This window comes from Vanessa atalanta, chromosome 23, assembly GCF_905147765.1.
Source record: "Vanessa atalanta chromosome 23, ilVanAtal1.2, whole genome shotgun sequence".
NCBI classification, from domain to species: Eukaryota; Metazoa; Arthropoda; class Insecta; order Lepidoptera; family Nymphalidae; genus Vanessa; species Vanessa atalanta.
Window position 1 is genome coordinate 5,941,750 of NC_061893.1, and position 144,179 is coordinate 6,085,928.

General features: G+C 31.1%; 8 protein-coding genes and 3 non-coding genes across 12 annotated transcripts; 5 read left to right on the top strand and 6 right to left on the bottom strand.

The window, feature by feature from the left end:
- The first annotated feature begins 20,787 nt into the window (after window positions 1-20,787).
- LOC125073119 (soluble guanylate cyclase 88E) lies at window positions 20,788-41,261 on the top strand. The gene is made up of 15 exons (XM_047683822.1): window positions 20,788-20,955; window positions 26,357-26,638; window positions 27,381-27,586; window positions 28,272-28,395; window positions 29,475-29,616; window positions 34,800-34,926; window positions 36,362-36,566; window positions 37,295-37,441; window positions 37,547-37,679; window positions 37,814-38,041; window positions 38,154-38,549; window positions 38,639-38,735; window positions 39,001-39,073; window positions 39,695-39,800; window positions 40,948-41,261. Exons 1-15 carry the CDS (start codon window positions 20,788-20,790, stop codon window positions 41,259-41,261), a joined length of 2,748 nt encoding a protein of 915 aa, XP_047539778.1.
- Trnai-aau lies at window positions 25,707-25,780 on the top strand. The gene has a single exon. It is a non-coding gene; the product is annotated as a tRNA-Ile (tRNA).
- Window positions 26,128-26,199, bottom strand: Trnaa-cgc. Its single transcript has one exon. It is a non-coding gene; the product is annotated as a tRNA-Ala (tRNA).
- Trnaa-agc lies at window positions 27,114-27,186 on the bottom strand. Its single transcript has one exon. It is a non-coding gene; the product is annotated as a tRNA-Ala (tRNA).
- Window positions 41,262-44,765: 3,504 nt separating the features above from the next.
- LOC125073179 (luciferin sulfotransferase) lies at window positions 44,766-48,029 on the bottom strand. Its single transcript, XM_047683903.1, has 5 exons — window positions 47,822-48,029; window positions 47,082-47,158; window positions 46,320-46,514; window positions 45,277-45,430; window positions 44,766-45,127 (listed from the first exon to the last, which is right to left on the bottom strand). The coding sequence occupies exons 1-5, from the start codon at window positions 48,027-48,029 to the stop codon at window positions 44,766-44,768; spliced, it is 996 nt and encodes a 331-aa protein (XP_047539859.1).
- A 1,461-nt stretch (window positions 48,030-49,490) lies between these two features.
- On the top strand, window positions 49,491-50,320 carry LOC125073168 (transmembrane protein 216-like). Its single transcript, XM_047683887.1, has 2 exons — window positions 49,491-49,785; window positions 49,942-50,320. Exons 1-2 carry the CDS (start codon window positions 49,551-49,553, stop codon window positions 50,133-50,135), a joined length of 429 nt encoding a protein of 142 aa, XP_047539843.1. The 5' UTR covers window positions 49,491-49,550; the 3' UTR covers window positions 50,136-50,320.
- Window positions 50,321-50,560: 240 nt separating this feature from the next.
- Window positions 50,561-51,959, bottom strand: LOC125073112 (28S ribosomal protein S10, mitochondrial). Its single transcript, XM_047683814.1, has 3 exons — window positions 51,774-51,959; window positions 51,451-51,698; window positions 50,561-50,851 (listed from the first exon to the last, which is right to left on the bottom strand). The coding sequence occupies exons 1-3, from the start codon at window positions 51,786-51,788 to the stop codon at window positions 50,602-50,604; spliced, it is 513 nt and encodes a 170-aa protein (XP_047539770.1). The 5' UTR covers window positions 51,789-51,959; the 3' UTR covers window positions 50,561-50,601.
- A 448-nt stretch (window positions 51,960-52,407) lies between these two features.
- LOC125073031 (gastrula zinc finger protein XlCGF17.1-like) lies at window positions 52,408-53,750 on the top strand. Its single transcript, XM_047683709.1, has one exon. The coding sequence runs from the start codon at window positions 52,491-52,493 to the stop codon at window positions 53,604-53,606; it is 1,116 nt and encodes a 371-aa protein (XP_047539665.1). The 5' UTR covers window positions 52,408-52,490; the 3' UTR covers window positions 53,607-53,750.
- A 1,594-nt stretch (window positions 53,751-55,344) lies between these two features.
- On the top strand, window positions 55,345-55,926 carry LOC125073032 (dynein light chain roadblock-type 2-like). Its single transcript, XM_047683710.1, has one exon. The coding sequence runs from the start codon at window positions 55,487-55,489 to the stop codon at window positions 55,778-55,780; it is 294 nt and encodes a 97-aa protein (XP_047539666.1). The 5' UTR covers window positions 55,345-55,486; the 3' UTR covers window positions 55,781-55,926.
- A 1-nt stretch (window position 55,927) lies between these two features.
- Window positions 55,928-70,632, bottom strand: LOC125073030 (dosage compensation regulator). 2 transcript variants are annotated; one of them, XM_047683707.1, is made up of 23 exons: window positions 70,296-70,632; window positions 69,621-69,868; window positions 69,248-69,495; window positions 66,806-66,979; window positions 66,590-66,669; window positions 66,326-66,508; window positions 65,338-65,432; window positions 65,121-65,243; window positions 64,777-64,925; window positions 64,112-64,238; window positions 63,447-63,596; window positions 62,635-62,779; window positions 62,035-62,138; window positions 61,287-61,520; window positions 60,840-60,995; window positions 60,494-60,624; window positions 59,828-59,997; window positions 59,396-59,589; window positions 58,988-59,102; window positions 58,536-58,687; window positions 57,573-57,764; window positions 57,055-57,213; window positions 55,928-56,470 (listed from the first exon to the last, which is right to left on the bottom strand). In XM_047683707.1, exons 1-23 carry the CDS (start codon window positions 70,369-70,371, stop codon window positions 56,000-56,002), a joined length of 3,876 nt encoding a protein of 1,291 aa, XP_047539663.1. In that variant the 5' UTR covers window positions 70,372-70,632; the 3' UTR covers window positions 55,928-55,999. The 2 variants fall into 2 exon arrangements, with proteins under 2 accessions (XP_047539663.1, XP_047539664.1); XM_047683708.1 differs by lacking the exons at window positions 69,248-69,495; window positions 69,621-69,868; window positions 70,296-70,632 and adding an exon at window positions 67,326-67,400.
- A 594-nt stretch (window positions 70,633-71,226) lies between these two features.
- On the bottom strand, window positions 71,227-78,245 carry LOC125073171 (vesicular integral-membrane protein VIP36). Its single transcript, XM_047683891.1, has 6 exons — window positions 78,053-78,245; window positions 77,866-77,981; window positions 75,221-75,418; window positions 74,520-74,682; window positions 73,882-74,048; window positions 71,227-73,099 (listed from the first exon to the last, which is right to left on the bottom strand). Exons 1-6 carry the CDS (start codon window positions 78,171-78,173, stop codon window positions 72,887-72,889), a joined length of 978 nt encoding a protein of 325 aa, XP_047539847.1. The 5' UTR covers window positions 78,174-78,245; the 3' UTR covers window positions 71,227-72,886.
- Between the last annotated feature and the right edge of the window lie 65,934 nt (window positions 78,246-144,179).

Consider the following 144,179-nt stretch of genomic DNA (forward strand, 5'->3'; position numbering starts at 1 on the left):
TTGGCCTTTTTCGCGGTCAATTTCAAGTTCATTTCTAAAAACTCAAAATACTAACATAAAAAACCTATTTTTCTTAAAATAGTATATTTTTGGGGTGAAATAGATGCTAAGCTATAGTTTTAAACTAATTTCCAAATTTTGTCAACTAGCCTATTGTATTTCCACAGATTATCGTAAGTAGTCTTTATTTTATTTTATCTACAATTTTGATTTATCTATCTTTATTTAAAAGTGTCTGTTTTATTGCCAGAATAACAATTCAATAATTCTAGATGTCATAGTTTTTAAAGTAATACAATCTTAAATTTATATCAAGCCAGAACTGAGACGCTAAAATCCAACACAATCTTGTTAAAAGGCAAAGCTGAGTCCCTTTACGGCAACTAAAGCCTACTTCCGTGCAACCATTAAAGTATCGTTACGATAGCTAGACTCTACTACCGCGCAACTATGAAACTGTGTCGTCACAGTCTTGTGGAAAACGTCGTTTGAAAGCTTAAGAGTAAGTTATGTGAGTCGAGATTGCGCAGTGGATTGACCACGTGTATCTTAAACAAACTAGTTGGATTTGAATCCGAAATTTCACGCGTCCTCGCGTAGTCGGTGGTGAGGCAAAACATCGTGAGGAAACCTGCACGTGTGGTATAAAATACTGTTACATGTAATACTATCAGCTCATTATTGCGCAGTGTTGTGGACACAAGCACCAAACCTTCTCCCTAATAAAAGCCCAGTAGTACTTTAACGGGCTGTTAATGTACTGCCATTTAACTGTGTTTACTTAACAATTCGATTTATTTAGATGCTGACACCCTTCCCTTACAAGAACGATTTCTAGTTAAAAGTAAACTGGGATAAAAAAAGGTTTTTGTACCTATGATATACAAAAATAATATTGTACACAGGATATAAAAATAATATTATTATTATATATAGGTAACCTGAACGGCAAATGAGCGGTCTGATGTAAGTGGTCACCACGGACCATCGATATAGATGCCGTTAAAAAAATAAGTACATATTCTTTATATCGCCAATGGAAAACACCATAGAAACATTTTATATATAAATATATATATCGGTAGGCGGATGAGCAAATGGGCCACCTGGTGGTGAGTGGTCACCACTACCCAGTCGGTGACGCTGTACAAAATATTAACCATTCCTTACATCACCAATGCGCCAACCTTTGGAACTGGCATGTTATGTCCCTTATACCCGTAGTTTCGCGCACTCCTTCAAACCGGAACACACATTCCTGCTTGGCGTAGAATATATAATGAGTGGGTGTTCTACCCAGACGGGAGTTCACAAAGCCCTGCCACCAAGTGATATTTATTATTTTGACCTTACTCATTGTGACGTAAATCAATGAAACTTAAATCATTAAAGATTAAATTATAATCCTAGTAATGCGGAAACCTTATAATCAATTTTTACGACCGCCATTTCAATCGACTTAATTTTTGGCGCGCCCGATTCGGTACAATGTACCTATTGTGTGGCTAATTTTAGACGTCATTGTTTTTAATAATAATAGCGTTATATTCGTTGCTAAGGCTAACTGAATCTTGAAATTTCATCAGGTTGTCCTTTTTTATATATTTTATAAGAATAAATAAAGGTATAAGAATAAATAAAGAATAAATATCTTATAAAGCTGTTTTCACATTAAAAAAAATTATATACTCCTAGTAATACTTGCTCTTAACTTTTGACATTTAATTTTTTTTAATTCAACATACTCACTAAAATACATTTTATTTAAAAAATTACCTAAAAACATCAATTGTGCTACGTACACTATACCGTTTTCCACTAGTCACATACTAGCAAAATTTTTACTAAACCTAAGACGTGAAAGCTTAAAATCAAACAAACTCACTATATATACATATGTTAGTTAGGATAATCAAACAATAAAATATATTCTATATGTTTCACAGTACGCAATGTATTTGTATTCCGATGAGATAGTGAGCCAGTGTAATTACACACATTACGAATGTCTCTAGCATTGATAATGAATAGACAAAGGTTATAAATAATTTATTGATTTATACGCTTTATATAAAAAACGGAGAAAGTGTTGCCAATTTCAATAAAACCTTCCCTTTTATTACGTGAGGATGTTAAAGGGTTTGTGTTTAACATAGTAATGTGTGTTTTGTGTATAAAACAAAATACTTATTGAATATTGAAGCTAAACATTTATTTTCTTTGAGAAAAGAGGTTAAAATAATTTTTCGGTTTCTCAATAGACTCTTGTGTGTAAAAAAATAAGGTTTTTGTGGAGTCACTATCTCATCTAATTTAAGCATACCATTGGAAAAATAAATACCATTATTTATTCCTAAATTTGGGTATTTTCGTATATCACCGGCATTTAATATCGAGTATAGACTAGGCTAGAAGGGTAAGAATATTTTGCATACGAAAATCACTTGTAGGAACAAAAGTATTGGTCCAAAAGGATTGAGGTAAAATATTTTTATGTAGATTTGAATACTTAAAACGATGATCATAAATACTAAGATTCATTCATTCAATTGATAAAAAAAAATCTGCTACACATTATTTTCATATAATTATATCAATTTGTGTTGCAACGTATGTGGAAGTTCTCAGGAGGCTTTTTTCAGACTTTCATTAACAGCCTGTAAATTTCCCACTGCTGGACTAAGGCCTCCTCTCCCTTTGAGGAGAAGGTTTGGAGCATATCTCATCACGATGCTCCAATGCGGGTTGGTGGATACACATGTGGCAGAATTTCGTTGAAATTAGACACATGCATGTTTCCTCACGATGTTTTCCTTCACCGCCGAGCACGAGATGAATTATAAACACAAATTAAGCTCATGAAAATTCAGTAGTGCTTGCCTAGGTTTGAACCCGAAATCATCGAATAAGATGCACGCGTTCTAACAACTGGGCCATTTTCAGACTTCATCGACAAATATCACCTTGTTCACACAAGATTTTCATAAATAATACATCTAAATAATCCTCATGGAACATATAAGGTCTAAATTATGTGAATGAATATACAAAACCACAAATGAAGCGGGATCATTCAATTTAACCTGATTAATTTCACAGAAAACCTACGGTGGGTTCTCTGTGTTTACTCCTTATTTGTATTGTGTGTACGCGAATGATTTTAATTATGTTTATAAATATTAATGTGTATGTATTGTTATTTTTATTTACAATAAATATTTTGAAAATATTGTAATTATTTTTTTATAATATAGTCACTTATATTTTCAAGACACATACTCATATTTATATTGCATACGAATATATCTTGATGAAAAAAATTTAATACTCACGAATAAAAACTTGCTGGCTAAAAACACGAAAAAAAAATAATACTATAATAACATCCACCCGACCACAAATGTAAACAAACAGAAAAAGTCACTTTAAAAAAAACTCGTGCATTGTTATTAAATAAATACAATCGTGTTCTTGCGGTTTTTAAGCAAAATAAAGTTCACTGAATATAGCGAGTTACTTTTACCGTAGTTAACGTGAATCCCACGTTTTTCCAATAACTTTGCGACCCGCCCGAGATTTATGAGGTGCTAAAGAGATAAGACAACACGATCAAGCTTTTATTAAGTAAATCTTAATATATACGATACGCATATATATCTAAAAAATTCAAGCCTTAAGTTTGCAAATAGGTTAAGATTCGAAAATTAAATTGGTAACAATTCAGCACAACTATGTCCTTGTATTTATATTATCCTAGTCGGTATATACTGATAGCCAACCACGAATAAGGTTTTAATGACAAATTTATGTAGAACTAACGTTCGACATTGTTTAATTTTATTCAATTTATTTACATTAAATATTGGTATCAAATAGATTCGTACTTTGATCATTTTAATTGCAATAATCCTTTTATACCATGTTGAAATCGTAATTGAACTGTGTTCATAAAAGTAATATGATATATCTTATATATTAAAGTGGATGTTAATATAATGATAGACTTAAACACGTAATTTTTTTTCATGGAGAAGAGAGAGTTTGGGATTCTTCCTGACTGGTCTGTAGCAGCCAGTCCGGGTACAGTTCTCACCGGTTTTACCGCGTCAATCCCTTCAGAACCAAAGAGCCAAGTCAGGCCAAAGTCAGGCATGTGCCTGTGGCTGTCTGATTCATGGAGAAGATTTTTACATTATTATACAAACTACCAGATAGCGCGGCAGCATATCAACTTTATATCAACTCTATTAGTACAAAATGATTTAAAGCATCTTAGTTAGTTCGAAATCTATTGTGCTTTTAGAGCTAAGTAAAACTTAATAAGGAGATTAGCCTGGGAAGAGCTGGAGGAGCTTTGCTTTATTCCGTGCTAGCGACCCGCCCCGGTTTCGTGCAATAAAACAAAGTCGCTTCCCGCTATCTGTCCCTATGTATACTTATATCTTAAAAACTACGAAACGGAATTTGATGCGTTTTTTTTTATTGATTCGAGTGATTCGAGAGGAAGGTCTATATATATATAACACATACATTATATAGTTGAGAAATACTGATAATTTTGGAAGTTTCAAATGAAATGTCGTAAATAAACACATAATTTGCGCTTAAATTGCAAACGTGGGCTAAACCCTACGAGATACATTAAAATAATGTACTACAGTATTGTACACCTCAAAACGGCCTTCAAAAAAAGTCCACGATGGTATGTCTCTTAGGAATAACCCACATTTCACCCGTGCGAAGCCGGGGCGGGCGCTAGTTTATTCATAAAGACAATTAAATTATATAAATATTATTAAGATTCGGAAACAATTTTCCCAATTTGCCAGTATTTTTTTTTAAGTGAATCATTAGTTCTGAAGATTATCCCATACATACATAAAAAATAAAAATAACTCTTTATAATATCATTATTAATAATAATTAGCATATTAGTATAGATTGAATAATAAAAAAACAAAATTACGTATCCTGCTTAAAATAGAACTAAAATTCAAAGAAAAATTGTCAGTCTCCAAATTCAATGATAATTGGTATATTGTTAAACAAATATGATGCTTAAATATAATAATTTGTCTTATGTTCACATTCTTAAACCTTTACATACAATTTATCTGATTGTGATGAAACTATTATTAAAAAGTTGATTCTGCAACTTTCACACACACTCACACTTTTTAAATAATAAATTACATTGGCTCAATTCTGAACCCAGGACCTCATGATCTGGAGCCATATAAGCTAGCCACTAGACCTAGTTGGTAGGCAGGCCAGGAAATACTGATAAGAGCTCGAACTTAAGTTCGCTGCAGCGATAAATCTTCATTATGTCATCTAATCAAACTATTACAAAACACAGCGCTAGAACGCTTATGGAGAATAGTTTTCTCGCGGCCAAAACGTTGTAAGCGCCAGAAATTTCACGGTTCAGTTCAGTCGAACAGTGAGTGTTCGTATCGCCATATTTAGTGCGTAGTACATATTTATCGATGATTGAATCCTTTTTCCTTTTAACTGATAATCGGAATCGAACATTGGACAAAATCGAGTTCAAGAAGTTATTTCATTTAGTTTTGTAACGTTTCAACTGAGTACTCATTAATTTATCGAATTTAAATTAATGAGACTTTTAGTCGAATAAACAATGTTTCTTGTTATATTTAATTTTATTGATTTTTATCGCTATGTCAAGTTTAATAATAATAATATTATGTATATTATAGAAAACAGCTGAGTCCTTAACAAATATTGTGGATAAAAACAGAGGCAGGTACCACTTACGACATTTTATGTCTTGTTTGTCACTCATCTCTCACTCGACGATTAGTAAAAACATCAATCATTACGTTTATTCTACCAGATACACCAATGTGGATACACCAACCCGCATTGGACTAGTGAATCTGATACCGGAAACAATTCCAACGCAGGGCCAACTGCTTTATGTGTTTTCTGAAACTCGGAGTCCATTTATAAAATCCACTTATCACATATTCTAACGCCGTATAGCAATAATTAGTATAATTGTTTTTCGACTTGCAGGTTGAGTGAGCCAGTGTAATAATACATTACTATATGTCATAATTCATAAGCGATGTGAGAAGTTTTTTATATTTCCACGACCACTTACCATCTTGTAGCCCGTCCGTCCGTCCGTGCACATACCAGATTATATATATACAAATGTACAATGGGCCCCCGGTAATCCGACAAAAGTTTTGCAGGGCAATGTCGGACTATCGAAATTGTCGGATTATAGAGTACCCTACTGCCTAAGAGTAAGACCCCCAATATTACGGATTTTTTTACATTGTAATCCGACAAATTACATATCCAATGATAAGATTCTATATGTAATACTCTAAAGGATAAAGAAGTGATAACTATCACATTTAGTCAAATCAAAAAACGCGTTGAGCACAATAGTGATGGCGCACAGGTTATAACCTGCTCAATCATGTGTATCTACAAAAGCAAATATTATCAAAAAAATATTCAATAATAATGTCGGATTACAGGGGTTGCCGGATTAGCCAGGGGCCGGATTACCGGGAGTCGACTGTATATGTACACATATATATAATATGTCGGAATACTTTCAGAATTTTAAACACAAAGAATTTGAAACAATTCACCTACTTATAAAACTTTGTACGATCAAATATCCTGAGCAATGTTTTATTAATACGACTTTGATTTCCAATAACATTAAATCACTGAATGCTCGTTGTCATTCATTCATTGCTCACCATTCACCTGATGGATTGTTATTTTACGTCAATCGTTCCTTAAAAGTACGGTCCGTTACGTGAATCGAGTGCTTATTCGTTCATTTAAAATCTGCCACTACCTGTGTCACGTATTACCGTCACCAGATATATAATCTTGGAGCCTCCAAAATACTTAGTAGCTTTATAGCTTACTATAAATGCCTGTCTGAAGGATATATTATCTATCCTTATGTATCTGTGTTAACAAAATAAATATCATAAATACACTTTATTCAAGTAAGCTCACGCATCTTTGTTTCATAATTTTACAAAGTTATTTTTAATATAAAACTACTACTGGATCGGAACGAAGAGTATATCGAAAAAATCCAGCAGGAAGGTGGAAAGTTAGTCTATTTCATGTATTGATGATATAATATATGTAGTGCAAACTCCTTGTAACGTCAGTCTATTTAAAGAAAAACTCCCTAAAGCGTCAAAATTACTCGACTTTGGTTGGTTCAGCTCGACTTCCATACAGTGTAACGCTATATAGCGTGTATCTATATAGCGTTACATCCACTCTCAATGACGATACATTAAATAATAAAAAGTTCTTTTTTAGTTGCCAAAGTTAGTAAAAACGCAGATAGCCTAGTCCGTAATATACTTTCGGCTTCATACATACCGAACTTTCTAAGAAATCCTTTCTTTAGTTTACAAATTGTGATTGCTTGCACGCATAAAGAAGCTCTAAAAGCAGCAAAATCACATTAAATATCACACCGTTATGTATAAGTAAAATAATACAACAAAATTACTGTGCAGCTAAAGCCGTCAAAAGTGTTCAAATAAGATGTGTTTTATTCAATTAACAATTTCAATTAACAAAGGTTTTGTAACATGAGCCTTAAATTAATTGGTTGCTAAGAGCATATCTTAATAAAAATATACATAAATCGAAACGAATCTTTGTAAAGTGATAAAAACTTGTTGATAACATTACATTCTACCCTTTTTTACACCAAGTAGAATACCGTGCGGGGAAGACATGATCGCCTGCGGATCGTTTTACTGACTTACAAAGATACTTTTTAATTTGTACTCTTAATACTTTACACACAAGCTAAATATGAATAAAATATCAATTTCAAATTGGTTTGAATTATATGAAAAGCTAAAACAAAATGTAAACAAGTTTCTCATGGAATTGTTGCATACTATTGCTTTCAATGCTTCAATGGATTTACGATACCACAATAGGCTCGTAAAGTATGGAACGTAAAATTCAACTCTTAAACAAATTATACTAGTGCAATTTTAAACTCTATCGCTTTTATTTAGAGTGCATTATCGTAGATCAAAGACCTTAATTTATGTTTTTTTTTTCAAGTACTGTACGATCTTTATATCTATCTAGGAAACAAAATGGGATAAGTAAACCCTAAAGGCGAGGCGTCCGTCGGATCGCCCCGGATTCATGTGCAAGCGATCCCGTGACGCCCCCGAGGTGACAGAGTACCGCTGTTTTTACCTCTGTGTACCGCAAAGGTACTGGTATAGGTTCTTTGTGGGTGTTCCAGCGCACTCGTTCCGGTGAGTCCCACGTATCCCACATCGTGTACGAAAATCATGTAAATGCGTTTTCCAGCGAAAAAAAGGTAACGAAATTGAGTAGGTCATATTCTGCTTACGACTAGGTACCGACGAGCTTGTAGAGATGATTAAACCAAAGAGTATCTATTCAGTAATTTTTATTGTATTATAATAATAACCAAGCTGATGATGGAAAGTGTCTTTAATATAAAAACAATTTTAGAATATTATATGACAAATAATATAATTATAATCATATAATAATAATTATGATTAAATAATTTTATAACATACAAAATAAAAGCACAAAAAGTCCCAGTGCTTTGCAAAGGCGTTCTTTGAGGATTAAGGAAAATGTGTTTTTCGTCCACATTACAAGTGATACGTGAAGGTTTCCTCTAGATGTTTACCATTGAATCTGACCACAAGTTGATTAACAAAACTCATATATAAATTAATCTATTCAAATAAATGCTGAGATGGCCCAGTGGTTAAAACGCGTGCATCTGAACCGATGATTTCGGGTCCAAACCAAGGCAGGCACCACTGAATTTTCATGTGCTTTTTTATTAGGGTTTATAATTCATCTCGTGCTCGGTGGTGAAAGAAAAAATCGGGAGGAAACCTGCATGTGTCTAATTTCAACGAAATTCTGCCACACGTGTTTTCCACCAACCCGCATTGGAGCAGCGTGGTGGAATATGCTCCAAACCTTTGAGGAGTCAAAGGAAAAGGAGGCCTTAGTCCAGCAGTGGGAAATTTACAGGCTGCTAATGTAATGTAAAATGTAAAATAAATGCCATCTAAATAAGTTACTATAAGATAAAAAAAAACACTTTGTCTAGGTATATCTATATATAAATCAAAATGAATGTTTGTATGTTAGTTCTTTACGCGTTTCTAAATCATTTATCAGATCGTGATGAAAATCTGTGAGTTGTTTGTACACCCGAGATTTCTAGTGCAAAAAACAAGACTTTTTCTTTCTATTCTTCTTCAACGTTCATAACGTTCTATAAAGTTTTACCCTTATTCTACCCATACGAAACCAAGACGGGTAGGTAGTCTAACTATATAATATAACATATATTATGCAACACCGCCTCTTCTCCCCTCGTCTTAATTGTGTATTTCATTTGTTACAGATAGTTCTATAAACATATTTCATAGAATAATCTTTCCAGGTTTAATTTTAAGGCGTATTATCGGAGTGTGACCATAGCTGATAACAAAGGCTTAACGTTCTCGGAAATAAGGGGGCAAACCACAACACACTAGACCTGTCAGCATCGTGTATAATCGAAGTCACAACATGAGAATATAAAAGGAGATTTGCATATATTTCGCTACACCTTGCCATATCAGATATTACCTAACAATTAATATTTGTTTTATGAAATTGTTAACGTAGTTTGATTATGTTCGCGTGAGATTTTGCTCAAGAAAATATAGATTATCATTAAGTATCTAGATTTGGAAGATATAGGCTTTGAAAAGACACTTGCAACCATAATTTTCAAAGAATAAACGGTCCCATTACACCGCAACAGAACCTTTAAAACCAAATGTGGCTTTTCAAGTCATCTTCGCTCACAACGCACTAGCCAAATTCGCCATTGACGGACACGTCAAGGAGGACATCATCACGTTTTATATTTACTTTTCAAAATTGTTTATTTTTATTTCATAAAAAGCTAAGAAGGCCTTTATTAATTAAAAGTCCAGTGCTCACATTTTTATCGCTTGTCATTTATTGCCTCGGAAATCAACTATGAATATGAAAAAAACTATTTATAATCGATAATCCAAGCGGCACCAAATTTGCATCATTTCTACTTGTGAAATTCAGAACAAAATTCCACTAAATATTTACATATTAAATATTCATAATTTGTTTTTGACGATGAACTTGTGCATAAAACTGAATAAAACGACCCTTAAGATTAGTTGCTTTACTTATTACCTCTGTAATTTTATCATCTTTCGCTTATCCTTAATTCATTTATTTTGAGTCAGTACTGTGTAAATTGAACCGCAAAATAAACTCAAATGATGGCATTTTTACTTTAATGATTATCTTCTGGGTTTATTTAAAGTACCTATACAGGTAGTTGAAGCCAAATGTGCTGAATTATGTGCTAACAAAAAAATAAAATGAGTGCTAAGAAAAAACACTAGTATATATAAGGATTTATTTAAGCACTCTTAAAGCGCTTTATGATTATTTATTTACTTTCATCGACAGCTGACGTATCTGATTTCACAAAATCGAATTTCAGCTACGATACCTCCTAAGATTTATTATTCAATTCGAACCCGTACTATCAATTACGAGTAATGGTCATACAATCTGACCCCGGATGGTCATTAATCTGACACGGACTATTTCTGACTGCAATTAAAGCGCTTTTGATTTTCTATAAATACCCGTTCATATTTTATATCTGAATTTATTCATTCTTTCATTGATAATATGGTTTAAAATGATACACATAGTTGAATCTATGCTAATACTAGCTAAACTTACGGCTTTACCCGCGCGAAATTTATAAAACTTCTAACCCCTGTTCTATCCCCTTAGGGTGGAGTTTCGGATAGTGTAGGGCGGATGTCTACACCCTATAAGGAACCTACCTCCCAAATTTCAAGTTTGTAGGTGTTATTGTTTCTGAGATTTCATCATTAACATTTTAACATGCCTTCTTAACATTTATATACCACTCTCAGTGAGTGGTATATAAATGTTAAGAAGGCATAGTATTCAATACAAGACTATATCGATGATAAAAAAGCGTGGAGTTAATGCTTGTTGACTTCCAGGCAGGAGACATAACATACATATATAATTGTATTTAACTAACACGACTGTATTTTTAGATGTTGAAAAAGAGTAACTACTGAGTTTCTTGCCGGTTCTTCTCGGTAGAATCTACATTCAAAAACGGTAGTAGCTTTACTTAAAATAGTTTGTTAAATGACGATTCAAAAGTGCTTGTAAAAGCCTACTTGAATAAAGTATATATATTAGTTTATATATTGTAGATATAAGTTTTATATATTATAGATCATAAATGCGAAACTAACTCTGTCTGTTACACTTCACGACTAAGCCAATTAATCGATTTTGATGCAATTTGGTATGCGGTAAAAATTACAACTTAAATTTTTACCAAACAATCAACCGTTAATTTGAATGCAAAAATGGTTAAGGAGACTACATGAGCTAAATGCAAGTTTTATAATGCAAAAAAGTATATGATCTAATACAGTAAACCAAATGAAAAAAATATATGATAATCTTCAGGATACATGCTAGTTATTTGTTATTTTGAAAACATGATGTAATTAATTTGGTACGATAGAAAAAAATCACAAAGTTACCTCTAAACAAATCTTTTAACTAATAATAACTATACTTATATAGGTACATTAAATAATTCTGTTTTTTTGTCAGATTATTCTACAAGCAATATACTATTGAACCTGTGTGTCACTTTTTTAGTAAAATCAATAGATTTTTTTAAAACCAGATATTCTTATTTTCGAACAAAATGCGTACGCATGTGTGCGTAAACGCCGTGTACAGACATTGCCGGCCGAGGCCTGATGCTATATAGACGTGTCGATCTTTTCGCCGCATTACGTTACGAGATATTTTTTTGTAATTTTAATTGTAAATTCATTGTTTCATGTTTTCTTATAATAAATATTATTCTTTCTTGTAAATAAATATATTAAGTTAAAATAGTGTAGTAAATTAGTAATTAGGCATTTGTTTTTTTATTATATTATTTGTTATAAATTTTAATTGTGTAAATATGGGAAATAAAGTGAAACGCGTGAGGAAAACTAAAAAACGTTTATATAAATTAAGCGCCGAACATACATATGAACGATATTAAAAGGTAAGAGTATTTTATTAGTAAACAATTTTTTTTTTTATAAATTATGAATATTGAAAACATCTATTAGAAAAAATGTGCAATCAGTTCGCATACAATCAGATTTTTCGAAAAAAACTTCAAACAATACGATAGAGTATTTGGTCAAAGTAAGAATAACATCAAATGAGAGTATCTTCATTCGATCCCCATGAACTCGAAGCAATATGATATTTTTCATTAAAAGTACTATGGGGCATATTTAGATACATATTTTTTAAATACATACTTTTATAATTAATAAAAATATAATTACTAACATATATTTATTTTTTACAGAATAAAGAAAGTCGAGAACAATAACACGGAAGCTATTTATATTGCGTAAGAGTTTAATTTTATCGATTTTGTTTATAATAGGAATTATGTATGAACTAATATTAATAATAAAAAAAGTAAAGTAACAAAAAAAAATTTAATTGTTGTGAACCAGAGAACTAGAATATTCAGAAGTGTCATTTGTACGTAATTCAAAAATTTTAATTTTTTTGTAACGTCCGCCATATTGGATTGAATATGGCAGCAATTCATGAATCGTGCATTGTCTCATCAAGACTAAATATGTCTGCCAACTTTCAGCTCCATAGGTTCAGTGGAAATGGGTGTAATATTGATCGCAAGATTCCGGGACATATGTACATACATTCATACATACAAGTGAAATTAAATAAAATATTTTAATAAAAAAATTAACACTAAATGTTTTTTTTTGTAGTACCAAATATAAATAAAAATATTTTAAATCAGTTTTATTTTTTAATCATTTTCGAATAACAGTCAAAAGCAATACAAAACCTATCTATTTTTATGAGATTTATGATTAACCTAGTTAACCAATGATTCAATCAATACTTATACACTAGATACTTGACGACATTTTTTCTAGTAAATATTTAGAGGTTTTTTTTTTAAATTGAATATTTATTTTTTCTTTTGAACCGATATTAATAAAATGAACAAACACTACGCTATATGTTACCCCACGGTTACTACACTACAGATTTCGAACACTTACGATTTTATTATATAAATAGATTATCAAACATTTATAAAATGTTAAAAATTGGTATGTTTTAATATTTATTATAAGAACTAATTGTGGTATAATAATATTTAAAAAAAAAGGTTACAACTATCTCTATTTTATTGTATACAAAATATAAATAAAAATATTGTAAGTTTAATTGAATCAGTTTTATTTTATAATCATTTGTTAACTAACATCGAAAGAAATAAAAACAATTCTGTTGTCCTATCAATTTTTTATGAGATTTATAATTGATCTTACTTCGCACGGTTTGACGCCATCTATTAGAGTATTTGGGCGTAACCTCGCTTAACCATTAGTTAACGGGCTTGCCGTTTTTGGCGATTTTGTAAGTGTGTGCGTGCGATTCTCAAGGGCATTTAGCTCTTGTAGTCCTCTTAATACGCTCGCCATAAAACAACGTCTATACGTTACAAAAGCCGAGGAGCAAAAGGCAACTTTTTTTATAGTTGCTGTTGTTTGACGTCACGGCAACGTATTCAAATTATTGAGGTATGCTTATAATATTATATAGAGTATTACTAATATTAATAAAGAGTATTAGATTTGACTTAAAGTTGCATTTGATGCAAATTTAAATTAGATCAATTAATTATTTTCATTAAAGAGTACGAGAAACTTATAGAATATTATTTTAATTTATCTTTTCAACCAGATATGAAGTTAATTTTAATATGAACTTCAAAGGAAACACTCATTCGCCATATTGAGCAGTAATTATTACAAAACGAAAATTGACAATTAATAATTGCATCACGTGGAAACATTTTCATGGCTGAATTTATTTAATTAAGTCAATTCTTTGGCAACACTTTATTCAAAAAAGAAATAATGTACATATAAATTAAATATAAATTTCCTCTTTTGTAAATACATACATAAACATTATATACTAATATAGTAGAGCATCTCTTTGGGAGTGACTTTAACAATTTTTTTTTTAATTTTAATGTTACACAAATATCCATAAGATCTGTGAGAGGACCTATTCCTTTATGTAAAGGAAATTAAAACTACATCTTGTTTGTAGTTATTTTTGTCATTTTAAGCTTTACCTGTTATGTTTAATGTTTCAAACATTCAAAATTATTCAATTGCATTTGTCAAAATGTATATATAAATATTAAGGTGTGTTTTATGATAAAGAATATTACAAAACTAATTACTTCTTAGATGATAACACACCTTGGGAATGAAACAATTGCCTCAAGACCGTTTCAAATGAATATATGTAAATTGCATTTTAGAACTGTTTCCGAACATACATAATATCATTTTTCAAATAATTTTAATCAAACCTTCTATACTTACACAAAATATGGGTTACTGTTCGACAAAAGTCTAATAGACATTAAGAGCGTAGGAATGTTAGGTAGGTAGCTGTTTAATATTAGAACGTCTGTGCACTAGGTGGTAAAACAATTTCAAACATTTGATCCTTTTAAGAAAATAAATTGCTAAAATTCAACAAACACTACAAAGACCGTCTCGTAATGTAAAAATCCCAAGGTATTTTAAACATTTGCGTAACGAAAAACCATACTGGTAGTGGTATAAACAGTGAAGTTTTGTGTGTTTGTTTTTTAGCGAATGACGTAAAATCTACTAATCTGATTGATATGAAACATTTTTATGTTTAAAAATAAATAAATTTTAGTATAACTTATTAAATCATCTTTCTATTTTATAATATTCAATATAAGATATTCATAAATCATAAAACCCTATCCAAATAAATACCACATTAATTATAAACGTTATACATATATATAAATATATTTATTTAAATTTTGCAATTTAAACCAGTAGTTGCAGAGGCGTGAAAGACTGCATTTGCAGAATATGGGTGAATAAATCGTTTGGCGAATGTTTAAATATCCCATTGGTTTGAAAAAGCATGCGATATAATCTCGATTTTGATTCTAAGTTGAGTCGTACTTTCTGAAGTCTTTGTTCATAAAATTGTGTGTTATGTAAAAATAAATTAAGAATAATACGCTCGACTTACAGTTGTATTTTTTCAATTTTCCTGTTCATTGCCCTGTTATCAAAGATAATACATATAGACTGTAATACTGTCATATTAATACAGACATAATATCGTAGAACTAAAAACAAAGTCGGTCCTTTAATTAAATTGGTTAGCCATAAAGGTTACGTTCACATTGGACCGACGGTACGATTTATATGTTTATGTTTCAATTAACTCTTTAGAAACGTTTCATTATTCCAAACCATTTTGAAATCATGAAATATTAATAATTTAAATAATAATTTTATTAATAATACAACATAACATAAATACTTTTTGAGTTTAAGTTTACCGTAGGTATTGGCATATGAGGACAATTATTTTTATATACTACGTTACCTTACTCTTAACGAGGTTCTGCGAAATGTAACATTGTAAAGTATAATTAACTTGTTATATAAGTAATATAAAAAACTCCACTTTTGGCGTTTTGAATATTCAGATACGAAGAAAATATAATTGCCAATAACATATACAATTTATTCAAAATAAAATTATTATTTTGACCATATTCAGAGTATAAAGTTAAGCCGTTGCAGATTTTTAGGATTTTACATCTGTTGAATATTTCCTTTATTCGTTCTATTGTACCTGTCCACTCTTTAGTGAGTGAGTTCGTTCTTTATTTTATTCTGTATTTCTCGTTTTTGCGTTTGACGCTAACTCGATCAACGTGACGGTGAAGTCATTCGAATACATTCGTGGAGCTCGCACTAGCCACAGTCATGCTGTATCATCGATTTTATTCATATTAAGAGGACTACAAGAGCTAAATGCCCTTGAGAATCGCACGCACACACTTACAAAATCGCCAAAAACGGCAAGCCCGTGAACTAATGATTAAGCGAGGTTACGCCCAAATACTCTAATAGATGGCGTCAAACCGAGCGAAGTAAGATCAATCATAAATCTCATAAAAAATAGATAGGACAACAGAATTGTTTTTATTTCTTTCGATGTTAGTTAACAAATGATTATAAAATAAAACTGATTCAATTAAACTTACAATATTTTTATTTATATTTTGTATACAATATAATAGATAGTTTTAACCTTTTTTTTTAATATTATTATATATATAAGAAAAAATATATGTATATTCAATGAAAAAAAAAAGCATCTAAATATTTACTAGAAAAAAAGACATCAAGTCGATTTGGTTAAATCATTTGTTATCTAGGTTAATCATACTAGGTTTAATCATAATTATCATAAAAATAGATAGGATATTAGAATTATTTGTATTGCTTTTGACTGATATTCGAAAATGATTAAAAAATAAAACTGATTTAATTAAACTTAAAATATTTTTATTTATATTTGGTACTACAAAAAAAAAACATATAGTGTTAATTTTTTTATTTAATTTCACTTGTATGTATGATTGTATGTACATATGTCCTGGAATCTTGCAATCAATATTACAGCTGAAAGTTGGCACACATATTTAGTCTTGATGACACAATGCAAGATTCATGAATTGCTACCATATTCAATCCAATATGGCGGACGTTACAAAAAAATTAAAATTTTTGAATTACGTACAAATGACACTTCTAAATATTCTAGTTCTCTGGTTCACAACAATTACTTTTTTGTTACGACTTTATTTTTTTTTTATTATTAAAATTAGTTTATACATAACTTTAATTCCTATTATAAACAAAATCGATAAAATTAAACTCTTACGCAATATAAATAGCTTCCGTGTTATTGTTTTCGACTTTCTTTATTTTTTTAAAAATAAATATATGTTAGTAATTATATTTTTATTAATTATAAAAGTATGTATTTAAAAAATATGTATCTAAACATACACCATAGAACTTGTAATGAAAAATATCAAATTGCTTCGAGTTTATGGGGATCGAATGAAGACACCCTCAATAGATGTTATCCATACTTTGACCAAATACTCTATCGTAATATTTAAAGAACAGTTTGAAAAATCTGATTCTATGCGAACTGATTGCACATTTTTTCTGTTAGATGTTTTCAATATTCATAATTTATAAAAAAAAAAATATGTTTACTAATAAAATACTCTTACCTTTTAATATTGTTCATATGTATGTTCGGCGCTTAATTTATATAAACGGTTTTTTAGTTTTCCTCGCGCTTTTCACTTTATTTCCCATATTTACACAATTAAAATTTATAACAAATAATATAATAAAAAAACAAATGCCTAATTACTAATTTACTACACTATTTTAACTTAATATATTTATTTACAAAAAAGAATAATATTTATTATAAGAAAACGTGAAACAATGAATTTACAATTAAAATTACAAAAAAATATCTCATAACGTAATGCGGCGAAAAGATCGACACGTCTATATAGCATCAGGCCTCGGCCGGCAATGTCTGTACACGGCGTTTACGCACACATGCGTACGCATTTTGTTCGAAAATAAGAAAATCTGATTTTAAAAAAATCTATTGATTTTACTAAAAAAGTGACATACAGGCTAAGTAGTATATTGCTTGTAGAATAATCTGACAAAAAACTAGAATTATGAATGTATATAAGTATAGTTATTATTGATTAAAAGATTTTTTTAGAGGTAACTTTGTGATTTTTTTTCTATCGTACCAAATTAATTACATCATGTTTTCAAAATAACAAATAACTAGCATGTATCCTGAAGATTATCATATATTTTTTTCATTTGGTTTACTGCATTGGATCATATACTTTTTTGCATTATAAAACTTGCATTTAGCTCATGTAGTCCCCTTAAAATGGACTTTTGATCAAAGTAATTATTATAGGAAAGTCGACAATCAAATTAGCCCACTGATCGTAGCTAGTATCTACGTCAATAGACACTAAGTCTGCATGAAGTCTCTCCTTACGCTCCGATGAAATTTCAGAGGATTTGAGATATAATTGCTCAAACATACCATTAGTAAGTCAGTGTATTTGTATTTGTGCTCAATTAGCAGTTGAATAACTAATGAATGAGTTGTACCTACCCATTGTATTTATATATTTTATTAAGCTTATATATATATATATATATATATATATATAAGCTTAATAAATACATGTCCTCTGTAAGAATTCACTTCGCATCTCACTCGTGAAATGTTGACTGACTTAAAGTGAATTGCCATTTTGATACGTGTATCTTATAAATTTGATAATTATAATAGTCAATGTCACATATCTTGTTCTGCGGTGAGATTCGAGTTTGTCGTTACAGGTCTTGTTTTTAATAATATTTTGATATTTAAAAAAAGCAGGACCAATAAGTTTTACCTATAATGTTTAACGTTTCAATTTCAAACATTCAAAATTATTCCATTGAAAATTTCAATATATATCAATTTGTTAAAGAACGGTTTTGAATTCGAGTTTAAAATAGAAATATGAAAAATTCCATTGTTTATTGTCGAAAAAAAATTAAAAAACACAGTCCCGTTGAGTTTCTTGCGGTATTTCTCAGGTTAGGTGTTGCTTTAGGAACCCGCTGTATATTTTTCATTTATGATTCTATATTAAATAAAGATTTTTTTACTGAGACGTTAGGGATTGCGTTAAGCATTTATTTGTTTGAAATAGATGACTTTTTACTTAATAATTACAACACATTAAATATCACGCCTGTCGCACCATTAATATATTTAAACTAAAACGGGTAAAATTATAAAGCGCAGCAGTATGTAATATTATGTAGTAAACGAGCTGCATATACTAATATGAACATGGCATATATATACATATATAGATTGCATTGAGCAGTCTAAAGGTTTAGTATTTTTAGGGTTAGGCATTAAAAATGTCTCCTCTTCTATTACTATACTTTAAGCTATTTTCCATTTAGTTTTAAGAAGTATATAGCTTTAGTTCTAACTTCTCGAGAACTTGAATTTAAGATATATAAGGATTAAACTATGACTAAAGATTAACTTGCCAATTGGGTGCATTACTTTCCCAGTATGATAAAACGATCTTTAAACTTTTCCAATAATATGACTTCGTAGAAATACTTTTACGAAGTAGAAGTTCCCGTTTCAATTTCGTCGGTTTAAGCCGTTGTCAAGTTTTTATTTGAAGTTTTTATCAGGAAATTTCTATTTTTTTTTAAATGATGGCATATCGATTAGGCCGTGAGCATCTTAACGGATCATTCGCATCTGAGCAATCGCATTCAGAGGGTTGATGTAAATGGAAAGAGATCTCCCGGGTCTCCAGTTACTGTGGGGGTCCCTCAAGGATCAATTCTTGGACCATTTCTCTTCCTTGTTTATATAAATGACCTGCCACATCTCCTAGGTGATAAACTCGAGATAGTATTGTTTGCTGATGATACTTCTTTAATTTTTAAAATAAAAAGACGTCCTTCAATATATGACGATGTGAACAATGCTCTCTCTGAAATAGTAAATTGGTTTAGTGTTAATAATTTAATGTTAAATAGTAAAAAGACTAAATGTATTAAATTCACTACTCCCAATGTAAGATGTGTCACAACGAGTGTACGTTTAAACGGGGAAGCATTAGATGTTTTAGAATCAACAGAGTTCCTTGGTATGACAATAGACTCTAAGCTCCAATGGGGCCCCCATATAAATAAATTGGCGAATAGACTTAGCTCTGCAGCCTATGCGGTAAAAAAATTAGACTTTTGACTGATGTGGATACGGCACGCCTTGTGTACTTCAGTTATTTCCATAGTATAATGTCGTATGGCATCCTACTCTGGGGTAATGCAGCAACATTAATACTATTTTTGTACTGCAGAAGAGGGCTATTCGTGCAATTTATAACCTGGTCCCAAAAGATTCGTTAAGAGGTAAATTTAAAGAAATTAAAATAATGACTGTCGCTTCTCAATTTGTTTTTGATAATGTTATGTATGTACGCAAAAACATAAATGATTTTCCCAGAAATTGTGACGTACATTCTATTAACACTAGGAACAAGAATAAACTTGTTACTCCAAGTACCCGATTACACAGGGTTAGTAACTCTTTTTTGGGGCAATGTATACGTTTTTACAACAGGATCCCAGAAAACGTTCAAAATTATTCAATTATAAAATTCAAAAGAGTCGTTAAAGAGCGTTTGTGTGCTAAAGGATATTACAACACTAATGACTTTTTAGTTGACTGCACACCTTGGGAATGAAATGATCGCCTCCAGGCTGTTTCAAACAACTAAAATATACTTATCATTGTACCTACATGGAAAATGCTTAATAAATACATGAGTTCGTCGGCGAAGGAAAACATCGTGAGGAAACCTGCATATGTCAAATTCTGCCACATGTAAATCCACCAACCCGCATTGGAACAGCGTGGTGAAAATATGCTACTAAACTTCTCCTCAAAGGGAGAGGAAGCCTTAGCCAGAAATGGGAAATTTACAGGCTGTTGAAGTATTCTGTATATTTTTTTAAAAAATTATCCTATTTAAGTAAATATTTATTATCTTTTACAGCTGACACGATGTACGGGCTGTTATTGGAAAATATGGCGGAGTACATCCGCCAGACCTACGGCGAAGAGCGATGGGAGGACATACGACGCCAAGCGGGAGTGGAACAGCCATCATTTTCGGTTCACCAAGTATATCCAGAGAATTTGATCACAAGACTCGCGAAGAAGGCACAAGAGGCAAGTATATTTATTAAGTACTAGCTAAACCTGCGTCTTTAGCCGCGCGAAATTTATAAAACACAAACTTCCAACACCCGTTTTACCCCCTTAAGGGTGGAGTTTCGTAACATCGTAACATTCTTATCGGATGTCTACACCCTATAAGGAACCTACCTGCCAAATTTCAAGCTTGTAGGTTTTAAAGTTTCTGAGATATCCTGCTTAATCAGTGAGTGGTATTTCGTTTTTATCTATATAGATTATTGCACTAAGCAAAGGTATCGTTATGTTGAATGCAATTTCTAAACTAATAATAATCTTACGGTTATGAAGGACAGCAAATATTATTTTTCTGTCCTATGGCAGTATTCAACTTCCCTTTGACATAGTTTACACCAAAAATAACAACAATTATTCAATATATCTTTTTTTTTTTAATAAGTATCAATGACTATGACTTAAAAAGATAACGATAACGGAAACAGTGGTTATACATAAAAAGGGATCATACACGAATCTATATTGATTAAAAATATATATCAATTATATAGAGCTATCGGAATATTGAATAGGTAACATTAAAATAAATCAGACTACTCACTCACATTCAATGAAATTAGGTGTCTATTAATAAATTCATGGTTGGCGGTGTGGACGTTTTTATAATATTTATCTTCCACTGATTCGATACTTTGATGTGACGGTTTCCTAACGATATTCTTAATTTAAATTTAAGTAGGTGCCGCATATACGAAATATTTATATATGACAATATATTTTTACAATGTACTACTTCGTACAGGTTCACCTGGACAGATACCGTCCACTCATCAGATATTTCACAACTAAGTATCAGTAACTAATTTGTTCCACAGTATTTCGGTTTGATGCTAAGTGAGTCAGTGTAGTACAAGAGATTCAACATATTAGATCACAGCGTGATTCGTTGGCGTCAAATTGACATATGAAAGGGTTATATAAGTATTGCTAATACCGCCACAGAGCGGGGTAGCCAGCAACAATTCTCCAGCCATTGGGTAAAAGCTAACTTGTGGTTAGGTGGCCCATTGATCAAAATAACGCTTTAAATTAAAAATTGAAGTATATTTATAGTATATAAGAAATATTTATTGTATATATAACGACGCTATTTGTTAAAAAATAATTGCCAATGCCTTCAAATGCAATTTTTTTACGCATTACCCCATATTTTTATCTCTTTATTAATCAACATTAGGTATTCTTTTAAACCTTTTATGTGACCAGACAGGCTAGTAGGTAACTGTGAGTCAGCGACATAAAACTACGAAGACTTCAATATAAGAACTCTGATACTAGGAAAATAAAACTCATTGAAAGTATACTAATACTATCTGTTTGATAGAAGTTTTATTAAAAAATAAATAGCGATTCTGAGAAATAAAGCACGCAACAGAGTCTTATAACTATTATTTCACCGAACAACCTCTTGTTAAGCAATACAATGTACATATGTATAAAAGATATTCTACATATACCTACGTATGTAGTTTAGTTATGTATATACAACAACTAAAATAAGACAAATAATTTCTATGTCAGTAGGTATTATATATTAAAATGCGGCCGTAAATATAAAATCCGCCCAAGTGTGAGTCGGACTAGCGCACGAAAGGTTCCGTACCATTATCTTTAAAAACAGCAAAAAAAATCATGTGTGTTGTATGGGAGCCCAGTTAAATATTTATTATATTCTGTTTTACTATTTATTATTATAGCGGCGAAAAAAATACATCATCTGTAAAAAAATCAAGTGTCTAACTATTAGATACGGTTCATGAAATACAAACTGATGGCATACGATGACGGACAACGGAGTCTTAGTAATGTGGTCCCGTTTTACCCTTTGGGCACGGAACCCTAAATAATATGATTCTTTTTCTATCCTTAATTCCAAATTTTAAAATACTAAATTAATTTAAGCGTATCGTATTAAGCATATGAAATCATAATATTTGCTTTATTAACATAATTATTACGCTCCCACCCCACATCTAAAATAGTTTACATTAATTTGCCTTCCATATTAAATTACTACGTAGTACAAAATAATCCTCACTTGCATTTGCCTGTCTGTCTGTCTGTCTTTGAACGCGATAAACTCAAAATCTACGGAACGTACTTTCAAACAGTTTTTACCAGCGGTTACCACTTTTGGTTAAATCGGTTGATGATTTTTGAAGATATCGGAAAAAAACATGCCAACTGGGAACTTTAAACGCGTGCGTTGCGTAAACTAATAAATGCAAACCCCTCTGGGTAGGTACCACCCACTCATCAGATATTCTGCCGCCAAGCAGCAACACTTAGTATTATTGTGTTCTGGTTTGAAGAGTGAGTGAGTCAGTGTAACTACAGGCACAAGTGACATCATCTTAGTTCCCAAGGTTGGTGGCGCATTGGCAAAGTAAGGGATGGTTACTATTTCTAACAGCGCCAATGTCTATGCCAATGCCAATGTCAATGGAGATGACCACTTAAATTTAAATAAAATTATGTTTTACAATGATGCTCCAATCTCTATATTTCTTTACAATGCCTCACAATCATCCAATTGTTTTCCTTATGGTAGCTCTTTATTTCTGGCTTTTATTTGTGTCAAAAAGGCTATGACAGCTCTATCGTTTTAAAAAAAAAGTATGTATATTATTTGTGCCAGTCTTAAATAATGTGCCAAATAAAATAGTATTAATTAAAGTTTAACAAATTATTAAACAACTAATTATAACAATAATTTTATAAGTGCATAATAATGTAAAATAAATAGTTTAGATTATAAACATTATATATAATAATGTGATATAATTAATTATGACATCCTATGACGTAACACCAGGCTGAAGGCTAGAGCTAGTCGCTAACACGATGTAAAGAATTGTTAATATTTATTACAGCTAATTTCTATGGGCGATGGTGACCGCTTAGCATCAAGTGGCCCATTTGCGCGTTTACCTACAAATATCATAAAAAAAGTTAGAACCTTACGTTAGAATATAATGTTTATAAACAGGAAAATTTCAAAGAAAAGCAGCTTTTAAATTTGCTTTTAAACTGCGTCAATGTTCATAAACAAAATGTGTCTTGGACTTTGAAATATCGAAGCTGCACTGCGATTCCGTCAGAATTCACTTCATATCTCACTCGTAAAATATTGAAAAGCGGCTTACGATGGCTTACATTTCACGTTAATTCTGCAGCGAATTACTAAATTCGTCTTACAGAATAACCTGACAGAATTATATAATTAGATAATATATACTTTTTATATTCGTGTCGTTGTGATATAACATTAATTTCAAAATTTATGTTCTGGCAGCATCACATAAATAATATATATACTATAAATAAATATATAAGATTATTTACCGATGTTGATACGGTTCGCCTAGTTTATTTCAGTTACTTTCACAGTATAATGTCCTACGGTATTATGCTTTGGGGTAACGCAGCCGCTATCCATACTATATTTGTGCTGCAGAAGAGGGCTATTCGCGCAATCTATAACCTAGGAGCCAAGGAATCTTTGAGGTATAAATTTAAAGAAATTAAGATATTGACTGTTGCTTCTCAATATATATTCTGTAATGTTTTGTATGTACGGAAAAATATTAATGTTTTTATGAGAAAATGTGATTCTCATAACGTTGGTACAAGGAACAAACACAATCTTGTTACTCCTGTTACTCGACTGCATAGAGTCAGTAACTCTTTTGTGGGGCAATGTATACGCTTCTACAACAGGATCCTAGAAAGCGTTCAAAATGCTTCTGTTGCGAAATTTAAAAAAAATGTTAAGGAACGCTTGTGTGCGAAAGGTTTACTACACAATTACACTATTCAATTAGTGAGTTTATGTTTGATAGCACACCTTGGGAATGAAACGATCGCCTCCTGGCTGTTTCTACTCATATACAATTATGTATATAATTAATTTGACGTAAAAAAAAAAGTCCCGCTGAGTTTCTTTCGCCGGTTCTTGTCAGGTCAGGATGTTTTCTTTTTCCGAACCGGTGGTAGTGTTTAATTTGACCATCAATAAGAAAGTGTAATACTTATATATTGAATAAAGGAATTTGAGTTTGAGTTTGATATGATGGTATCCCGTCTCTTATATCTGAATATTTTGCTTACAACTGCCTTAGATGCACGCCAGAAATACAAAAAAAATATATAACTAAGTATAACAAAATTATATTATTGCATTATTTTATTTGCATAATAATATTATAAATAGTATGAGTAAATACAAATGAAAATGAATAATTGTTACTGTGTAAATCATGACCGCGTGGAATGGTAGCAAGAATGCAAACTACTCTACACCGTTAAATCGCAATTGCGATCCTGGTCTAAAAAATAACCAGCTCTCCTATATTTTATCACTAAAGAGGTATTACTTCTTTACATTTATTAAAAGTTTTTGAACTATTACTCCAAGGACCAAGTGTGTGACTGCAATCGGGACAGAGATTTGAATAGCGAGAAGGATATTCGTGTTGTTAGATCGTTTCTTTTTCTGTAGCGGCTCCGGTCTTTAACATATCCCTGATCAGAGACGGGGCCAATATCTCGCGTAACATACTATAACCTGATTAAATAGGATGACAATATATAATAAACGTAGGTTTATTCAACCAAAACTTTACATTTTATCTTACTCAAAAATATATTAAAAATAACAATATACTATGTGTATGAGAATGTTTTATAATTTCGCTCCTTTCCGTATCGGCCCATTAGCTCAGTTGGTTAGAGCGTCGTGCTAATAACGCGAAGGTCGCGGGTTCGATCCCCTCATGGGCCACTTTTTTTCAATTCTACTCACATCATATTTATAGAATTATTACTCACATACATCTATATCTACTTATTATAACAAAATATCAACGCGAGGTCATCATATCCCAAAAAAAAAAAAATGTTTTTCTAAATTATAATATTTTAAGCACCTATTAAATAATATGTACTTATTCAAAAAATTATATAAAATAAACAGTTATTTATTATCTCTTTATTGTAAATTTTAATATAAATATGTATAAAATTACAGTACCACAACTATACACCTATATAACTATACTATACACATACCAGATACACAATAGATATTATTATTATTTTTTTAGTTTGATAAGATAAAAAAATATCCTTTGGAGGTGCTGGGATTTGAACCCAGGACTTTCAGCATGCGAAGCAGACACTCTACCACTGAGTTACACCCCCCGTATGAATAATGTTGAAATTGTCCATATCATTTTAATAAAATGATAACGATTTTAATATTAATTTTCTTGATATATTATGAAATATTCAACGCAATAAAAACAGAACATGAAAATGCTATCGCTATTTTGAATTTTGATTTTTTTTTGTTTTTTAGGTACTGGGCATAACCGAACGCGAGTTTATGGATCAAATGGGAGTTTACTTCGTCGGCTTCGTTTCACAATACGGCTACGACAGAGTTTTATCAGTCCTGGGCCGTCACATGCGCGATTTTTTGAATGGACTGGACAATTTACACGAGTATCTAAAATTCAGTTACCCAAGAATGAGAGCGCCAAGTTTTATCTGTGAAAATGAGACTCGTCAAGGTTTGACATTACATTATAGGTCGAAGCGAAGAGGTTTTGTTTATTACGCAATGGGTCAAATAAGAGAGGTAAGGTCATAGATTATTAAATAATATTTGTTGCTTTAACTAATATAAGAAAGTATATTAGTCTCTTATCTAATGTTCAGAGATATTAGCAGATCTCTGAGATATTCTTGTCAATATAATACCTAAGACATGAATATTATTTCTATTCGTTCAAACACCTATTTTTTTAATATAGTAGTTTAGTAGGTAAATTATGTGAGTTTCATAAATCTCGTTTGATATTTGACGTTATAAAATCACATTATGGAAATACAACTACCATTTGAAACTAATGTTTTAAACAAAGTAATATGATGAATGTGTTACAAAGTGTCAGTGATAAATTGTATTTTCTTTCTAAAATTGTAACTTTAATCAGCGACCATTATCAAATAGAACATGTAACATTAAGATTACTGAGAAAAGTGTACTTCGTAGAACTTAATTTTATATATAGGTAAAATAAAATATCAAACAATGAAATAAAAAAAAGGATTGGAGGCGCCGGGTATCGATCCCGGTACCTCTCGCATGCTAAGCGAGCGCTCTACCATCTGAGCTACGCCCCCGATATGTTAAGTAGTCGAAAATTAAGTTTAAAAGCATACTCTCGGTTGATATAAAATTTAGTTATTTATTTTTACACTAGATGGCGTTCTTCCAACTATTATTTACTATTTAAATTCACTTCGTTATAGAACTTATCACTAGGTGGCAGTATTTAATAAATTTACTCCAAAATCATGAAGTCTACTGTTTTTAGGTCGCTCGTCATTTTTACCACAAGGAGATGCGAATAGAGTTACTTCGAGAGGAACTTTTGTTCGACACCGTGCATGTGACTTTTCAGCTAACATTTGATAACCGCGCTTTTACATTGGCATCATTGGCAATGACGAGAGAAGAAAAACATCTGCCGATCAGCGCATCTGTGCTGTTCGAGATATTTCCTTTTTGTATAGTTTTTGGGTAAGAATTTAAATTATACATTCAAGCACTATATAACGACACCATTTGTTAACTGTTTTAAAAAACTTAATATTTATATCGTACTTACTTTTATATTATACTTATATACGTACGTATATATAAGTCGTACGACTTACTGTGTAAAAAGTTTGTTGGGATAACTTATATTATTATTAAAAAAACCAATTACTTAAGTAGGCATTTCATTACATGACTTCCTTAATATCAAGTTTAATAAGACCGCCGTAACAATCTACTGGTGAATGAGCACAACTTTTCCCCCTCGTCGGAGTAAAAATTCGAGTTTCGTGGTTATTATCCGTAGACCGTACCGACCGTACTCCCTAAATTATGCTTTATTCAAGAATTAATATTTGATATTACTAGCGTATTCGTTTTACAGTTATTTATTATCCAATATGTATTTATACCTACGTAGGTATAAATAATATAACAATATCATCATGGTTTTTTTTAATTAAAATTAAATATGAAAAGACGTACTTATACTTGAATGAGATATTTTTAAAACTTTAGTCTGGATAATAGGTATAGTCTCTTTATTTTAAATACTAAGTTAAAAAAAAATTATACTCTAAGGTTGTATAGGTAAATTATTCCACCAAACCAAAAGCGATTTATCTTGTAAAATACTTTTTTTCTTACTTATTTCTTTTCGTTCTAGTTCGGACATGGTAGTGAGGAGTATTGGTAATTCCCTGATGGTCATCTTACCTGACTTAGTCGGTAAAAAAATAACCAACTGGTTCGATCTTGTACGACCGCTAATCGCTTTCAAGTTTCAAACAGTGAGTATACAACTTGGATTATCCGCTCTAAGACAATCTTAACTGATTTAAATATAACATTTATTCATTCCTAATAAGCAGGGAAGTAAAGCATTTTGAATGTTACATTCTGATGTTTTCGAATTAATCAATTTTGAATGCTAAATGTTATACCTACTTGGTGGTAGGACTTTGTGCAAGTCCGTCTGGGTAGATACTACCCACTCATCAGATATTCTACCGCCAAACAATAGTACTCAGTATTGTTATGTTCCGGTTTCAAGGGTGAGTGAGTCAGTGTAACTACAGGCACAAGGGACATAACATCTTAGTTCCCGAGGTTGGTGGCGCGTTGGTGATGTTAGGTTAAAAGTTAATATTTCTTACAGCGCCATTGTCTATGGGCGGTAATGACAACTTACCATCAGGTGACCTATTTGCTCGCCCGCCTACCGATATCATAAACGAAAGAATACCATACTGATCAATTAACGATTTACTACGTCATTGGTAGCAATGAATTTAATTCGTTACAAGTTTATGTGTGTTTTTTAAAAGATCTTGTTAACAATACTTAAGTAAAAACTAGTTATATCCTAATGAGTCTTCGAGAATACCTACAATATATTTTTTTTATTTACTCGTTCGATACCTCAACAACTATCAAAGGTAGGTAAAAATTAATACGACCTAAAGTGTAGGACATAAAAGTAAATTTTCTCATCGCAAAAAAAGAATTACCGCCTTTTCCAAGATGGCAGAGAAAGCTCATAGTTGTCATCATCTGGGTTGACAATTTCGAGTTTATTTATTTATTTATTTATTTATTTATTTATTTATTTATTATAGTTAAGCATTTTGAGCCACATAATATCTAAAAATCTCGGTTCACTTGGATTATTTACATATTTTATTACAAATCCTGATGGTTTTCTAATGCTAGCTATAAGTATTTTGTGTTGTAAACCTTTATGCGTAAATAAATAAATAATTTAGATATTCACCATTTACTCCGAAGTAATAATGGCTGGACAATTTCCACCACAAGATTATCCATCTTTCTATCATGCACACGATATAAATGTTAACTTTATTATTAGATCTTAAATCGCACTAACAACATCTTCGAGCTGGTGACAGTGGAAGCTGTGATGCACGAGAAGGCGCCCGACAAGCGGAACGAGCTCATCCGACTGTCCGATGAATCGGATTGCGCTACTGACAAAAACTTACGTTTGAAAGGTAAATTTATGCTTAAAATGACACTTTAAGAGAGAGACAAAGTCTTGGCCACACAAACAATGAAATTACTAATGACAATTTAAATTGCAAAAGAAGTCAGCTGAGTCGAAACACAGCTCTGGTTTTCAACTGTTCACTTAACGTCAAAAATTAGGTAAAATCAATAAACAATTTATTGACAACAAACTGTAACAGATAATAATAGGCATTTATGAATTAAATGATATTATCCAAATCATTAACAAAAATTTTGATTGAATATTAAAATGAATGCGACTTAACGTGATTGTCACAGGCGTTTTCATTAGAATATGGTTTATTTTATTAGGGTTCGTTTTAGATTTACAACATATAAGCTGCCTGTTCCGACATCATAATTTGGTTTAAAATTTCTTTTTTTTTTAAATAAAATCCTATTCTAGTATCCCACCTATCGGGTCGAGATCTAATTCATTCAGACGAGTCCCTCGCCCAAAATCACACAAAAAAGGCATCGAAATCAGTCCAACCGTTTAGAAGGAGTTCAGTAACATACACACGTACAAAAGATTTATATAAAGATCCGAAATTTGTGTTACTTAAAATTCTTATTTCAAGCGGACAAATTCGTGGTTAGATATTTATATTTACAAAGGTCAATAATTTTTAATATAGTCGAAACGTCTTTTATCGTTAAAAATAAAAACTAAAATTAATAACATTAGTTTTCCTCGTAATATTTTTTGTCAATTTATACAATTATGAAGTACAATATAAATATTTGTATCCAACCTAAAAAATAAAATACAACAACAAAATATCCTTTCAAATAACGGCAACGGAACAACCCTTTTTATTATGATGTCCTTTTTACGATAGAATTTGAAACGAGATATTTTTTTAAAAGGAAAACGGAGTATACTTTATATTTTTCACTATGAATTATTGTTAACGTGTATGAAGGATAATAAATGAATATATTTTAAAACAATAATTTATATGTCTATGCTTTCGAGCTTTGAGAGGTTTCTTTTCCTGGAGTCAATAGTGGATGTAAAATCAGTTCACTATTTTCACTGAAGTAAGATGAGAGGAAATAGTACTGATTCCACTTGACCTAAATATTTGACCTAAACAATCTATCAAAAAATTACATTTAAACCAAAGCTTGTAATAACACTGTTCTATGCTAAAATAACGCCTTAAGTACCTACAGAAACTCCAAGGATAATATTTAAATATTTTCCAAATTAGTAATTACCAAATCGTATGAAGTCAGTAAAAAGAAGTGAAGAAAATATCATCTAAGTCCCTTATCTTTTAACACCATTTCCTTTAAAACTCAAACCCTACTCAAAGTGACAGCGGCGAGCATTTTTTAGACGAGATATCAACAATGTAATCTTTGTAACGAATATCTGAGTTGTTAAATTCGTTCTTATGTGTTTTTACGTCAAGTCGTACGTGCGGTTTAAAAATTTAGCAAACATAATTATTGGAGAATTGTTGCATAACGGCCTTTAGACAGTTCTACCATCCGTAGGAAAAACGAACCGTTTCTATAATATGTGTAACCGGACAATGCAGATAATTAGTAGGTATGTATTGGGAATTAATGAAAAAAAATTATTTCTGTGTGATTATGAGTATGTTGTAAATGATTAATTATTAATATTGTAAGACCGCCATTATTCAGTAATAAACAATACTCAAAAGCCCTCGCCAGATAGCACAATATTTTTCATTCAATTTTACTGAATATAAAACAGACATTTTCTGTTGAATGTATTCAATAAGGACGGATTTTGTCAATTGAACAATGGATTATACGACGCTTTGAAAACCTGCTAATCATATAATCCCTGAGCTTACGGTTGTATTCCTGTAAATGGTTGTTAGCATAGTTGATTGTTGTTTTTACCATTTGTAAATATCGAGGTGGATTGTAAATTTAATTGAATATGATTAATTAACATCTTATATTTTACGACCTTGTGCGACTAGCGTAGGTACATCACTATGGTTGAGGTCATTTCAAAAGACAAAAAAAAAAAATATTCATATATTATTTAGCATTCGTAAATTGTAAAAAAGTCAACTATCAGTTCGGAAAGAAATAACTCGGATTTGAGAAGACGTTGCGTACTTACAAACTAAATGAAATTTACGTGCCTAATTATTATTGTGCTTTAAATAGTCTGTAAATAATTTGTAATATACATCTTTTTCAATTTGTACATCACAGTTACAGTAGCACAGATTAGATCCACAACTAGTATGACGGTTGCTTCGTTCGCTTATCTGTTTCATAAAAATGCAACGCAGTGTCTGATAAGTATAATTTTTTAACAATATTAAGCCCATAGTTGCTATTTTTAATGTACATTTTATACAATTGTTACAATAAAATAGTTACAACATGACATTGTATATAGTAAGTTAATATAGAAATAACCGCAGCACCAAATACTTTACTTAAATGCTTAACGTGCCGTGCTCACATATACTAGGAATGTCAGGTTGCCAATTTATAAACTCCCAGCTTTCAGAATGTACTGACAAAATAATCCTCTTAGGTATAATTTTTAATAGCTGTTGTTTCGCTTTTTCTATCTAAGTTAAACAATAAGGTTATTATTATTAATAGTAGATTCTTGGTTTGTAACCACTGGTGGTTAGAGCCCGAAAATTGTAACCGTAGTTCACGGGTTTTTAATTACATTTACTTTTTACTTTATTCAACCATGTATAAGTATTATTTGTATAACGGAATATGAGTAAGATCAAAAAAATATCTAAATACAAACGTCGCCGTACTAAGACTGGAACATCGTCAAAGATTATGATTATTCTAATATAAACTTTTCAGGAGTTACTCCAAAGAAGCGTTATGCGTATGACGGAAGACGTTTACCCGATGTTATAAATTTACATCTCAAAGGTACTCTACGTGATATTCCACATCTCACATTTGGTTCGTCTATAGTGAATATCTCACGGTAGAAATGCACTTAAATAGAAATTAAACATACTTTATTTTAAATCTCTTCTTACAGCTGGATTAATTTATATTATTTATTTCCTAAGACAAATTTCAAATTACTTCCGATGAAACTCTGTACTTCCACCCTAATTTATTTTAATATAATATAATTTAATTTATGTGCACTGTAAATATCACCTTCGTAGATCAATGTCTACTTTAATATTTTTTTTATTTAAAAGTATAATGTTATACCTAAATATTTAATTACTCTTGTCGATGTTTCTCTAATGTCTATGGAATGCAATCTAATTTCAAATTTGTAGGTACTCTTGAATTCGTAGTACTTATAAAATAAATTTCAAAAACTTTACGATAACATCAATTGATTTAATCTGTAAGAATTAAAAGGATTAAAACATTTTAAATGAAAATGCTTTTACTCGTTATTTTATTAGATAGGTTCCTATTAAGGTCCTTTAAATTCTTGAAATGTTTACAATATCTGCCGTATCATGGATTTTTTTTTTTTTTTAATAAGTATATGTCCTTTGTTTCAAAAAAAAAACCTTTTTTTAATGTTTGCTATACACATGTTATAAGGATTTCTTCATTATTGCATTATTTCTTACTAGCCAATTAATTTTATGAAATTCATTACTTATAACATTGGTATGGTTTTAATGTGTGAGTCGTGTTTCATAATGTCCACTGCGGTAAATAAAAACCTTCCAAGGAAGAAATAATTTCATGTGTCTGTCATTGTCACTGGAAGAAAAACAATAGATGTAGAGTAAAGTGCTATTTATACGGTTTTAGCCGGACATGTTTGGTCTGGTCCTCTTCAAATGTTTACGTGTTCGGTTTTCATCACACATTTTAAGTTATTACACTCTGTATAAAACAGTCATACGCAACGCCCGCGGGCTACATCGACGATTCAACAGTACTAATTTACGAACTAATTTAATGTCGAGTTCGGCTTTTCTGTTCTAATAAAAACTATTATAATAATATAATATTTTATATGCATATTTCATTGTAATATATAGCCATTCCTACTACTTTATCACTCTGTGCGGCGCAAAGCACTCACGATACTTTTAGTATCCGCTATTTAATGCTTCTTCGAAAGCTAGATTTAGCAATTGTACACACTACTGATTTTTCATACCCTTATTTTGCATTTATAATCTCGTGCTCGGTGGTAAGAAAAATATATTGAGGTAAATGGCATGTGTCAAATGAAAATCTGCCAAATGTACCAAACCAAAAACAAAACAAGCGGGCAGATAAGTTCCGAACCTTCCTTATATAAAGATGAAACCTTAGCCTAGCGGAGACATTTGCAGACTTTTCCTTTTAATATTGATTATTTGAGTCACTTTATCAAAGTCATTGCTGTTTTAGAAAAATCTTTATTTTATATGATATAACTTTTATTAAATTTGCATAAGTGTAATAAATTCTAGAAAAATTGCTACGTTGGATTTAGGCAATTAAATTTCTACAATTTTAAACGTATTGCTTTAAATTAATTACTAAATTACATGTAATTAGGACTCCGTTAATGGGTTTATCATAAATTATTTATTTATTAAATAAAATATTTTTATTTTATATGGTATTTGAGATGATATTATTATATAGTATTTTAGAAAACTGTCTACTTAAATTATAGTGTGTTTCAGACAATTTGAATAGACCGTGATATACGTACAATTTCGTTTATAAATATTGTTACCGTTTTTAATCAACGCCGTATTTTAACACACGTAATACATAACTCTTAGTTATATCAAATTAATCTTAAGTATGGTTGTCTGGAAGAGATCGTGACTGTGAGATAATTATCAAGATCTAATTATTAACTCTTACCAATTGTAACATTATTTATTTGTTATGAACCCGTTTTTATATTTTATTTTGTTGTTATTGTATATTTTTAATGTCATAAGTGTTGACAACGAAAACCTGTGTACGGATAAATCATAGTTTTTTAATCATTACATAGTTTTTAATACAGTAGAACATAAAATTAAAATGTATATTTAATTAAATAAATAAAATAAGAAAGATCTATGCATGATGTGTAACTTCAATAGTTTTATGTTGTAAAATGTATATTTCTGGTGTACGGATAGTAGATAGAATCGTTTTCCTTTACATGTCCGTTAATACTTGCTAGATTCTGTTGATTAATCATATTGCACATCTTTAGGTCAAATGATCTACATGGACAATTGGCGTATGATGATGTACCTCGGGACGCCAGTGATGCCAGACCTCGCGGCGTTGGTGTCGACCGGCCTGTATATCAACGATCTCTCCATGCACGATTTTAGCAGGTAATTATTATTCGTGTATATGTATATGATGATGATGACATCTATCTCACCAATCGGCCACAGCGGTCCACGTCGAAAGGACTTACCAATTAGACAGGACATAAGATTTTAAATTAACATGGCTATTTTTATTACTAACAGTATTTAAAACGGGATATTTACCATGTTTTATATTTTTATTTGGTGGAGCTCGATATTCCGACACTATCTACGAATGTCTTGTTCACTTTTTAAATACTTGTAATCATAATATCGTTTCTACAATGCGATAAATTCATCATTTTCACAATAAACATAAATTCAATCTTGTTTTTACTGCTAGATCAAATTATTATTACTGGTTACAAGTTCTCGCGCGAAGGACAAACAATTATACTTACAAAGTCTAAGTGAATATCAAATTGATGATTTACGAAACTCTCTGGACTCCGGTACTGTCCATATTTTACAGCATCCTAAAACTAAACAATATTTGACTTCGCTCTGAATTTTATGACAAGTTTCACTACTTTGTGCGAGCTTCTTTATAGCTGCTTACTTTAGAGGCAATAAAACGACGAACTTTGAATTAATTTTACTATTTAATTTAATATCAGTAATTTCTCAATTTAATGCATTGCGTGATATTAATCTTACCTTCGTCGTTGAGACGTCTGACAATTATAGAGAAGCTATACTTGCAATAATTCGCTAACGAAATATTTATCGGATTCATCGAATGGGTACGACGAAGTCATATCATTCGTAATAAAAAAAATTATAGACTTTATGATATGATTTTAGTCTAAAAATAAATAACTGCTTTTAAAAACATTGAATGAACGCAGGTGACTTCATTCGTTCAAAATAAAAGTCACGTCATTATATCGACGCTTGTAGAATTGCACAATCCTTTCAGCGTTGTTATGTGTCTTATAGCTTTTACGGTCGCTTAGATATTGCATTATTTAACTATTTAGTTAAATGAGGAAGCCTAGTAAGTACAACATTTGTTCCAATCTTGTACTTACTAGGCTTCGATCAACAATACCACGTTGATCGAAGGTACTAGGCGACAAAAAAAGTGATTTTAAGATATCTAGTAGGTAGTTATGGACTTCTAATTATTATATGTACATGAACTATGTCGTTTTTCCATGAATCACTTTTGAATTTGTTGGTATTTACGAATTTTTATTTGATTTTTCGTTCCTGGTCCAACGATTTTTTCTTCGACTAAAGTGAAAAAATTATATAAAGCTAAAAAATAAATGAACATTTTTTGCACCTTGTTCGAAATTATAAGCTCACTTAATTAAATTAAAAAAAAAAACAAATGAAAATGGTGTAATTAATTATATTCTATGATTTAAAACATCCATAACTCTGTCATTATATTGAAAATAGCGGGTAAGTAAAGTTCGTGACTTAGTCAAAATAAAAAATACTTTTTTAGAGATCTCATGTTAGCTGGTACTCAACAATCAGTCGAGCTTAAACTAGCCTTGGATCAAGAGCAGCAAAAGAGCAAGAAGTTAGAAGAATCCATGCGGAAGTTGGACGAGGAAATGAAAAGAACAGATGAACTGCTTTACCAGATGATACCGAAGCAGGTTGCTGATAGACTGCGTAATGGGGAAAATCCGATTGACACTTGCGAGGTTAAAATTTGTATAATAATTATGATAAAAATATACATACAGGCTAAATTTGGGCCAAATAATTGATTTAATGTCCAATAAATACTAGTTGTTTTCTCAGTTTAGGTTTCAGGCTTAAATAAACCGGTTTATAGTTTATTTGTTATAAATTTTAATTCCTAATTGACCCCTATGTACTAACTGGTTTTATTACTACGAATATAAGTTTATATATTAAAATATAAATAAAAAAGTGCAGAGTTTATTTCATTATAAAAATTGTATAACAACATAGCATTTCATAAAGCAATTATTAACCTTAATTATATAGTCCAGAAAGGCGTGTAAAAAACAAATCTAATTGAACGCGTAAAGTATAAAGTAAAAGTATACAATGTTGTCTTAGATTTTCGCGATTATTACACATTGAAATAAAACTAGTTTTTTAACGTTCGTGGTCACGGGCAGTCTGCCCGTGACCACGAACACTGCAAAGTGCTCGAAACGTCGGGATGTTAAAATAAAATAAATAATATACGCGATTAAATCCGTTAAAAAACTAGTTTTATTTCAAAAAGTATACAATGTGCATTGTGCATGGCACGATTATTTTTCGATTAAAATAACGTTTAAGATCGCAGAAAAAGGAGATTCACTTTTATTATTATATCTGTCTACCTGTTGTCTCAAAATTTACCGCCACATCTTGTAATAGTCGTCTACAATAATATTATTCCTGTACATTACAGATGTTCGACAGTGTGTCGATACTGTTCTCTGACGTGGTAACGTTCACCGAGATCTGTTCCCGCATCACTCCCATGGAAGTGGTATCAATGCTCAACGCTATGTACTCCATATTTGACACCCTCACTGAGAGGAACCGAGTATATAAGGTATTTACAAAATTACTTTAACGATCTCATATGAAGGCAATAAGAATGTAGTCTTACATTTTTTTTTATATTTCTTACATAAAGTTAATAATTGTATCATTTTAGGTAGAAACTATAGGTGACGCTTACATGGTGGTATCTGGAGCACCAGAAAAAGAAGACAATCACGCAGAGAAGGTCTGTGATATGGCCCTTGATATGGTGGAAGCGATTACTGATCTTAAGGATCCTAGTACAGGTAAATAAAATACACAATATATAAAATATAACAAATACATAATATATCGAGTTAACTATTTATGGTCCATTTTTTAAATCGATCTTTTAAACGGGGTTATTACATGCATTATAAATTGTTATCAATGGTTTTAGGATCTCATTTATCAATAAGGGTTGGTGTTCACTCTGGAGCGGTAGTTGCTGGTATCGTTGGCCTCAAAATGCCCCGCTACTGCCTGTTTGGAGACTCCGTCAATACGGCATCTCGCATGGAGTCTACGTCAGAGGCTATGAGGATTCACATATCACAAACCACTCAGGAATTGCTATCACCGTCTTACATAGTAACTGAACGAGGGGAAATTCAAGTCAAAGGAAAAGGTAATTTATATCGAAGGGGTAAAAATAGGACATAGTAGCTTTTGGGTATTAAGATTTTGTTAACAAATATAATATAAAATATGCATCAGTTAGACAAATGATGTATTTACAGGTGCAATGAAAACATATTGGCTAGAAGATCGAGAGTCAAGACCATCTCTTACAAAAATGATATCGTCACAGATCCAACCAGTCTCGGAACTAGAATGGGAAAGAGCAGCTGATGCTAGAGACAGCATCGCTGAACATTCAGCTCAACAACTGAATAACAAAGAAGTTATAAGTAACTTCCGCCTCCCAAATGCTATCAATTCTGGTCCTAATTCTTTAGCAAATAACACTAGTAATGCTGTGACATTCCAACCCTCAACACCAACTATGAAGAGCCCAAACGCACCGACGGTTACATCTCCTGTAGAAGAAAGACGGATGTATTCTCCAGTCACTTTCCAAGATGTCGCTAGGCGGAGTATTGCAAATTCTCCTAATAGAACCGACAAGGATAACGGTAATTCAATTTTTAAGAAATAATTCAAATTTATGTGCACATGAAAAGAATTCTTGATATCGTTTTTAAAGAATTTCGACCTTTCCCAGAGTCGAGATCAAACTCAGCGAGCATGGGAGGAGCATGGACGGATGCTGAATCTCTAGAGCCACAGAGGACTCTTGACAGCTTAAATTCATCATTCTGGTACTACTCACCTTGCCTTTCCTTTTTTATATTTCAAAAAATATCAACCTTCCGTTTAAAGAGGACGTTGCATTTGGATGTAAGACATGCGGATAATTAAATAGACTTATTACTGTTAATCTATTGTGTACCTGCAGTTTAGGTGTTACCACATTCAAGATTAAAACTGCCTAACTTGTTAGCCCCAGTGCCTCATGTGTAGTCCTGATTTCAGTATGATATGATAAAAGGTTTCATCAATACTGTCGTAAATCTTAAGTTACAGTTCCACGTCCCCTTGCAGAGTCGGCACTGCACCGGTTTCAAAAGACCGCGATAATAACTTCTTCACAGAATCGGTGGTGAGTTTCTTCTATTTTGAAATTTGTAACTTTTTATGTAAGCATAATTTATCGCTTTAAAATTTATTGTAAATATATTCATATTTAATTGTATGAATGCATTTAAATGGTAAAGGAACACTAACTAAGAAAAAAGGAATTTTATTTTATTAATTAATTAAAGGGCTACGATTTAAATTTACCTATAAAAGTAATTAAAATAATATTGATCTAAGCTAAGAATGGTGATATCGGTGGTTATGTGAAAATGTAGATTCTAACAGGATAACAGAAGAATCTAAGTTAATCTTGTTTTCTATCTCTTACCCGCTTTAATCTATTTCATATTTCTTATTAATACTAATCGCTACTGTGAAGATAAAAGGAAGTCTAAAGAAGCCCATCGAAATCAGAAAAGAAGTTATGTTAGAATTCTCTTTTAAATATCATTATACATACAACATATTTTCATAAATATTGGGATACAAGTACAAAAATCGCTGGAACACATCACCATAAATAATAGTAAAGTGTAGTTAATAGATCCCAAACCAGGTAAGACCGGATTCAAATGGGACCTGAAGCCATTGGCCATAAGCTTATCGCTCACGCACTTTTATGTATGATACTTGTCATCAGTGCGTAGCGCGCATGTCGCCTGCACACTCGGCGCCAGCCGCGTCGGCGCCGGCGCGTCCGCGCAGCGCCTCGCCCGCGCCGCCGCGCCACACCGCCGACGATATCGGTAACGTAGTAGCACGTCTACACCGTGGACCTTCCTAGTAGTGTCCGATGGCTTGGTTATTATGATGTCGATATTGAATTTTCGCCTGCACATCAAAGGTTAATTAGACAGTTAAGGCGGTATTCCCCATCCATCGCTGGGCCATCTGACCAGTTCAGTTGATGATACTCTAAGCCATTTTGTAGATAAGGTGTAAAAACTATGACAAACTAGAACAACTAATACATGCGTGGACAAAAAATAATAGATGCGTGTTGTGACGTATTAATTATTTTAAAATTACATTAGAAAATAATTTTACTTGCCATGGTGATGTGTAATTATATGCTTATTAATATATAGTATTTATTAATGGTAGCTTAAAATAACTTTGGAATGTACCTAAATACAGTAGAACCTCGATTATCCAAACTAATTGGAACCGAGACGTGTTCGGATAATTGAAATGTATAAAAAAGATCAAACAAAAACAACACATTTTCATATAACAGTACAGTCTATTAAAATTTAGCTTACATCTTAAAATATAAAACGCTGTAATATAAAACACCTAAGTAATCAAATGATATTTGAATATATTATTTTTTTAAATCGTCAATTCTTAATTGAAAACGAAACGTTAAACGAACTGCTGCAACGAGCCAGCGTTCGGATAATCGAGGTTTTACTGAACGGAACGTATGCTTTTTAGTTCTATAATACTTGGTTTGCGTTGGATGGAAGTGATTTAGCTCGGTACTGCTTAATAATAATAACAACTATGTAATATATGGATCGATAGATAGGTACCTTTATCATTTATTCAACTGCCTATGAGCATTTTACGGTGTTCCAGTTTGAAGGGTGAGTAAACTGGTGTGATTACAAGCACGAGGGACATAACATCGTTTTTCCCACGCTTGGCATCGCATGGCCTGTTGAAGGAATGTTTCATGTTTCTTACAGTGCTATTATTATTGAATTTAGTGAATATATACCAACAGGTACCTGTCTAGACCATCTGCCTTAATGTTCTGCATTTAAAAATGGAAAATCGCCTCGCAATTATATTTTCGCTAATTATATCGCTATTTTTCCATTATGATTTTCGCTTGACAGAAATTTGTTAAATATAAATTTAATCTTGATAATATTTATTGATTTTCAGAAACAGACACAGAGTATCAAGATGCGAACACAGATACACACATATGTACGATATCGGAAAACGTCGAACCACCCACAAAACAGGGGAAAGTTGGGCGATTCCGAGCAAGAATAGCACCAGGGCACCATAAAACGTGTACAGCTCACAAACAGGCCAACAAAGATTCTATAAAAGAGAAACACATACCGGCGGGAAACGTTCAACCACACGGTCATCACCATACTAAAAACGTCAACCATCACCAGTGTTGTGGAGCATTCGGTAACCCTCATGTAAGACACAAGTCGAGCAGCTCCAGCTGTCACTTAATATAAGTTTTATTATGTGTAGTTAGTAATTTATTATTCTCAGAAAGACACGTTTTATTAGAAGCATAGTAGAAAATTTACGTATGTTTTGTCACTATCACACATATTGTAAATCAATGAGTAAGAGAGGGACGGATTTATTGCAAACACCTGTTGTTGTTATGATTCAAAAATGTGAAAAGGCTTAATCAGGCTCGTCGTTACACAACTAAATGAGTGAGCAAAGGGGGTATAGTTTTCTTTACTCTTTAATTTTTAAGAATCAAATGAACCAAAATGTCACGCATACTATTACTGTTTTTATTAATGGAATTCTCATACATGTGTATATAACATGAGCTTTGACTTCCTTCATCCATATATAAGTTTATAAATAAAAATGCGTGCAAGGATCTAAAACTTTTTATCATAATTAAAGATTTTATTAAAAATATTTCAAATATAGACAAGGTCTATTTAAATTATTATTATACCTATGTAGAAGTATTTTTCGGCCTAAAAGTTTTCTCTCTATTAATCTCTATCAATTGAATGTTTATAAGTCATAGACAAAATATTTTTCTATTTGTACAAATCGTGGTGTGAATCCGAAGCTATACGGTTTCAAACTATTTTCTAAATTTAATTCAAGTATTATTTTAGATTAAGGAACATTTAAAGTTTGCCCAGAGTTGGCTTCATAAAGTCAATAACATAAATTGTTAGTACAGAGAAGCAAATTGGTGTGAAAAAGACGAGTCATATTTAAAGCTTTTTAAATTCTTTGTGAATTTTTGTGACCCAACTATCGCATAGCTTCACAATATTACTGTATATTAAAATAAAAACATAAAATTTTTAGATTTTAAGCCGTTCTACTTTAATAGGTGTATATGCACAATTTTGAACTTACTATGGATAAAGATGATTTATCATTGTACTTTTATGAAACGTCTAATGTGATTTTTTAATATAAACTAGTCCCTATATATTTTTTTTTCGTTAAAATTTTTGTGAACGACCACAATTTTTTTTTTTTTTTTGAATACTTAGTTTATTTAATTTATTTATTTTACTTGTGTCAAAATAATAGTTAATGTAAGAGAAATGATACGTTTTTCTTGTAACACAATTATGTTTGGAAAAGAGCTTTAGGAATTGACAATAGAAATTTCTATTAAAATATTTTTATCTCGACGCTGTCAAACAGTGCTATATAAAAAGAATATTAGATAATATCTTTAGCCATTTGGAAAAGAAACTAAAATTAATATTTGACTATATAAATTAAATGCATACATAATAAGCAAATATTATTTATTTTATAATTTGATTATTCAGTCATAGATATTAAAATCGCTTTTGTCATATAAAATGCAATAAACAAAAGAAAAAAAAATATTACTATTACTAAGGAGAAAGACAAAAATTTTAAATGGTTACACTATACTATTGTTGATTTGTTCTAAGAGGATACTTATTTAATTTCTTACAAAATATAATGGTTTCATTGAAATGATTTCCTAAGCCACATAAGGTTTGAGAAACCATTGAAAAATTATTTAGGAACTATTCAGGAACTAAATTCCATACTTACTGGCTTAGTATGATTTATAAAAATACTTTTTATTTAATTTTTCTTAAAGACGAGCTAATTTAAGTAAAAAATATATTATTGAAATATGAAGAATAATTAATTACATCATATTTTAGTAATTTATAAACCGTAACCAAATATTAAAATGGTATCTTAATTTACTGACTTCCCATCCTTACGCCGTCATAAAAATATTCCTTTTATTTATCTTAAAAATAATTTTAAAAAAAGTCTAGATATTTTTTTTTCATGATGCACAGACAAAGCGATTTAAGATTTTATTTAATTAGATATATTAAATGTAAAAATAGATATAATGTTGTATACTTTATAGATGTTAATTGTAATGTTAATTCACAAGTCACCGTTCACCGCATCAGTAAATGTTGTGAGTCAATTAAGAATCTAGTCGTTTTGAGATTACATGTTGTACTTAATATTATTTATTGTTAATAATACATTCACGTGTAGAACGGATTGCGCCGTAATTATAATATTTTACGTTTTGTGCATAATATTATGTTATTCCATAGACCTCCATTTTTACCACAGATTACTTCAACTTTTTTGAATTTAGCAGATTATAAAAACTTATAAAAAATATATATCATGTTTATGTGTTATATTAAATATGAAAAGATTGTTATTTCATCACTCTACAAAAAAAATATAATGCATAATTTAAACTCCTAATTCAATAAAGATTTTCGTTTGTGCTACCATCATTGGTTTTGCGAATAAAGAAGACAATACATCAATACATTTGCCACTTGGTGGTAGGGCTTTGTGTCCGTGTAGGTAAGTTATCATATGTTCTACTGTCGATATAATATATAGATATATTACGATTCTAACAATCTATTTAGAAATGTAATAACAACAAAATCACGAACTTGCACATATAGAATTATGTTTGTATGGTAGTATATATTTCGAATGTTGTTATATGTTATTTAAAATATATCTTTATAAATTATATAAAATTGTTATTGGTTTACGAATATATTGTACATCATTTAAATACTATGCGGTAATTTATAATTTTATCTATATTTGTTAAAAGAGTATGAAGGTCTGTAATTTATAGATATTTATAAATGGAGAGAGGAAAATATTATTATTATTATGTATTATATAAAAAGTCGCAATCCATTTTACACGTACGTAAATGTTTAAAGATATACGAATACATTCTGCATATAATATAGGGTAGAACTTATACTTGTAATTGTTTTTTGTTTGAAATGTATTAATTACATTACGGTTCATTACAAAAAAAATATGCCTAATCGAAGTTATTCAGCTTTAAGGCGAATTTCAATTTACATACTAGTATCACCTAAATGTTTTACTTTAACGAAATTCGGCCAACATGTTTTGTGTATATCTTTGACAATTCTATTTAAAAAAAAAAAAGAATACGACAGATTATGTTTCGTATTTTCTATGTTCGATTAAGAAGTCATGTAATAAGTATTTAATTATTGAAAATTTTACAAGTATAAGCTAAACCTAATTAAAGAATCGATAGAGTTATTGTAAAGCCAAAGTTTTAAATAAATCTTTACTTTAAGCTCACTCTTATACAACTTGGCTTATCGAGTGAAATTATTTCACACTCAGATGTTCTCACTATTGTGAAAATAAAAAAGTTAAAATATCAATTTTTATTTTTATTTATCCTAAAATACAAAAAAAATATTAAAATACATCATGTTACATGCTTATTTTACAATGAATAGAATTTCATTTTGACAGTTTTTTTTCTAATAAATATTTAAACACTACGCTACTGATTTTATTAATTGATAACAATTATTTAACAAGTGTATCTGTTCTCTTCCATGTCTAAAATGACCCTTTAATAATTATCTAGTGCTATTTAAAAAAAAACAATAAGCATACATTTAGCATAAATATGATATAAAAAAAGCTTATTCGAAACTCAATTCGCTGCCCTTGAGATTTTGCTCGGCCCAATCATCAAATTTTCTCGACAGATCGTCCGACATATAGTTTTTCCAATCGCCGATTTCACCCTTCCTTATAAATCTCAGCGAGGTTTGTTCTAGATAATTTTTGCCAAAGGATTTTTCTAGAATCGCTTCTAAGTTAACGGCACGGTTAGTTTTCATGTTCTGGAAGGACAGATGGTCACATAACTTGTAAACATCTTCATCAGACATTGTTTTGTTTAAGAATTTCGCGGTCCTTCTGACGACGTTTGCTAAATCGCGCTTCATTTCCTCAAACTTGATGAAGAGGATATTCGGATCGTTGCGTCTATTCCAAAACCCTATAAAAAAAAACGAATCAAAATATCTGAAAACCTTATTTTAAATAAATACTTTTTCTAGGGACACATTATTTCTTATTTCGAATATCAAAAAAATATATAGTAAAATTTTATATAACGATTATTAAAATAAGTTATAAAAACCATACCAAGTATATGATTCCACACAGGACCGAATGGCGCTCGGTCCCTCATAAAGAGGTCGCAAAATTCCTCGAAAGTGCCCTTTAATCCGTGAACCAGAGTGCAGTAGTGGTAGTACGAGACGACCATGTCTTTGGGATTACGGGACGTGTAAATAACCTGAAGGAAAATAATAAGTAAAAAAAAATATCCCGCTGAGTTTCTTTCGCCGGTTCTTCTCTAAGATTTTTGACTTTGACTTTGTACATACTTTAAAATAGTAGGTACATTTGCCATTGCATTCATTTATATTGTCTTTTTTTGTACGCATTAAATATGCATATTATAAATAACTAGTTGTCACACGCGGCTTCGCTCGCGTTTTCGATCTTGGTCGTCAGGTATTAGACATAAAAAATAGCCAATGTCTTTCCTTAGGGTTCAATCTTGCTTCATATATTTCGATTCAGCGGTTTGGTCGTGAAAGAGCAAAAGATAAACAGACGAACAGACACATAAAGTTATTTTCGCATTTACCATTTTAATACAGATAAATAAATGAAATAATAACGTTGGTTCATTTAATAAGAAATACGTTCATGTTGCCATTGTACATTCATTGTTTTTATCGTCACCCAATTCGTTTTATTTTCGTAATACACAGTAAAATAGTAGAAGGATAACTTGTAACTTTTTGAACGATATATTTTTTTAAATTAAGAGTGTAAGCGTACTGTGTTGTCCAGTGTCTACTAGTATTTTTAAAATATCCAATTCAAATCAACCATAGATTAAATAATATCATATAACGCTCTTTGTGCTTGTAATAATTGTAAGCTTGCTCTCTGTTGTTGCTATAGGCTAGAAGCTAATTTATACTTAATAATAAGCGCATGTCTTGCCTATATTAAGATAATCTTTTTTGATTGTCACTTTGTTTTGTAGACCTATGTAGATAAAAAAAAAACATATTACATAGTTTTAAAACCGTATCAGGCCACTTGGCACTAGTTGCCACTGCAACTAGTTCTAAGAACATAGTTATTTGTTAATTGAAAATATTTCTTACCTTCGGCTTAACGGAGCCGTCCTCATTCAATATGTCAATGGGCAACAGATCCCAGGGTAGATGACTCCGAATGTAGCGAGGATGTGGTAAACGATATTTCACAAGGTCCACCGACGTACCTCTCACTGACTCGTCGTGCCATTCAGCATGACCGTCCACCATAATACACGACAATTCCACTAGAGGGCATCGTATCTAGGAAATGAAAACTACATGAAATATGTGATAACAATATTAATAATATCTTGAAACAATACTATCTTGCTCTTTAATGCTGTTTATTTTGCGAGAATTTAATTTAATTTTATATATGTATATATTATATCTAATTCTATACATACATATTAATGTGTATGCTTGTGTACCTATATATCAAGTAGTGTACATTATTTTATTATAAATATATTATTATTACTCTGTAATGTATTGATATGTTATGGTTATCTCTGCTATGTACACCACTACCTCTTTTTATCTCTGTTTCTTTCCTCTACCTTAAGCTTCTCTACCTTCTTGAACGTGACTAATGTATGTGTTTATTGGTGTACAATAAATAATACTTTGATTTGATTTATTATATAGATAACTTAAGAAATGAGCATTCCATTAATACGTATATACAAAAAATAACAAAATACCATGTAGGTACCTATTTATTTTATGTGATATTATGACACACATAAGATTAAAAAATAGTGTATAGTATTTTAAATTACATATTTAACGAACATAATAATAAAAAAAGTAATTACTATAACGAACCTGCTGAAGAGATTTAGCGCCTTCGTAATCTAAATCGTGACCAATCAACCAAACCATTTCTTGAGCCCATGTCGACCCTTAAAATAATAATTACTTGGTAACATTTTCTTACAGAGTGTTGGAAACTTTTACCAACAACAATAAATACTCTCATATATACTACTCTATAAGTATATACTCTTGTGTATACTTAATATTTTAACCTTTTAACAATAAATATACGTAAGAAAGCAAGATGGCGCAGTGGTTAGAACGCGTATATCTTAACCGATGATTTCGGGTTCAAACCCAGGCAAGCACCACTGAATTTTGATGTGCTTAATTTGTGTTATATATTATAATTCATCTCGTGCTCGGCGGTGAAAGAAAACATAAAACATCGTTAGAAAACCTGCATGTGTCTAATTTCAACGAAATTCTGCCACATGAGTATTCCACCAACCCGCATTGGAGCAGCTTGGTGGAATATGCAACAAACCTTCTCCTCAAAGGGAGAGGAGGCCTTAGCCCAGCAGTGGGAAATTTACAGGCTGTTAATTTAAGAAAGCATAAAGACTATAGCACAGTAATTTTTATATAGATGAGATATTACTGCAATATATCACGTAATCATTTAAAATAAAAACGAAATTATAAAAAAATATTATTATTAAAACTTCGTTTATCTACCTATGTGCATTAATGGCCTAAGTACTATTGTATATTTTCCATTGAAGTTGAATTAGTAACAACAAACTCACCAGTTCTTGGATAAGAGAGCATCCAAACATCGCTTTCCAACACCTCCATATCCAGTATATCCTGACCGATAGTCATGTAATCCGCTGGCAGTATAACCCGTCCAGGGTTAATCTCGACCATACAGTCCTGTTTCTCGAACATCTGGTCCAGTTTATTCCCTGTCTCATCATCGAGCTTCGAAAACGTTAACTTGGGTATAGTTCTCATTTTCAACGATTGAATTACAAATTTTGTTTAGATTAAAAAAACATTTGTGTGATATTTCATGAAGAAGAAAAGACGTCCGATTCCTGCCAGTTAGGAAAGTGCAATGATCGCGTGCAGTGTATTGCATCGTGTATTTTCCTCAACTCTCACTAGACAGGAGTGTTCACTTTCGTATTTTCTAGGATTTATAAACATTGCACGCACTAAACAATAAACCGTTATCAATACTTACCGTTTTTTATTTTAATTTAATATTATACAAAATTATTATAATCCTGTAATGTAATAATAATAATATACTTTATTAATTCAAAGAAAGACATGTATACAAAAACACTATTAAGAAACAGAAATTAAGTTGTGTAATAAGTAAAATATTAGCTTCTTACAATAAAACAAGTTTGAAAAATAAAACGTTCATAAATCTATGTTTAAAATATAACGGTAAATTATAAGACCCTGTATATTTGCCTATCGCTTCCGCGGGCACTTCCTGTCCAGCAAGTATTTCAAGCTAAGCCTATGCGTTGAAAAGTCCAACGAAGCGGTTACACAACATATTTGTATATCCGTAAAGTATCCGATGATTTATTAAAATAACTTGCTGTAATTGAATATTTGCATTAAAAAAAAAACAGGAATAAATTACAAGTACAATGTGGCAGGTACCTACTACTAGATATATATATATTTTATTTACACTAGTAGTAATAAGTAACAGATTTTTACAGAAATATCCCACTGATGTGCTAAGGATGTGCTCCTCTCATTGTTATAAAATGTATTACTGAGTAATTAAAATACTTTAAATTAAAAAAATATATATATTTAAAGGTTGGAGCAGCGTGGTGGAATACGCTCCATACCTTCTCCCCAAAAGGGAGAGAAGGCCTTAGCCCAGCAGTGGGAAATTTACAGGCTGTTAATGTAATGTAAATGTAATGTTAAAGGTTTTAAACCCAGATAAAAGTAAAACTCGTAAGTATATAATATGACTTGTCCCTTCTACTTCTACTAAATACTTCATACAAAATGTAAATAATAATATATAAAATATATATATATATATATATAATATTGATCATAATGTTAAGTTAGTAACCTGTACATAAAATGCATAAACAATATTTACTATAGTGTGTTATAATAATGGAAAGTACAGTTAAATGTTGTTTCCGCGTACTAAGAAAGTCTGACAGACTACAACCGCAAATCTATATATTATATATTATTCTTGAACTTTCGAGATTGCATAAAATGTGGTTTTAAAATATGGTTTGAAGTTAATGTAATAAAATAAGTTATCAAAGAAGCAGAGTATTTAAATTAAATTTTGAATTTAAAAATCAATACATGCGCATTAACTTAGAAGGTCAGTTGACTTCAATAGCTGTTCGCGCCATCGATCCTCCCCTATATTTTTATATATTTACTTCCGCTATCCTACATCTAAAACGTCAAACAAAGTGTTGAAATTTTATTCAGTATTTCAATAGATTTAATTTGTTTTATCAGTAATAAATGTCTAAAATGACTAACGTAAACTCGAGTCTGGCGTATGAAATATTGCTTTATCTAAATTCCTTTTATTTGGGAATGTTTTTCGTATGTGAAATCGCTATGGGTATATTAAAGGCGATAAATGTGTCTTATCCAGAAAATGCCCTATGGACTGAGGCAGGAATATTTTGTGTGCTTTGTCTTGTTGAAGTAATACGTATTTTTCTAGGAAGACGTGGGAATTTAGCTAGTAAAAGTAAGTTGAAATTAAAATGAAAACCTTAAGGAAAAATCTGTTATTAAAAATACTTGCAAAAATATAGAAATATTTAAATGAATAAACTTTTGTAGATAGTTTGGATAATACTAAAGATGTTAAACAAATTGACTTATTCCCATTTTTCATTTTCAGAAGTTCCTGTATTTTTTTCTGTGTTGTTGACAATACCTTGTGCAGTTGGTGTGTGTTATTTCCTCATATACCAAACATATATACTAAGACTAGAATACATATGGTGTGCTGTGATGTTAATGTTCCATGCTTTGGAACTTACTTTTGCCATTTTGTTCATTTTTACGGTGTGTAAAAACCAACAGTACGAATAGAACAGGTTTAAAAGTACCTCCTTGCCAAAGAAATACTGATTGCCAAATTGTTTACCAGATTGTAATGCATTTATACACAATCTAAAACATTTACATTCTTATTCAGAGGAGAGTACTTTACAAAGACATTTAATAATCTATTTTTATAGATAGACATTTAAAATTCTATTATAACTGCTTTTATAGTGTGGGATTTATTCAATAATGTTATAAGAAACAAAATGTTTAATTAAAATGACTGTTAAATTATTGTACGCTTGTTAATTATATGCAATTGTAATTAATCCGCTTTTGTACTTAGAAGCTTTAATTACGTAATTTAAGTGAATGGCCATATATTTATCGTCCTGTTAAATAGTATAATATATACTCAATAAACTTATTTGTAATGTACAGTTATTAGGGGAAATAAAAAAGTGTTTATATTCTCATTCTATATTCTTAAACTACACAACTTATACATTAATTATTCTTGAGGTGGTGTTATATGATCAGGTATTTTTTGGCATTCTACTTTTGTGACTTTAAGAGCACATCCTTCTGGAAGATTCCGTTCAATGTATTCCAAAAAAGTATCACATGTAGATCCAGTGAGCCTTTGCAAATGAATGAATCTGAAGTATGTCCTAATTTCATATTGCACTCTATGCTTTTTGTAAATATGGACACATCGTAATAATGTGTGTCTTTCCTTTTCTGCTTTTCTTAAGGCCCAGCTGAAAAAAAAACATTAATAAAAGATGATATTATAAGATATTGACAAGTTATACTAAAGTGCCTTGAAATGCATGTAAAGCAACCTACATCTGATCTTTGCTGGGCATGTCAGCGGTCTTATCAGACTTTGAAAGAGATAGAATAGAGAATGCATCTGTGTATGAGGTTATATTTAAACTATATATCCTTGAAGTTGGTATATATCTTGCAAATGGCTACGGCCAGAATTAATCAGGATATAATCACTACTGTTCTTTGAACATTTCATTATATATATAAATCAGTTGATATTAGAATATTAACTTTCAAAATAAAAAGAAGTATCCTATATAATAAAAATAATCTATAAGTCAATCTATCATAATTATTATTGGGAGATGAAATTTAGACAACCATTGGTGTTAAGTTGCTGAAGCCATTAAACGCATGCCATTTACCTAGTTTGAATGTTAATCTATAGTTTCATGGTTACACAATGAAACATAAACCGTTATTATTCTATTATTAGAATAAAAGATAATAATTAAATTAAAAGACGAACACTTAAATAAAGTAAAATTAGATGACAAAAAAAGAAATGTTTATTAAACAATATTACCTTTTCGTAACTTCAATGCCTAAATGAGATGCAGCAGCAATACAAAACCAGGAATAACTCAAAAGTACAGCAGGATCAATACCCCGCATCTCCAACTCTACTCTCTTGTATAGTTTATCTAATTCGATCGCACTCGGTACATCTTCTATGGGTTTTATAGGAGTTATAGTCGCTGTGGCAAAAGGCCTGGTCAAGGTATTTTTATTAAGTATTACATTTCGTACTAGTGGCGTAGATCGCCATAAACCCTGAAAATATTAAAACAATTTGTAGAATAACCTTTTCAATTATTAAATCGTAAAATGAAGTTTTAAGGGACTTACTCTTATAGCATTCATTGTATATTTTTTGAATATACGATGAGCTTAATTGTTGTTTAAATGCTTTTCTGGTTATATTTTTGTTTAGTTTTCTAAAAAATAACCTATATTTCTTTGTAAATAGGTACCATTTTTATAATTCCAAATGTCATAATTGTCGTATGTCTGTCAGTGATTACTGACACTTGACTAACTTGATAACTTCTGGGTTCTGGCACTTCTGAATTTTAGCCTCTGGAATACGGAAGGTGTTCCAGAGGCTAAAATTCAGTGTATTTAATTTAGACATAAATTGAGATGGAAAAGAAAATGACTATATTATTACATGATTAATTAATTTTACTGAAACGTTTATTATCAAACAAACTACTTTTAATTGTTATTTATATGATTAGCTTTTAACGAGAATATGCTTTTGTTATCTATATAATAATTTAAATTGACCTATTACATACAATTAACCAATATGTAAATTTTAATCGTGATGATATCAAGTATCCGTGTGATTTTAGCTTCAATTTATGCGTTCCTGATCACGCATACCTTTTTGATTACAATCGGGCGGACTTCAACTGTCATGTTGACGTGATTTTGACTTTAAAAAATTTTGTCATGTAAATAATTGTAAATGTAAATAGTTGCGGAGAATTGATTATTGAATTGGAGATAACTTTATTTAATTATTATTATATTTATATAAGCATTTGTAATCAAACCAAAATGGTAGGACATCTAATGTTGTTAAAAATATTACATTACAAACTACATGGAAAAAGAAGAACAAGAAATAACGGAAACTTAGAAATCAGTCAGACTTCTTCAGAAACTAAAGCACCGTTTATTAAAAAAGAAATTAACGATGTTGATGATATGCAAACTATTTGTAGAGTTTGCTTAAAAGAAGGAGACATCCCTATTTACGGTAATGCGATAGCGGAAGATATTTCAAAAGACCTATGTACGATTGGAGAAATTGAAGTCGCTGCTGACGACAATTATCCTAAATTCATCTGCCAAGCATGCAATACGCTTCTACAAAATGCATTATTACTTAGAAAAACAGCACAACAATCGGATAAGATTCTACGTCAGCCACTGGGAAACGATAACGACGACAATTTGATGAGAAATGACGATTTTGGCTGCTTCGAGGATAGTGGGATTAAAAATCAATCAACCCAATACTATTGTAGAAAATGTGACTTAAATTTTGATACATTTGAAGAATACAGTGGACATAGATTATCTGAAGAACATGAAAACATGAGACAAACTTGTCCAATTTGTAAGAACTCCTATGCCACATTGTATTTCAGGAGACATATGGCTCTACACAAAGTGGATACCCCGTACATGTGTGATATATGTGGAAAGAAGTTTATTGTCCAAGGCCAGTTCACAAGACATAGAATGACTCATTTCTACAATCTCCCATTTGAATGTTCATTGTGTCCTTATAGGGGCAGGTTTAAAGAATCATTGAAAATGCACATGCGCTCACATACTGGGGAGAAGCCATATCAATGCAGTCAATGTCCGGCACGCTTTGTTAATAAAAGTAACCTTAACAAACACATATTAACACATAAAGGGGATCATGACTTCAAATGTGAATCATGTGGTAGAGGGTTTTATACTAAAAGAGATTTGGATTTGCACTTCAAAGTAGATCATACCGGTATAAAAGATCATGTCTGTAATATTTGTGGGAAGGCTTTTGGGTATAGAAAACAGATGATGAAACATCAGCTTAAAGTCCACAAAAGGGAGAAGTTTAGAAGTGGAAGAATGCCTCTATATTTGCAGTATGAATCTAAGAAAGATATGTCTGAATGATTTAATTTCAGCAGCTAACACATATATCTATAGTATATAGTATATATATAATGTACATATATAGTAGTTTATTAGCTGAGGATTTATTTTATTGATTAATGCAATTGAGATGACATATTTCTTTATCTATAATAAAAACTATCTCATATAAATTGATTTGATGTGGTATATAATATTATTTATTTTCCATGTTTGGCCATATTCTTCTCTTAGATTTTAACTAGGCTGTGAAGTGGTAAATCATCATCAACACAAGCCAATGATAGTCAATGTTCAGTCTCTTTTCTCCGCCTTCCTTTTTCAGGTCAGGTCATTTAGTCATCAAGTTATCAATCCCTCTGGGTGAAAAGAGCTCTATGCTGCATTCTCCAGCCGAAAGTAAAAGAAAAAATCTTAAATTCGGTGACTTAAAAATATCTGACATTAAAACTTATTATTAATTATTAATAAATATTATTTTATATATTATAAATTAAAGAAATGTCCAGCAATATAGCATGTCCACTATAGTTTATTAGTTTACACAAATATAGAAAAAAGGGCATTTCGGTAAAAATAAATAAACCGTAAATTAAAAATATATAAATATTCTCAACTCAAAAAAACTCCAAAATATTACTTATAATTATACATTTTATTTGAATCCGCGACTTTGCCCGATCCTAACTCTTCCATCGTGCCAAATTAATAATAGTAAATAAACTTTTAAGTTTAGCTATTACAATTTTGTAATAATAATGCATATTTAAATTATAGATACAATATATTTTTATTAATATAATACTCCTGAAATAATAACCTGTGTTACCCCTAGATAAATTGGCTTTCTGATGGTGAAAGAATTATTAAAATTGAGTAATTTCATCCTATCAAGCAAGCATTTTCTTCCTCTTTATGCAATTTTATGAGAATCGTTCATTTTTCGGGTATAAAAAGTAGCTTTTGCCATTCCCGGATTCCTAAATTACCCCCTATAAAGCTAAAAATCATCTCGACCCCACGGGATTCGTATTTTTTCCGAGATAAAAAGTAGCCTAATAGCCTATGTTCTTTCAGACTAATTTATTTTGGAGTCTAATTTTATGCGGATCCTTTCAGTTGTTCTGCTGAGATTGAGTAACAATAATATTCATCAATCCAAACATTCGTATTTATAATATTAATAAGTTGAGAGACCATTCCAATGAGATCAAGCACGATATCTTGGACCTATGTGGCGAAGAGTTGGATATCTCGCTGATTTCAGATTATATACGTTGCAGCATCAGGTCATAGTTATCATGTTATTGTAATATCATAAAGTCACAGTATATTAAATTTTTAATGAAGTTACTGAACTTTAAACAGATTTTCTATAATTATAGTTTCGAATGAACTCGATTATACAGACAATAAAAATCAAAATTGATTCATTCTATTTGGAGCTACCTTGCAACACCGATAAGTTTAATACGTGTAACGTTAAACTAAAACAAAAATATTTTTGCTTAAAACGGTGGACGGCGCACACTTTGCTTCTTTTAGTCTTAAAGAAAGCTTTTACATATTCTCATTTAGTTTTTTTTATATCCTTAAGTAATCTGTAAAATTGTGAGTAGAGTTAACAAGACTGCGACTGCATAAGGGTTTAATTTTGATTTTTTTTTTATTTTAAAATATAAGCATTTAAATTTTCGTCCTGAGACATATAAAAGTAAGCAATAAAGCAATTTGACTATGTATAAATTTTCAGTGATGTCTTAGTTAATTGTAATTCCAAAATTAAATTTATGTCATTTAAGTCAAAATATTTATTCCTTTAAGTTGTCACTAAAGACGCATTAGAATATTTTTCTAAATATTTGAGTGGTATTTGGTGATTGATTAAACCAAGTGATATCATGGCGAATGAAGCAGAGGAAACTGTTCGGAAACTGTCTATGCATAGAGGTGTCGTAGGAGTCATTGTTGTTAACGGAGAAGGAATACCAATCAAAACAACGTTAGATAATCATGTATCGGTCCAATATGCGGGTTTAATGAGTGCTCTAGTAGATAAAGCGAAGGCTGTAGTACGAGATCTAGATCCTTCAAACGATTTAACATTTCTCCGTATTAGAAGCATGAAAAGCGAAGTTATGGTGGCACCAGATAAAGATTTTATTTTAATAGTAGTTCAAAGCCCAGCTGATTGACGAAGATTTCGTATATTCTATTTGTAAATGAAAATGCTCAATAGAATATGCGATTTTTCAACTTATTTATTATTCATTATTGTGTGTGTTACTGTATTGTTTCTTAAATTATTGTCATAGGAGTGAATAAAATAAACTACATTTGAATACAATGAAACATTTTATTTCTTAGTCACAGTGACACTTCTCCTATATTAAAACTAGGGCTTTGGAATGATTTTACCAACCACGGTTTCCGCCTCTATTTCCAAAACCACCTCGACGTCCATAACCTCTTCTGTTCCCAAAGTCATTATCATAATCACTTCTACCTCCCCCAAAGCCCCCTCTACCTTCAAAACCTCCTCTACTTCCAAAGCCACCTCTACTTCCAAAACCACCTCGATTTCCAAAGCCGCCTCTACTGCCAAACCCGTTATTTCCACTGCCTCTTGCAAACCCACCGCTAGATCCGAAGCCTCTGTTACTAAAACCGCCGCTAGATCCGAAACCTCTGTTACTAAAACCGCCGCTATTCCCAAAGCCACCTTGATTGCCATATCCTCCCTGGTTTCTTGGAGCATTTGTTGCCCAGCCTCGTGCACCTCCTCTTTTAGCTAAGTCGGGTCTGAATGAAAATGTCGGCGCGTCTCGCGGTATATTATAATCACCAGCGTCCATAATGCAAAGTGCTTTTAAGCAATTTATGACCTGTAATAAAATTAAAGATAATGTGAAACTCTTTGTGTGATGAAAATGATGTAGAGAACCTATTTATCTACAGTCGATTTCAATGTTAGGAGTTAAGATAAACAAACAAAGCTGACCTTGAAAGGACGTGACATTGTCGGACGAGATCATAATAATCTATGGCTTTTTTAACTTTCAATTAAAGTGTATGTCAGTAGCTATGAGGAATAGTGTCGTCTTTTAAATATTGCTGCATTTATCAAGAACTGTTTATAGTGCATTATTTAATAGCTATTAGAAAACCGCATGAAAAAGGATTATCGCAAAATTTGAATGTAAGGTTTATTCATGGTTACTATTACTACCTTTGTTGGATTATACATTTCTCTTCGCCATATGACTTTAAATCAACACGTATGATTTGGTTACGACAGAATAGAGCTCAAAGATATATTACCTCTATTCTGTTGACAAATTTTAAAGTACAGGTGATTATGCATTTTATTCATTATGAGCTACTGTATTTTATATATAATTTTAGAATTAGTGCCAAAGCATAGAACAGAATGAATTCAGAAAGTATATTTATGTGATTTCCGACTTACTTTCTGTTCTGCTGGCGAGAAGTTCAAGGCAGCATCCGGCTCGGCCGCCGCTCGTTCTACCAGCTTCTCGATAGCGGGCCGTAGGGCTGTCACCAGTGCGGCTGTTCGCGGTGACATTTCGAAATTGAGCCAATTGTCCACTCGGACCATGTTATCGATCTAGAAAATACAAAGCTTAGTATTAAACCGGGGAATGTTATAATCAATTCAGCTATTGGTTATTGACTGACATTAATTGGAATGCACTTTTTGGTTGATTTTGATTTTTATAATTCAACGTTAACTACAAAAAAATTTATATGTGAGATACGCGAACACGAGTTCCTTTGTAACAGGAGGACACAACATTATGCTTAAAGAGAAAGATATATAATTCAAAGTTCACGAGTCTTAATAAATTAATAGAAACTGGTTCATAATGTGGATTCTGACCAGAACCGTCATCAGGCGTAGTAATTAATATTTTCCGATATCGATATCTATTCCTGGTAGCATTTAAACAAAAGGCTGTTACTCACCCATTCGACTTTCCTGCTACCGAATAGCAAGATGTGAAGTGGTGCTACCATTGTGGTCTGCTTGCAGCTAATCGCCCTGGTCCTTACTTTCTCACCAAACACAAACAGCGGTGATTGGAATTTCTGTTCTTGATTGCTACAGTTTACTGATGTTTTGTGAATCAAAGCCGGTTTGCCTTCAGTTGTAAGTACCTAGAAGTGATGAATAATTTAATATGGCATGTATTTTTAACTAAATAGGAGCCATTTGCTTTATTTGATTTTTATATATTACTAACTATGTACTCAGGAATAATGTAGCTTTCTACCAGTGAAAGTGACTTTTTTTTTGTATTTGGTTATTATTTGCTGGGATTACCCGTACATACAAACAAACAAAGTTTACCTCTTTAAATAATTAGCAGATTTAATAAAAAAAAAAGAAAATACGCCGCATGCAATTTTTGCTCATAGACTTGTGTAAGAAGGATACACTGACCATATATGTATATAAGTATATACTTTTAAATAATAATATTATTTACTTTACTTTATTTATTGGAAGCAACAACAACCATTTGAATATCATTTAGGTTATAATTCTCCTTTAAATAGAATCTCTCGTGATTCTATTTAAAGGAGAGTTACAATCCAAATTCGAAATGAAATGTTCATTCAAGTTTGTAACGAGGTAACTTCTTTATTTTGTAACTTAATAAAATATATATTTTATGTGTTTCCTTTCCTTGTTGTTGTTACATAGAAAACTAGAACATAACTTAATATTTAGTTTTGATTTGTTTGTTGCCCCTCTTGCTTGAATGTCAATATCAACTATTATAAAGATACCACCTAGTTTTTAACTGGATGCGTGTCAGTGTTACAATGCATTAGTGAGCATTTTTATTTATGACCTAATAAATTAATAAGAATTATATAATAATCTCAATTGGTAACCTTCACTTTTAAAAGTAATTCACCAACCTTTCTTTTCCCTTGATGCAAGCACACATTAGGGTACAGGCCCATACAAAGAAGGGCAATAACCGAGTCCAGTACGGGGTCTTGTATGTTTGGATTCCATCTCTGAGGTATACAACATTCCTCTGAAAATCCTACTGCTGTTGTCAGTATATCTGAAATTGTTTAAAATATTTTATAAATTTAAATAGTGTTTACAACTTGTTATTTTTATTAAATATATATAAGGCAAGATATAAAATGTATGTAAATATTACTCGAGATGCATCATCTATTATAAAACAATATTTGCATTGATTATATAAGTAAAAAGTGGAGAATTGTATAATAATGACCAGCCTATCGATATGTAACAACTCAGTTAATTTTCGTTCCGTTTATATTATTTGTTAAATAATAGCCTCTTGTTGTAAATCCAAATATGCAGGAATGAATTGATTTTCAATAATACTTACTTATTAGCTGATATTTAGCCTCACAGGTGACACGAAGCGTTGTCTGTTGAACACCTTTCCAATCACACCACTGTATTTCAGCGTCGTCGCCTTTCGCGCGTTCTCTCTCCCACATCTTTAACATACAATGCACAGACGTGAACATCACAGTTTTAAATTCAATATTGTCATCGTAATCAGTTTTATTTTAAATTAATTATCGCCCGGGTCTTCGCTTGTTGGGGGTCGTTAGGTGTTAGGTATAAAAAATAAGCCATATCTTTACTTGGGGGTCACGCTTGCTTCATACCAAATTTTATGAAATTTGGTTTAGTGATTTTGCCGGGAAAGCTATACAGACAGACAGAGTTACGTTAGCATTTATAATATTAGTATAGATTATAATTACATGCCAAAAGATTGAGTCACCTGGAAAGCGTTAAGCATAGCCACATGGTCTGAAGCCCTTTCACCGGCGAGTGCTCGCTGGTGTCCACTGAGCCTCCTCCTGCCTTCCACGACGAAGATCTCGGGAAACGTGGTAGAGTTGGCTGCCATGGTGGTAAGAGCGTCACCCACTCCCAGTATGAAACCCAGTACCATCATTTTACCCAAACGAGGTTCTGGAAAAAACACCATTTGTGATTTATAAATAATGTCATTATTCTCGGTTACTTTTACAGTCGGATGGGACGACAGAAATTTTTCTTATACAGGATGCTTACTTCGTCTGCTGCTACTGAGAATTTCTCAGCATAAAAACCAAATTACTTTCATCGTTCTGTATTAGTATATGCGGGCTCGGTCGATTGCCAAACAGACAGACAGACATTATACACATAATCAAAACAGCAATCTTACCTATAGGTAGTTTAGCGAGGATAGTTCCCAGGGGAGTAAGTGCGTCATTATTATCCAAACAGCCCAAGTCACGAAGTAATGCTTCGGCTTCAATGACAGCATCCAGTGGTGGAGGCTCAGGCGCCTTGGATAGGAAGTGACCGATGTTCCCGAGACGTAACAACTTAATGCTAGATAAAAAAATATAATTATTACAAAATTAAATTTTGTACATTTTTTTTTAAATATTTCTGGACGGACGGACAAATGGACCACCTGATGGTTACCACTGCACATAGACATTAACACTCTAGTAAATAAATAATATTTCACGTTTTGTCTTTAGATTCTATAAATAAGTTAAACTATGGTAATAGGTAATAGGTATGCAGATAGCCAAATGAGCTATCTATCGTTAAGTAGTCTCCACCACCCATTGTTAATGGTGGCGTAAGAAATATTAACCATTCCTTACATCCATAACTAAGATGTACCTGTAGTTACATTGGCACCCTCACCCTTCAAACTGGAACACAACAATTAACTATTGCTGTTTAATCACGGCCTATTTGCCATTCCACCTATTGATATCATAAACGAACAACGGAAGAAATGCAGATGCCCTTCTCTCTCGACACTTTTGAATATATGTATTATATAAGAAAATAAATAATATATTAATAATACCTCAGAGCGAGTTCGTGTAATGGTGTCCTGAACATTTCAGCAGTTTGGTGTTCGTCGAGGCGATCAAAACGCGCTTTCGAACATAACGTGAAACATACCCCAGGACTAACTCGACCGGCTCTACCTTTACGCTGAAACACATACACATTACATTTAGCAATAATATATTAGGAATAAACTCCAAGCCAACTCCTTTAATTGCAGAAAATGCACATACATACTATAGAGTGGTATATTGTTAAAAATTGAACACTGAGAGAGTATTTTTTAAATATTGCAATATCATGTTAATTACTATCAATTTTAAGTATTAATATAATCTTATGTTTTATAGATAAGCATATACCTGTTCAAGGTTAGTCCGGCTGGCCCAGACTGTAGCGTATGACGTCATATTGTTGTGTGATGTAAAAAGCTTCATCTTAGCCTTACAGGAGTCAATGACGTAGACCACATCATTGATTGTTATCGATGTTTCCGCTATATTTGTCGATAGAATCACCTGAAATATTATATATTTTTTATGTTTTTAATTGAATTTAACTCATAAAAAAATTATTAATAATTATACATGACTGATTCATAAATACGCAGTTATATTTTAACTACATCAAAATTGGTGACATACAAAGTTTTACCAAGGTTTTGACATAAAAAAAAAACTAGGCCTTACATTGTCAATACACCACCAACCGTGGAAGCTGGAGGATGAATGTCTGGTTGGTTAGCCAGACAGACTTGCACAAAGCCCTATCCACCAAGTAAACCGGCTAAATTAAAAATCAAAAATTACCTTGGTAAGTCCTTGTGGTGGAGTTATAAACACTTTCTTCTGATCATCTCTTGGTATTTGACTATGCAAGGGTAGTATCACATATCTATCGGTATTTCCAAATATTCTATTCTGAGACAAGTGTTTCATCAGTGCAAATATGAGGTTCCAGCCCGGCAGAAATACTAAAATTGCACCTTCCTCGCCCAAATTGTTTATGTAAAGTAGGATAGCTTCAATCAGTTCGAAGCTTAGCTGAAAAGAAATGTTTTTTGTACAGTTCATATTTTTGTTAAATTGCTAAATACATTTTTATTAAATTTAAAAAGGAAGGCAGTCAGGTCAAATGGGTTACCTGATGTTAAATGTTAAACCATGTTACCCGCCCTTCTAACCGGAGAAACACAATACTAAGCATTCATTGTGTAAAAAAATGCATTGTTAGTTAAGAATATGTTAACTTGACATATTCTGATTTACATGTTTATAATCAGACTAGGTGTCGTCCGCGTCAACACTAGTGTTTTAGGAATCGGTCGTCATGTATTAGCCTTAAAAAGCCTGAATGATGAATGAAAATGAAGGACGTTCATTGGTGTTCAAGATCTCTTCATATAGTAGGTTTTACCGTAAAAGAGTAACAGACAGAGAGACGGGCACTTAATTCCGCATTTATAATATTAGTATAGAAGTTAAAAATTTTCTTTATTTTTAACTCACAAAGCTAACAGGACTATTATTAAAATTTATGTTTATCAATAATACTTACATCTTTTTCAGATAATTTTGCCATGGCTTCGACGGTCTGAGTCGAATAGTTGCTATCAATTTTGCAGTTTTTATTCAAATCTTCTTCTTCCTCAATACCATCACCTGAATTTAATTAATTTCAACATGTTAAAGAATAGGTTAGTACATATCTTAAACTAAGAATACTGGTTTAAACTCGAACAAGCACCAAAGAATTTCCATCTACTAGATTGTGTTTGCAGTTCATCTCCGTTGCAGTTCTGCTTAGTGTTCAAAGAAAAACATGTATCGCGTGAATATCTAGAACTTTTGTATCCAATAATAACTCATATAAAATTTATATAGGACTAGTTGATGCCCGCGGCTACGCTCGGATTTAAGGAATGGTCATCTGGTGTTAGGCAAAAAAGTAGCCTTTGTATACCATACCAATTTTTTTTAATTCGTTACATTGTTTTGGCCGTGAAAGAACAAGACTGACAGATAAACGGATAGACAAGCAAACACACAGAGTTACTTTCGAATTTATAATATTAGTAGATATTTGAATTCGACACTACATAATATAATGATTGTTATTTCATTATCGTTTTAAGTTAAAGTTGTCAAATCATCACACCTTCATCGTCATCATCCTCGTCATCTTTAGACGCCTTCTTCCCTGATGATTTCCTCTTCCTTGTATCGGGCGATGGCATGAATTTGGTCAATTCCACACAGTCTTCGAGGAAATATTGTTTGACTGGATAAGTACGACCCGGGACCTGCAACAAAATTACAATCCTAATAATAAATATCAATAATCATCCATCATTCTTCATTATCAAGGTTTTTATATCTGTGGCCTTTTTTATATCTTTGTCTATGGTTATGTACATATTTTTTCTTTTTTTGACAAAAGCCATAGATACTTGTATTATGTATTGATCATTGTATTACTAGCACATTTCAATGAACACGTGTACTACAAAATAATTTTAGATCCGATGGTTAGGTTGTCAATGATATTGACCCTGTATTTATTTACTTTCGTAAAGTAACAATGATATTAATAGATGTATGCACACGCTTAGGACTTACATACAGCTAAAAAATGATATCAATCATAGGAAGAGTAAAGATAAATAAACAATTGAGACCATGAATTGATCTGACATTTGTGGTATTCGTTGTGGATTTGTAGAAAATGACTTTTGGGTTTCAGCCATGTTGTAGTCTAAACTTTCTAAAAAAAAAACTTTCAAAATAAAATTAATCGTGTTGTACTTTAAAAAATAAAATAGATGGGAACAGTTGTTAGCATATATTTCATTTTTAGCTCATTGCTTGGATTAGGTAATTCCAAGGTTTGTTTACCTTAATTCTTCCTGCCATTGAAATATAGTATAGTTTCAGCAGATATAAGTGTAATATTTGAATGATAATATTTACCTCAATAACAGGACAATTTCCGAAATATTTGACGAATAGTGTAGTATCGACGGTCGCTGACATGAGAATTATACGCAAGTCAGGGTAAGTGTGGGCCATGTCTCGTAGTAAAATCAGAGCGAAGTCCGTGTCCGCGTCACGTTCGTGAACCTGTAACACAAACAAAATTATATTAATATAGAATTTATATATTTTTATTTTTATATGTATATATATATATATCACACTATAGATCTCGGAGTGGTGCGCCTAAGTGAGTGAATAGATCTATATATGTTTGTATGTCATATCCTTGGTGGTGTTTACTTGGTGGTAGGGCTTTGTGCATGCCCGTCTGGGTAGGTACCACCCACATCAGATATTCTACCGCCAAACAGCAGTACTCAGTATTGTTACGTTCCGGTTTGATGGGTGAGTGATCCAGTGTAACTACAGGCACAAGGGACATAACATCTTAGTTCCCTAGGTTGGTGGCGCATTGGTGATGTAAGGAATGGTTAATATTTCTTACAGCGCCATTGTCTATGGGCGGTGGTAACCACTTACCATCAGGCTCATTTGCTCGTCCGCCTACCGACAACATTAAAAAAAAATCCTTCTTTAGATAAATGATCGTCGTTTGGCTTAATATAACATAACGTTAAAATTTCGCTATAGTAACAAACCTCGTCAACTAATACGTGGCTGACGCCTCTCAGTCCACCTTCCAGTTTTCGTAATAGCACGCCGACAGTGCAGAACATAATGGACCCGTATGGTCGCGGCTGCACCGACTCGAAGCGCACGGAATACCTGAAGGAACGAGTAGCAGAATTAGTAAATGATATACTATTTTAGACTTATAATTTGTTGTATAGATTAACCTGTAGTTGGTTACAATTTGGACGCTTACAAACTTTACACCTACACATGGATGAATAGACCTCAATACAGTTAGACCGATTCAAACATTCCGATATAATCATTGGAAAAATACGCATTCACGGACAAGTACATAGGCAAGCACACATACCAACACACAGATCATAATATGTATGCACGCATGCTCACGTATATTCTCACACACTCACACTGAGCTCGGCCGCGCCGCACGAGATGCATCACGCACACACACACACACACACACACACACAGACAGCAACGCTCACCCCACACTGTCGCCGAGTTCCTCGCAGCGCTCGGCGGCGACGCGCGAGATGCGTCACGCACACACACGCACACTCAGGCAGCAACGCTCAACCCACACTGTCGCCGAGCTCCTCGCAGCGCTCGGCGGCGACGCGCGAGATGCGTCACGCACACACACGCACACTCTGGCAGCAACGCTCACCCCACACTGTTGCCGAGTTCCTCGCAGCGCTCGGCGGCGACGCGCTCGGCGACGCTGACGGCGGAGATGCGTCGCGGCTGCGTCACGCACACGTTCGCCCACGCGCCCTGCCCGCTCGCGATGTAGTCGTCCAGGATAAACTGACACACCTGGATGGCGCAGCAGGCGTAATCAATTTAAGGTTCTGTACTCCAAACGTGATAGCATTCGAGCCTGAACTTAATGATTTAAGCCGATAGTGATTATCAACAGTTTAAGAAACAAATAATACCGGTTTTTAGTAATAAACTTTACAACTGAGTAAAAACTCTTGAAGTATAATATCAAAATGACACTTCACGAACCTGAGTAGTTTTACCGCATCCAGTGTTACCACGGATGATGATGACGGGATTCTCGTTTATCGCTTCCATGATTTGTGAACGCATCGCATAAACCGGTAACTGTTCTCTTTCGCGCACACTCTCCTGTAACGACAAATTAATTCATTTGTGTGTATGTGTGTGTGTGTATTGTAGCTTAGATACAGAAAGTCATGCTTATTTTGATTAAAACATTAACCTGATAAAGCTCACTGTTCTGACAGATATTACGATGATGTTTCTCCAAATCACTGCTGATGTCATCCAAATTAGTAGTAGCCAAAGGTCCCTCATCTAAAATTAAAATATATCCCACGGTAGATATATATTATATTATAAATATTTTAAATAGGTAAGTTTGTTTGTTTGTTTGATTTTTATAGATTATTATGGAATTTCAACAGCATGAGAGTGGCTATATAGAATGTTTCTATGACATACCTTTTTTAAAATATAGTTTATTAGGTAATGATAGATGGAGCGCTTAAAATACATTAGAATATGATAATTTACCCACTTATACGGTTGTATTCTAGGAACCCTATTCTGGATGACCTATCAATTTGGGTTATGGAATACAAATAATTTGGTTTTGGAACCGATGTTTGGAAATTTCTCAGCATCATCTCTAAATATTCCAGAGTGATTCCACCATTTCGATCCCGAAAGTAACGAATTTCTTTGCAACCTATAAAGTAATTTCGAGTTTCGAGGACTCCGTGTTTAGTATTAGTATTTAGTAAGTTATTTATGATAAAATGGCAAGACTGATACTTGATCTTAGTGTGCAAACGCGATAAAAGAAAAACGTCCTGGAATACTGTTATTGGGTATGTTTTTTCGTCACGATAACGCTCCCTTATCAATTGGAAGTTAGGCTTTACGCCTTCCGCAGTCAATCGACATTTTTGACCGCCCTATCCACCGGATATGGACCGAAATTAAAGAGATTCGTAAAACATAATTTGACAATGATTATGCAGCTGCTGGCTGCTGCAGATTAAATCTTAATTTCATCTGAACAAAATCCGAATGGGTTACAATTAATATATAGAAAATGATGACTACTTTCAACCCAAATCATTTAATTTAAAAAAAAATTGGTATTATTGTACAACTCTTGTTAAATAGAATAAGCGAAATTATAAATGGGCAGTTCTATTTCTGATCATAAAATACGCACTTACCGATATTGCAGCCGGTCCAAGCGTTCCAATTAGGCTGCGGCGGCGACCAGGACACCACCCCCGAGGGCGTGGGGCGCACCTCCCGCATTGCTTTCACTCTATCGACTTGTAGCAACGTAACTCCCTGACCCTCGGCTGGTTCTGGCTGCGGAGCAGTTACATCCACCGGTTCTATGTTTAATGCTGAAATTTTTTGTTTTCATTTATTTGTAAAAGTTTCCTCGTTATTTTAAAAATTATAAATATAACCAATTAACAAAATACCTTGTAATGCATCTTCTAATTGATTTTCGAGTTCAGGACTAATAGCCACTTTATATGGCTTCATAATACCTTCGGAAGATCTAAAATTTCACCATGAATTAATTTTTATTATAAAAAATTAAGATTATTATATATTATTTTTATTCATATTAATTAACATACAGTTCCGACAAAGTTTAGAAATAATCGAAAATTATAAGCTAGTTCCACACTTACCGGTCCTTCTTCAATGTTCCACTGAAGGCTTCAATCACACCGAGATGGTACAGTTGACGTACTAGTGACAGAGCACAAGACTTGCTGGCGGTTTGTTTATTCGAAGCGGTTTCACGACCGGTCACATTGCGGCCTAATTGACGAACGTATATAGACATCTCACAGCAAAAACTCCTGTTGATGGATTATGGAGTTATTAAAAATTAATAAAATTAAAATAAATCTTATTTAAATCAGAGCGATCCTTATTTTTTTTTATTAAAAATGCCTTATTGTTTACGAACCGGCCTCAAGTGTTTGGGAGAAACTGGTATAAAATTCTGTTACGGATTTCACATACACTAGTGAAGCTAAAAAATACTTATTTTTGTTTTATGCATAAAATTAATAACAAAAATCAAAACACAAATTACGCATATTTTCATTAGTAGTATTGTACATTATACTACTATTGGATACATTAAGAAAATACATTTAAAAGAACTATTAATAGTGTGTACATTTTTTGTATATTACTTACCGTTAATAAATGAAGATGAAGAAGATATATGTCTGGGAGTGCGGCCGAATGGGCGCCAGTACAGAGACCGAGTACCTGCACCCAAAACAATCTAAGACTAAATATGCTTATATAATTAAATCTCCAATCATAACTCATACTTGTAGTACTGGGTGAGTTTACCGAGTAAACATCACTCAATACTCACTTTGTGTTTCCATTATGTTAATCCGTCTTAGATGTGTTTTGAATGCCACTTACGGTAGAGATGATATCTTTGAGGCCAACTTTGCGTTTTATTTGCAATTTTGGCTTCTATACTACACATTTAAATTTATATTTAAGAAATTTGTTTGAATTAAACTACTTTTAAAGTTATAATATAAATTATTGTTATTGCTCTCAACGAATTTCACTGCAGAACTGCACTAAAATTCGCTGTTCAATTGATCCATAAAAGCACATATAACTCATAACTTCAACCTCACTCCCAGACTGATAACAAAAGTATTCCAGCCATTGTTTACTCAAATTGTGAATAAACAGTGGCAGTAAAAAAAAAACATACAAAGAATATGAATTGCGGGAACAACACAAATCGCAAATATGATATTTATAATTGTATGATAATTATTAGTCACTATAATTGTATAAACAAGATAAACATTTGAGCTAAAGCAACTTCTAATAGATTTTATTTTAAACTCGCATTTGCCATATGATCAATAATGGAAAAGTAATTATTATTGAGGCAAATTTGAGATAAACATATAAGAAATTGTATACTCTATTTTAAAAAATAGATAAAACATAGGTAATATATATTTCTGTTATATTACAGCCAATAGCAATTTAAACGTCAACAAGTAAACGAGAATTTGGTAATATTAGTTTGGGTACAGTTAAACATATCTTTATAAAACTCAAAAGACAATACATAAACATTAGAAATTGCAAATATTTAAGACAATTAACAAGTTGCCTTCAAATTTTATCTTTGTATATTATAAAACTGAAAATGAATCAATTATAAATGACATGATCACAAATACATCGCATATTAGCAGCTCAATAGAATTAAACATCATATTTAGACGTTACGAAACATTAATTAAATATCATAATTATTTCTCATAAATTAAACCATATTAGCAGAGTAAGGTATAGTTACAAAATAATAACTCCATAAGATAAAACTATTAAACATTGATTTGCCATATTCTACATCACAATATATATTTAGCAAGCATACAGCATGAAAGCATGAATAAACAGACATTAAAATGAGTCAACATTTCCACAAATGTCCACAAATGTGAGGATTACATATAGGATATATCTTTTCTTATTTTAAATAAAAAAACAAGGGTCATTTCTTGATTATTATAGCCATTTAATAGGAATGAATGATAATATGAATAAGGCTTTAAATTATAAATAGGAATTAGAATAAATTATACACTTTAAGTATTGAGTATAAATAAGCAAGATCTTATACCTTTACTGTGCACACGGCACAATCTCATGTTGCCCATTAGGTACCTATCTATCTACAAATGATCATTCTTCTAAACTTAATATTATTTAAAGATCTATTTTTAAGTATTTATTAAATGACTAATAATAGAAGGATTATTAATATTGCAGTGATCCCCAGCTCAAACCCTGTACATGTACTCTATGACTTGCTTATTTTTACTGCAAGCCTTCACTAATAGTAAGCAATGGTATTTTATCTACTCTGCCATTTTGAGCTTAAGTATATTTGACAATAATGGCATTAAATCATATATTTTTTTAATTCAATTAATTAAAAATTATTTATATAGACAAATATTACAGCTACAGTTAATTTACGTTAATTAAAAAAATATATTGACAAAAGCACATCATAATATAATTAAAAATTTATTTGATTGTAAATAACAATTTATGACACATACCTCGTATGATCGGGACCCACTGCTTTATACACATAATCTGCATTGATTTTGTTTATTTGCATAAATTGGTGTAGTTTAGATTTTGCATTTTCCATTGTCCAATTACCATGAAGACTGGCATTGACATCTAGATCTTCTGCTTCCTCAACATTCTTCTGCTGTTGCAGTCGATCTATGTAGGTGAAATTTTCTCTTTCACCACCATAAGCTTGATATGCTTGACCCATGCTTTCAGGACCCTTGCCATCCTAGATTGCAAAAAAAAGGTTGTTTACGTGTAATATTTCTTTTTTTAGTTGTTACATAATTAATTGTATCAAATAGATTTATCATTTTTAAAAATTAAACAGTTAAATAAAACAGTATATTTTACCTGAAAAACAGGTCTTTTCTGTTGTTCGTTAATTAAATTTCCTTGACTCGGATCCTCATTATCAACTTTTACTTGGACATCTGCGGGAACATCATTAGCAGCTACCTCTCCAGTTCTTACTAAGAAGTTGAGAAAATCCCGTGAGGCATTCTTTTGAGCTTCTTTTTTTGTCACGGAATTACCAGCTCCGACATAAGTATAGCCATCAACACGTACTTCACAAAGAAATCTTTGACGATGCTTGGGACCTTCAAACAAAGCATATTTAGTAAATTAATTATTGTTCTTTATTCATAATACAGTACAATTATATAAACTATTAACCATTAAGACATATAATTAGGTTCAGAAACTTCATGATTACTAACTCATTGTAATTACAAAAAAAAAGTTTTATTTTATCAACACATAACATTACACACTGAAAATAAAAACATATTTTAATGTCTAAATGTATCTATCTATCTATCTAGCGTCTGAAGTGATTTACGCTGTAGTTTTATTTATCATAATTTTTTTTAAGCGATATAACCTATGATTGAGGGGTTATATCAAATAAAAAATTATATTACTTGTACATTATATGTTGAATTCATTTATGACATGTAGTTGCGTAAAAGTTGTCGGTATCTATTAATTTAATTTTTTTCATGAATGAAATCATAACTGTCTTACCAGTAGCGCGAATATCAAAAGCCGGTGTTAAGCTTTTCTTTGATGCCCACGAAAACAAATAAGATTTCACATCCATCGTAAACTTTAAACGTAGATAATGAAAGATAACATAAATATTTATTATATTTTTAAATGAACTCAATGCACAGCAAATAAATAAAACCTAAATCTAAATAAAAGGGACACTGGTTCAGTTCGATAGTCGCCGGTCGGCTCTTTTCACGAGTCTCCACTCTTGACGAGCCTTACAAAGGATATAGTTTTAATATTGTTGTGTGACTACAGTAAGATTGGTAAGGTGGTAAATTTCCAAAATCTCGATACCTACGATCTTTACTTCAAAGTTCAGAATATATTGATCTGTCAAAATAGTCATAGATAGTAGAATCGAGAATGTTTTATGTAGTTATCTATGGAAATTCGAGCTTGGTCTATGAGAAGAGAGAATAGCGTGTTTTCAAAAACTTTTGTTACTCTTGGCTTGGCTTAAGTAACTTAGTAAAATAATTACTTTATTATTGTCAGAAATAATTGATAATAAACTCTACCGGTAAGATTTTGACTTAATACGGTGCTTTATTGCATATTAATTATATACTTCTTTCATGATAGTAGTATAAGTTAGTCTAACTTCAAAGACGTGTCGTGTAAATTGCAAATTAAATTATATTGTTTATTCCAATAGCAGATCTGTTTGTACGCACTGTAAGAGGAATGTATTTATTCCGCTTAAATGGATATATATTTTTTAATTTTTACAAATGTTGTCTTCTGTAAAATTAGTTTTAGTTTTTAATGTCATGTAACATCTATTAATAATATCGGCATATTATTAATAGATGTTGCATGAAATAACATTGCCATTTGTAATTAATGACGATAAAAGAAGTTCGAGGCACAAATTAGGAAATAAGAATATAAAAAATCAGTATACAAGATTATAAATTATTTTATTTCAAAACACGCAGAACATACAACACACATACGTCATTAATAATATAAAATTTACTTCATAGATTGGGCGACTTATGTTTATTAGGAGATTTGAAGAAAATAAATCGCACAAACAGTGCATGGTTAACAGTAAACATATATAGTAATTAGATCTAATAAAGATAAATTTAGAAAAAAAGGTATGCAGGAAGCTGTATTATAAATATATATATATACAATATTCGTTTTGAAATAAAAAAAAATGTTTATTGTCTTATAGATAATCGATGAAAATAACAATTTCGTTAATTTTCGTTTAATTCTTGCTAAGAAAAGATATTTTGGCAACAATATTACAAGTTATATTAATTTTTAATATAATTGCGGTACATACATATATTTATTAAATGAATGATTTGATATTTAATTTAATTGAACACAGCTTCATTATGGTTTCTAGATTAATTTTTCAGATTTTATGATATATTTTTCTATAATACATCGATTTACAAAAAAATACTTCTCATAACATTCATGCAACTTTACTACTAGTTGCCAAACCATATTGTCCAATTCAATAAATATAAACCTGACACCCTACTTATAATAAGATGCTTCTATAAGCCTAGCTATAACCGCCACTTAGTTATATAAAAAGGTTGAGGTTTTATGTGAAATAATTTTATTTTATATTCTTGAAAGACTATAATGAAAAAATATATTGTGATGGTTGAAAAGTATTACATACTATAATTATTTTTAATATTATACATCAATATAAAAAATATTGATGTTTGGAAAATAAAACAATATCAAGAAAATGATATTCAAGATTATATGCATGTTATTATATGTTGGCTTAATTCAAACAGTCTTTACTAGAATTGATTTTATTACACAAAATAATAGTAATATTCTATTCATTCCACAAGTCGATCTCCTAGGGAACTATCACCTCATTTGTCTATATGCTTGGCTAAGTGGTGGATAAGCTACTAAAAATCCGACATGTAAGACTAGAAACCTAAAAAAAGATTTGGCCAATGAAGCTGACGTGCATATATTTCCAAGGTGCATATTCTTTGGGAGTTTGTTTTGTGGAATGGAGATTTTATTTCATCTGTATGTTTGGTAAATTAACCATAGAGACGATTTTTATTACTATTCATTTTATGTATAATACTTACTATTAAATGACAAGTTTTGTAAGATTTATTTAATATATAAAAATGAAATTACCTAATCAAAATTTAAAATCACATTTTACATAATCCAAAATTAAGATTGGTTAATAAAACTTTAATTGTTTTATCAAATTCTTCTACATATACTTCCAATAACCTAAATTGAAGCAATGTTCGATTAGACTTCCAAACTTCTGCTATAGGAGAAGGCTTTTCCCAATATTGAGGTATTAATGGACTGTTACTGGTATTCTTGATATATCAATCAACTTATTATTACTATAAATCCATATTTACCTGTTAAATTTTACTTAAATATAAAACTATTCGTTTTAGAATTCAATTGGTCTCTAAAATATGATTCGCATTATCGCTGGAAAAAAATATTAATTAAAATATTGTACTTCAAAATTTATTTCTCAACCTAATTTGCAACGGCAACATTTGTAAACCCTTTAAAAAATTATCTATAATTTAATAGAGTCTCTTCCTAGAGGTTTCCTGCCGTTTCTGATACCACATAATTCCTACTACAACTAAAACAATTATAATGATAGCAATACACATCATCCAAAGGAAAGTTTTAATTCCCGACATTGCTGGCTTTGAGTCTTCGACTCTCTCTCGAGGAGCTTCGAAAGTCGCAGCGGATGGAATTATGTTGGATCTGTCTTCATCTTTGTTTTGCTGAAATGAAATATAAATTTTAAATTAAATACGTTATGGAAGTAAAGTATAATAACAATATTTTTTTAATACATGTAAAAATTTCGCTTATTTTACCAATATCTTCTAAAGTTTATAATATTTATTTTGTTTATAATATAATATTAACTGCAGGTCATTCCTCACACATGCGTAGGAAGTATACATTTTTATAAAGACAAATTATTTTGATAGCTTATATAATATATATATTGCTTGTCGTCAGTAAATACCAGGGTTGGAAAAAAACCGGGTATTAAAAAAAAAATCGAATACCAAACACGATTTGGGCGATAGCTTCTTCAGTTGCTGTGAAAAAAGTGTTTTCCACCTTCGGAATTGTTCACAGAAAATTAAGAAACCGATTGGGACATTTTTTATTCAAATAGTATAATAACGATATAGATTTCTCAGATTTAAACGACCCTAGTTAGTAACTCAATTATACTTTCCAAGTCTGTTTTTTATGTTGATTTCTGTGAAAGAAAGTGAAATTAAACATTTATGATTAAATCATTGAATTTTATTGAAAAAATCATTTGATTTAAATCATGATTTAAGTCAAAATGTTTTATTTATGCCAACCCTGGTAAATATATACAAATAAAAATTGTTAAGTTCTCTTTTTTGATATTGGTTTATAATATAGCATCTTTAATAATTCTAGTATATTACAATCAATTTTAAATAAAGGATTTCATATGGGTATTAAAAAATTGAAACTTACAATAATAATATAAAATTACTGTGAATAAAAAACTTACAGATTCAAGCAAATCCAATTCATACATTTTGATTGCTATTATGTCATGGTTGTCGCTCAAGTCACCCGTAGTGGCTGTGGCACCAAAGAAGTATCCAGTGGGGAGTAGAACATTCTCCACTCTTAGACATTCTTTCCATGCATTCTTGCCTTCTAAGTCTGTAGATACTGTTGAAAGATGAAAAAGAATAATGAAGAAATCATTCTTAATGTAATGCAAGAGATCTTTCAATATCAACATTTATATTTGTTGAAATAAGGTGAAAACAAATAATGCAACAGTACTATATTAATAAACAGACACACAAATTACAATATTAAAAAAATACCACACAATGTGAATATGTACATTAGTAATATACATATGATGAAATGTAATGATGTAAATATGAAATACATTAAAAAAATTCATGAATTGATGAATAAATTTAATTAAATATTGATGTCATTAATTTTTTTGTTTTATGACCTTTTTCATAATATAATTGTTGCACTTATTAAGATAAACTTTAATCCCATACATAATACTATAATCTACTTTGGGCCTTATCATCAAATTTACCTTGTCTGTAGTAATTTATTCATGTTTGTGAAACATATTGTTTACATTATAATGTTTATACAACACTTTCAACTCACCTACAAGCGTATCGTCCTTGTAAATGATGGAGAGATGCGTGTCATGGTTATAATTTCTGAACTTGGCTTCACAGCCAGCGAGCTGTGTATGTGTGCCGTCTCGGTCGTGGTCGTAGTGCAGTGTGCCATTGTTCACCATGGCTGATATGAAAGGATGCTGGTGCTGTGGGTACAATTGATGTTTGTCTAAAAACATTCTTTTTCTGAGATAGATTTATATTGGAAAAAGTATTTTTGATTTTATCTGTTTTTGATATAGATTTGCAGACGAGCAAATGGGTCACCTAATGTTAAATGGTCACCACCGCCCATAAACAATGGCGCTGTAAGAAATATTAATCATTCCTTACATCGCCAATGCGCCACCAACCTTGGGAACTAAGATGTTATGTCCATTGTGCTTGTAGTAAACTGGCTCACTCATCCTTCAAACAACAATACTGAGTACTGCTGTTTGGCGGTAAAATATCTGATGAGTGGGTGGTACCTACCCAGACGGGCCCTACATAGCCCTACCACCAAGTAAATTAAGTAATTTAATTATAATTTTTTCTCTCTACTATCAATGCATAAGTGTGTTTATTGTCATTATTATCGACACACCATTAATTTGATTGTATTTGATTATGAGCCGAAGATTTAAATACGCTACTTAAATAACGAAAAATGCCTGGTTAGTAATATTAAACCTATCAACTTACGTTATGAGCTCCATTATGATTGCTATATGTATCTAATATGATTGCAAGGCCTTGAAAGTAGTCCTTGCTCCCAAATACTGGTCCCGGTTGCATACGGTCACGGACGTACCAGATGACAAACCCATCTCCGAATAAATCCTTTCCTCGTCCGTGTACCTTGAATTGGACTTGAAGCTCCCAGTTTCTGGTGTGGCATGGCTGAAAAGAATAATTTTTTTTAATAGATTTTTAAAGTTTAAATTATATTAGGATTTTGTGAAAAAATAAGTTTTGCCTATAAAAAGTTGCAAATTTGAGAATGAAAAAAAGCTCTATTGACAATAAAAAAATATACCAATAAAATTTAAATATTCTGTATAAAAATCAACTTAATGTATTAGCATATTTTATTAATGTTTAGATAACTTAAGTTTTGTTTACAATGTCTCATAACACATTTAAAAATAAAGTATATTTGCACTTGTTAAATACAATGGTTTCATGGCCATAACACTCAGGGGAGACCAGTATCTGTACCTCTCTGAATGATAACAAGTATACTTAAAAAATAATGTTGAATTGAGTTTGAGTTGTAATTGCTTAGCATACTCAAAGTACTTTTTTTTTAATAAATTACTTAAAATTCATTATTTTATGTGTGATTAGTGTATATTATTAAATCATTTATTTTGTGTGTGTCTAATCATTATCATTATATGCATTGATAATACAATGACGAAAACGAAAACATCAACAATATTATTCCTAAGGCGAATTCTAGCCCTCCTAAGAAATACTTGACCATACTGGATGTCTGTCTGGCTGTAAAACTGTCAAATACCTTTTTTTATGCAGTTGTAACACTGCTTAAAATATATATATGAATGGATAAGGTTAGTAAATCATTACTATTCTACAACATATCTGCATCTATTCTATTTTATCTAAGAATGATGCTAATGTGTTACTAATTTAAAACAAATTATTCTAGTATTGTTTTTGTTGGTTGTGTTTGTGTTTGGAGTACAATTAGATCATTGTTATACTAGTTATTGTTGTATGAATAATAAGCAAACATGAACTATATGAATTAGAAGAACAAACAATACAATGACCAATAACAATTTAAACACTGTCAATTTATTGTAATATTACAATAACTTTTCTTGTACTCCAATATTACTTGTTATTAATTGGCAAAGACAAAACAGTTCTATACCATTACCATTCATGTTTTTCAACAGATTTCCTTTTTTTGGCTTACAATAGGGTTTAGAGTTATCAATAAAAATAATTAGGAAATAAGAATAAAAAAAATTAGAAGCCTACATAAAATTTTTCATCAAACTTTTCATAATTGTTATGATCAAATTACAGACCATCATCATACCAATGATTGAATAGTGGTTACAAGAGGTACCTAGACAATACAACACAAATATCATGTTATCTTTATTAATAAATAGATAATAATTGTTTTGTATAGATGTGTAATAATGGTGAGATTATTGCTAAACAAATTATCTTCTAATTAATGGTAGTCATAATCGTCTGTATGGAAAGAACACATTGACCTTAGCCCTAGACTACTTATTCATCAAGCACAACTAAGTAATCAAGTGCTATTGTCCATCTCATTCTCAGATGATCATTATTATATGGAGTACAATGGTGATTGAAGTTCCAAACCATTTCATTAAAAACTTTTATAATAATATTTATATAAAGTTTATATAAGGGAATCCTTTTCTTTTTTATGTGTTTGAAATTATCTCCAATAAGCTTATAAAAAGGATATAGAAATTAAAGGAATGGGGATGTCAGAAAGAAAGACAATATTCATTAATTAACAACATACTTGTGAAAATGGTGACTCATTCAGTCTGGCAAACAGTATCAGTGGAAAAATTTGATCAAGTTGAAGTGGATTTAAGTTACTGTAAAAACCCATAGAAATATCATTATTGTATAGTCTTGTATTATTAAAAATAAATTAAATAAAGAAATTTATAATAACAATATTACAAAGAGGTAATAATTGTTTCTATGTAATGATAGAGTGGTAAAAAGCTATAGAATATAAATGATATCTATATCATATAATATTCTTTATTAAAAATTTGCAGGTGTGCAAGGACACTTGTAATAATAATAAAATATTATCTTAGCAATAAAAAAATAAATATTAAAATAACACTGCAAGTGTATCGTATGAAAGAAAAATTAACCTTGATTATAATAATGGCCTTATTACGTGGCACACTTTCATTGTATGTTTATTGGCAAACTATTTAAGACAATTGCTAGGTGTTTATTTAGGATATTACGATATATTGGCACAAGCCGAAGCCATGACAATAATGGGTAAGATGTATAAACATAAAGTTATTTATTCGGTATATGTTATTAGTTCAATTTCTAGTCAATTTTTTTTACAACTTTATTAGCTCTATAAAACGGTCTATGTTAAAGAAGATTTATGAATTGCTTTACGTAAAATGATAGCAGTGAATATTTTATATCTCAGACGTGGAATCAATGTGTAATTTAAAACTATAAAAATGTTTTAGCGTTGCTGCAATTTTCTTCGCAAGCTCTTAATTAGATTACGCACATAGTAATGTATGATGTCTATTGCCTATGACACAAAGAGTACAATTGCATACCGCTGTGTTCCAAATTGCGCCGGCCTTTGACTGTTGATCGGGTGTTAGGCGAACATAATTCGAAGTAACTATTGTGCTACCTAAGAAGTCCCAGTATGGTACCGACATTCCACTCCCTGCAATAAGCCATAACATTTTATTATTCGCAAAAAACCTCTAGTTCAAAGTCAATGCACAGGTCACTCACCTTGGTATGGTTTTGTTAATGAATGTTCTCTTCGGATATAATCTCTCGTATTCCATTCTGCTACAATAGGGGTTAATAATAAGGGTAAAAGAAAAATATTACTTAGCACACTTTTACACATTTTTATATTTATATTAATTCTCTTCTATTACCCTAGTGACAAGACAATCGCCAAATCATGGCAGTCGCTGACTGTGTTACCACACTATATTTTTAAATCACCCATTTTATGCATTACTGTAGCTATTAAATAATTACGTATTTTTATTATAATATATATCTTATGGTTAGCTCGTTCAAGTTAAGGTAAGATGAGTCATCATATACGTTGGAAATGTTGAAAAAGTACCCAGCTCTAAGGAGTAAATAACAGTTCAATAAGCCTCTGAAATGAACTAGTTATATATTATGTTATAGTTAACGGATTAAAATGTGTCTATACAGGACTTTATGTTTTTGTATATAATATCTGATATTCCAAGATTGTTTTATTTACTTTTACAGTTTATTTATTTATTTGATATAATAAGTAGTAAGTATAGAAGAAAAATAAATAGGTAGAGCAAGTAAACAGACAATAAATAGTTTTTAATATGGATTTACTTATTTAATGGATTGAAGACAATATGAAATTTAACGAAATTAAATATTTATCCTAAATTAATGACTCTAAACATACTATTGAGCCAAAAAATTATTAACACACAGGTGGCCTTAGCTATATACAAATAAGAACAAAAAATAGTTACTAGATAAAAAATGACCGCGTGGAATGGTTGCAAGAATGCTAGCTGCATTTTCAGTTGAATCGCAATTTTGACCCTCTAGGCAAAATGAACCAGCCCTCCTATCACCAGCGGAGTCAATAAGGCCAAATGTTATACTTTTAATGAAGGTTTTTAGCACTACTACTCCAAGGTACAAGTGTTTCAAATGTGACAAAAACATAATTTGGAATAAAAACGAATATTTGGATCATTTTTTCGCTTCAGTTTTTTTCGCGATGGCTCCGTCTTTCAACTACTAATCTAAATTTCTTAACTATATAAACTAATAAATTTATTACCATACATGGGCATTTTCATTTAAGCTAGTAACATTATTATGCTGTCAACTCGATCTTGTAAAACGCATGTAGGTCGGCAAAGCAGTTGCTTTTTCTAGTTCAGTGTCGCCAGCTTTGTAGCTCAAACAAACGTGAGCAGTTCATAGTTTTACATTAAGAACAGAGATGTCACTATTTTGTAACGTGTAATATTTAACTGTATTGACATTTACGCCATCTTGGGTTGAAAAGCTTAAATCTTTTAACGTTGTTTTTTAAATATTATATACATATACGCTGTAACAATACTACAAAGTGTCTTTTATTAATAAGCACAGGCTTGAACACACAATTTCCATACTTTTAAATTTCATATATACTTTCATCCGAAATCACTACCCCTTTAGGTGAAAATTTTTCTCTAATTTAGTTACACCTAAATAACGATTTTCATATTTAAAACTTTAGAAAAGAGGATTTTCTAAAGAAACTTGTAGTAGTCGCCAATTTTCTATAAAGAGTTTCTGCGCAAAATTTCATCCCACCCATCGGTATAGCTGTGCGTTGTATGTCAGTCAGTCATTCTAAAATGTTATAAGTTATTTACTTATACAATGATTACATTACATACAATAATGTAAGCAAATAACAGATATTCATTAACTTCGACGTGATGATTTTTGGGCAAGGCAATGCGGGTAGGTACGACCCACTAACATATTCTAACACCAAACAGCAATACCAAATATTGATATGTTCCAGTTTAAAGGGTGAGTAGAGCCAGTTTAACTAAAGGCACGAGGAAGATAATATATCAGTTTCCAAGCGCATTTATTATGTAAGAAAGGGTTAAAAATTCATGCGGTGCCAATATCTATGCAGAGGTCATCTCTCAGATCAGGTGGTCCGTGCGCCCATCCGACTACATTGCCATTTAAAAAAATAAAAATTCTATATTCAAAATTAAGTATATTATATAGGTTTTGTCTTTTTAAAAATTAAGTATACCGTACTTTTATATATATCAAGTTTTACTCTTTATTGAAGTTTAAGTAAATTGATTGTGGTATTTAATTTTTATAACTTTGTTTAAGTTTTTGATCAGCTGTAAGTAATTATAATAATAAAGACCAACAGCTGCTCATGCTGATACGAGTACAGTGGCTAAAATAATAAGTTAAATTGTAACCGCCAGAAGATATGTACATTTAAGAAAATAATGTTATATACTTATTTAATTTCCGCTATGACACGAAAGTCGTCATCTATGCTTTGACATTACAATAGGCTTCCTATAGTAAATCCTATGTCTTAGTAAGTAATTATAGATGTTAATATATATAGTTTTTTTTATGATGTAAGTTAACAGAGGGGCAAATGAGCTAGGATGTTTTGTCCCTTGTGTCTATAGTTACACTGACTCACGCTTCAAACCGAAACACAATAATACTAAGTATTACTACTGCTTGTCGGTAGAATATATGATGAGTGGGTGTTACCTACCACCAAGTATATATGTATGTTTAAATAGAAGATCGAAACTCTGTGTCCTCATCAATTAAAAAGGTATGGATACTGGTATTGAAGTTTTGTAAAGGCCTTACAAGTCCAATCATCAAGATTCTATGAAATAGTTTAATGTTTTAATTTTTAAACGTTCAAGTTTTGTACGCAAACATAAATACACTTTATTATCTTTTATTTTAATAGTGCGACGATAAGGCAATCTAACACGACCAGAGAGAGTCTGTGAGATCAGACGCAAAACTTTACGTGGCATCGCAGTGTAACACTTTATACAACCAACTCTTGACTCTGATTGAGAATTTCTTAACTAAAAAGTTAAAAACTTTTTATTAACTTCATAGAATATGATAACCAAGGGCCTCGGGATTTGCAGCTATAAGCTTGCCATAAAACCAACGAAGCATGCAAATTATTTATTTATTACTAAGTTTTAATTATTACGTACTAAGACAAAGAGGTAAACTAGTTCTTAGTTGAAATTCTCATCAGTGCTCAAAGCGATTAGGAATCTAAGTATATTAATATGCAGGATACAGTTGTATGCTTCGTTGGTTTTAATGGTTAGCTACTATTTAGTAGGCATTAACAGCCAGTTTGGGCATAGTGAAGCAGTTGATTCAAATTGATTCGCTATGTCAGCAACACACAAAGCGCTTCATTCGAAGCTTCCTTGCTAGAGGCTTATGAAAAGGGGCGGGAAAATATGTGATCGGATTACCAGAATTTTGACAGAACGTAGCATCAAGATTATTTTCGACGGTACACGCCTTCTAAAAAATTCGAAATTCGACAATTCTGCTTCTTCAGAGACTGTGTACTAACCTACTCTGTTTCTTCTAAAAATCAATGAGTTGTGGCATATCAGAAATATTCACTGTTATGCAGACCACAACTCCATAGACGTTTTATACACAGGCCACACTAATATTTCTCGGAAAATGTCGACGAAAACTGGAACAAGCTAAGATCGACCTAACTTAGTCCAACTCAAAACCAAAAAAAGCACAAGCTAGCGCGATAAAGTCTAAAAATTCACCATTAATTATATCTTCATATTTTGAAGCATACCTTGGCTACCACACCTAGCATTGGAATCGATATTTCGAGTGTTGTTCAGTTCCATTCCATTTATCTTTTCCATTAAAGCCAGACTTAATAATGGCTGTTCTAAAATGAGTACAAAAAAATTAAATTGTGCATCTAAAAGAAAATGAAACAACTTTTATTCTATGTATTAGATCGTCGTTTATCGTCGCTGCTAACATATACTCGATTCTTGAGATAATAGTGATAATTATTATTTTAATAGAATAAAGAATATACAAAAATATTCCATAAAAGCTGATATACCTACTATTAATACATGAAACAAGAATAAACTTGTAACCCCTACTTTCCGTTTGCATACGGTACAGAGAATGTTTTTGGGCAATGGTATACGCATTTATAATAAGATACATACCGGGAAATGTAATCAATTTACCCTTTAAAAAATTTAAAAAATTTATTAATATATAAATATTATTATTCATTGAAAGAGTTTTTTTTAGAAAAAAAACGCCTGGATTTAGGCTCGGGTTCCACCGCAGGACACTATTATTGTAAAAAAAGTGCATTGTAAATCTATTTATTTGAAAGATGAACTATGCGAGTTTCTTGCCGTTTCTTCTCACTGGAAGCTGCTTTCCGAACAGGTGGTAGTTTTTCGATGATTCAAAAACGCTTCTTTTTGAAGTTTACTTGAATAAAATTGATTTGATTAATCGTAAGAGACCTATTTTTGTTTAAAGTCGCTTTATAAGAGTTTCTGAGAATTGAGATAATACAATTATTATTTGGTAGTTTTTTATCGTAACCCAGGATAATAAGAATATTCATATTAAGAGAATATTCATGTGCTTTATGTGTATTTATAACTCATCTACTGCTCGGTTGTATATGTCTAATTTCAATGAAATTCGGCCACGAGTGTATCCACCGACCTGTATTTTCGCAGTATGGAAGAAGCACCTAATTTTCTCCTAAAACGAAGACAAGATTTTAGCCCAGCAGTAGAACATTAACATGCGGTTAATCATAGTTTTTATGTGAAATTCTCTTTCGAAACAAAAATAATGGAGAAGTCCACGCGCTTAACATTTCCCGAAGATTGATGCTTTTATAAATAATGTCATTAAACACAGCTCCTTTAAAGATTTATTATTTGAAGGCGAGAAAGCATATATTTTAATGAATACAGTTTACAACATGTAGTATTTTTTAAATTAGACTTTTCAATGTTTTGTTTTTCAATCTTTCCGAAATCGTGCAACTATTAACATAAAATTAGGAATATCCGCAGTGAATGCTCATTCAAACTGCATAGTTGCAATCTACGAGACGTTTTCTACTTTCTAAGCACTTTCACTTTACAGACAAAACGACTAACACGCCGTGTGCTGAGTCAATGTTTACAGATTTCCGTTACACACATTTTTCCTTTTAGTAACACTTAAGTTTGTTTACTTCTTGCGTGAACTGTTTCATGGAATGTTTGAAAAGTTTCACGATGATGAATACCACTTATTTTTATTGTTCGACTACGCTACTCTATTACGTAAATATTTAATTCAATATATTTTATGTTAACATTTTGTAATATACTTTAGTTTCTTCTCGATAAGTGCTAAAACGTATTAAAATTTTTCTTAATGATAATAATAATAATCAACGGTCAATTGTTGATTTGTTTAATATGGAGTAGTATAATTATATTATCAAGCATGTTATATTTCAAAACATGAACAAATATTTTATATTTATGACGATCTCTATGTGCACCACATTTTTTTTGCAAACAAATGTTGTCATCGAACAATATAATCAAGACTTTGATAACGTCAGATATTAAAATTTAACTCTGCATAAAAATCAGCGAGGCTATATTTTTTAATATACTACCTAAGCATAATAAATAAATTGTTAAAGCCAGCTTAAGATCCTTTTTTCTTACTTTGTTGTACTAACAGTATTTTATTTGTTGTAATCATATGAAATATATTTTAATTCCAAAAGATTAAATCAAAATAAATCAAAGAAGAATTTATATTATAAGATGCAATTAAAACACTGCAAAACATCTTCAAGTAATTTCGGGGAAAGTCCACTTAAAACTTTAAACATTTCAATCATTGTTTCACAGCGTGACACAAATTTTGGTTTATTAAAAATATATTATCATCAACAGAATTGTTGCATTTACTTTGACCTACATTAGACGCTACTCTCACAGCACTTTGGTCTTTATAGAAAGGATGCTACAGTATACATTCCCTCGTGTAATAAATTAACAAAAATGTCTAAGAGAATGTCAAGAACAGATCTTGGCCCAATAGAAACTTTCGCTGCTTTCTCTGACCTGGTTTTTGTAACCTAGATGGTGTAGGTCGAGTCGTTGGCCTTCAGGATGACTCCACTTTTGGTTTTATCTGTCACTTTCATTAATCTACGTTGAGGTAGAAAGTTATGACGTTGTAGGGAGGCAGGAATTAGGTCATGGTTCGTATAGTAAGGCACAAGTGTTATATGACTTTTGTTTTTCTTAGCGGCAGATATTGTGAAGGGTAAACGTATAGTTGTAGTTTTTTTTAAAAACTAGTATTATCATATGATAGAAAAAATATGCTATACATGTATGTATAGCATATAATTTGTTCCTATGATTGGGATAAGTCTTGTCTTACTTTACTGCTATTTGTAATACAGATCATTTTTTTTTTTATAATGTTTTCAAATTGTTTTCCTATTACTTATAATAAACATTCCAAAAAGGAATAATAAAATATATACGTGTCATTATTATTTAATAAACAAATTACTCTGAAATATTGAGTTAACTATAAAAACTAAAACTTAAATATAGTTTGTTAATAATTATGTGAAAATAATTTTTCCAAAACATAATATGTACCATTCGATATAATATATCGTCTACGATAAACTAATATATATATAGACATACGTGTAACAAATACCCAATCACAAAAAATAACTCGATTCACACGAATCAATTTCTCGATAGTTCTCGAATCGATTTCCTCAAAATCATATCCACGTGCGTAAAAGGGAGTGCCTTGCTTTCTCTCGTACTTTCACTCGTTCCACGATATAGTCCGTAAGGTCAAAATCGCGGCGCACGGTCAATGACATTGCCAACTTTTACCATGTCAGCCCACGTTAAATTGTTCTAGCATGCTAGGAAATGATATTTGATTAGACAGGTACCTCGGACAGGTCTTTCACACGCGCTTGTAATGTTTAATCCTCGTACAAAGAGACCTTCCGAAGACATCTATACTAATATTATGAATGCGAAAGTAACTCTGTCTGTTACGCTTAAATGGATGAACCACTGAACAGAATTTGATGATATTTGGTATGCAACAAACTTAAATCCCAAGAAAGGACATATGCTTAAAATCTACGACTGCCTCCCCGCCCCCAAGCTATCGCCCCCTGCTACGCGCGCGAAGCCGAGAGCGAAAATTAGTAGAAAGTAATAGAAGATTCGAGAGTATGACGCTTTTAATTTGGTTATCATTTGTAAAATTTGCTTGATTATGCTATTGACGCTGAACGATTACGCTTTAAAGTTCTGTGTAGCGGTTGAAGAATGGCCTAGTCAGAGTTATTACAGGAACAAGTGCCAGAACATGGGGTTACGGTAGGAGCGCTTTGAATATACCGGCACTGTTACTAAATTTTATGTATTTTATTATTATTGTATATTTCTCCACAGACATGTGGGACTATGTGCATTGGATTACATTTTGTTTTCATTTAAATATTTGCTCCAAAATTTTATATAAATAAAAAATGGTATCGTGTACCTACATGGGCAATTTTTACAATTAAATACTTAATACTACAACTATGCTATGCTGAATTTCCTATTTTTAGTTTTGGCTAATACTGTGCGTCAAAAATAGAACAGTGCTTAAGAATATTCGCCAATAGGTGCACTCTCGATTCCCTCACTCATCATCCGATGGAACGGCAATCCTCAGGCTCAGGATCAAAGTATTTAAAAAAAAGTCATTATTATTTTACATTACATTTAATTGATAAAGAATATGCCATTCTTTTCTTTTTCTTTTACATGTAAAAATATGGCTATGCTTTTTGATATTATTGCGTTGATTTAGTCATGACGTCATAGCAAAAATTTACAAAACAAAAACAGTGTCATAACTTTTTAATGGGACGTTGTTATACACTATTTTTGCATTAACACAATCTCCGCTCAATTGTTCTTACTCGATCTAGTTATTTTCATGATTCGCGCCTTTGTTCTCTGTCTTTATCTAACCTAGTTATTTTAATTTCAGCCTTAAAAGCTATGTCGTATTTTCTCCCCAATCACTTAGTTTCAGATTTTCAGACAAATTCCAAGCATCGTTCTTTCCGCGGCAGGTTGAGCAACTTTCAAATTGTGGCTTAGCTGCATCGTAAGTGTCTACGTTTCGGCGCTGTGAGTCATAGCGAGTAAGATGCACTGTGTTATGACTTCTGTTTGTAGATATTGCGGTACATGCAGAGGAAAAAATCGGCAAGAATTATAAAATATTACCAATGTAAGTTATAACTTTTCTCGACAGTTTTCCCCATTTTTTGTACTTAATAATAATTCTTGGTAAGCGAATACTTCGTTTTTTTGTATGCGAATCGGTGCTAAATTTCTTAAGCTCTTAATAGTCTTGGAGCAAAAATATAAAATTATATAACTTTTTCTTCTTATAATATTGATGATGAGATCACCAACAAAACGCATTTGTAAATTGATGTTGTAGGAGAAACATGATGAAAAATATCGATTATGCCCAAATGTTTATTTTCTTTAAGCCCATGGAAGATCGCCGTCCCAATGTCCCCTAAAATTTTATAATCTTAAATGAATTCTTCATCAGAATTTTTGCGAGGTACTACTGATATGTTGATTTAAAGAGAGCGCGACTATGATGTGCTTCGCTTACCCATAAATTTTGCGCCATCAGGATGACAACAAAATCAAATAAGGATTGTTTATAGTCCTTATCAAACGCGAGCAAAATTTTAAGAACTTTATATTTCATCTGTGCCAACAGGTCACAGAATTTAAACAGACAACGGACGACAAGTCATTAAACTCGAATCGAAAAAATAGAACAGAAATTATCTGATTTAATGTTACAAAATGAAAACTTACAAAATGAAATAAATAAAAGGGACCAAAAAGATCGTATCAATAACTTGGAGATATGCGGTGTTACACAAACTCCTAATGAAAACCTAGCGGATACTGTATGTCTAATAGCGAAAACCACGGGAATGTCGATTCTACCCAGTGACTTAGAATGTGTATATAGGATGAAAACTAGAAAACATCAATCCCAAATGGCATCTGCATATGATGAAGAACAACCCACAACTGATTTGACGTTTGCTAATATAGCTTCAACACCAAAAGGAGAAGAGCCATCACGCATATTAGTTCGTTTTAAGAGCAAGGAAATAAAAGAAAAAGTAATCAGTTCAGTAAAAAAATGGCAAAAATCGAATAAAAGGGGGCTTCTTACAACATCGGATATAGGAATAAGCGGTGTTTCCCATAAAATTTTCTTAAGAGATAATTTGACATTCGCAAATCAGCGTCTCCTTCGTACTGTAAAGGATAAGGCTCGCGAACGAAACTTTTCTTTTGTTTGGGTTAAAGATTGCAAAATTTTAGTGCGTGAATCAACAAAGTCACCTGTTTTTCATATAAACTCCATACGCGACATTAGTCGTTTTATATTATGACTATTTTTTATAATCTATGTTTATTGCGAATATACTATAGTAGCAGAAATAAAAAAATATTGTATTCTTTTTGGTACTTTTAGAGGCAATTGCAAAATTGATATCGGTCAATTAAAATATAAATATATTGCAATTATTATGAGGAAAATATTTCATGCAAACATTTTAAGAAAAAAAAAAAAAGTTATGTTATTTTATATTATGTAATTTTATATATATTTATTTATACGCTTAATACTAAAAAATGGGTAAAAAAGTTACAAAGTTGAAATTATCTGTGCTGAATGCTCAATCACTAAATACTGGAAGAGATGAATTATCACACACTATAAAATATTTTGATCCAGACATAATTACTATCACGGAAACATGGCTATCTGATAATGTCACGCTAAAAAGTTACAATATCCCAGGCTATAATTTTTTTCATGAACCACGATCAGGCTCGCAATGTAGAGGAGGAGGAGTAGGCGCATATATACGTTCAAATTTGAGAGTAAAAATATTGCCAGTGGATTCTTCGGCACTCGAGCAACAGTGGTTTGAAATTAAGATTAAAAGATGCATAATTGCTGTAGGAGTCATCTACCGACCACCTAAATTTAGTTTTAGCACTTTTTTATCTGGGCTAGATGACAATCTATCATTTTTAACACCAAAATATGAATACGTATTTGTAACTGGTGACATAAACATTGATTTAAATTCGCATGGTATTTCTCAAAATGAATTTTTAACCTTAATAGCGGAATATAAATTGAATCAAATAGTTAACAAACCTACTCGAGTCACGAATACATCTAGCTCTCTAATAGATGTTATCTGCTGTAATGATAGCTTAAATATAAGTGAAATTAATGTTCAATATAATGATGATTTGAGTGATCATGCTTTTATTACGGCAATTATACCTCTGGAAGTAAATAAACCAATTCCAAGAGTTATTCAGTACAGACCATTTAATAATTTTGATCTTGATACATACCAATTCGCATCATCTATTACACCTTGGGACATGATATTACAGTTTGACCATGTCGATACTATGGTAGATTGTTTTAATTTTTTAATTCTGGGCCTTTTCAATCATTTTGTTCCTTTGAAAACTAAGCGTTTCAAATATCCCCCTTCCCCATGGATTACAGATACAATTAAAGCAATGATGATAGACAGAGATAAGGCTTGTAATATTGCTAAAAAAACGAACTCTGATCGTGATATAAATTCATACAAACAATTGAGAAACACTGTATTTGAGGTAACTCAAAAAGAAAAATCTTTTTATTTCACAAATAAAATTAATAAATTTATTAATAATCCGAAAAAAATGCACGGTGAACTTAAAAAGTTTTTAGGCACTCACACTAACACAATTCCAGCTCATCTATGTGATCCAAATATAATAAATAAAGCATTCCTTGACTCTGTACCTAGTGTTTCAAATAATAGTAGCATTATAAATAAGTATAACCAACCGATTTATTCTGGATGTGATTTTACAGAACTTTCCACCGAGAGCATTTTAAAAATAATTAATTCTATAGTCTCTAATGCCGTAGGTATTGATGACATATCTATTAAAATGGTAAAACTTACCCTCCCATACTCGTCAGTTGCTATTACACATATAATAAATACTTCTTTACGCACGGGATACTTTCCAACATCGTGGAAAACTACAATTATTAAACCTCTTCCGAAAAAGACAAATGTAGACTCAGTGAAAGACTTACGACCGATTGGAATTTTGCCTGTTTTATCAAAGGTTTTGGAAAAGGCAGTAAATGAACAAATTGTTTCCTATTTTGAAAAACATTGCATTATTCCGAAATGTCAATCCGGTTTTAGAAAGTCACACAGTTCCACTACAGCGTTATTACACATTGTTGATGAAATTCTTTCTGCATCTAATAATAATATGGCTTCAATTTTGATACTATTAGACTACAGTAGAGCATTTGACTGTCTTAATATAGATTTACTTCTGGCCAAATTGAAATTTTATGGTTGTTCTGATCTAGTATGCAAGTGGTTTTCTAGTTATTTTAAAGATAGATTTCAAATAGTAGAAGTCTCTGGCATTAATGGAAGGCCTACAAGGTCTAGCGCTATAAAAGTTAATAGAGGTGTTATCCAAGGTTCTATACTTGGACCAATTTTGTACTCAATTTATACGGCAGATCTTCACGAATGTGTCAAAACTAGTTTAGTCCACATGTACGCAGATGATACACAGTTATTATTGAACATCAATCCATATATAAATAATGATAAAACTATCCAAAATGTTAATGATGATCTTTCTCAAATTTTCAGTTGGTCGAAGAACCATGACCTGTCATTAAATCCACAAAAATGTACTTACATAATTTTTGGTACTAGGCAACAAATGGTATCGATTGGTCAAATATGTCATAGAATTTATATAGATGGTCATTCATTAGTTGAGTCTAAGCTAGTAAGGAATCTTGGGGTGAAGTTGGATGGGTCATTGCGCTTTGAAGAACACATATCATCTGTTACTTCGAAGTGTTACGCTTTACTCAAAATGATTTATAAGTTTAGACCATTTTTGAGTGAATCAGCGCGATCTAAACTTGTGGAGTCCTTGGTTCTGTCTCAGTTGGATTACTGTGATATTCTTTATGGCCCCCGCCTTTATAAAAAGACTGAAAGGAAAATACAGAGGATACAAAATTCTTGTTTAAGATTTTGTTACAATATACCTCGATATTCACATATTACACCTTATTTAAATTCCAAGAATATATTAAATATGAAAAATCGCCGTACACTTAAATTAAATAATATCACTTTCAACTTAAAATATCGTAAAATTCCCAATTATTTGGCGGATAAACTTAAATGGTCCGAAACAAATGAATCCAATTGTAGATTGAGTCGAGTTCCGCGACTAATACTGCCTAGACCACATTTGCAATCATTTAGAGGTAGCTTTCGCTTCGCAGCTTCAAAGTGTTGGAACGATATCCCACCTCCGATTAAGAACAGTACGTCTCAAAATAAATTTAAGGCACAATGCAAGCAATGGCTTCTATCAATGCAAAAGAGGCAATGTGTCTGGACAAATGTGTGTAAATAAACCTAATATATTTAATTATTATTTTGATTGTAACTTATTAAAATATATATCGCTATTTACTTATACATTTTAAATATTATTATTTTTATTCAATATGAAATATTTTCCTTTTACTAGAATAAAAAAAAAAACAAACCTCTCTGTTTTAATAATGCTTGCATGTTTTTTATTTTAGCCTATTGGGCGTGTAAATTGTATTCACTTTTATTATTTGGTAATTATGTTTTCGTTTACCTTTTACTGCAATTACTGTAACGTTTGTGTTGGCAGCATATGTACAAGGCGTAGACTGAAAAGCAGCCTAGCTGAGACTACGACCTTTTCACCAAATCATCAAATCTCATATTGTTAACTTTTTTTATGGTTTTGTACCTTAATTTTGTTTTTGTTTCTTCTTGGTGAATAAAGTTACTTATTATTATTATTATTATTATTATTATCTTGGCGCCTCTCAAATTGACGGATGAAAGCGATAATTTTGTGGTGTTTATCGTTATATATATATATATATATTTTATGCAAACTTAATATATAATCGATTATATTATAGTTGGATAACGTTTGGTGTTTAATATATTTATTACTTTTCTTATGTTTGTTAAACATAATCTTATTCATAGAATAATCGTAATAGACTATACAATTTTAAGGTTCTCTAATGACTAAGAAAATGATTAATAATGTTATAAGAAGACAATATAACATTACTTACTTGTAAAAGAATAATGTACTCATAAATTTCTTCGAATTCAATACTATTATTTATTTCAAAAGAGAATATTACATCGAAACATTTTAGTGAAACACTACGCTGAACTGCATAGACATCGAGTTTCACATGACAACAGAGGGTCATCAACCTCGAATCAATTAAAATCGCTAATTCCCGACCAATTAATTGCAAAGTTTAATCAACGTGTTTCCGTGGTGGGTAGCGACAATAAAACGCTTATTTCTGATTTATTGCTCGGATCAATCGAGTTCGATGCTGTTAAAAGTGTACAGTTTGACAGTTCCGAGTCAAAGTACTGTGAAAGCGAGTAATGGCGGCTACGACTTCCGTAAGTAATATCGAGTGAAAAATTGCTTTTATTGTATCTAAATTTAGATTAAAGTCCATCGGATGTATTTAATGTTATTTAAAAAACGAATTACAAATGTTCAAAACATTTACATGAGATATACATACATATATTTGTTTTATTCAAATAAAATATTATGTGACATTATTAAAAACTGATTATGCTTTAACTAGAATTAGTAATGTTTTACGACTGTTCATTAATATATTAAAAAGGAATCTTTGTATTTATTATCTGTCTCTTTGTTTGCGTAGGTTGTTCAATTGTAGCAACATCATTTATATTGTGTATAATAAGAATTTAAAAAATTAACGTATTCTTTAAGAAATTCAATTGTATAATTTAAATCAGCATTAGAAGAGTAGCCATTAAATACATATACACTTAAGATTCGCGGCAATGACAAACAATGGCTACAAAGGGCCGAATCATGAAATATATAATTTAATTAACTGTTTTAACTATTAGTAGGTACACAAAACTACATTAAATCTTAAATTATGTTGCCTAGAATATATCTTTTCTTAAATAAATATAAATTATATTTTTCTAATTTTCGCACTTGACCATTTTTTTTATGACAGTAACTTTCTCAGCTGAATTGAACTCCGCCAGCGGTCATCCACGGTCAGTGACCGTTTTGATTGAAACGTAATTTATAAATAAATAATAAATTCATAGTTTAATGAAAACGATCGTAAAATCAGCAGTTTATTTGCTTACAGACAGTTATGACGGATATTTATTAAAAAAAAAAAATCGTTAGTGATTTTGGGAAATTAGTGTATTCATAGTTGTAAAATTTTGATATTTTTGTTTATAAATATTGCTAGTGATTTTGGAAGTTATAAATTAAACAAAAACGAAAACTAAGATTTTTTTTCTATTAGTTATGTGTTATCCTTCAATGGCGTTATTTATATACATACGGGAAGATACCACCGTATGTATAATAATAGACTATTTTATGTAAATATAGATAATGTATTTATTGATTAATGAAGTCGAGTCTTAATAATAATACTTATTAAGAATTAAGAATAAATGTACCTAGTTAAAAAAACTTTGAATATATAAATAAATACTTTTGCACAAACATTTTTATTTTCTACTTATTTGATGAGACTTTTTTTATTTAAAAAATTGTTCCGCGAGACCATATTTCAATGTTGAATTAAATTTATGATCGGATAAAATAGATGCACTCACATGTGTTGTTTTAGTCAACTGCTAAATCAGAATCGATTTAAGAAGCCTATAAAATAAAAAATCGATTTAATATTATTTATTAAATAATATTAAATCGATTATATTATTATTATTATTTTTTATTTATTTATTTGATTTTTATTTTTTTTTATTCATATACATAATTAGAATTTGTCGAAATTGTTTTGATGCATCTGGCTTTGAGAATTATTTGTTTATTATAAGGCTTACTTTTTATAAAAAACAATAATAAAATAAATAGACTATTTATATAATTGAACAGAATCCTTGAATTCATCAATGAAGATGAAAAGTTAAATAAAATGAAATAAAATGATTATATTCTTTAACGTTAATATCTGAATAGAAAATGATATTCATAGCATCTATGTGAATTATATATTTACAAAGAGTTATAAATAATTTTCTTCTAGTTGTTCACCGATGCGCTAGGCTTAGTTTTTTTTATTTTTAATACATAAAATACGTAGTTATTACTTATACATCTTTGGTGAGAATTCGCCCAGTTGTTTGTTAATCAATTAAGATATGTTCAAATACCCAAATTTTGCTCTATAGTATTGGTAAGATTTGAGTAAGTGCTTAAAAAATAAAGTATCTGTTCATACAGTTTCAGTTGTCACACTGGCGGAGTGTGAACGCACTTCGAGCGAGGCAATCGGTCAACGCATCCGCTGTGTTCGTAGCGTGCTTTTCGCGCATGCGCAACGTATTCGCCGTATATGCGTAACGAACTTGTGTCGGGAGTTCCGCGCTTTGTATCGCAAATTACTGTATAGAATAGTCAGTATCGTTATTGATGCCGACGATGAAACATTGATATTTGACATTCTCATGGCAGGTCGGCTACTCCATATAGGATTATTTGGCGACAGTTTATGTGCTTGAATTTGGAAACAGTTACTTTCACGTCAAATTTTGTCATACACTTCTGTATTAAGCATTTTTTTAGATTTATTTACAAAGATTAAAATTGTTAATTTTTATTATTTGTCACTATTCTTCAATATTTTGAAGTGACGTAAAAGCATAACAAAATCAAAACATTTTGTATTTTCAGTTAAAAGGGTGCAATTTTCATGTGGCCTCGGTAAAGGCCGGCGTTGACCCTCTTATGTCAAAAACGTTTACATAGTTAACAGTTGCAGCGACATCTATATGCAGTCGTGGAGAGCTTATTGCTTCACGTTATTTATACCCTCGCTGAAAAGACGCTTACAAATCGCAAGTGTGACAGTGTGAAATGATATGCTTCTGATCCTAACGAATTATTTATATTTTATTTGTAGTTTATATTCACCTAGGTATGCAGATAAACAGATTTTGTAGTATGTGCGAGGTTAAATAATTTATTATTTTTGTGTAAAATAAATGTAATTGTTATTAGTAATTTGTTTGTTTTACTTATGACAAAACAGATTATTATTATAAAGTATTGCACTTTAATGCTATCGGAATAAATTGGAATCCCCTTCATAATCCATCGTCGGACTTTTTTAAATATATTTGTAAAAGAATGAAAAAGAAAAATTAAATTTAAGTAATAAATACGCAATGAGTGAACAGAAATATAAATAATAAAGTTACATATTGCATGGATTAAAAACTCAAACTGAGTAATATTTCATTATTATTTGAATTTTTTAGATTATAGTAAGAGATAATTCATAATATAGACTCTTAGTATTCTTTGTAAGACATTAAAATAAAAATATTATAATACCGCCATAATAACATACATATTTTATAAAGATTATTTAAAATGTATTTCGTAATATGAAATAAAAATATAGAGAGTTAATTTAACAAAGTTATTGTGAAACTTCTTTATAACGAGTTGAATGTCCGAAAGTTCAAACAAAGTTTAATAAAATATAATATCTATTATCCACTTAAATATTCGAAATATAATGGGATTAAATTCGTTTCGTATTTTAATAATTAGAATAAACTAAAATAAAATATACTTTATTGTAAACGAAAACAGTAAAAATAATAGTATTACATATACAGATGGTAGAATTTAATTCGGAGTGTGCAGGTTTCCTCACAATTTAGAAACAAATTAAGCGTATTAAAAAATTAGTAACGATTCCCAGATTCGCTTGAGATCCGCGTATTCTGTTCATCTAAATGATGTTTAATTGTTCTATATATCTGAAAATTGTGTTTGTTGGACGTTGAACCTTATCGCCTTAACGATTGTGATCTAATTTGACAAATGAATATTTGTAACTGTGACATTATCGTAGAAACAAAGTAATATTCATAAATGTTTAAAAGCCGAAGATGCATTACATATGCAAAAATAATTACTATTTTTATATTATGAAATATGAATAACAACACTTTGTAGGTTCGTAGATGTATATTTGTAACTTTAAATTTAACAATTATTTGAATTATTAAGAAGAGTATTTCCGGTATCATTACCATTCATACATTAGTTTTGCCTCTTTGATTTTATATAAATATCTAACAAAAATATCCAGCAGACTTAGTCAGAATATATCAGGAAATATTATCAACGTATGTAATTTTGTCTTATGTGACTGCGATAATATAATGTTCCCCTGTTTTATTTATTGACATGTGCTTGCTGTGAGTGCATACAATTTTTAAATCTTTAATTCGTGTCTGTATAAACTATAATATTATAAATGTGAAAGTGAGTTTGTTTGTTTGATACACCTTTAATCTTAAGTGCTCAACTAATCATCATCTGTTTTAAACACAATATTATCACGGGTGCAGAAAGTACTCAGGGGGAGGACAAGCTCCAGGCGGGAGCTAGTATTTAAAAAGAATTAATTTTTCTAATACGTAATAATATTTTAGCATGAAGGGCTTTCTTTACTAATACAACTTTGTCCATCAATGAGGGAGAAACGAACGAGTCTATTAAAACATTATATGTTTTGTAAATATAGCAGTACTACACATGTTTAAGCGAATATCATTTTAGTTCTATTGTGTACAGAGAATCATAAACCAGAGACAATATAACATTGTTATGTTATAGACATTTTAATATATTTATGACAACATTTTAAATTCAATAAATACCGTGGATAGGAAAATATACAATTGAAAAACAAAACATACATTTTTGATTATTAAATGACCGATATTATGATTCGGTGTTCGTTTATATTAATTAATTCACTATCAACGAATAATATTCGTAATTCATAATTATAATGTTTCTATTATTGCTACAATTATGCTATATACTACTCCAAAACATCCGTTTGTCATTAAACTAATTTGCTATTATATTAAGAGGAAGTATAAACGTCCTCTAAACGTCAATTAGGAATGCTAGATAGCTATTATCACATAGTTGCTAGACAACCTTATATGTATACACGTTACATAGGTTTGCGCATAGATATAAATAACCAGGCGTGCAACAGAGGCAGGTGGTTCAAGTTATGTGAACCCACTGGCGCGGTGTGACCGCGAAATTATTTTCAAGACTACACCAACCTCAAGCGAACACACATACAAACAAAACGTATCGGCACGAACGTCTCGCTACGCTACTGCCTATGTGGGAGTAGTCGTGAGAAACTTGACTGTGTATTCTGTAACGACGAAAAATCATATCCACCGTAGATGATTCTAGACCTTAATTACATCGCAAAATAATCTATAGTCGTAAGTCACCGATGAAGTGTTTATTACAACTCGCGTAACATCAGCGTATGGTAAAGTTGCTATCTTGTTCGTAATGTCCGCGAACGGAGGTACATTCAACTTTTAGCCCAGTAAACTCACAAAGTTCGTTCACCCACTGCTTGTCAACTGACGTAAGAAAATGAGAGGGAAGATAAAACAGATAGTTGCGTCCCCCTCTCGCATTATGTTCAAGTTTAGAAGTTTTTATTGAATGTTCGACAGTCAAAATAGTTTACTTTTGTCTGGCTTATGATCGCCTAGTACATTTGACGGTTTACGTTGACTATATCGATAGATAAACCGTGTCTATTGTTTGCGTGACGTTTCTCTGTATCCATGATATATCGACAAAAAACCTTGGTGTTCGAGAGAATGTATTTATAGTGCTTGATAAATTGTAATGTTTTTTTTATCGATAACAAGCAAATCTATGGATGTACTTCTTTATACTTCATTGTTATTTCACTACAAATTTTCTCACTGCATAAATATTTTATCCCGCGATTTTTTGTAAAAGTAATAAAAATTATTTATGGTGTAATAAATTCTTGTATTTAAATCATATTCCTTACTATTAAGAATCGATTATCGAATAAATAATGTAGCAATTTATGTTGTAATTTCAAGAGTAGTTAAATATTTTTAATATTTCTATAATAATAGTGATGTAACATATTTCGGTCACGGCGCTGATTCTAAATAGATACTAGCCTAAGCAAGATATATTAGTACACAATTGTGTGCGCAAACATAGTCTGCACTCTTTAATCCCTTACGCTGATTGAAGGGCAGTCCAACACGACCAGCGAGGAACGGGGCCAATAGATTTACCTTTTCCCAGGCAAAGAATAAGCACTGTCAGCATACAAGCTTCTTTCTGATCTGCAACTTTAACACTCGTTATTAGTGACCTGGGCCACTAGAAAAGCGAGGCAGTGACGTGACATTTGATTTCAATAACGCATAGACATCAACGCGTGTAAGGCTGTATTTTTTACTTTTAATAAATGCTTTTAAAGGTAATAAATACCGTCTGTAAATTTAATAGCTAGAATATACATAAAAAAAGATGTTGTTTTTTTTATTTAAGAGATATACATGTATATACAATCATTTAATAAATTGGAGATTCGAATTGTTTAAAAAAAACAACAGTTTTTTTTATATATTATTTCGTCTACCTTATTTAATTATGTACGCCCAATGGCTGATTTACATAAGCCTCTAATAAAGTTACTTGATATGTTAACTGCCTTATGTCAATGAACCATTTGTTTTGCGTTGATAAATAGTAAAATAAAAAATCGAAAGCACTATCGCCAATGCCCACGCGCACGTACGATTACGAAATTAGACACTTTGTACATTCTAATAAGATTTTAAGCATTCACTAGAAAAATGTTCACACGAGCATGGCGCCCACGTAAATGAGTTACCATCCTAAAACCACGAAACGTAGACCTTCTTCATGTAATGTTTGTTCTGGCAAAGGCTGTATGTTTCTTATGAATACTCACTTTTCTACAGCGAGACAATTTTTTCTTATATTTGTTACATGACTTCGTAATGTAAGTCAGGGTTTATTAGGTTTTGAACTATTAGCTCATTAGAAACATAAAACCTATGATAATCTCTATAGCTAAATGTCACCTTCCATCAAGTAGTGTATTTGGTCATACCAGCTTACCTTAGAAGTACGGAGTACTTATTAAAAATAGAAGAACAGGAACAAAGTATTTTCCCTAAAGTATATTTCGCATTAGTCTCCTTTCTTCCTTATAGTTCAAAACTATTTTTGCTATAAATAGTAATGACCGAAATTATCTCTAAAAATCATTGTTTATTTTTCGAATAGGGTGATAAAACATCATAATTTTTAAATTTATATAATTTCCCATTGATAAATGGGGAGCGAGAATTTATGTTGGTTCTTCGTAGGTTGGCTATGTGTGTTTCTTTCTCATTGTTTTATGTCTACATGTGGGAGCACCGGTTATGGTGTTATTCCTCTAGTTTGTCGACAACATTCTTAGTAAAATTTAAACGTGGTTACAAAATTTTGGAATTATAGAACTTGTTCGTATTAAAAATATAATTATAATATAATAATATATTTTTTTAATTTTATGTAAAATATCGTAGCTGGTAGCTTAAATATTAATAGGAATTAATTAAAAAAAAAAGAAGATTGATCTATAAAATTTAACTTTTGCCAAGTTAAAATTGTTGTAGAAAAATAATATTTTTTTTAGTAGAAGGGTTAGGTAATAATTAAATATTAAAGTACCGGGATATTAGGATTGACAAGAAATGAGTCGAATATAAAAATAAACTTGGTCTATCAAAAGCCACTACGTATTTTAGATTTGTATAGAACGAACTCTCTCCGACCTATGCATTCCTAGTACCTTGCTGTGTGGTGTTAGTTTCTTAGAGTAGCTTTCATGACCAATTTAGGAGAACACTGGCTTTCAGACTGTTCTTGTGCTGTTTCCATAGCTGGCCAGCAACTAATTTATACAAAAGCTTTTGATATGTAACATTTTCATTACGTATTTAATTTACCCTATATTTAGTTGTTGTATTAAAAAAAAAGTTTTTATTTTGAATTTCATAAATAGCAAAAAATAATCTATATTTTTTAAAATTAAATATTACAATAATATTTTATATTCATACCCTTCTATATCGATTATAAAGCAAAGACATTGCATCATTATTTTCTATGTTTATAAATAATAATTATTTTATTGCAATAAAATAGTAGGAAATGTTGTACGGAACCGATAAATAATGAGATAAGAAGCATGTCACCTTCATTGGCTGGTCGTTGAACTTTTAGCCCAGTGCGCTCAGACGAGCCCGGCCTGCGGGAAGTAACTTGTTCCCGAGCTATGCTATCCTGGTAGGGCTGATACCTACCGTAAAATATTATAGCATTCCTAGTAATTCATTTAATTTTTTACTTTTACAACTTATCTCACTGTGAAGGAAGTCATTAAAAATGGAATATAAAGCATGTTTTCTTTTTATTGTTATTATAAAACAGTATGTCGAAATTTATGGTTGTTATTTTTACACTATTAATGTAGGTAATTAATCAAATAAAAATATTAATATACTTACACGAATTACTTAATAATAAAAATATATCAAAATTGTAATGTGACTAATGCTTTTATGAGCCTACTTGAATGAAGAATATTTTGATTTGATATACCTTAAGCAAACGTATTAGAGAGATGTAGAATTAATAGCAAGAGTGAAGAGTGGCATAAAAGCAAATAATAAAATATTTTTAAAGTATTAAACTAATTTATCACTTAAACTAGAAAAAATATTCATTTTCTAAATTTTTACTTAAATGTAAGTTTTATTATAACTCTTCATTTTGATTATTTATTTGAATTTAGTATCTTATTATTTATTTATAGTATAGTAAAGCCATCCAAGCGAAACCACAAGCAAAAGCTGTAGGCTATGCACATTATTGCTTTCAAGCTATCACAATCTGTCTTCAGACCTTTACACCGACCAGTTGTGGTGTTCCCGATAGCTGAAAATGTCGATAAACCAAGATACAGCACAAACTGACAGCCGATACGAGGCGGACGGCAATAGCTTAAGATTTTCTCATGTGTTGCCAACTACAGGGTTTTTACCCTAAGCGTTTATAAGGTAAGCATGTTTTCGTAATTGAAAACGTATAATGTATAAACAAAAGTTTTGTTACATTCTGGCTTCAAATGAATATGTTCTTTATTTATTTTACTAATAAATATAGCATATTAAATTAACTTTATAGGTAAACACCGATTTATCGCTTTCTGTTAACTTGACTTGCGAAGGGAGACGTATTATATTTTTTTATTGCAAAATAGATCATTATGTTTTTGCTTATTGTTTTATGTTTACTTTAATCGAAACGTATATCTGGGTAGAAATAGATTTTATATCAGGCAACACTATTTTTCCCTTCAATTTTCCGGGCAAGAGTCGAATCGCATTAATTGGAGGACTGGTCCTATATATTTGCATGGCAGTCATTCACCTCCTTTCATCTTGTTACTAGGAAGTATCGGTAAATAATAAAATATATTTATAATACATTGCACGCGACTTTGGATTCTCATAAAGTAATGTCAGTGAGGATTTAGAGGAGCTGAGAATAAAAAGATATATATTTCAGAATATTACTATTTTATGAAGAAGCAAAAATCTGAGATTTTATTAAAATTAACATTGAAGGCACATTTTGTTTTTAGAACATCAATTTAGATATTTGATTTATTGGTTTTCATTTTTAAATTGTGATTGCTGTTTTTGTGTATTGTAAGTTGTATAAATATACTTTCCTATAACTATATATGCTTATGAAACTTATTATTCAACATATTTTTTTAGGAAAATACATATCAGCATATACAAATAAGCAAATACTTTAATTTTTTTTATAAAAATTTGAATCCAAGTTGTTTGAGTTAAAGATTTTCTAAGATAAACCATAAAACAGGATTGTCAAGTCATCGACATCGTAACATTGTAATCGTGTACACTTATTCAAAATACGAATACTCTTTTGTTTTAAACTGTCTATAGTTTAGGCGTAGCTGTTACAAATTAGCGTGTGAAATTAAATAACAGGATTCATATGAGAGCCGAGATGGCCCAGCGGTTAGAACGCGTGTGTTAGATTTTTTTATTCAATTTATAATTAATAATTACAATAAAACCAAACAATTACCTTAATTAAAATATACTTTATTCAAGTAGGCTTTTATCGTCATTTAACCAACTATTTTAAAGTAAAACTACCACCGGTTCGGAATGTAGATTCTACCGAGAAGAACCGGCAAGAAACTCAGTAGTTACTCTTTTTCAATGTCCAAAAATACAATCATGTTAGTTAAATACAATTATACTAACTTTGTATATATAATACTAACTTTGTATATTGATAATTGCAAAAGACACAATTCATATATTCATCAATAATTTAACAAGCAATAACAACTATAGGGAAATATTAGTATCATTTTTATACACAAATATTTTAAAATAATAATTTACTAACAATAGCAAAAATAAAAATACATTACGTATCTCGTAGATGTTGACACTTCAGATCGCCACCAAAAGAGACCGGTAAAATACTTACAAGGGGTATTTATACAAAAATTAAGTGTCAAAGTTGTCATATTACGTTTTTTAATTATGTTATTAAAAACTTTTTATCTTAAATAAATACTATACTGAAAAATAATATAATTTTAATAATATTAAGTCACAATAATTAATTATATTGATAATTTTATACAACTATCTGTCACGGCCATACTGACAGTACTTCGTCCACGAAGGACAACTCGATAAAAAATATAATATCGTAATAGTTGACAATCTTGAATAATTGAAATTAATAGTGGAACAAAAATGATAAAGAAGTATTAATAACCAAAAGGAATAACTGTAAAAAAGTTGTAACAATTTAAAGATTTTTTTACGTTTCATTTTATTGAAACATTAACTTGTTATTTGCACAATTTGTTTTTCTTTCTCATACAATTGCGAGAATTAGATTTTGAAATATTATATAAGATTTGTATTTGAGCCAGATACATAGACATGCCAATCACATTCACTCGCTGCTTGTGAGATATTTGGCACCAAGTATAAGGCCTAACAGCGAAACAGTTGAGCCAGTGACATAGACATACTGATTCCATTCACCTGCTGGGGGTGAGTAACTAACCAGTACCAAATCACGGCCTACCAGCGAGGTTTCAGCCAATAACATAGACATACTGATTCCATTCACCCGCTGGAGGATGAGTAACTAATCAGCACCAAATCATGGCCTACCAGCAACCTACCCAATTTAAATTTATAACTCGAAAAAAAAATAATATAGCAAAAAATGTGCAAATATCAAATTAAAGATTCAATGATAAAATTTTGTAAGAATTGTATTTTAAAAATATAACTTTAATTTTTATTTATAAAAATAATATACTAATATCAAATTAAATGATTTATTAACAGATGTTTTATGTATTATCGATAACAATTGTCTTAATACTATTCTAACATTAATGTTTTATATTTAATTATAAAAATTAAACAATCATTTTATAACATTTTCTTTTTATTCCAAGTAATAACTTCAGAAAGGGCTAATCGAAATTGTATTTATTTATATTATATATTTAACAATAATTTAAAATTTAATGTTTTATGCGACTTAGTTACATGGCATTTTCAACAGCAATGTTTTCGTCAACCCATTCGCCTGGCCAATAACGCAATTTTTCTTTTGCAATCACAGTATCTCTTAAATTACCGAGTCCTTTTAAAGCGTAACGATCATTAGAAAGAATTGAAGTAATTTCATAGGGGCCCTTAAATTTCGGTCTTAATTTATCATTGCGTCTGTGATCCTGACTAACGTAAACTAAATCACCTAAATTATAGATTATATTGTTTCGCCTGACAGAATCAAAACGATCTTTGAATTTTTTTTTTTGAAATCTGCTGTAAACGTTGTCTAGCAAGTTCACGATCAGCTTGTACGTCAATGTAAGGATTTAAGCTATTACTGTCGAGAATGTCGTTTAGACGAGCTTGAACAACGGGTATATTTGCTTCTACACCGATCAGTAAGCGCAAAGGAGAAAATCCGGTAGATTTTTGGACTGTGGTATTTATAGATTGTTGTACTTTCCATAACCCATTCGGCCAGTCTGACAAATCGTTACATATAGTGCTTAACATGTTAACTACTGTGGCTACATAACGTTCAACCTGTCCATTACTTCTAGGTGTACCAGTAGCTATCATGTGATGTTCTATAGATAATTCTCTAAAAAAGTTTTTAATTTGATTAGAACTAAAATTTGTTCCGCGATCAGTGATAATTAAGAATGGCGTACCAAATATTGTAATCGTTTCTCTTATGATAGGTATTAACTCTTGGGTATTTAAAGTTTTAAGTGGCCTTAACAAACAAAACTTAGTAAAACCGTCAACTATTAATAAAATATATTTGTTTCCCTCTCTCGTTGCCGTGAAGGGTCCTGTGCAATCTAAATGTATTGTATGGAATGGAATAGCAGTTTTTTCAAACCTACGTGGCAATTTTCGTCGTGAAATAATTTTAATATACTCAGTCTATAACCCTTCGGTACAAACAATTTCGGTTTTGCATCTGAACTAACTTTATAATGAAGTAGATCATTTTTAATTAAATATTAATTAGCATCTAAATCACCCGATTGTAGTTTTGAGATAAGAGTTTGAGTTTCAGAGTCATTTTGCTGAGCAATTTTTAGCCATGATTGTGAAATATCTCTTTCATTAGAAATTTCAATAAGACTAACCTCACGAGCTAGCTTTGGGTCTGGGAGCCCGATCGGGTTGCGGCTAAGGAAATCGACATGACTTATAAATTTTCCCTTTTTATATTTAATTTCAAATTTAAAATCTTGCATTAGGGTCCACAAACGGGCGACCCTCGGCGACAAATCTTTTTTTGTCATGGTGGATTTTATCGCATTACAGTCTGTAACAATTGTAAATTCAATACCTAACAAATAGACTCTAAAGTGCTTTAGGGCAAGGGTATTAAAGATTGCTAACGTCTCTAAATCATAGGAGCAATATTTAGATTCTGGAGGAGTTGTTCGTTTACTGTAATAAGCTACAACTTTATTTTGATTATTAATTTTCTGTAAGAGTATTGCTCCGTATCCTATGGAACTGGCATCGGTATGCAGTTCAGTAGGATACTTCGGATCAAAAATAACTAAGAGGGGTCTAGAAACAAGATGATCTATTATATAATTTCTAGCCGCATCCTGTTCGGGTCCCCATTCCCATTTTTGATTTGTTTTTGTTAATTTATTAATACAAGCCGTCCGTGAAGCAAAATCGGGGATAAATTTTCGAAAATAACTGGCCAAGCCCATAAATTGTCGTACTTGCTTGACATTATTGGGTATACAAGAATTTACTAAAGCACTAACTTTAGATTCACTTAGCCTAACACCTTCACGAGATATGTGCCTACCTAGGTATTCAATATTGTCAACAAAGAATTTACATTTTTTTAATATTTACTGTAAAACCATTAGAATCCAAAGCCAAAATTGTTTGTTCTAAATAATCAAGTCCCACTTCAATGTTGTTAAATGGTATTAAAATGTCATCTATATATACTAATACAAATTTTAAATGTCGTAAAGCTTTAGAAATAGCTCTCTGGAACACCGAAGGTCCACCACAAATGGCATTTTGAGAAATTCGCAATGGCCATCCGATGTTACGAAAGCCGTGTACTTAGTCGAATCGTCACTTATGGGTATTTGGTAAAACCCATTTTTCATATCCAAAGATATGAATAACTCGCACTGACCTAATCTATCAATTTGGTCTTCAATGAGAGGGAGGGGGTATCTATCTTTTTCTATTATTCTATTTAAAGCTCTGTAATCGATACACATTCTGTCAGTTCCGTCACTTTTTTTTAACCAAAATCATAGGACTAGCGAAAGCTGAATTACTTTCTTTAATTATCTGTTTATCTAATAAGTCATTAACTATTTCTTTAACCTTCTCTCTCTCAATTGGAGCTAATCTATACGGCCTATAATACACAACTTCATTTTTTTTTTTAATTTGTTTTCTAGTTTACCAGTCTTTAACATTTCCAATGGGTTTCAAAACAGATGGATATTTTTGAAAAATATCCTTAATCCTTATCTGTATACTATTATCTAGGTGTTACAATTTCTTATTAAAGTCGTCTGAAAATTCTAATTTTTCTAATGAATTAATTTTAGGTGGATACTTCCGTACTAAACGAGAACCTAATGAATCTGTTATAATCTCAATATCGGGATGCTGTATAACATTTTTACCTATTAAAAGATCATAACGACAACCGTTGACAATTTAACGGTTACCGTAATTTTCGAAAATATATTTATACTACCTTTACCTATACCAAAAAACGTTAAAACAACATGGCGTTAGATGGCAACCTAATCGCTTTGCTATAGATTCTCTTATTATACTGCAATTTGCCCCAGTATCAATTAATGAATTGATTTTAACATTATTAATAGATACTACTGTTAATTTTGACTGAGGCTGGGTTCTCCTAAAAAATTGACTTCCTTATTATCATCTTTTTTATTACCGTACCGACAAATATTATCTGTATGTCCGGGTTTTCGACAAATAGTACAAAATCTTTTTATTTTTATTTTTCTGTTTTGCCTATTGCCTAGACATGTCAAGTCCCTCCACCCGCTGCTAGTGGGATAGACTTGCATCAAGCAAAAGACCGACCAGCGGAAACAGATTTTTTTTTTTATATCGATTACCTCGACATGCTTGACCCAATCACTCGCTGCCAGTGCGTCGGACAAGCACCAAGTAAACGATCGCCCAGCGATTTTATATCTTTTTTTTTTTATTTTTATTTATTAACAATCACAACTTTTGTATACTTCAAAATTTCCTTCCTAATCATATATAGAAATATAAATAGGCAAATATATCATACCTAGTAACAATTAGTTATATGTAATTATTATCATCTAAGGCTATTTTCGACAACTATGTTTTCCAAAGTTCGACCTCCAGAAGGCGCCAGACTCGAAACATTTTAAACGGAACCCCTTAGGGTCTTACCAGCCTTAGGAACAGCCGTGCTGCTCCATCGAAATTCTTTTGACGGTTTCTTAATCTTCTGACTGTCTTCCTTCCGCACTGTTGTCACTGGTTACTCGATCGTAGACGGAGTGCTGCGTCGTCATCATTACGGTGACGGCCAGATACAGCTCCTCGAATCGCGTTGACGAGACCATTGAAACACAAAAAATAAAAATTAGTAGGTACTTATGTGAATTGCATATCCCACTTCTGATGTTAGATTTTTTTATTCAATTTATAATTAATAATTACAATAAAACCAAACAATTACCTTAATTAAAATATACTTTATTCAAGTAGGCTTTTATCGTCATTTAACCAACTATTTTAAAGTAAAACTACCACCGGTTCGGAATGTAGATTCTACCGAGAAGAACCGGCAAGAAACTCAGTAGTTACTCTTTTTCAATGTCCAAAAATACAATCATGTTAGTTAAATACAATTATACTAACTTTGTATATATAATACTAACTTTGTATATTGATAATTGCAAAAGACACAATTCATATATTCATCAATAATTTAACAAGCAATAACAACTATAGGGAAATATTAGTATCATTTTTATACACAAATATTTTAAAATAATAATTTACTAACAATAGCAAAAATAAAAATACATTACGTATCTCGTAGATGTTGACACTTCAGATCGCCACCAAAAGAGACCGGTAAAATACTTACAAGGGGTATTTATACAAAAATTAAGTGTCAAAGTTGTCATATTACGTTTTTTAATTATGTTATTAAAAACTTTTTATCTTAAATAAATACTATACTGAAAAATAATATAATTTTAATAATATTAAGTCACAATAATTAATTATATTGATAATTTTATACAACTATCTGTCACGTGCATCTTAACCGATGATTTCGGGTTCAAACCCAGGCAGGCACCACTGAAATTTCATGTGCTTAATTTGTGTTTATAATTCATCTCGTGCTCGGCGGTGAAGGAAAACATTGTGAGGAAACCTGCGTGTTTCTAATTTCAACGAAATTCTGCCACATGTGTATTCCGCTAACCCGCATTGGAGCAGCGTGGTGGAATATGCTCCAAACCTTCTCCTCAAAGGGAGAGGAGGCCTTTATCCCAGCAGTGGGACATTTACGGGCTGCTAATTCTAAAAAATTCATATGTTTATTTCTTTTTGCAACTCACAAATTTAAAATAATATTTTTTTATACTATACATTTATCATTAAAAAAATATATATTTGGAATAAAATCAAAATATTCTTTATGCAGTAGGGTCATTAAAGTATCTTTAAATTGTTACATTGTTGAATTAAATGGAAGAAACCAGCGTTACAAAATATAAATTACGCCGAGAAGAACCGGTAACAAACTTAATCGAATATCCGTAACTGAAATTATCCGAAGCAATCGGATAGACCGACATAATTTCGTATCTGAAATTAGTAAAATGTTATTCATATATCCGTATAACGAATCGAATACCGTTTTACATAGACTAATTTTATATTTTATATATTTAAACTTTTTCATAGGCCAACATAATTTAAATTCTTTCATTTTAAATATGTTATTGAATATATTTAAATAAAAATGTACGTCTGTGTATTATTTCGTTAAATACATTATACTCATATGTTATATGTAGTTATGTAACACGTCATTTATTTAGATATTATATACTATTTATTGTTTTTTTTTATTTATTATTATTGTTATTTTTATGTAGGTATATGGTATAGATAGGTAGGATAGGTATAGATAAGATGAGCAAATGAACCACGTGATGGTAACGGGTCGCTACTGACCATAGCTATTGGCGCTGTAAGAAATAATGCCCATTCCTTCTATCACACCAATGCGCCATCCATCCTGGTAGCTAAGATATTGTATCTGTCTTTTATATTGTCCTATATCAGATCGGACAATATAAAAGACATACAAATTTAATATATTTTACTTCCTCCGATATCGGATCCGCGCCCGACACCAATATCGGATCGGATAAGGTGAAAACGCTCTTATTTTGTCGGAAGACACTCGAAACTCACCGTTGACGCGAGTGTGAAATGTCAGAATGTTATATGCGACATTAACTATAATAATAATAACTATTATAGGATAAGTCAATTGTCAACGTTTCAAGAGTGAGATGAGATGAGAAGTACACTACATACTTACAAAATAACAATGCTGATATAATATTTATAAAAGACATAATTAATACTTGTGAAGTACGGTTCGTTATTCGGATTTGTAATTATATTCGTGTAGTAAATTAAACGATTAACTGCAAAGTCACTTAAAGCGCTGCTTGATATGAATTTTACAAATGAAATATATGCTAACGAGGGCATAGTCGTTTTGTAACAAGTCTATACGTCAAATATTATAAAGCCGAGTTGAAAGTAAAATTAAAAACGACAATTTTTTTTTTTAAGTATTGAGCAAAGGAATTACATAAGCATTTGCAAATTGCGTTTGGATGATGCTGCCACACCTGTTCGTCGTTCAGACTTAGGGTGAGAGATCAATCAATTTGCGAATGTGGTATAGACGAGGGCACGCTGGAATTCTTCTCTTGAGGTTAACGTCCAATATATTTGTACGATAAATTGCACAATGATATTCGTTAACGAATCAAATTGTCTTTCAGATTAACTAATTTGTTTTAAAATTGATATTTATTTATATATATCCTTATATATGTATATATATGTGTGCCTGGAGATGCAGATCATTTTTATTATAATTAAGCATAGCTTAATGTATTTGTAAAGTTATTATGTGTATGTTTTGTTTCATTATATCGTTTCTTAAAATAGTTTAAAGAAAGGCGTTTAGAATATTTATTGATTTAATGCTGTATTTTTTTATGGCATTGGTTGGCGGACGAGCATATGGGCCACCTTATGGTAAGTGGTCACCGGCGCCCATAGACAAAGGCGCTGTAAGAAATATTAATCATTCCATGCATCACCTATGCGCCACCAACCTTGGGAACTAAGATGTTATGTCCCTCGTGCCTGTGATTACACTGGCTCACTCAATATACATACTTTAATACAAAATCAAGTAAAAAGAATACGTTTCATCATTTACGTAAAAAATCGTAAATATCCCGGATTTGGATTGGACAGAGTAGCCTCTTTCCTCGTATGGGCCCTCAGAACTTATTTCCTTACGCTTCTTCAAAGATTTTTGGCATATGTGATAGCGTTACATACATACATCCGACACTTGCAGCTTACTTTGCAATGTTACTTTTTACTAACCGAGGACGAGATGATTTAAAAAAAGCAATAAAAAATGCGTATCGTAATCTTATAAAATATCTATACAAGTGTATAATAAAATTGGAGTGTATGTTTGTAATATTAAAATAACCGCTTTTTACTACATGCATATGTAATTGCTGTACATATACAAAATTAACTTTTTTTTTCAATTTATGGTTGTCAGTATGTCTGTTTGTTTGTTCCAGCTTATCTCTGGAACGGCTGGGCCGTTTTTGACGCGACTTTCACTGGTTGATAGCGAATGTAATACGGAGTAACTTAGGCTGCAAAAATAACTTTTTTTTTTTTAATTCAAAGATAGAGGGCACAGATAGTTTTAAATAAAATATTTATAAATAATCATTAAAGATTGTATAGCTTCTAGCTAGGGATACTTTTTCGGTTTGACATTTTTAAAAATAAAAGTAGAAAAAGAATATTTTTGAATTTGACATGCGTATTGTTAATCTGGGTCGAAAAACGGAAGATAAAGGATGATTGTAATAAAAATTGGAAAATATAAATAGTTTAAACGATATTAAATGTTGATGTTCCCGTTTACTTGAAGCTGGGTCTTCAATTTATACACGTTAACTGCCAAACCAAAATTCAATACTAACAGATATATTTTTTTAAATATCTTTGTAATGACGTGATATGCAAAAAATATATTTGTATTAGTTCCCGTGTTTTTCTATTTATCTTAAATGAAGCTTAAAAATAAATAATGTCCGACATTAGTGACTGACATTGCCTAAAGTAAAGAAAATATAGTAATGGCGTCGTGTCAGGAATTTTATTACTACTTAAAATAAGATTGAGATAACTCAGTAGCGCCTACTTGCTATGTTTACTAGTAAGGTTTAGTCTAGTCAATATAGATTCAATATAAATTGATATACATCGAATAATGTGAGTTATATTAGCATAATAAGAAGTTTAAAATCACTTCGTGATATCTGCCGCAGTTCTGTGTGTGTTTAATGCAATCGAATATTATTATTGATAAAATTTAAAAAATTGTCGTATATCTTATGTTACAAAATGTGCATGTTTATTTTAAAACACATGTTAATCCGGTTTGTATGATAATAAGTTATGTTTATGCATTCAATATTTATGTTAACTAGTTTCCGATCATTTCCACCTGTTTATATTTATACGCGGTTAACATATTTTAGATAAAATGATCGGTGAGTTGCAAGTTTTAAAACGATTTAATAATAATTATCGAGTACTTTTAATATAAGAGTATCTATGTATGTAAATGGAGTGATAAGATGCGATAATGAAAGGAAAGTGTACACTCTTCCTGAAACTTGTCGAGTATTCCTCGATGAAAAACGAAGAAAATCTTCATTATATAATATAATAATAAAACGTGAATTACCAAATGAAGTCGGGCGTGACCTGCCTTGCGGTTGCTATAATAAAAAAAGTTTATTTTTTATTGTTGTGCATTCTTTTATATTTTGATATATTATGTACGATTGCATAAAAATAAATTTGCATAATATTAAATGATGTGTGATTTCCATATATGTATTTTATTTAAAGGTGCGGTCTAGACTTGCTAGATGTAATAAATAATATTTTTTAATTGAAACACATCGAAGAATATATTACTTAAAACCACTTAAAAATAGTTATCGTGTACATAAATAGAAATAAACTATTATCATAGTTCACAGTGTGATTAATACTTTAAAATCTTTTTTTTTTCAACCTATTTACTTAAAACCTCATTTGTCAATTCCATGTTGTCAAACATCGTATGTATAATGAAGTTACTGCAACGATAATATTAGTTACTCAGTATAATTGTAAAATGTATTTTTTATGAAACAATAATTTATCATTAAACGCAATGTTCTAAGGAAAAGTCTGATTTTCGTAAGCGAAGAAATTATTTTACATTTCGACAATTAGACATTTCGAAAAGAAAATGAGTTATTATTACTATTAAATGTTAGTTAATATAGAGTTAGTTAGCCTAACTATTCCTAAAATAAAGAAGAAATTATTTGCCTAACATTCAGACCCAACGTTTTTTTTTGTTTTTATGTCATAGGTTGGCATACGAGCACATGGGCCACTTGATGGTAAGTGGTTATCACCGCCCATAGAAAATGGCGCTGCAAGAAATATTAATCATTCCTTACATCGACAATGCGCCACCAACCTTGGGAACTAATATTATACTATATATAACTAATATAAATATTATGTCCCTTGTGCCTGTAGTTACACTGGCTCACTCATCCTTCAAACCGAAACACAACAATACTGAGTACTGTTGCGGTAGAATATCTGATGAGAGGGTGTTACTTATCTAGAAAGGCTTGCACAAAGCCCTACCATCAACGTTTTATGAAAATCTCTGCCTCCTTGATGTTTTTATGTGAAAATTATAAATATTTCTGTAATTTAAATAAAATAGTATTTCTGATAGTTGTGACGACATGTTTGTATTAAATTTATCGAATTCCTCAAAGTTGCATTCATACTGAATATCAAAAAGTAATTGGAATTCGAACGTTCTAGAAATAATTATGTCCGTACATTATTCTTTTCCCTCATATTGAATTTAGATGCATGTATTTTTTAACTAAGGCTGCTGCTGGTCTAAACATGAATTGCCATTTGACGGCCCCATTTGAAAGATTGCACCTTGATGCGTAAGGTCCTGAAGCAGACAGATAGTCTCGATTTGAGGTTTTGTTCACCGTCGCCTAGAAACCTTACAAAACAATTATTTATCAATACGAACATGAGCGAACTCACTCCGTCCAGTCGCACAAGAAATAAACAGTTGCATATATTCGTCGGGTTAAACTATAATCGGGTAATAAAATAATAACTTACATTGGAAGATTATATATTTAACAGCTTATATCAATTTTGGAAAATTCGATTATTAATAATTGTTAATAGATTTTTAATTTTATATATATTAATAGATTGGTAGTGTTTTTCAATAATCGGAATATTCCAACTTCTGATTTATTCTTATAATGACTTTTCTATCACATTGGGCCATGCGTGATTTGGAACAATAAGAAATCAAAATTAAACTATGTTATGTTTACTTAATCATACAGTTATTAACAATTAAAAATAAAAGGGACAAGTCCATTAATAAGAGTGTCTGCTTTAGCTCAGCCATTCTGCTTTTCGAACCTCTGCAACGCTTTTACCGGTGGCCAAGTCCACGAATCAAGTTACAATAAAGAAGATTGCTTTTATTACATTCAATTTAAACTTTCGTAGTCATTGTAGTGATAAAATGTATTCTTATTGTTTTGTTAAATTAATAATATAATAAATTTCGCCGAGTAACTGACAAACTACTGTCCAATTGAATAAAAATAATTATGACACTGCGACACATATATCAAAAATAGAAAAGGACCTAGAATTGATCCCTGTAGTTTATTATCTTGGTTAATTCATATTCACAGTGCCCTTTGGCTAATAGAAATCGGCGGAGTCAGTGTAAGTGTTCACTTCCGTAAACAATCTTCAGGTCTCGCTCTTGTACACGAGTATACATACTCGTACATGCCTAGTATGTAGGAAATCTTAGAATTAATTTTCTTATCGTAGGTAATCTTAGTTCTGTAGCTACTAATTTGATATGAGACCATGAAAGCCGATCACGTAAGCTGAGCAAAATCAACGCTCCGCATACACAAGCGTTAAAGTTTACAATTTAATTCATTGTAAATGTATTCAGAACTTCAGAAGTCAAAACCAACCGGAGATTTGTATTCCAGTCAAGGTAGTTTTTAGGCGCGAATGACCTTTTTTACTTTTCTTGACGCGGAAATGCAAAAGATTTAAGAAATGGTCTCGTCAGTCCGGTTGTGTTTATTTTAAAACTGCTTGTAAAAAAAAACTTGTAGTAAAATGTATGCGCAAACGAGATTTGAAGTACCAGGAATACATGAGACGAAGAAGTCAGCCCAGTCATACAAGTTGCATCTGCTACACTCATTAAATACATACGTGCAAACGTCACTCACACTAAGAAATAATTTAATTGTTAACCTATCTCTTTCTAAATGCCTTTTTGACCTCACAAAATCACCTTGTATATTCGCTACCAAAAGACTTAAATAATATTTAAAATATTAATATATAATATTTATAATTTTATGTTTTATGAAATCGTTACGGACTCTATTACTTTGTATTAATGAAATATTTATGGTAATCTTAGCTGGTAAATGTTTCATTTCTAAGCAACTCGGAAGTGACGATTGAGCTCACTAACGCAAGTGAGTTATCAACATTTCTCACGCTCAGTTTCCATTAGTGTGCGTGTCTATGTGTGAGTGTTATCTCGTTGGCCCTGTGTGTGTGCGCTGAGACGAGCTTGAGGTTCGTTCAACTTATGGCCTAGTAAACTCAGATGTATATTATATATCTAGAATATTGTATGACACTGTCACTGACGTTTAATTAATAAATAGCTGCTGCTTTCATTACGTTTCTTTCTTTATGATGAGGTTGAAAATAATTTATATATGTATTCTATTCGAGTCTTAAATTATACTTTTATTTTAAATCAAGCAGTTAATTCTATATATCAAAGTTAAAATATTATCTATTATCATTTATTATTAAAACTGACTTACATTAGTTGAATTTAAAAACAAATATTTTGAATTTTCAGTATAAAAATTTCAGGAATAAAATGTTTATTAATTAAATTTATTAATATAAAATGTAAATATATTATTTACTGGAGTTTCTCCAACTATCTTTAAAAAATCATAAAACATAATTATCCCTTCGGAATCTATGTGTCTAGTTATCAATATGAAACACAAACTTTTTCATAAATTGAAACCAAAATAGCCACAAGAAAAAAAAATCAAGACAAAACCAAAATGTCGTGCAAAAAGGTACCAGGATCGCAAAGGATGTAAGGGATATTCTAATATTGTTCGATAAAAATAAAATCAGAATTAATTGTGTTTTTTTCCAGAGGCGTAGGCGCTTCCGAGAATCGAATGTGACAGCCGTCACGTAAGCTTTTGGTCACATTTTTTTATTATGTATGAAATCTTCTTTATGTTATTATCATTATCAAATATATATTATTAATAAAAAATGAGTCTGTTTCTCTCCTTGTTTCCTCATCATGACTAAATTACTGAACCGATTATGATGAAATTGAATATGTAGACAGCTTGGGACCTAGACATGTTAGAGATAAATTACGGAGCCTACTGGATAAAATAGATTTGATGCGACTGGAGTCGCGGGGATTAGTCGTATTTGTCTAGAACTATTATTATTTAATGTAATTATTAATATATATTTATATGTAGTACAATGTACAATGCTACCTTACTGTCGCCTAAAGAAAGGGGAATTAAATATGAACGCAAGTCCACGCGATAGAACTAGTTGCAATAATCGTTATATTATTATTATTATAAAATGTTTTAATCTGTTGTAATATAGAATTGGATTTACATTAGTATTATATTATTCAGATTTATCGAGTAAAATTAATTAAAATAGGTTATATATATTTATAACTTTTTTTGGTTAAATTACGAATTAGTTTTAATTAATTTCATTGTTTCATTGTTTTTAGTGATCATAACAAACTATTATTAATATTCTTAATTCAAAAAAAATATTTGAACGCAACAAAAACAACGCCATCTATCTTCGAGTAGTGAGTTTAAAAAAAAGTACTTTAGTTCAAATAATATTCAGTGTTTCGTCATAATAAAGCAATTAAATTGCTCGAGTTAAGAGGAGAGCATTATCTTGTTTACTTTATTGACTGGTCGGGATTCGCATTACAAATTTGACAACCTTATTCTGAAAAATACGTAATAACTAAAACGTAATATTTATACGGAACGTTCTATAAAAGGAAATTTGAAAAAGAAACATGAAGTAATTTTCTACATTTGTTTGTGTATCATATTTCATATTACTTCGAAATGAAATCGTAACACCAATTTTTTTCAAAAATATAGCGATATTGGTTATTATTATACTATGTTATTTAATCATAATTGTAAATAATTAAAATAAGTGTCAATATTTAAATAAATAAACCGTCCATTACATGCTCGAGTCGATGTAAAGGCGATTCCTACGATAAGCGAATGCGAATGAAATTCAGAATAGGGGTGTCAGGTTGAACGACCTTTTAGTTTTTGGTCGGTACGACGATAGAATTGATAATTGATGTCTAGAAAAATAAATCAGCGTTCATTCGAAATACGCACCTCGCTTTGACTTTCTACAAAATAATTTTCTAATACTGGAATTGTTTATACGTAATCTAAGTTTCTTTTTATTGTTATATTAGATTATTCAAATGTTTACTTAAACCTTAAAAGTTATTGTTATCCTAAGGACATAATGCTATTTAAATAATTGCAACTAAATATTGTTTTGCTATGCGTTTTTTAAATGTATTATATACATGCGTAAGGTACTTATATATTACAAGCGGCTTAATGTGCGTGAATAAATTGTCAATCGTTCGGATCGAAGATCATTCCCACAAAAAGTTAAAAACTAATTACCAAGGTGTTTCGGGAATAAAAAATACCCAAGTATAATTAGGCAACTAGCCTTTGATTGTTTCCTCAAGTGATGCACTTAATAATTACTGTTTTTTATCACTAATTACCAAAAGCAGTCGTTGCCGGTTGGCAGGTGCCATAAGGAGGGGGCTAGGACGGCCGTCGAACTTTGCAAGACCATAAAATATACACATAAAATGACATATATACACTTGTCCCTGCCAAACGGAAACATATCTTATACGAATGTAATAAAATCGCAAATCGAAACAATACGGAAGTGGGATCATTGAGCTTGGAGCAATTTAATATAATAATGTAAAACGTTCTAAGTTGATTATTATTTGATAGTGGAATTTGAGTTTTACTCCGTTGGAAGTGAGTACATTATCGAGGGCGCGGTCGGCAGACATGGTTAGGCGGGAGATACTTCCTGGTCGGTCTCATATCAATTAGACGATTGGTCTGCTAATTTGTTAGGAAATGGGGGCAGTTCACTCACGCGCATCGTAACCTTAATGATTCACGATAAAATCCGTATCTAGAGCAAGGTTCAAAGTTTGTGACCTTTAATTTTATAATTTTTTTGCAATCGATTGTCTCTTTTAAATATTCAAAAAACTTTTATTATATTTTACTCTAAAAATTAAGATCACTCATTCATATTATTTTTCTGCGAACATAGATATAAACCCTCTCATTAATAAACTTTGTATAGTGGTTGTGTACAAACAGGGCTTTGTCTTTTTCTTTCCAATATCAAATTACTTACGAGAGAAAGAGGTGAATCGTTGTAAAGCTATTTACCCGGTATACAAATTTTATATGTAAGGAAGGCCTTTTGAAATCATTTTTTCTCTTACGTGTATGTAGTGTGTATATTCATATGAGCCAAGATGAACCAATGGTTAGAGCACGTGAACTTGGGATTGCAAGTTCAAACCCGGGCGAGCACAATTAAACTTGAAAGTGAGAAAGCAATTATGATTGCTTACCTCATCATCTAATAAATTTAATAATTGTGTGATTTTTTTAAACATCTGTATTTCTATATATACAAAAAACACGAAAAGATTTTGAAATTATTAGGCCATGTGATTTTATACAGATTACCTACCTACTTACTTTTCCTTATACTTTATCCGGGAACAAACAAAAATCCTACGTATTGTAAGCCTATAAATTAATTTATAAATAATCATTTAAGGTTGTATAGCTTGTAGCTTTTGAGTTATATTCAAGCACAGAACTATATAAATGTAATGAATACTTTTTGGTTTGATATTTTTATAATAAAGGTAGAAGAAGAATATTTTTGATTTTGGACATGGGAATTGGGAATCTGGGTTGAAAATCGCAAGATAATGGATGATTGTAACAAAAACTGGAAAAATAAATATTTTAAACTATATTAAATATTGTTAATTTATTTGACGTTCCTATTTACTTGAAGCTGGGTCTTCAGTATGTCATCAAATAGGTACAAGCGAAACAATTCGCGTGAAAATGTACTTATATTCAGTTAAAACACTTTTATTACCATAATGAGCCATACAAACATATACATGTTATATATATATACAAATATACCTATATGTTTATCTATCTATCTATATATCTATCTATCTATACAAAGTAGGAATATGTCTGTCCTCTATGCGTTCCTAAACCATTTATCCGCTATTGATAACATTGACAGATTTTTCTGCAAGCATCCAAGAAAATTAAACCAGGTTTAATTTTCTTAATCTTTAAAAGATTCTTTATTCAAGTAGAGTACTCTTGTATACTATTATTATTAATTGTAATGCTACTTACTGTTCGAAAACTACTTCTACCGAGAAGAACCGGCAAGAAAACTCAGTAGTTACTCTTTTCCATTATTTTAATTACCGAGTATGTCAACATAAGATATATATTTATTTTACTTTAGTACAATAAAATTTATATACATATATGTCTTATGTTGAGTAATATGCCTTATTTATCAAATTTATTTATAGCTTTAAATTTTTTAATAGACCTATTTTGAAATAACTGTGGACGCATTAACATTTTAATGTTGACTCTTTGTCTATCTGGTATAAATAAAAAAAATATATTAATTATATATATAAAATCACGTGTTACAATATATCTACAATCTAAGAAATCTATATAAAGTTTTCTCAAAGAGGGTTCTAAGGTGTCGAAACTTCTGTAGCACATTTTCGTCCACGTGATCGGGATGTTCACAAACACCGTTAGCGATTCAGGTAACGACCGTTTGACTTAATTCGGTTGCATTTCATGATTTCACTTATTTGAATTTATAAATGATGTACAATAATAATGCATTATTGAACAATGAATAGATTCTTTTCAGTGCCGCTCTAAGGTACACGCTGAGAGGGCTTGGGTAATGCTGAAATTCAAATTTAAATTTGAAAATTAATTAATTTTGAATGTTTTTCCAACGAGAATATTTTTCATTTCAACAGTAGCCTATTTATAAACAAACATATATATGTTTACACACAAATGGACCACAGATTATCTACCAACCCACATTGGAACAGCGCGGTCAAATATGCTCCAAACCTTCTCTTCAAGGAGGCCTTAGCTCAGCGGTGGGAAATATACAGGCTGTTAATGTGGACCACCTGATGGTAAGTCACTCCCAACCACAGACAATAGCACTGTAAGAAAAGAAAAGATTTCATTCCATTTACTTCGAAATTTGAGTTCAAACTCAAATGCCATACCCAGCTTGATCAGATCTGAAAAGCTTGTACAAACTCGGAGAGAGAACCACATACTCATGTTCTCCTATAATGTGTACCTCTTATATTTTGCCGTATAATGCATTATAGCTTCAGTATATTATGTATTTATTGAATGTATTCGTCCCTATTCTAACGTCATTTAATGGTAGGAAATCAGAAAGACCCAGACCACTTCTGGTTGATGATTTATACGAGTACCTTTGTCACTTGGCCGGATATCGCGTCATTTTCGGCGTGTGAGTGACCTGTCACGTGTCGTACCACGATATATAAACCCATACTAATGTACATTTTAAATTCAATATGTTTTCGCATTTCAAATTGATCGGATTTGTGTGTGGTCAACATTTAGAGTTGATTTTCTATGGTATGGTATGGTATGATTTTTACCCCTATATAATCTTTTAAGACGGAACACTTTTAATTAGTGTGTATTACGTGTAATTATTACTTAGGTGTAACAGAAACATCTATTTATTTATTCATATGACATTATACTATAAAAAAAAGTACAATGAACTCTATTTAATCCTGATTTTCTAATATATATTCAATTTAAACTTTATTAAGAAAATTTATGCGTAGGTTGTTTTTTGGAAAGAGTTTGAGTAAAACGAAAAGTTTATTTTATATATTGGACTGGAATAGTTTGTTATTAATCATAAGCCGCCAAAGTTATTTAATCAATAGATATTTATTTGTGTACAACTTATATTGACTAATAAGAAAACAATAGCCTTTTTTCTAGTTAGTAAATATAGTCATTCCTACTTGGTTTCGTTATAAGTACAATTGACTTATAAAGAAGCCGAAATGGCCCCTTAGTTAGAAGATCTGTTTCTGATACAAAAATTTCAGGTTGAAACCCGCGTAAACTTCTCCGAATTTTCCATGACGTTTACTTTTAAGTTTGATTTTATGATAGAGTTTTTATAGGATAATTTTTTAATTCATATTTGTATACATTTTAAGGACTTAATGTTAATAATTCTTATGTAAATAAATTGATGTTTTTTGCATTAAAAATATAATCTCTTAAAAAATCGATAGCACAATTTAAAGACGATAATATTGCTTAGTGTAGACGACATCTACTTTTAATGTAGGTAGTCACAAAATCCGTTTCGTCGAACACTACTTGAGTTGTCATTAACCAATCACGCTGCTGATTACAATCTTCATACTAGGAAACTTATTCTAACGAGTTGTATAAAACTCGATCTATATAAAATAACGTTAATAACGATCTAATGAGACCATCAATCGGATTTTGATATCAAGCAGAGAAAACACTTGTTAGAAATTAATTTACATGGAATGATTTCTAATTGGATTTAAATTGAATGATTTCTAATTGAACGATTTTAACCGGATAGCAATCTATCTATAACAAAGACATAATATAGCCGAAGTGAATCTGTGATCCAGTATTTCGTAAGAATTTGCCTCGTATCACACTCGAGAAAAATATTCACAGCTTTCTTTATAATCGAACGTTAAAATTATTTAATTATAGATACTTTTGCATGTTATAAGTTTTTATTATTTCACTATCGGATTCTGGTGAGTTATAAGTTCGTTCTAACTGCTTAAATGGCGAATTTCAAGTGTTTTTTTATTTTAAAAAGGAATCATTATTTATTTGAACGTTATTGAACAAAATCCACAATATAAATTGATATAAGTAAATAATGACGTTATTTAAATCGTGGATCCTTCGCAAAAATTAAGATTAAATAAAAAAAAACCTAAAAAGTTAATTAAATTAAATTTAACATATTAATGTGGGTGTGTGCGTTTAAGTGTGTGTTGTATATGCTAAACACATACGTGATTCGTGTATATGTGCATGCGTGTGCGTGCGTATTAGTATGATTATGCTTTACTTACATTCGAATAGTAATTTTCAATATCAGATTCAATATTTCTATTTCCGTAAATATTATTTAAAAATAAACGGTCTTTTATAAATATAAATCTTGTTTTGTTATTAAAATGTGGGTGCTAGAATGTATGATTAATGATTCATAAAAGTATTGTACACGAAACATTTTATTTTATTGTAGTTTAGCTTTTATATAAATTATATTTGTTAAATTATCAATTTTAATAAAAATAATATATCATTTAAAAACAATAAATACTCTTTTGTATATATATATTTAAAAAGAAAGCCATGAATGTAGATGTGTTGCTTTTTTATTCGTATTGTATAATTTTATTTGGATGTGCAAGAATCACTTACATTATACTTACTTTCTTATAGGATAATATACTCCCGATTAAAGGAGAACAAAGCATTGTTTGCGTAACGATAAAAATGTATAACAATGTCACAAATTAGAACCAGTGGTTAGAACGCGTGCATCTTAACCGATGATTTCGAGTTCAAACCTAGGCAAGCACCACTGAATTTTCAAGTGCTTAATTTGTGTTTATAAATCAGCTCGTGCTCGGCACTAAAGGAAAACATCGTGAGGAAACCTGCATGTGTCTAATTTTAACGAAATTTTGCCACATGTGTATTCCACCAACCGCATAGAATATAGCTATATAAAAGTATAAAGTGGAAATGCATAGAAAAAATTTGGATACCAGCTGATTGTGAACGCGTCGACTGTCATTGCATCGGGGTCTGGTTTCCAAGAAATATATTGGCGACATTTTGCATACGGGATGCAAATAGATCAACAGGCATGAAATTTCAACACTGCTGATCTTAGATATATTGTAACTAGATTATCAGACACCGTCGAGCTGATTCAAGTGGCAACTTCATATTTTAAGCATATTCGTTTTTATTTCAGAACTGTGTCTTTAACTCTATTGATTATTATTATTATCATTGATTATTTTTTTATATAAGGTTATTTTTTTAAATGTGTTTAGTTTTAGATACAGAATAGATACCTAGATATTAATTTTATTCTATGAACACGATATTTTTAGATACTTATATAAAAATGTGTTACATAGTTTTAAGATCAAAAGATAATTTTAGAATGTCAATTTGTAAGTCTTTTGACGTTATGTTATATAAATGATAATTTATGCTGAGGTATGTATTACTGATATAAATGTTATTTATATTTATTTCTTCTAAATTATTAATATGCTTTGGCGAGGGTCACAAAGTTTTTTTTTATTAGGACAATACGGAGACCAGCAGCAGATACAATATTACATAAAAATAAAAAAAAAATTACATTTCAAAATTATTTAGGCAAAAGTTCTACTACTTACAGGTAGTCATATCGCACAATATGTATAAAATATAAAATAAATATAAGCAATAATTGCAGATAATAATTATTAGATTAAGTACAACGATCCAAATTTTCGTTTAAAAATATAAGTTTACGATTTTTATCAACCGTTTTATATTTAATTTAATTCATTAATCATTGCATAGATAATTTTCAATCGAACGATATATATTATACTGATTTATATACATGAGGTTAAACAAAATTTTTCGTTTTTTTTTTTAATGGTTAACATGCAAAGGCAATTAGTCTAACGTCACCTGGCGATGTGTAGGAGCCGCCTTAATATAATGCAATGCATCCTGTTATTGCACAATTGATACATTATGTATTGTCTAACGCCAAGACAAACGTCGGTTCCAATACGCAAACGAATAGCTTAAAAGGTTATTGGCAGCTATATTTTATGAAAACAGCTCCCTGTGATTGTATTTTCAGCAGGCTATTTACTATTCGATGATGGTTTTATATTCCTATTTTCGTTTTTAGTTTAGCATTATTGGTAATTCCATGTTACCAGATGATTTATAGTGATATTATAAATATAGATATACTATATATTTCACGTTCCACGTTCGTCTATTAGGCAGCTTAGAAGGCTGGAGATCCCAAGATATAGGGTTCCAATTATAAGTCAGATCTGATTAAAGAGCTATTGGACCTCTATGCGAAAACTTTCTCATTAACTGTAGGATTTTTCGAAAAGCATGTAAAGCGCGTGCTGCGCCTGAACTCTTTCAGGTGTCGGATTGTCTTGTGATAAGGTTATGAGAATCGAATAGACAGTATATTATCTGTTTACTTGTTTGTAACCTAAAACATGTCTGGAATAGTTGAAGTGGACATCACCATCATATTCATAATAACTGACGGTATTTCTGTATGACTTATGATTGCAATATTATTTTTTTGTTTGATGATGTTTTTATTTTGTGTATTGCTTTTATTAAAATGAATTCTATACTAAATTTGTTACCAAGTAATTAGATCTAATACATATCAGATACAGGTACGGCCTAGTTTAGATTTGAGTGATCATCGAATAAAATACATTTGTGATAATACCAGATAAGTTTTCATCAATATTGTGTTGCTATATTTGCAAATATACTTTTATTATAAGAAAAACGTCTCTCATTTATTAATATAGATATAAATAAATGAGGAGACATTTTATGATTTTTTCTCAGTTGAACAGACATAGTGGTTAGAACGCGTGCATCTTAACCGATGATTTCGGGTTCAAACCCAGGCAAGTACCACTGAATTTTCATGTGCTTAATTTCTGTTTCTAATTCATCTCGTGCTCGGCGGTGAAGGAAAACATCGTGAGGAAACCTGCATGTGTCTAATTTCAATGAAATTCTGCCACATCTGTATTCCACCAACCCGCATTGGAGCAGCGTGGTGGAATATGCTACAAACCTTCTCCTCAAAGGGAGAGCAGGCCTTAGCCCAACAGTGCGAAATTTACAAGATGTTAATGTATGTAAAAAAATGTAAAAAAATGTAATAAAACTTATACTAGAAAATGTAGCGCTTCTCGGAGACTTTTAGTAGATAATATTATCACATAAATAGCTGCGCTTCATAGTTTCAGCCACTTTAGAATTTGACTACTGACGTCACAATCGTATATTTGATGCTCTAGGTGACTCTATGAGAGTAAAATTCACATCATAAAGGAAACCACCAATTATAAATTTTTATAATAAATAGTCTGTCTTAATGTAAGGTGATTAGCAAAATGGTTTAAATATACTTGTGTATAGTATAATAATATACTTTCCTTCTTTTTAATTTTTTTTTCAGACGTTATTTCAGGATCCTGAAAATATCCGTTTGTTGGTTAAAATGATTATTTTATTATTGTTTACGTTTATGTCTCCATCAATATAAGACGTAATGGTCTTGACATACTGTATTTTATGTTCCATAGTTCATATCCGGATTGAAGTACTTAAAATCAGCTCAATAATAAATGTATATTTACAATTCTTCTTTTGCTCTAAATCCACTGAAAGAAAATCTTTATCATTCTTATTCCATTATATTAGTTTATTCGCAGATCAGTTTGAAGTATTATCGTTAGTAAGAATGTCAGCAGGATACAAGATGCATTTGTACAAAAATAGGATATTCATTGCCTCTTACCAAGCTATTCATCTATAATAGATATTTTTTTTAAATATTTTTGTAGCTCTTCTGCCAAAGGAAAATTCTTTATGCCCAACAATTATTATTAACAACAAACCTTATTATGTAAGTGACTAAATACATTAATATATACACAAAATCCCACCTTTTGCTAACAATTGAATAAAAATAAAACTAGTTAATTCACGTGATACAGATTCAATAAAAAGAGAGAACTCCTTGACGTTGGTCGGGCGATATTTATTCAGGACCTGGTAGAAGGTCGAAATTTGTATTTCACCGAGGATTTGCAGTCACGTGGCTGGTAAACAGACCTTGAGGTTTTTATAAGATGAATACTTTTCATTTCGTTCGATATTGAAACAGCGTTCGTTGTATCGCGTAATGGTATTCCAGCTTTCAATGAAAATTTTATCATGTACTGAGTATTATAATGATATTCGTATTTACTTTTGCAACTGACTTTGACTTTGATAAGTATTCATTAATGGAATAAATACATTATAAAATAATTAATCGTTATTTATTTTTTACATTAACTTATACATTTCTAGCATTAGCATTAGCATTAGCAGCCCGTAAATGTCCCACTGCTGGGATAAAGGCCTCCTCTCCCTTGGAGGAGAAGGTTTGGAGCGTATTCCACCACGCTGCTCCAATGCGGGTTGGCGGAATACACATGTGGCTGAATTTCGTTGAAATTAGACACATGCAGGTTTCCTCACGATGTTTTCCTTCACCGCCGAGCACGAGATGAATTATAAACACAAATTAAGCACATGAAATTTCAGTGGTGCCTGCCTGGGTTTGAACCCGAAATCATCGGTTAAGATGCACGCGTTCTAACCACTGGGCCATCTCGGCTCATTTCACATTTCACATTACATTTCTAGACGATATTATAATTATGTCAGAAGGCATATATACTCGATTTGACTAATAAATGTTATTGTTACAATAAATTTGTCGTAGAATAAGAATGAAGATTAAATTTTCATGACAATCCTGTTAACTTGTTGAGTTTTTAAAATTTTGCGAGACTCATTTTTCCGAATTAAAAGTTCAATCAATCCTGTATACACAGACAGATATATTTTTGCAAATTATCGTTTTGTTTTTTAATTCTGCTGTTTCGTCTGTGCATTTTTAGCTGATTTCTATTGTTTTGTTTTACTAGTTTGATGTGCCTGCGTTTTTTCACTTTCAGCCAGCATCACAAAAATATGAATTCGGCCTCTTTTGATGATCCAAAAAGATTTTCAGAACACAATACATTTGTGCGATGATTATGTTATTATGACGGTGGTATTGTACCTAATATAGTATTAATAATGATATTCAGTGTGATCATAATATCTGCTGTATAAGCTCATATGGAATGCAGTGGAAATTGCTAATAAACAGATCTCCATTGAATAGGTTGACCGGTCAGAGTGCTCTGTAGCTATATGTATCATTTGAATCTAAAAATTGTCATCGAAATTTGAAGGTAAAATTGACGTCATAATAAGATCATTTTACACTATACCGTTTAAAATATATTTTTTAAATATTGATTGGTTTTTTTATTCGTTTTATTAATAATTGTATAGATAATTATTAATTGAACGATGCTACTCGCCGACCGCTTGAGTTTTATCTTTAGAAAGAAAAAAATTCCTCAGTAAGTGCGTAGATAATGCATGCGCAATAGATTTTTTTTTTTTAAATAAACCAATAATTATATTAAATAAATAATTTTGTATTACAATACATTATTTATTTATATATATAACAAAATGAATTATGTTTCTATACAAACTAAACTATTTAAAACTTTCAAACTCGAATTTCGATAATCTGGTATACGAATGAAACAACTTATTTAGAAGTAATTAATCAAATGTAGTGTACCAAAACTATATTCGAAATTTCAACTGAATCGGCATTAATAAATTGATACAAAATATAGTTACAAGATTGAACTCATAACACCGAATGATCAAAAAAAAGCTACTAAATTCGAACAAAAATATTACAATTTATAATTTCCTTAACACAATTTTCGTAACACTTACCTACCACATCAGTGGGATAAAGTACCTTTAATAAATTAAATCGAGTATGTTTTCCACTCAAATATTACGTATAAGCCACATACCTATCTCGACCGCAAAAGGAAAAACAAAGTTGTTATCGTCCGACCAGTAGTCACGTGTGGTGAAAAAGCAAATGTTAAATACAATCGCCCACATCACATTATTACAAGCAATTGACCAGGGCATCCTGTGGAATGGGTAATTCAAACCAATAGTTTCGATATTGTACATTTTCTTTATGTAAAACGTCCGTTTGTTTTCGTTTAGTGTTTGGTGAACAACCTCGGCCTGGGGTGTTTTCGCTTAGGATATGTGTGTAGGTAATTCAATTTTGCTTATTTTTTTGGTGGAATGTATTTTGTTCAACCAGGTTATGATAAAGATTAATATTTTTTTCAAATAATGTGTTCGATGGTGTGTAATGGAACACAAAAATGTTTTCTTTAACTAATTATGTTTATATACTGATGCGTATAAAACGATATTATGTGCTGCACTTGTGTAAAGCCGGTCTTTTCACATTCAGAAAGCACTTTTTATTTAAAAAAAAAAAAAAAAACAAATGAACGAAAAGTGCGTGCGAAATATTTGTACATATGCAAAATGTTTACAGAAAAGTCTAACGCAGTTTACATTTACTCTTATGAAGTCCTTCTAACTGCATAATGCCTCACAAATGGTGGCAAACACTGGTGTAACATATATTCCTACACTTTCATATTCCGAAGGGACTGCAAACCGACTTGAACTAAGAGAGATCAGCGAAATAGTACGCATTTCGTGTATTTAGAGGCAAGTCTGCTGCTGTTAATTATTTCTAGACAAAATAACTGATTACTTTTTATTGACTTGATCCGGCACCCATAACGTAGGGATAACCGAAAACTAGACCAATACTGTAATTTGTCAACGAAATAATCATATGATCTGACCTGACGTCATCTGACCAAATGTATCCATACTAAAATAACGATTGATTTAGTCAGTATTGTGACTGAGCAAAGATAATATCCATGCATAGTTTTGTCTCAGTGGATTATGTATGAAACATTTTTTATCCGGAACACTAAAAGTTCCGAAAAAAAACTTTTATCGCAATAAAGTTATTATTAACCTGTCAAATAAAAAAGGTTTCCTATTGTAACGGGTTAGGCTCAAATCGCCGTTAGTTCGCAGTGGTCGTACTTTGTTGTGAGTTTTAAAATAACTTTGACGAATGCAATCTGTGTACAAACAAAACATTATTAATATATGTATGATATGTTTGTTTCGACGCATACGCAATGTCCAAAGGGGTCACGTAGAGATAAATTTTAATAAATCACCACAATTCCCTATATTGTCTGTTGTGAAACGAACCTTCAGATTATACTATTTATTTAAATTCAACTTAGTGTCGATGGACCCTAGCAATATTTAGGGCGTTAATTTTTTTATTACATTATAATTGCGGTCTATAATAACAAACTATTTTAATCTACGAATCATCATCGAATCTCCGTTCGGTTCATGACAGCTGTAGAAAAAATGAACATTCATTAATTAAATCGTCGATTATAATCACGGTAGAATTTAATATTGTAGAAGGTAACAATTAAGTATTTATTCTAAAAGTTAAAGTCGATTTCCAATTTCAGAACGAAGGGAATGGTGTGTAAATGTTGTTTAACGCAATTGTTAAAAAGGGCTGTTACTATCATTTCCTTGCTCTTAAACCTACTCTCCTCGATTCATCTCTATCTCTAGTGATATCTATTTTAACTGGTCACCACCGCCTATAGACAATGGCGCTGTAAAATATTAACCATTTCTTACATCGCCAACGCGCCGCCGCCGCCAACTTTGGGAAATACGATGACTGACTCACCCTTCAAACTGGAACACAACAACACTGAGTATTGCTGTTTGGCGGTAGAATATCTGATGTGTGGGTATACAGTAAGTATATATATACTCAGTGACACCATTAATATGTTAACTCTTACACTATTTAGCCATCTCACTTTCGATCTTCCTCTCGGTTTTCATCCACATTCAAATCTAGAACTCTTAATATGTATTTCCACTCTCCGTTTTATTACCCACTCCCCATCTTTTCAACTATCCTGTCCCAAGAGCTGTAAAATTTTCTTTTACTAACTCAATTTTCATTCTATTTCTTCTCGTCGTTATACATATAAATCTCTTTCTCATCCGGTTAAATGCCTTTGCTCGATTTAAATATGACAACAAGGTCCACTGACTGCTATGTTTATAATATAAAAATGGTTGAAGTATGATTTACGTAAAAGTAATATTATGTAGCCTATAAGTACGCCTAACAAACTAACGCGTAATGAATAAAAAATACAAAAATGCAACATTGATATAATAATTTTTATTTTTTTTAATATTTTATTGATTTGTCTTATACATATTTCAATTTTCTACTTTAATTTAACGCTAACACACAGCATACAATATACATATATATATATATATATATATATTTAATTATTACTGCTGGAAATTAAAAACGAGGAATGAAAAGTAATATGATAAAAATACCGACTACATTTTATACAATGTTTATTGAGGTACTGCAGTACCAGTGGAAATAATTATGCGCCTGTGAGTGTATCCGTGTGTGTACAGGACTGTGTTTGATAATTCATCCAATGCCTTTATAACACCAATTCAGTCAAAACTCAATTTCCAACTAACAACTGTTACATTAATATATATTCATACACATATAATTACAAGCAGAAGCGTACCTACATAATTTATACTAAAAAAAACATTAAACCAAATCGATTTCATAGGTCACTGTACTCTTTCAAATTAAGCCGGAAAAAGGAGATGTAAATATTTTAATTTAATGTTAAAATATCCATGAATCTTGGATTGCTCATGTTTATACTCTTTCATAATTCACATCAACTGTTTTGCCTTTGAAATGCCCTTATCTCTTATTGCATAACGCGATCCTATTTTTAATTTATAATCTATCACATTATACTTTTACATCAAAGGTGACATTCGTCTAGGTTAAGTTTATACATTTCTTTCTGACACATGATAATGAAATTTTAAATTCTATGGCAAATATTAAAAGTGGTTTGGTAGAATTAATGTATTCCTGTCAAAAAACCTCTATCATTCAATCATTGGTCGATTATAATTAAATTCAATACATACGATAACAATTACAATCAAATGAAGACCATAAGGTCAGTGAAATTTCAAAGTTTAAAGTGTCAAAATCAAAATAGTCTTTATTCAAGTAGGAGTAGAACTTTTGCATATTCAATTTACAGTGTTGAATTAAATGAAAAAGCTACAATGTTTGAGTGTTGTCATGTCAACGTGTAACCAATGTCATGTAATTTATGAACAACTTCTACTTAATAATCGTTCGATTGAATTATCACATAAATATCGATTATCGATTATCGATTATACAAATATGTATTATTCAGACACTACAATGATATAATGGTTAATCCACAACACAATTTTAATAATGTACTTTTACACTACAAATATTATGTTATATTGTTATTATTAACTAGTTCTGGTTCAATTTCCACCTCTATCAATTCTTCCCGACGTAAAATAACTGAAGTGAAGTTGAACCAGTTAACCTATATATAAAATTAAGAATCAAATAAAGATATTTAATGCGATAATGATTAACTGTACTTCCTTATTTATCTCCTTAGGCTTATTTAGATATTTAATTTTTATTTTAGAGAAACTAACGAAAAGCTTTCACAATTATGAATAAAGTTAAGTTTCTTGGTGGTAGGGCTTTGTGCAAGCCCGTCTGGGTAGGTACCACCCACTCATCAGATATTCTACCGCCAAATAACAGTACTCTGTATTGTTGTGTTCCGGTTAGAAGGGTGAGTGAGCCAGTGTAATCACAGGCACAAGGGACATAACATCTTGGTTCCTAAGGTTGGTGGCGCATAGGTGATGTAAGGAATGGTTAATATTTCTTACAGCGCCTTTGTCTATGGGCGGTGGGGGCCACTTACGATCAGGTGGCCAATGTGCTCGTCCACCAACCAATGCCATAAAAAAAAAAGTTAAAAACATAAATAAAATAAACGAAATTAAAAATTTTATTAATAATTAATTACAGGCTAAATATTTATAAAGGTCATTAAATATTTAATAAATTGATACATAAACCTTATTTACTTTTATATATGTCGTAATAAATTTGTTATACTACTTCAATGTATCTTACCTGAAATCTGAATACAGTTTACGTTTCTACATAAACATCGTTTTAATACATATAGCTGCCATGCATTAGAATACACATCACATCTATGATACGTATGTATTCTAATATGTGTAAATAATCACGAGTTACGTGCCCAGAACTGTGTTCACGTGGACGATTGAGATGGAAATCTGTTTAGATTTCCCCTTCAGCTGCTAGTATTTTATTTCCTCGATATGGAGTTTGTTACATGATGTAAACGATCAATAATATTTATAATTAATCGGAATTTTTATTCATTATTGAAACATTTGATTTGCTTATTGGTCTTTTAAGTGTGACGTCAGCAAACTGCTTTGGAAAATAAAATATTAAACCTAAGAAATACCAAAAAAATATAAACATTTTTTTTTTACTTATAAAATATTTTGCCTCTCTGATAAATGTTTGCATTCATTAAAATCATCAGATCAGTTTATTCTAAGCTTTTCAGTGTCGTCTAATAAGTGCTGAATTGGAAAATAAGCAATACTATTTTCTACTGTTAATTTTAAGAGTTTTGAAAGATTTTCTTGATCCTGAAGGTGCTTTGATGATGTTACTAATTCCATACAAACATTCATTCCCTGTTTGACCCCTTGAGGGATGAAATTTGTAAAATCTCATACGCTCTATATAATATACATTATATATGAAAGTCCTGTTCAATATATTTATAAACCAACCGGTGTGAACTAACTTATATGATAGGCAACGATTTTTAAACTTTATTAAGTAGTTAGCATACGTCGTCCTGATAAAGAGTTACTAGTGACCCTAGTGGGGTTACAGACACAACAACAGTAAAATTACTGGTATACGTTTATATTAATAGAATCTGCCTTTTAAAAAAAATGTATGCTTTCACGAAAATACACGAAAATTTATGGGTTAAAAGACTGGATAAAGTACATAATTGTTAAATGTTACGATCATTACCTAATAATTTTTACTTTTTGATTTTATAGATCCGTCTCGGTAGTTACCATCAACTCATGAGATATTCTACCGCAAAACAGCAAAACAGCAGTTGTGCTACGGTTTGAAGTATGAGTCAGCCAGTATAACATAACATCTTAGCTCTGTTTGGTGGCGATGATGACCACTAACCATCAGATGGTCAATTTACCCGCTTACGTTATGACGTAAGATACGACGATCAGATAGGATCTATGACATAAAAAAATATAATAATTCAAATATTATTACTATTCTCATTAATAATATTTTTTGTTATACAAGAAGCAAATACAATTATAAAAAAAAAAAACAAAAAACAAATTACATTAATCTATGAATATATAATGATGTTTAAGCTTTTTTTGCGAATCGTTTTACAGCTCCCCAGAGCTTCAACTCAATTTATAAGTGAAATCATTTATCACTTCGATGTTTTCCAATTATATTTCTCTTTTGACATTTTCAATGAACCGCTGCTACTAAATATGGTAATGTCGGATTTATTACTTATACCGTCATTAATAATTCTCAAACGATGTTAACATTTCATAGAGTACATTCGTCATGTAATTCTATTGTGATTGGTCAATAGGGTGTGGATTTTGAAGCGGGATGCGCATGCGCCGAAAGGCAAGGTGGAAAAAAGTATGACATGAATGACCAATGTACAGTGTGTTTATTTTAATACTCGAGACGAAATTAAATTTAATAAAAATATTAATTATTTTTACAGATATTGAAAATTTGAAATTGATAATAATGGTTGAGTTCGTTATTCTATGCAATGGCGAATTTCAGTTTTAAATTAAAAAAATAATTAAAATATTAATTACTAGCATAACTTAAATTTTAATTTCTTGATAACTATACTTTTATAATTTAATATTTCAATCAGTAAGTATCCTTATATTTCAAAATATCCTTATATTTTCTTGTATACATGTATTGTATCCCCCTGTATATTGCGGTGGTTGTGTGGCAAGGCGGTGGACAATCGTGTAGACAATAAGGACAAGAGCTTATAATTCGCAAATCTACACGACCGCCTCGCACAGACGGTGAAGCACAGCGAAAGTTTTACATTAGCTATAGCTTTTTAATTTAGAAATATATAAATCATTATTATTGAGCAGTTTTTTAGTTAGATACCTCTTAATTTTAATTTATGTTTGTAACATTGGACATTAAGTATAGTATGGCGTAAATAAAAACAAATTAAAATACGTTAATAATGCGTTTTTTTGTTTTAGATTTTTTGCGTTTACACAGAACTTGGTATAGCTATTTTCATGCGTTAAGATTTTTGATATAGTGCCCTCACTATACGAAGGGATCGTATTAGATTATTTAAAAAATAAAAGGCTTTCTAATGTGTGAGTATTCACTTGTTAATAAATAAAATACTATTTATCGTATATCAAAGATACTGGATGAAATTATATGCTATAATTTTTTTTTATTAAATACATGTTGTAAAACTTTCGTCCAGCCGCACGATAGCGTTGTCCACCCGCCATGCCCACAATGTGGTCAATTCATTGTCCGTCAAGAAAAAATACAGGATTAAGGCTCACAACCCATTCTTCCTCCTCCAGTTGTCGTGGACACGATTTTTTTGACGAAAATTAGTTATGAATAAGTAGGCTCGAGTGTAGACGTCTAAGGGTAGTAATGAGCTACAAATATTTGTCGATAGTTTTGTAACGATATGGTAAATTATTAATATAATTTAGAATAATATTTAAATAGTTTATGTAACCTTGTTAATGTCCATTAAATATTTTACAGCTTATGTAGTCTTCTCAATCTTCGTTGTGTTAGAAAAATTCTATAGTTCAATAAAAGTAATATCTGGCCTATTATAATTATATAACATACATTAACAGCCTGTAAATTTCTCACTGCTGGGCTAAGGGCCTCCTCTCCCTTTGAGTATAAGGTCTTCGAGCACCAACACCGGTTTTCATGGGTACGCCACTCCGAGGTCCCGGGTTCGATTCCCGGCCGAGTCGATAAAGCTCAATAGTTTTCTATATTGTCTTGTGTCTGGGTGTTTGTGGTACCGTCGTTACTTCTGATTTTTCATAACACAAGTGCTTTAGCTACTTACATTGGGATCAGAGTAATGTATGTGATGTTGTCCAATGCGGGTTGGTAGAATACACATTGTAAAATCTAGTCTTGTAAAAGTTATCTTATACCCTTTAGGTTGTGATGCAAGGGAAATCTTAAGAAGACCCCTTGGGTGTACTGATATGAGATTTGTTTTCAGTTAGTTGCTGAAAAATTAAATTAATTACCCTCCAACATGAAGGTGTCTGGGACTCGAGGCAGGCGGACTCAGCGTCTTGTGACGTGTGATGTACCTCTTCCAACATTTTTCATTTAAAAAGGTGTCTAGACAAGCGGACTCAGCGTCTTTGAGACGTTGGATGTAACTCTTCCAACAACCACTGGGCCACCTCGGTTCTTATAATAATAATAACAACCTTGTCTTAATAAATAACAACCAAATTTTTATATCTTATCTAACCTACCGCTAAATATCAGTACTTTACACAGAAACCACGCTTTGAAGGGCGGTTGAGTAACATAACAACGTAACTTGTAACCTAAAGGCTTGGCTCTCATCCTACCAACGATGTATTGGGGTGGTTAATATTTTTTACATTGCCAATTTTTATGGCCATTGACATATTTATTCAAATAGGCTTTTACAAGCACTTTTCAATCGTTTACTGAGAACAGGCAAGAAATTCAGTAGTTACTCTTTATGAACATTAAAAAATTCAAAGTCATGTTAGTTGATACCAGTCTAATATTTATATTTTTTAATAAATTAACCGTTTATAATACTGATAGGAATTTATATTTATAAATTCCAGTCCGCCGGCCAAATTAAATTAAATTAAAAAATAAATGAACAGATTTTTATCGACACTAAACTAAAGCACATCACTACCAACGTCACAAAATCTACGGAACTAGCAAGGTGCTTAAATGACCACCGGGTATTTTACAAAAAAGAAATATGAACAGAAAAATGAACAACATAACAATTGCATAGCATGATGGATGGCCAGCGTTCGCCAATATGCTCTTTAAGCTTAAGTGTCTGACATTCATATAAAGGATAAGTTTGTATGGAAAGTTATTATTAAATATAAAATAAAAATTATTGTTTGTTAACATAACAACCAACAATTCATATCATTAGTTTTTTATTGTTGTTTCGCAAATCGAATTTTAATTGATTATAAAATATATATATTAAGAAGTTAACTATATTATGCTACGACCTGACACGCGTTACAGGCTATTTTACAATAATAGTTTTCATAATGACTACTAATAAATAATATGTAAACTCAACTTGCCATTAATAAAAATACAAAGATAATTAAATATAACGAACAAAATTGAACAATATGTATTTTTTTTTTTTATTTTAGAACAAATTGTTTATTTTCTAAGAAGGCTTTACGCATTTACACGTTTTCAAAGTTAAAATATAGAACGTATACAATCTATATGCAATAAATAGTTATTTTATTATGATCATGTTTTAATGATTTCCGTCGTATCAGGATTATGTGATAGATGCGGGAGCCGTCTCCATATTGTCTCAAGCTAGGTGTCACATTCTGACCATGACTGACACGCATGCTGACATCCGTGCTAGATATTTACGATTATGTATTTGCAATGTTATTTAATCATTTGTTTCAAACTCTATGATTTTAAAAATAAGGTTGATATTTGTTTGAAAGTTGTTTTAAAGATTTAATAGGTATTTTATAATGCCTGCACGTGCCTATTACGATATAGATAGCTTATACGAACACGGATATTATTCGTTTCATTATTTTCAGGTAAACTATCTAATTAAAAAAAATATTACTACTTAAGCCATTCATTTAATAGACAATTTATTAAATGAATGGCTTAAGTAGTTGCTATGTCTTATTTAAAAATAAAAATAACAACTCGACGTAGCACTTTTGAAGTGTAATTTAACAAGATTAATTTTAAATTTTAAGTGACTTCGAAGTTCGAAATATAGATTCTACCATGAGGTTCCGGGATAAAACACACAACACTACTACTAGTGTGTTCCTTTTCCGACAGTAAATGTAAAAAAGAAATTAAATTATTATTTATGCTGCAAAATAACCAACAAAATATAATTTTAAACTTTTTTATCATCAAAATTAAAATCAATATTTTTAATGTATAATATTTAAATTTATTTGTTGGCAAAGGTAAAAATATTTCTCCTACTAACGTACTCTTCTTTACCATATATTGAACGAAAATTGAAATCCCTGGACAAGATGGCCACCCAAAAGGTAAATTACTTTACGCGTCTTAAACTAGAAAATTGTTATTTTTATTTTTGAAATGATTGTCAGTAGCGCAAAAGTAAGTGAGCACATTAGATGGATTGTATTAAAATTCTTTCTTGGGTGGTAAATTCGACGGAAGAAAGGACTCAAGTGGTCTTTAGCGTATTTATTTAAAGGATTACGCGGATTACCGCAGGCTGTTTGGTTCGCTACTTCGTTCTTCGTCGAGTGTTTTCCAACGATGTCGTTGTAGACATTATTAATGTAATTCTATGGCTATTTGTGTTATCTTGTCTATGTTCAATTGTCAAAGTATATTCTTCATAATATCATATTCATTATAATGTTATTTTATTATATATATATATATATATGTATATATTTATTATTCTTTTATGGAGGCCGATTATAATTTATATTATTTAACGTTTATAAATCGAACATAATAAAAAATAAGATCTAGTAAATATTTGATTAAAAAAAAAACAAATGCTTTTCAGTCCACAATTTCTACAAATGTTGTGCGGAGATTTTTGTCATTTTAATATATTCAAGTCAAGTCAAATTTTACCTAAAAAAAATCTAAAGGAAGCGGCGCTAAGTTCTAGCAACGATAATCCCTATGGAGCAACCCTTTGCCAAAATGTCTCACAGATTTTATGTTTCTTTGTCCAAATAATTCCTGAATGGAGACCATTGTGAGTGTGTAATGTACAGGAAGCTATTGAGTTCAATTGTCTACGCTTCAGCGGTCATTCTCTATTTATATTAACATAAGAAAGTGGGTACTGACCATGTTTACAATCTGACAAACGCTTCATTCGATTATAAGTCTTAAACACTACGTCATAAGTATTAATTTAATATACAATGCTGAATAGAGTAATTTATGTAATATATAACCATCAAAATTATTTAGTATTGGAATATCCCGAGGGATCATTTATTGTTTATGAAATGTATTTATTTAGTAAAACTTATCTTTATTATCTTTTCAAAATTCGGCATAGTTTTTGCAATCTGAACAAATCTAAATATACTATAAAATGGATTTTAGATGACAAATTGCTATTTATAGTAACGGCCTGTTAATGTCCCACAAAGACAAAGAACTTCCTTTTGAGGAGAAGGTTTGGAACGCTTCCCTACTTCAAAATGGTGAACACACGTGGCAGAATCTCATCCACTACATGCACGTTTCCCCAATATGTATTCCTTCATCACCGAGCACGAGATGAACTATAAATACGAATTAAAAACATAATTTAGTGTACCTTGCCCTGGGTTTAGAATCAGAACCATTGGTTGCGATTCACGCTACATCAATGAGAATCAACTACTGGGCCATCATGGTACTTTCTGCAAAAACAATTGCTATTTAACTTGTAATATTAAACTAATCTACGTTTTCCGAAGACTTCTCTTAGTATTATTTGAGGCGAAATAAGATAATTGCAAGCATTGTGACAATTTACAATGAGTATCATATCAGCTACTAGATGGTAAATGTACACCACCATAAACTATTAATTTATTGAAAACAAAATCACGTATACATTACATTGGGGTATTTCTTGTCATGTAAAATTCTGATTGAGTCGATATCATTTTTTTTTTAAATATACTTACGTATGAAACGTACACAAACAAACAACCTACATCCTTTGAAAATTGTAGAATGTATAATTGATCACTGTGACATTAAAGTGGTATATTTTCTCAAAATTCAGACTACTAAATATTATATATATTAAAATATCTTACAAATAGGAAGACAAAATGCAGATATGATTATGTACATGAAATTATATTGTATATTGTCTTGTTAACAGGTCCAAAAAGCCGATACATTAATACGCAGGACTCATATGTATCCAGGACAAGGAATGGGTTAGAGCAGTGCTTATGGGAGTCTAGTTCAGGGCTTCTTAAGCAGTCGGAGCAGTTAAAGCGGCGAAAAGACGCTGGTACGGCAAGACCTATAAACCTCTTCGCACTCATGTCAAAAAACATTGATAAATAAGACATATTACACAATACAAGATTATATTAATGAAAAAGACATGAATTTAGTATTTGTTGATTTCCAAACAGTAGTCAGTATTGCCAGCGCAACTACAGGTACAAGGAACATAACATCTTAGTTCCCAAGATTGGTGATCTAAGGAATGGTTAATATCTCTTACAGCTCCATTGTCTATGGGCAGTGGTGACCATTAACAATCAGGTGGCCCATTTGCCCGTCCGCCTACCTATATTATATCATAAAAACAAGATTTGAAATAGCAAAGAATAAAATACTAAAAATTCAATTATAATATAGTATTTTCTGGTCACGTTATTTATAAATCTTTTGCACGCCCATTAAAAACTTTTTGCTAAAACTTTTTGCTGTATTATAAGCTACAAGAGGTTAAAATTTGTATACACATTTTTTTTTATGTATCATGTTCGAAACTTATTATCTGCAAGTGAAATATCTTAAGTACGTTTGAATCATAAGTCTGCGAGTCAGCGGTCGTCGGCACACTTAAATTTCGTTGTTTTTTTCGTGACTCAGTCAACATTCGGTGTTAATTTAAGGCTTTGTGATGCAAATTTATAAAAACGAATTTTTCCGCCTAACCGTATTTAACTGTGTCAGTCAGACAAAGAATTTCGTGTGTAATTTTTCCAACTTTTAGAAACGGGGTCAAAAAGATTGTTTGGAATGTAAATGTTTTGTGGTTATTGTCTCTTAACGATATTCGGAAAATGGCGTTTGAATAGCTTATTATGTTACCGAGTTTGTTAGTGTTGCTACAATTGTGACTATATTATTCTCACCTGCCAGTCAAAAATATTTGCAAATGGAAACAAAAAAAAAGTTTCTAAGTGTTATTAATGTATCTGCTCGTATTTGAGATAAAAAAAATTAACATTATTGTTAGTTTGTATTATACAAATAAAAATAATTGCTGAATTTCTTTCGTCGGTTATTTTTTTTCGTATGTAGTGTTTATTTTGACAATGGATAAGTGTTATGCTTAATGGAGGAGTTTGATTTGATTTGATCTGGTATGTTCCATTTTTAAAATAGCGTTTAGTAGATATTTTTTGTATATGATAATTCGTCATGATACGTGTCAACATAATATAAAGATTATAAAAATAAAAGAACCGAATCCCGAGATTAGGCATCAATATCGCAGCTATTAAAGTGACTAATAGAATTAATATCCTGAATTGGACGGAACTCCATTTATTATTTATATTTTATTACGCATCCCTAACAACACGGTTTTTCCTAATATCTTACTTGGATGACAGCATTCACTATGTAAAAAATATTATTTAACTTTAAAAAGACTCTTTCGTATGTATACACAGTTACTTACCATACAAGTAAATTAGCTAAATAATTTTGTATCAGCTACGCAATAATAAATATGACTTAAATACTTAATTGTGTTTAGCTCAGTTAGTTCTGAATTGCTGATCAGAATTGAATGAACTAAATCTTTGAAAATAAAAAGCTTATATTAAACAAGTTGTCTCCTCGCGTTTTTGGGGTTTCTCGTCAGCCTACGTCCTTCTTTGAAGTCCAAGCTTGCTTCATACCAAAGTTTTGCATTTTTAATATAAGTATTAGAATAAGATATAAGAATAACTAAAAGCTATTAGTGGAAGTTCACAAATCACGAGTTCTGTCCACTTACAGAATACATAAATGTAATATCATCCAACGTATTACACGGAATAGATAGTAATCTAAACGCCAGAGCAATTCAGGTATTATTGATAATGACTAGAAAAGCAAGTCTTTAAAGGAAAACTGTTTTCTAGTGCATTCACGGAAGAGAAAGCGAACCGGAACTGGGTAGTCAGATTACTATGTGGAAATATGATGCCTTCAAGTTTAATCTGTTGCAATTTGTGAAATATATACGATTTAATAATTACTTTAGTATTTACGATTGTAAATAAATTAGTTGTGGTTGTATAAGTCTGTTGATGGTTAACAGTTGGACGAAGGTTCCTGCAGCTGCGGAAGAATGATGTTCTTCTAATATATTCAATATATAATAAATGTAATTATTCATACATGTTTAGCCGAATAATTCACTTGGTTTTGAAAGTACATATAACCATCGGTTGCGGTTCGCGTGTTCGGTCCAATAGAATAATGATTACTGTAAATCATTATAGTTTCTAATTGACTTAAAACTCATTATTTTGATATAAAGTGAAATCAATGACTTTCATTATATTTAAGTTAATTTAATTATATTAAAGATTGCTTTAAAATGTGTGACGGTAATTTTTTTTTTAATCAACGAACTTAATATTATGAAAACTGCTTATTTTTTTACTAATATCTATACATATGAGTATTAATCCTTTTGTTACACTATTTTCGTCTCTATATGATACAAAAGCATAAAATTCACGCTTGTTACGTCAATAGTCTAAATTTACAGCAGGTAAAACTGTGAAACACAGCTATGTTTGTATATAAATATTTATTATGATATAGGTAGGCGAAAAAGCAAATGGGCCATCTGATGGTAAATGCTCACCACCGCCTATAAACGACGGCGCTGGAAGAAATTTTAACCATTCCTTAAATCGCCAATGTGCTACCAACCATGGAAACTACGATGTTACGTTCCTTGTACTCATAGTTAAACAACAAAACTGTTTGGAGATAAAATATCTGATGTGTGGGTGGTACCTATTCAGATGGGCTTGTACAAAGACCTACCATCACCAGATAAAATAATATTACATACTAAGCCCTTCTCCGAAACGTGCTGCCTTGCTTTTGGTATAAGTTTTACGTACATATTTCAGTACATTTTCATTTATTACTTTAATAAATGTAATTATGTTTTTATTACATTCCTCATTTCATTACACTCTTAAATGTAAATTACAATTATCACTACTGTCATTAACAGAACGTAAAACTACCATCGGAATGTAGAATCTATCAAGAAGAACTGGCAACGAGCTCAGTAGTTATAATGATATACTGGTATTAATCTTGATCTAGGATTAATAGAGAATGTATAAGGTGGAATAAGCCTATATAAACAAGTGACAATCGCTTACGTCCCACGAGCAGATACGTATTTGCAATATCAAGTACATGTTAAGTTTAGCTACCTCGTTGGTTTAGCGGCAAGCTTATTAACCTGATAGGTTAACAAGCTTGGTTCTAGATTTAGGGTACAAATAAAGCGTTGTGCCAATAAAAATATAAGCTTTTGTAGTCAATAAATTATCAGGAGTAGCTTGAAGTTTGGTAATTGAAAGTTTTTTTAATAATATAGATAGGTAGTCGTACAGATGAGCTGATGATAAGTGGGTAACACCACCCATAGCCATTGGTGTGTTTAATATTAATATTCCTTACATCACCAATGCATCACCAAGATGCGCCGCGGTGTTAATATTTTATGACCCATGAGCCTGTAGTTACACTGACTCACTCAACATCCAAACCGGAAAACAATAATACTAAGTATTACTGTTTGGCGATGTAATATCTGATTAGTGCGTACCTACCTAGCCGGGCCTGCCCAAAGACCAAATAGAAGTGATGCATTTTGCATAAAACATTCAGCTTAGAATCAATTACTTAAAATATCTTACAATGTTTATGAGTCTGTGCCTGAATGCCTTAAAAAAAAAGTTTGTTGTCGATTCTTCTCGAATCTAAATTTCGAATGTTTATTTAAAAGTGCTTATAGGAAGATAATTAAATAGAGATTTTCGTTCAAAAAATAATTATAAATGAAAAACATGTTCATAAGATATATTGTATTGTTTATCTGGTTTTAGTAACATTAAACTGAAACAAACAAACGTATAACAGAGAAAGTTAGTACAATAGCTGATTCACGCCAAAGTTAATGGCTACAGCGGTCCCGACTCCGCTATAAATAGAAAGTGGGACAGGATGTCTACATATCTAGGTACACCTAGACAGTTCACTTGCCTAGGTACTAGGTTTCTTAATGCCTTTAAATACGTATATTGTTTCTTACAAAGATGCTGGTGTACGTGAGATTCTTAGTCTTGCGTCATTTTAAATTTTCAATACCGTTTTCTACCAACGCAAATTAATTAAAATGATTTAACAAAAATTACAAGCTATTTTTTTTACATCAAGGTATCACTCCACCTTCAAAAGGTATTTTTGTTGAATTTGTTTTTATTGTAGACAATTAAAATTTTACTTGGTGATAGCAGGGTTTTGTACAAACCGCTACCCGATTTGTACAAAACACCTATTCATCAGATATTCTACCGCCAAACAGCACTAAATAGTATTGTTGTATTCCGGTATGAAGGGTGAGTGAGCAACTGTACAGGCACAAAGGACATAAAATCTTAGTTCCCAAAGTTGGTGGCGCATTGGCGATATAAGCAATGGGTAATATTTCTTACAGCGCCTATGGGTGGTGACCACACAGAAACGAAACATCTTGTGGTATTTTTTTTTTGGTTTTAAACGAAATATCTTGTGGTATTTTTTTTTTTTGGTTTTTTTGTTTTAATCATTAACTGATTTATTTACAAATTAATATATAATAACGAATGATAACAGAATAACGATAACAACCTGTAAATAAAGTTTAATCAGACATCAAAATATAATTTATTCAAATAGGCTTTTAATAAGCACCTTTGAATGGCTGTATGACGGATTTAATTTAATGTAAAGCTATCACCGGTTTGGAATGTAAATATTATTAAGAGGAACCGGCAAGAAACTGAGTCGTTACTCTTTTCAAATTATTTGATAACATAGCTTTGTTATATAAATAATTCTTTAACCTGCATTAATATCAACGTATACTAACTGTGCTATTGTTTGTATAGTATTTTATCGAGTATTTGGTCATCTTACTTGGTGGCAGGGCTTTGTGCAAGCCCGTCTGGGTAGTTCATACCACCCCTTCATAATATATTCTACCGCCAAATAGCAGTACTCAGTATTGTTGTGTTCCAGTTTGAAGGGGTGAGTGATCCAGTGTAATCTAATCACTGGCACAAGGGACATAAAATCTTAGTTCTCAAAGTTGGTGGCGCATTGATGTTGTAAGAAATGGTTAATATTTCTTACAGCGCAATTGTCTATGGGCGGTGGTAACCGCTTATCATTAGGTGGTAAGTGCCTACCACCTGATGGTAAGCGGTCACCACCGCACTTGCTCGTCATTTACCAATATCATAAAAAAAAATCTTAAAGACATTTTTAAAAATAAATTTGAATTTATCGGTATGTAATGTTTAGAAATATAAAATATCGAAATTATTGATAATACAATCATTGCGCGAATCAACACGATGTTTGACATATGAATGACAATTAATTTAAGAATCGATCTATAATCGATATATAATATATCTTCAGTGGCTATAAACAGAGGTAACTTCAAATCTCTTGAAGACTATATTCCCAATTATAATTGCAGTATATCTAATTACATATAAAATATTCTACGCAAACATACATAAGGAAATACACGTTACGGATGTATGTACATATGTATATATTCGCTAGCAGTGAAGCAGCTTTTCTCTACTGATTGCTCGACGTTTAAACATAAAACTGGCTTTAGTTAACTGATACTGACCCCTTGTTTCGCTTAGTGCCAGTTCTTCAAATGTGTACCTGTCGTTATTTTCCTAGTAAGTCAGTGTGTAACATGCTTAAGTTATGTCACTTTGACATTTGTAATTTTCCGTCATCAATTGTTTATATATTTAAAAAAAAATGTGTATATGATTTTGATCGTTAAAGAGTTAAGTTCCTTCTTCTAATGCCGTTCTGAATGTCATGCTTATCATAAAAATGCATTAAACAAACTAACAAAGATTGCAAGTATACTGAAATCCTGACTGTTTCATCGACTCAAAAATTTAAGCCAAAATTTTCAAAGCCAAGAAAACTATTCAAGAGATATTAAAATATGTACAAGCGAGTGTTCAAAAACATAATTCATATATCTTTTCCTTCGTTCTCAGAGATCGAAGGGAATCCGACACGAATGAAGAGAGATCAGAGATCAGGTGCACCACCAGTGGCTATAATTATTTTATTTAGCGCGAGCGTGTAAAACTATTAATTTTTAACTCAATTTTTTTGACAAAAGTACAATGTTTATTTTAGCTTAGATTAACGAGGTATTAGTTCTTACTATAAATTACCTAACCTTTTTTCTTACCATCAAGTCATTGGTTTTGAAAAGTAATACGAATAATAACATAAAAGAAAAATAATATCCAT

Bases quoted from the DNA above. Each gene is read 5' to 3' on its own strand.
- LOC125073031 (XM_047683709.1), top strand. From the start codon at position 52,491: ATGGTAGGACATCTAATGTTGTTAAAAATATTACATTACAAACTACAT.
- LOC125073179 (XM_047683903.1), bottom strand. From the start codon at position 48,029: ATGAGAACTATACCCAAGTTAACGTTTTCGAAGCTCGATGATGAGACA. The intron at 46,515-47,081 runs GTTCGTTATAGT...TTCATTTCCTAG, and splicing joins GCGCTAAATCTCTTCAGCAG to ATACGATGCCCTCTAGTGGA. The intron at 45,431-46,319 runs GTAAGAAATATT...ATTTTCCTTCAG, and splicing joins ACGGCTCCGTTAAGCCGAAG to GTTATTTACACGTCCCGTAA.
- LOC125073030 (XM_047683707.1), bottom strand. From the start codon at position 70,371: ATGGATGTGAAATCTTATTTGTTTTCGTGGGCATCAAAGAAAAGCTTA. The intron at 57,765-58,535 runs GTTGGTGAATTA...CATCACTTCTAG, and splicing joins TGCATCAAGGGAAAAGAAAG to GTACTTACAACTGAAGGCAA. The intron at 56,471-57,054 runs GTAAGTCGGAAA...ATTTTATTACAG, and splicing joins TCTCGCCAGCAGAACAGAAA to GTCATAAATTGCTTAAAAGC.
- LOC125073168 (XM_047683887.1), top strand. From the start codon at position 49,551: ATGTCTAAAATGACTAACGTAAACTCGAGTCTGGCGTATGAAATATTG. The intron at 49,786-49,941 runs GTAAGTTGAAAT...TTTCATTTTCAG, and splicing joins TGGGAATTTAGCTAGTAAAA to AAGTTCCTGTATTTTTTTCT.
- LOC125073112 (XM_047683814.1), bottom strand. The intron at 50,852-51,450 runs GTAATATTGTTT...TTTTTTTTTCAG, and splicing joins GGCATTGAAGTTACGAAAAG to CTGGGCCTTAAGAAAAGCAG.
- LOC125073171 (XM_047683891.1), bottom strand. From the start codon at position 78,173: ATGTGTAAAAGTGTGCTAAGTAATATTTTTCTTTTACCCTTATTATTA. The intron at 75,419-77,865 runs GTATGCAATTGT...TATTCTTTTCAG, and splicing joins GCGCAATTTGGAACACAGCG to CCATGCCACACCAGAAACTG. The intron at 74,049-74,519 runs GTGAGTTGAAAG...ATCTTTCAACAG, and splicing joins CAAGGACGATACGCTTGTAG to TATCTACAGACTTAGAAGGC.
- LOC125073119 (XM_047683822.1), top strand. From the start codon at position 20,788: ATGTACGGGCTGTTATTGGAAAATATGGCGGAGTACATCCGCCAGACC. The intron at 38,042-38,153 runs GTAATTTATATC...ATGTATTTACAG, and splicing joins AATTCAAGTCAAAGGAAAAG to GTGCAATGAAAACATATTGG. The intron at 39,801-40,947 runs GTAACGTAGTAG...ATTGATTTTCAG, and splicing joins CCACACCGCCGACGATATCG to AAACAGACACAGAGTATCAA.
- LOC125073032 (XM_047683710.1), top strand. From the start codon at position 55,487: ATGGCGAATGAAGCAGAGGAAACTGTTCGGAAACTGTCTATGCATAGA.